Here is a 121,896-nt window from a genome sequence, read left to right on the forward strand (position 1 = left end):
CAAAATCCCCTGTATAATGGAAAAATGCAGTTCTGTTTGGCTAAGCATAATACTGTGTATAATACTGTGAACTTGAAATGTATATGTTCCCTTACCTCGTTCAAATAATGTGCGTAAATGTGACTCTCTGAAATCCTTGAGTCATGCACTGATCCTGGCCACTTTGCTTCCACATTTGTTATATGGAACACACCACCATCTTAGAGATTTAAGTCAGTCAACTGCATACTTTTTGATTCCATTCCTTTTTTTCAAGTAATATATTACTAATCTGGAATATTATAAATTGTAATAGTAATTTACCTGCACATTTACACTTTGAACCCCCTTTCGGTTCACAAAATCCCCCTCATGTGCAGTCAATGGGACCAATCACGTTAGGGACGCCTGAAGGACACATACTGTTAGTCATACTTATTGGCATGGTCATGATTGCATGTCATTAACAATTATAAATGTACCTGCAATAGCAAAAAAATGCTGCTTTACAACCTGGGGTCTTAAGTGACTTGGAAATACCACAAAAACCTCTAAAAACTGCTTGAGCGCCAGATAAACTTTGCGAATGGCACGACAGACAGCACTTTTAAATAATTTCTCTGCATCTCCAATAGTGTAAAGGAAAGTCCCCTTCGCAAAGAATTACAGGCCAATGCACACAGCCAATGCACAATGTGTTGTTCTAACAAATTAATGATATAAATCACACCCTTATGAGAAATCTCTCAACAATTACGCTATCACGCTGCACTAAAGGATCCCTGTCTATCCCGCAATACGCGATTAATTTGAAAAGCTCTGCAAATTATTCTTGCACCAGCCGCAACAGGTTGCTGTCGTAAAAATGGACAAGACATGGCTGCGACAGACTTACCTATCTCCTCCGCTTATAAAGCTGCGATCTAATCCTGTTTACATGAAGCAAGCCTGTTCAGGATGAGGAACCAAACAATCCAAGATCATGCCAAATCGTCAACAATAAAATCCAGCTAACTGAGTTAGTGACGTATGAAGAACGGAACCCAGGACAGCGACCCGTTCACACTGTAATCTGATATGGGCCACATTCCTAAACATAATGTGAACAGCCAAACAGAAAATCTAATTTGAGCAAAAAAACTGAATTGAGCATTAAGGCTGGCAGTGTGAACGCACTTAGATCTAGCAGCATCAACAATGAGATATAGACATGGCCAGATGCCAAAAGCAGATCTTTTGTAACTCAAAGCAGTCTCTGTACTGTGATGTCCTCTTAATCCGGACTGGAATTCTTAATTGACATTATTCCTTTAGAGAAAGGAACATAACTGAGTTGAAACTACTTTTTCAAGATCTTTAGAAATGAAATGTAGATTTGTTATGGGTCGTTAGTTAACAAGTTATTTTAACAAGTTAATAATACTAAGAAGAGGATCTATAATTTCGGGGAGCATCTCTTTGTCATGGTTCTGTCTCGTCATGTCTTTCTTGGTCTAGTGGCAGAATCATGTTTTATGTGTAGAGAGACATATTATTGTTGTCATGACATGATATGCGCTCTCTCTGGTCTAGCCTTTGGCCCCGGCCCTCTCGTTAGCTCGTTTAGCTTCCCTTCAGTGTTTCATTTCCGACACCTATCCCTTGTTAATTGCCCTTTGTTAGTCTCCATATTTAATGCATTGTGTTTGCTATCCTGTGCCCGTTCGTTTGGCTTAAGTGTCTTGCTTACCTTGCCTCGTTGCTCGCCTTTTGTCTTGTTGAACTGTCATACCTTGTCTGTTCTCCAGGTTACATTAATGCTGTTATTTTAGTTTAGGTTCTTGTTGATTATTGTAAGTCTGAGTTTATTTTGTTCTATTTTTCTACCCCCTCGAGGGAAGTGTTTATTTTCTGTTTTGTCATTTAGTTCTGTCCTTGTTTTGCCCCATCGTTGGTTTTTGTTCAATTAAAATCTTGTTTCAGTACCACCGCTACCTGCATCTGGGTTCTTTCTCCTTGTCACTCCCCTGGTCCTAACACTCTTTCAGTAGATTTGTAGGTATTGGGTCTATCGTGCATGTTGTTGATTTAGATGATCTCATGATTTTAGGACAGTTCACCTAGATCTATGATAGAAAATAATTACAATTGGTTCTTGGGAGAGCTGTAGCTAGTTGTTTTATCAGCTAGTAGCCTCTGGTTGCATCGTTATGTTTTTTCTCTAATACCAATTTTATTTGTGAAGTAGTTCATAAATTCATCACCGCTATGCTGAAATCCAAAATCAGAAGTTGCTGAAGATTTAAAAATGTGCCACTGTTTTAAATAAAATGCAGAGTCCTGCCCATGTGTTCCAGTCCTGCACCCAGTCCTGCCCATCAGGCATTTCAGCAGGTGTCCAGTACCACGTCCAGTCCTGCCCAGGCATCCAGTCCTGCCCAACCGGTGACTCAGCCGGCATTCCAGCCGGTGTCTCGGCTGATCGTCCAGCCGGTGACTCTGCCGGCCTTCCAGCCGTTGTCTCGGCTGATCGTCCAGCCGGTGACTCTGCCGGCCTTCCAGCCGTTGTCTCGGCTGATCGTCCAGCCGGTGACTCTGCCGGCCTTCCAGTTGGCGTCTCAGCCGGGGACTCTACCGGCTGCTTTGTTGTACTTGTTTCATGCCTTGTGCTTATGCCTTGTATTTAATTTTCCATGTCAATATAGTCTAGTCAATGTGAGTGTTCTGTTTAGTCTAGGTGTTTTTTGTAGTTAAATTATTGTTGAGTGTGTTTAGTTCTTTTTTTCTAGTATTATGTGTTTTGTTATTGTATCCCTGGATCTTGTTTGTTTTCCCCCACTGTGTCTCTATTATATTGATTTGTTTTATTTACTTTAACATGAATTATAGCCATTCAAAAGTTTAATTGAGAGCTATCATGTCCAACAGGTGGGAAATATACAAAAATTGAATACATGTTCTCAAACACAAATACAGTCTTTAATACTAAATTGTAAATTAATAACATAATTCTCATTTAAGATACAAAACACATTGAATTCCTCTTTTCTTTTGTTCACAACATGTGATAATACCTTCTCCAAAACATAAATTATAGACTATGTCTGTCCCCGGGTTAGCAAACATAAAATAATGCGTAACTTGTTTTTGACAATATGATAACAGATCATAAAATAGACATGCTCTGTCTGAAAGAAACATGGCTAAGGCCAGCTGATTATATTACTTTAAATTACTCTGTCCCCCAAGATTATTATTATAAAAATGAGCCTCTGCTAAAAGGCAGAGGGGGAGGTGTTGATTTACTTAACAATAACTCTTTTAGCATTCCCAGAAGTCTAACCCTAAATACAATTATTTTTCAAAACCTAATACTAAGAATAAAACATCTTTAAAATGTATTCTGGCTATTGTATATAGGCCTCCAGAGCAACACACAGATTTTATTAAAGAATTTGGTGGGCTCTTATCAGAACTAGTACTGGCCGCAGACAGAGTCCTTGTCGTTGGTGACTTTTACTTTACTTTTACTTAACACCATGGGTGTTAGACAACATGTGTCAGGACCCACTCACCTTCATAATCATACTTTAGATTTAATACTGATTTAAGGTATAAATGTGGACGACTTTAAAATCCTTCAGCAGAGCGAAGACATTTCGGATCATTATCTGGTATCATGCTTGCTTCACTGGCCTATGGCTGCAAATCAAACTCCTTGTTACCAATATGGTAGAACAATAACTTAAACTACCAAAGGTGCTTTTCTTGATGATCTGCCTGAATTGTCTCTAATCTCTAGCATGAGTAATAACGTAGAAGATATTGGCTTTACCATTGAAAATTTTAATTCCACCGTCTTGGAAACGCTAGACAAAATTGCTCCTCTGCGCTTAAAGAAGATTAAAAATGACAGCCCGACACCATGGTATAATGAACACACTCAGGTTCTAAAGAAAGCAGCACGAAAATTGGAGCGCAACTTTAAGAAAACTAAATTAGAGGTATTTCATACAGCATGGAAGGATATTATTTGAAAATACAGAAAAGTAGATCTGCTTACTTTCTATGACAGTATGGGCAAGTGAAGAGGTGGTGATTAACATTTGGGTTAGACCAGGGGTCGGCAACCCGCGGCTCTAGAGCCGCATGCGGCTCTTAACCGCCGCCCTAGTGGCTCCCTGAAGCTTTTTCAAATATATGAAAATTTAAATATAATTTCTGTAGGAGGAAAAACATGACAAACATTCTTAAAGTTTTTCAACGTTGTAAAAATGTGTATAATATTTAATTTCAACATTTCTGTCAGCGAAGATTTACGTCATATACTGCGACACGCGTTTCTGTCAGATCGGCGGCGGCGCGCGTGATGCCAGACCGGTGGCTGACAGACAAACAAACAAACCGGCGGGTGTGTCATGGACCATGGATCCCAAGGGGAAAAAGAGAAAGATAATTGAGGAGAACAGATGATTCAACAGTTCTTGGACCGAATCATTTGCTTTCATTGCCAATGTGGAAAATTAGAGGAGCGCAAAGATAAATTTAAGAAGTGGATTGCATCTCCAAACTCCACTACTGCTGCTAGTTTTGTTGCAACCCGGGAGATAATAAAGCGTGGGAAAACGTTCAGTTCACAGATGATACTGATTTTTGTCAGTATATAGTATATAGTTTGGGGGAAGAGGATTGTATTGTATTATTGAGGATTGAAGAGGACTGCATTTTATTTCCATGGGGATGTCTGAAATTACAGGATGCATATCCACGTTGCACATTTTGTTGTTTTTTCGAATCCTAAAGTAAAAATGAAAATCAAAAATCTGATTTCTTTATTGTATTTCTTTAATTTCATCAATGCAACGAAACATAATACATTGAAATTATAATGGAAGTTAAACCTAAAGCACCATCGTACAGCAGAGTAGTCACGTGGTGCGTCATTCTCTCCAGGATGCGCTGCAGGGGAAAATAAACATTTAATCATGAATGCTCATTTTGTATTTGTAGCCTACTTATCATTTTGATACTAGGGGGGTAATAAAGCTAATATAGACACTTACAGCATGTGTTGCCTTCATTATAAGGCTTATATAAGGCTTTTAATTTTTTGCGGCTCAAGACAGCTGTTTTTTATTTATTTTTTGTCCAATATGGCTCTTTCAACATTTTGGGTTGCCGACCCCTGGGTTAGACAATCAGCAACCTGTGCCGTCTATTAAGATGTGGTTGGTAGCAGCCTGGGATGCCTCACGTCCGGATCTTTCCCTGTGGGTGTTTGTGTGCGGTAGTTACAGGTATGTGCTGTTAAGCATGTCGTAGCCTTTTCTTTCCTTAATTACCATTCCTTGGTATTGACAATTTGTTTGTTGCACCCCAGCCTGTCCTTTTCATCTGGTATCAGAATCAGAATCAGAACAAGCTTTATTGCCAGGTGTGCTTACACACACGAGGAATTTGTCTTGGTTACAGAAGCTTCCAGTACACAAGTAAGGTTACAAGACAAGTAACAATCAACAAAGGCAACGAAAGTACAGAATAAAAATAAAAGTTAAGCACACAAAGGTGAAAGTGCAGTGTGACATATTAAAATATACAAGTTATGAGTTTATATATGTGAAATGTCTGAGGGAAAGTATTGCACACATTTATTGCACTGTACTGTGTATGATATGTATATACAGATTCTATGAGATATCTACAGGTGTTTAAAATATACACATTTTAAGGTGCTATATACGAAAACTCTGGCACAAAAATATTGCACACATTTATTGCAAAAGGTGAACATTTAACTGTTCATGAGGTAGATGGCTTGAGGAAAGAAGCTCTTCCTGTGTCTGGATGTTTTAGTGCTCGGTGCTCTGTAGCGTCGACCAGATGGTATGAGTTCAAACAGAGAGTGTGCTGGGTGTGAGGGGTCCAGGGTAATTTTGTGAGCCCTTTTACCCACTCTGGATGAGGACAGTTCTTTAAGTGTAGGAAGAGTAGTCCGGACTATCCGCTGTAGTCTTCTATATGTCTCTTACGTTGATATAGTGGATTTATTGACTGCTCTAAATTCAGGTATGTAAACATATTTGATAGTAAACTCATTGAGGCTTGCTGTTGGCGGAGGGGGTTAAATGTGTAGTCCCTGTACTCCAGTTTAGCAACAGGTCGGGTGAAGACTGTGTGTCCTGGCATGTGAACTGTGAGCAGTTAATTTTCAGTGGTTTGGTAAGTTTACCAAGGGATGATTTGGGGGAAATTTTAGTGGGTAATGGTTACTTTTAATAACAATGTTCTTTCATGTCATAGGATCCTCCCTTTTTCTTGTTATCATTGTCCTGGACTGTTATTGCTACAGCCTGGTTGCATTTCTGCCGCTAAAGCTACGTTAAAGCTACTGCTATTGATGTCTGGTCTTCTGGGTTAGGGAGGCCCCATAGTTGCTTCCTCTATGGGCAATGCCTCATTGGTCCACGTAACCTTGTGTTTGTTGTGAGCTTATTTATTGTGTTTGATTATTTATTTCCTTTATTTTGTTTTACCTTGTACAACTCCCTTTTTGATTCTTATCTTATTGTTCTTATTTAGGTTGAGTATTGGTTTGTTTCGTGATTTGATTTTGATTTAGTTTTGTATTATCTATTGAATGTGTAGTGTTTTTTTTTCAGGAGCTGGGGTCCCACGGGTGAAAGGTCTTTAGTGGTTGTGGTGGTGCTACCTCAAGGCTTGCCGTGCCGTGTGACACTTGTTAAGGGTTGTGATTGTGTGATCTGAGCTCGGGGTGGTGTGTGCTTTTGTACAATCAGTACTTCACTGCAGTGGGTAACCCCAGCCCTGTGTGTGTTTATTTCATTACGTGATTGTTTTGTTTAATGTCTTTATTTTTGGTTTATTGATTGAGAGAATATTCTCTTGATGTGGTTGTTTATGGTGATTTATAATTTGAGTTTGATGTAATTTCTCTTTTCTTTTGTATGCCATGGTGTGCTTGGGCCATTGAATTGAGCTGCTGGAAGTAGGCCGCTATCGATAACAAGTCAAGCTATTTTATCTGTCTTCTATACGAATGTTATATTTAATAAACTTTGATACTTTTGTACTTGATACCCATGTTTTCAGCCTACCTTAAATTATAAAGAGAACGAATCTGTGTGATCTTAACTTGTGGGGTTTATTTTTAGTTCCTGGGTTTAACCCTCCCAGGTGGCGTAGTCAGATCTTTTAGGAGTAGATGAACTGGTTCTTTCGTGAACCTGTCCCGTTACCACACCGCCACATTTCCATCACTAATAAAAGAAAACCAGCACAAAGCTAGGTTTTTATTTCACACAGTGGCTAAATTTACAAAAAAATCAATTGTCAGCAACTTCTGATTCTGCATAGCAGTGATGAATTTATGAACTACTTGCAAATAAAATCCAAGATATTAGAGAAACATTTATGACTATGCAACCAGAAGTGAAACCCGCTGAACAAACAAATACAGTGCCCCTAAGAAGAAATTGCTATTATTTTCTACCGTAGATCACAATGAACTATCTACTAAATCTATAGAAAGAGATGCTCCCAGAAATTATGGATCCTCTACTTAGCATTATTAACTCATCTCTGACACTAGGATGTGTGCCTAAAGGTGGCTGTTATAAGGCTACTTGACAGAAATTATTGTAATACATATTATTGTGATGATGTATGAGTGGAGAAGCCATATTTATCTGTTATTGTGTTAACCGCATGGATGTTATGCACAGTGGCTTTGCATGCTTAGGGACTCTGTTGTTACCTGTTGCAGGGAAACCACATCTGCACAACTAAACATCTTTACGTCTCCACCTTAATCTGAGCTGGACCGGTTACAAATACAGCCAATCTTAACAGCCAGTTAAAACTAACGGGATAATTAAAGAGTACCAGTCAGTGTGAGGATGTTTAAGTTGATCCAATGCTCTCTGTTGTGTTCTGACCGACAGTATTAGCACATTGTTTTGTTGCCCTTGTATGACATATCACTTTTTGGCTCCCTGAACTCTGTAAGTTGCTTTGGATAAAAGCGTCTGCTAAATTTAAGTAAACTGATACACTCCACACGTTCTCACTCCTTGGGACAGGATGGAAGAAATCGTCTGTTGGCTGGCAGGCATCATTACGCAACAGCAATGGTTCTCTGAGGAGCTTGCTTAGCGGCAAGAGCGCACAGAGCAAGCCGTTGATTTGATGAGAGAGACAGTGGCCGCACGAGTCCCGCTATCGGACACGAGGTAGTCCACCCACCACCCTCTGACGAAGTTCACGGATCAGGACGTATCGCGTTTGCTTCCACTGGCTGGGCCTCGAAGCAGAGGTCAAGAGGTTCTGCCAAAGCTGTCCCACGTGCCAGTAGATGTCACCCAAACTTCCTACCTCCAGTCCTCTCATCCCACTGCACATCATCGAGATACCCTTCGAGAACATTGGGATGGACTTGGTAGGACCGCTGCCGAAGTCTTCCCGGGGTCACAAGCATATCCTTGCTGTCCTATGTACTCTTCGGCATCTGGGAGGTGCCCCAGGCGTCCACTGGCTTCTCTCCCTTCGAGCTCCTGTTTGGCTGGCAACTCCACGGGATATTGGATGTAGCCCAGGAAGGCTGGGAACAACAACATAGAGCACATACAGCATATGAGAACATGTATTGACCTCGTTATGCCCCTAATAAGAGAACACCTTGCAGAGGCCCAGCGGAGACTGTATGACCCGCCTGCCCAGTCCCGAGAGCTCCAGCCAGGAGACAGGGTGCTAATTCTAACCCCCACCGCAACCTTTAAGTTCCTGGCCTCGTGGAAAGGACCCTGCACCGTCGTGGAGAAGGTGAAGCCGGTCAATTACCATGTCCGTCAGCCTGGACAATGGCAGAAGGAACAATTATACCACATCAACCTACTAAAAAATTTGACAGTTTTGAGACGTTTTTCTGTGAAAAACCCGGGCAGACAAGGATCCTCCACCATGAAATCCGGACGCGTCTTAATGAGAAGTTCAGCCAAATGAAGGAACTTGGAGTGATGAAGTCTCTATCTTTGACAGATATCCGATGCCCCGAGTGGATGAGCTCCTGGACCGTCTTGCAAAGGCCCACTTCATAGCCACGCTCAATCTCACCAAAAGGATACTGGCACATTCCAGCGCATTATGGATTTCCTTCTACGGCCTTACCTAGCCTACGCGGTCGCCTACATCGACGATCTAGTCATCCACTCTGTGAGCTGGGAAGACCATATGGACAGCTTGCGGAGAGTGCTGCTGTACCTACGCGAGAACGGCCTAACGTCGAATCCCAAAAAATGCCACCTTGGACTTGCCGAAGCACTGTACCTGGGGTTCAAGTTTGGAGGGGGGCTGATCCAAACCCAAGTCAAGACGGTGGAAGCCGCCGGGATGACCCTGGCCCCGCAACAAAACCCAGGTTTATACCTTCCTGGGGCTGGTGGGGTACTATTGATGCTTCATTCCTAACTTCTCTTTCATAGCCAGTCCCCTGACAGACCTGACCAAAAAGGGGCAGCCAGAGACCGTGAAGTTTTCCCATAGGAATTCACACGTGGCTGGACAACATTTCCCCTTTTTGCTTTCTGTGTCCGACGGGCAGTATAAATTTACATTTACATTTAGTCATTTAACAGACACTTTTATCCAAAGCAACTTACAAAGATTATAAATAAATTCTCCCTCCAGGGCTTGTGTTATTTTCCTTGTTCCCATCCCTCGCATCCTGAAGGGGAGAGGAAAGGAAATGAGTTTGCACAAATAAGAATTGAGAAGCACCCTATAGACTATCCCCAGAGTCACATTGAATGCTGATGGGGTTAGGTGTTCTCTCACTCTTCTAATGAGAGTGCTGCACGTGAGGGGAGAGAATAGACGTGGCTGAATAACATATCGTGCCTTATATGTTTCCAGCAGGTGAAATAAAAACTACAAACCTCATAATTCTGCCACGACTTAGATTTTCATTTAAAGCAACATAACCAGAGTGAAACTATTACAATTGTATGGTTTTTTTCATCTACTTTCTGCTTTGACATTAATCCTTGTGTGCTGTAGTTACAAATTGCCTCTAATTGTGACAAAATAGTTGCAAAAATACATAATCAATATTGTGGTACAGCTGTTTTCAAGGAAGCCTTTAAACACAGCTGCTGCTGCACCCAATGCCTACCCCCCCTCCCCCAGCACTCCCTATACCTCGCCTTCCCACTCTCTGTTTGACTCGTTCTCCACCCATGTTTTTCATTTTCTGCTCGCTTTCAAAAGCTGTCACCTTAACAACAGGATGTATAATAAGTCCCTGTTCTCTCATGAGCCCTGAATTCCAAAACCGGCCAGAGCCGCGTGTTGGTTTGCCACTCTTGTAAAGCCTTTCAGCTGGAAACGGGGACTATTGTTCCTGCATCTGGTAGAAACTGCTGTTCAGCTTGGTACTTTAGCCCTTGTGGGGTGTTAGTTCAGTAGTAGTTGTTAGTTGTGTGAATGTGTATCTGTGGATTTCTGTGTGTGAGGGGTGGTCAAGGGAGGGTAACTTTTACTATATATCTTCCTCTTTCTCTATTTTGCCTTGTTTAGATCAGCTGAGGCAGCATGTTGTTTTGTTGAGAGAAAACATGTGGTTTTTGTTAGTAGGGACTGGGTGTCTGGCACCATGATATGCACTGGGGGTTAAAGAGAGATGGGAGGGGTAGGAGGGTAATGAGACATTGAAGATCCTGTAGGAGGATGGGAGAAAAACACTGCCATTGTGTCAGAAAATCTACCTTTATCTCCACACATACTGCCTCTCTGTTACCAATGAGTAAACAGACAAAAATGCATAAAACCCTGTTGAAAACACTAACATGGTTGGTCACCTATATGCTGGTCCTGACCAAACATCTTAACCAACTTAATGAACAAGACCTCAGTCAGGCAGTCTACGAGAAAGACAGACACATTATAAGGTACAGATCCAAAATTTTACACACAAGTAATTATATCACGTTACAAAACTATTAATGCAAACTGTGAACTGGCCATTGCGTTTTTACATCTCTGCAGCTGGAGCAGATGCTTTTGAAGCAGTCAGTAAATTTACACCAGCAGAAAGTGTGTAACGTGGAGCAGGACTGGCTAAGAAAAATTGGCAGATCTTACAAAATTGTGGCCAGTGAAAATGCTAAGTGGCTAGTAACGTCGGAAAACCACTGGCCACTGTGGACAGTCAGCACAAAAGTTAATGTCAAGCCCTGAAGCCAAGCATGCTGTTTAAGTCATAGATCAAGATTTTAAAGACCCCTGCATTGAAAATCAAGTTTTTATGTTGTTAATACTTTGTTTTTATGTGGTGTTACAATATGCTTTAGCCCTCTGGGACCTTTCAGTAAGTTCTGTGAACACACAAAAACATTATGGATAAAAATTCATGGTCAAAAATGACTGACATAGGAAATGAATGGGCAATATGAAGAAATATGAACACTCAGAGAAACTAGTAGGGCTGCAAAAGAGCAAATATACCTGCAATATTAAAAAAAAATGTTAAATAAATGAAATAAAAGTTTAAAAGAAGCTCTCTCTCTCTCGATCACCCAGACACATGCGCATACATGCGAATGCACATATACACACCCACACACAGGAACCTAGAAGTTACACCATGCCATTACACCTTTTACATTTTTTAAAGATTTTGTATTTTAGATGGTTCAGATCTGCTTTTCAAAGATTGGATTTTAACAGCCTGGTATCTGTTGTCATCTGAAATAATGCATTAATTGAAAAGTAATTGTGGCAAGCACGCCAATGGCAAATCAACATAGCCAAGGAAATGGCACAGTCCAATCGGTAACACCTGTTGATCGTCACCAGCTGTACCCTATTCGGTTCACCCTTCGTAAGCGGCAGCGGAAGGGGAAAGAGAGAGCTTGTTCTCCAGTTGTGGTTTTTGATCTCTGACTTATGCCTGTTTCTCCCATTACAGAAACCATCGGCTGACGATCAGTAGACTTCACCAATGCCTTTTGTGCATGTCTCACGTCACACCCCGGATAGGCATGATACCAGAATCTTCTCTCCGACGGACACAGATGGAGCCAATTCCCTGCGGATTATTCATTTCTTGTGTGATTGGACGTACTGTGGGATACGTCATTTCCTGTTTGCTGCGAGTTTGCTGAGAGTTTACTGAGAGCGCGTGGTTTGAGCGGGAGCTCTTTCAAATCTAATAATTCTTGTTACATCTTGAAGAATTGTGTCTTAAATTGTTATTACGCGAGAGTGAAACCTATTCTTAAGTATAGCATAAACAAATATCATTGTTAAACATACTGATAAATTATTTGTATCGGATCATTCTGTGTTAGCCCTTAGGCTATTAGCATTACCAGCCTGCATACTGCTTAACTCGCTGTTCTCATTATTAAATCACTAATGGCTAATGCTAATGCTTCAGACGTGTTTGTACCTTTGAGTGCAGATGAGGAAACGCTTGCGCTTCAGTCGGAATTGGAGGCTGTGGAGAAGCAGATCCAGGATTTACTTGAGAAGCAAACACGGCTGCGAGAACGTATAACGGCGCTGGATTTGCGTGCTGAAGCTCGCAAATCCGCGGTAAGTTTTCATCGCGATTATAATACTTCTTCTACCCCGCGTGTTTCTCTACACAGAGCCCAGGCTATGAGAACACGACCAGCCCAAATTAACTTCACTCCTGCACCGACACACCAACGGCGAAAGGCGCTAGCCAGGACCGGTGAGATGACTCAGCTACCGCCACTGGTCTTCGAGATCCAGACCAGGAACCGCTTTGCCGCCCTCTGCGAGACCGAATGCAACGCTGTGATCATCGGAGGCTTGATCGTCCGGAACATACGCGCTACATCTACTAAAGGTAAGGTGCGCACTCAGGTTTTCCCGGCGCTCGTGTTCTTGATGTGTCTGCGCAGGTACCTGCGATCCTGAAGGACAACGCTAACATCGAAGCTGTCGTGCTGCACGCGGGAGTGAACGACGTCAGAATGCGGCAGTCGGAGATCCTGAAGAGGGACTTCAGGAGTCTGATCGAGACGGTACGCAACGCATCGCCCACAGCGAGGATTATCGTATCAGGACCGCTGCCTACCTACCGACGAGGGAATGATAAGTTCAATAGACTTTTTTCGCTTAATCAATGGTTGATGCGATGGTGTATTGAACAGAAGCTGCTCTTTGTAAATAATTTTGATCTGTTCTGGGAGCGATATATAGAGACTATATGTGTCCCCCGAATAATACTACAAAGTAAAAATTTTGGCAAAAGTCAGAGAAAAAATCTGATCGTGATTAAACCTGAAGACAATGTAATAAACAACCAAAACCAATTTATAAAGTTCGGCCTACTTAATATTAGATCACTAAATTCAAAGGCAGTAATTGTAAATGAAATGATCACGGACAACAGTTTTGATATACTCTGTCTTGCCGAGACCTGGCTTAAACCAAATGATTATTTCGGCCTAAATGAGTGTACCCCACCAAGTTACTGTTATATGCATGAGCCAGTCCGGTTGGTCGGGGTGGCGGCGTAGCTACAATATTTAGAAACTTTCTTACTGTAACTCAGAGAACAGAGCATAAATTTAAATAATTTGAAGTGCTTGCGTTGAACATAATTATTCCTAACAAAAGTAAAAAACCATTGCTTTCTTTTACATTGGCTACGTTGTATAGACCCCCTGGTCCCTATACTGATTTTCTAAAAGAGTTTGCGGACTTCCTATCGGACTTATTGGTTAACGTTGATAAAATACTAATTGTCAGAGATTTTAATATCCACGTAGATAGCGCTAACGATGCATTAGCACTGGCGTTTACAGAACTACTTGTAGAACTACTACAGTCTTTTGGAGTAATACAACACATTAAAGGACCCACTCATCGATTTAATCATACACTAGACCTGATTATATATCACAGAGCCGATTTAACCAATATAGATATTATGCCTCAAAGCGACGATGTCACCGATCACTATCTTATAACGGGTACTTTGCGCATGTCAGGAAACAGCCCTTTAACTCGTTATCGACAGGGTAGAACAATCACCTCCGCTACTAAAGATAGCTTCGCAAAGAGCTTGCCAGATCTGACTCCTTTAATAACCATACCAATAAATAAAGAATCGCTCTATGTCATGACCAGGTAATTGGGCACTATTTTCTCTAATACATTAGAAGCTGTCGCAACTATGAAGTAAAAAAAGATTAATGAGAAAAAAATTGCACCAAGGTACAATAGCACCACTCGCGCCCTTAAAAGAGAAACTCGCAAACTAGAGCGCAAATGGATAAAATCGCAATTAGAAGTCTTTAAAATGGCGTGGAAAGAGAGTGCAAATTTGGTATAAAAAGGCACTAAAAGCAGCAAAGGCTGAGCACCTTCGTAACCTCATAGAAACCAACAAAAACAATCCAAGGTGTCTATTTAGCACAGTCGCTAAATTAACAAATAAACAGACACCACCTGACCTGGCTATTCCGCCGCACCTCGGTTGCAATGAATTCATGAAATTTTTTACAGAGAAAATCGAAAACATTCGTGACAAAATTGTAAAAACTCAACCTCCAAATCTGTCCTATGAATTAGCACCAACCATCGCTCCAAAACAAAGGCTCCAGCGTTTTTCACCTATAAAACAGAAAGATTTAATTTGCTTACTAGACCCCATACCAACTAAATTATTAAAAGAGTTACTACCTGTTGCAATTGAGCCCATTTATAACATTATCAACTCGTCAATTAATCTAGGCCATGTCCCAGGACCCTTTAAGATGGCCGTCATTAAGCCTCTAATCAAGAAACCAAACTTAGATCCAAATGAACTTACTATAAACTATAGACCGATTTCAAATCTCCCATACCTGTCTAAAATACTAGAAAAAGTAGTGTGCACTCAGTTGTGCTCTTTCTTACAAAATAACAACATGCACGAAAAATTTCAGTCAGGCTTTAGATCGCATCATAGCACTGAAACTGCGCTCGTTAAAATTACAAACGACCTGCTTATAGCATCAGATAAAGGTAACATCTCACTCCTGGTCCTGCTTGACCTTAGTGCTGCGTTCGATACTGTAGACCATAACATACTTCTAGATCGCTTACACAATTATACCGGTATTGAGGGACAGGCACTACAATGGTTTAGATCTTACTTGTCAGACAGACATCAATTAGATCTAATTGCTAATCTAACGCAAGTAAATTATGGATTACCTCAGGGATCGGTTCTGGGACCCGTGCTGTTCTCCATATACATGCTTCCCCTTGGAAACATTACTAAAAAACATGGAATTAGCTTCCATTGCTATGCAGATGATACTCAGCTATATATCTCATCAAGACCAGATGATTCCTCCCAGCTATCCAAATTGGCAGAGTGCATTGAAGATATACAACATTGGATGACCTGTAATTTCCTTCTTTTAAATTCTAATAAAACAGAAATATTACTTATCGGACCAAAGACACGCAAACCAAATATTTCTGATTATAAACGCGGAGAAGCTTATTCATGCATTTATGACCTCAAGACTTGACTACTGTAATGCGCTACTTACTGGTTGTCCTGCATCATCAATAAACAAACTACAGTTAGTTCAGAACGCAGCTGCCGGAGTTCTAACCAGGTCCAGAAAATACGATCACATAACCCCAATTTTTTCAACCCTTCACTGGCTACCCATTAAGTATCGTATTGACTTTGAAGTTATTTTAATCACTTATAAAGCCTTAAAGGGTTTAGCCCCTACCTACCTAATAGAGCTTCTATCACACTACAACCCATCACGCTCTCTAAGATCTCAAAACGCAGGACTTTTGATAATACCTAGAATAACTAAATCCACCAAAGGGGGTCGAGCTTTCTCATACTTAGCACCTAAACTCTGGAATAGCCTTCCTGATACTATTCGAGGATCAGACACACTCGCCCAATTTAAATCTAGATTAAAAACGCATATTTTCAGCCAAGCATTCACTTAATTGCAAAATATGCTAAATAAAACACCAGGAGATGCTGACATTAGATATTATTTACTAGAATAATTGGATTTATTATATAAAACACCATGTAGTGTGTTTTACCCTTTCTTGGGTTTTTCGTTTTTCCCCTGTAAAGCTGCTTTGGAACAAATCAAATTGTGAAAAGCGCTATATAAATAAAAATTGAATTGAATTGAATTGAAATTGAACTGTTGCGTCTTTAATCACCCAATGCTTTTGGGTTATCTAGGGTCTAACTATGAACTGTGCGAGACCGTATAAAAAGGGATTCTATTCACTGTTTGCGTGTGATTGTCGTCTGTGTTGTGCGTCATTGCCTAGGGACCACCTCTTCTGGTTCCCTCACCCATTTCCGATGAGCTTTGAGGATAACTCGCTGCTGTGAGCTGTTGGCGGCTGCTAATCTCCCTTTACATGTCTCTGTTGCAGTCCGGTGTCTTGTGATACCTTGAGTTTTGGGGATAGTATGCTGTTGTTGGCTGCCACTTTCTCTGTACATGCCCCTCCCGCATTCCCGTGCTGGGTGAACGCCTCAAACTTTGAGGATAGTTCACTGCAGTGGGCTGTTGGCGGCTGCCACTTTCTCTGTACATGCCTCTCCCGCAGTCCCGTACTTTGCGACATGGTGGTATCCTTTGCACCTGCGACTGGCTATGAAATGGAGGAAAAGACTGTTCCCGATACTGCGAGGCCTATGGGGCAACGCTATTTGATCCTGCTGCTTTCTATATTTTGACGTTTCCTGTGACAAACTTTCTCTTAAATTGTTTGTGATTTGCTTTCTTGTTTTTTAGTATATTTATTTTTCTATTTTTCAGTACAAATGAATGTTTTGCTTAACTGTATTTATTTTGCTTGTTTTGTGAAGTTGTCTTGTAGTGCTTTGTTTATGCTTACTCTCTGTTTTGCTTTAAGGGTGCGATGATTTGGGTCAAACTTTTGACTGATTTGTACATTGTATGGGTGGATGAGTTTTTTTTGTTGTCTTGTTTGTTTTGGTGTCCTTGGTATTCTACACTCTAAGAGGTACGGAGCGAGGTAATCCGATGGGAGCAGGAGGGAATGCCGTGTGGAGCAAGGGGTCGAAGTCTTTCCATCCCTTTGGCACACAGGTTTTAGTACGAAATACAGGGAGGTGGTAGCTCGCCTAAAATTCTGAAATGAGGGAGCTGAGAGAAATGTTAAAGTTACAACAGGAGCAGTTCAATCAGCTCACCGAGAGTTTTGCCCGGTTGCAGGGCCCCCATTCCGTACCCATTCTTTCTGTAGTGGGAACGTTATCTGTTGGTCGGTGTTAAAAGCCAGGCCACTCTGCACGGGAACGCGAGGGGGAACGTGTCATTTCTCGGTCGCCTTTGCGTCCGCCTGCTGATGTGGGGTGCTGGTGGTCAGGGATCCTACTGGTGGCCTGCGCTCTCGAGTCCCTGGTGTTTTGGGGATGAACGTACTCGGGTGATGCTACCAGGAGCTCTTTGGACATCATGGCCCTGTTTGGTTAATTTCCCCCCGGTGTCTAGTGCGCCATTTTCAGTTTTCCAAGGCTTGGAGTACTGCCATTAAGGTAGTGAGCAGTTTTCCGTTGATTTGACTAGGGTAAGGGTGCGTGGTCCTCGGGCATGTCACGTCACAGGCAGTACTTTTATGTTTGTTGTGGCAACTTGTGCAGAACAGCTGGCAGGTAGTACAGTCCTGTTTTAGCCCTCTGAGTTGGGGTTGCCTGAGGGGTTATTGGCCTCCCCGCCATGGCGCGAGGGATTGGAGGCTCAGTTTATGTGCGGGTGATTGACATAGGCACTTCTGATGTCCTACTGTTTCCCTGCCGAATACTGGGTACCCTCGTTAGAGTGCATGTTGTTAGTTTTCTGACGGGTATTACGGAAGTAAGACCTATTACAGTTAGCGCCTAATCCCAGGGCTCTCAAGTAGCCAGTTCCACTGTTCCAGAGCAGATTGCAGCATTGAACTTGTCTGCATTGCCAGAGTCAGAACAGGGCAAGGTTAGGACCTTGCTTTGTTAGTATCAGACAGTGTTTTCTGAACATGATGGTGATTTGGGTTGTAGTAGTCTCATCTCGCACAATATCCCAGTCTTAGATTATGTTTCCGTACAGCAGCGACATTGCTGTGTACCTCCCTCTGAGTACGAGGTTGTTAGGGCCCACATTAATCAGTACATGCCCCTCCCGCATTCCCGTGCTGGGTGAACGCCTCAAACTTTGAGGATAGTTCACTGCAGTGGGCTGTTGGCGGCTGCCACTTTCTCTGTACATGCCTCTCCCGCAGTCCCGTACTTTGCGACATGGTGGTATCCTTTGCACCTGCGACTGGCTATGAAATGGAGGAAAAGACTGTTCCCGATACTGCGAGGCCTATGGGGCAACGCTATTTGATCCTGCTGCTTTCTATATTTTGACGTTTCCTGTGACAAACTTTCTCTTAAATTGTTTGTGATTTGCTTTCTTGTTTTTTAGTATATTTATTTTTCTATTTTTCAGTACAAATGAATGTTTTGCTTAACTGTATTTATTTTGCTTGTTTTGTGAAGTTGTCTTGTAGTGCTTTGTTTATGCTTACTCTCTGTTTTGCTTTAAGGGTGCGATGATTTGGGTCAAACTTTTGACTGATTTGTACATTGTATGGGTGGATGAGTTTTTTTTGTTGTCTTGTTTGTTTTGGTGTCCTTGGTATTCTACACTCTAAGAGGTACGGAGCGAGGTAATCCGATGGGAGCAGGAGGGAATGCCGTGTGGAGCAAGGGGTCGAAGTCTTTCCATCCCTTTGGCACACAGGTTTTAGTACGAAATACAGGGAGGTGGTAGCTCGCCTAAAATTCTGAAATGAGGGAGCTGAGAGAAATGTTAAAGTTACAACAGGAGCAGTTCAATCAGCTCACCGAGAGTTTTGCCCGGTTGCAGGGCCCCCATTCCGTACCCATTCTTTCTGTAGTGGGAACGTTATCTGTTGGTCGGTGTTAAAAGCCAGGCCACTCTGCACGGGAACGCGAGGGGGAACGTGTCATTTCTCGGTCGCCTTTGCGTCCGCCTGCTGATGTGGGGTGCTGGTGGTCAGGGATCCTACTGGTGGCCTGCGCTCTCGAGTCCCTGGTGTTTTGGGGATGAACGTACTCGGGTGATGCTACCAGGAGCTCTTTGGACATCATGGCCCTGTTTGGTTAATTTCCCCCCGGTGTCTAGTGCGCCATTTTCAGTTTTCCAAGGCTTGGAGTACTGCCATTAAGGTAGTGAGCAGTTTTCCGTTGATTTGACTAGGGTAAGGGTGCGTGGTCCTCGGGCATGTCACGTCACAGGCAGTACTTTTATGTTTGTTGTGGCAACTTGTGCAGAACAGCTGGCAGGTAGTACAGTCCTGTTTTAGCCCTCTGAGTTGGGGTTGCCTGAGGGGTTATTGGCCTCCCCGCCATGGCGCGAGGGATTGGAGGCTCAGTTTATGTGCGGGTGATTGACATAGGCACTTCTGATGTCCTACTGTTTCCCTGCCGAATACTGGGTACCCTCGTTAGAGTGCATGTTGTTAGTTTTCTGACGGGTATTACGGAAGTAAGACCTATTACAGTTAGCGCCTAATCCCAGGGCTCTCAAGTAGCCAGTTCCACTGTTCCAGAGCAGATTGCAGCATTGAACTTGTCTGCATTGCCAGAGTCAGAACAGGGCAAGGTTAGGACCTTGCTTTGTTAGTATCAGACAGTGTTTTCTGAACATGATGGTGATTTGGGTTGTAGTAGTCTCATCTCGCACAATATCCCAGTCTTAGATTATGTTTCCGTACAGCAGCGACATTGCTGTGTACCTCCCTCTGAGTACGAGGTTGTTAGGGCCCACATTAATCAGCTATTGGATCAGGGTAATCAGGGAGAGTTGTAGCCCGTACGCCTCTCCAATTGTGTTTGTTAAAAAGAAGGACGGTGGTCTTCATTTGTACGTGGACTACCATCAGTTAAACGCCAAGACTAGACGAGACGCATTTCCCTTGCCCCGTATTGAGAAGTCCCTGGATGTGTTGCCAGAGGCTTGTTGGTTCTCTACCCTGGATCAAGCTAGTGGGTACAACCAGGTCCCTGTCACAGAAGGGGATAAGCCTAAGACCGCTTTTTGCACACCATTTGGCCTGTTCGAATGGAACCGAATGCCATTTGGTTTGTGCAATGCCTTCCAGTGACTTATGGAGAGGATATTCGTGCACCAGGAGAGCCAGTCGTGACTTTTATATCTTTATTTATATATGTGGTGTTTTCCACCTCGATTGGTCAGCATTTGGAGAGGTTGGAGGTAGTTTTAGACCGGCTGGAGCGGGAAGGTTTAAAGGCTAGGCTGGAGAAGTGTGCTTTTCTCCAGCAGGAGGTGAGATATTTGGGTCATGTTATTTCTTCCAGGGGAGTAGAAACTGATACAAGGAAGATAGAGTTATGGTCCTTCCTGGGGTTCTCCAGCTACTACCGGTGGTTTGCCAAATTGGCTGCCCCTCTGCAAAAGCTGGTAGGGGAGTTTGCTGGTGTAAAGGGTAAACGGGCAGGAAGGAATTTTGAAAATGCCTGGAGTGAAGGATGTCAGGTGAGCTTTGAGGGGTTAAAAGAGAAGCTTACTACCACTCCAGTTCTTGATTACGCGGATTTCTTTAAACCCTTCATGTTGGAGGTGGATGCCAGCTACCAAGGTCTGGGGGCAGTCCTCTTCCAAGAATATGAAGGTAAGGTAAGACCAGTGGCATATCCCAGTCGTAGTCTTCGGCCCACATGTCCAATTATAGCTCTATGAAGCTGGAGTTAGTTGCACTCAAGTGGCCCATGACAGAGAAATTTCATCTCATTGGACGAGCCCAAGCCACAGAACAGGGTCCAGGAGGGAGTCCTGCCAATCGACTGTTGGTCCCCAAGGCGGTGAGGTCTAAGGTTCTTCAGTGGGCACACTCCTCTCATCTTACCTGTCACCCGGGCACTGGTCGCACCTTAGAGTTCGTTCAGCGGAAGTTCTTGTGGCCAAACATAAAGGAAGACGCTACCAACTTCGTCAAGGCCTGTCCCGTATGCTGCCAAGGGAATCCTTCTCACCCACGCATTCCCCACCGGCCCTGGTCCCATATCTCCATGGATTTCATCACTGGTCTTCCCTTGTCCCAGGGTAATACAGCCATCCTGGTTATTATTGACAGGTTTTCCAAGGCAGCCAGATTCGTTCCTTTTCCCAAATTACCTTCCGCTAAGTCCGAGTCTTCTGCCTCTCTCAGGATATGGTTTCCTATATGGGTCCCCAGTTCTCTTCAAGGTTTTGAAAGGCTTTCTGTCAGCTCATAGGATCCACCGCCAGTCTATCCTCGGGATTCCGGAGTCCAATGGCCAAACTGACAGGATGAATCAGGAGTTGGAGAACACACTCAGATCTATGGTCTCCAACAATCCGTCCACGTGGTCATCCTTTATTGTCTGGGCGGAGTACGCGCACAACACCTTGGGTTCTTCCTCCACCGGTATGTCCACCTCCATTGTTCCCTGACCAGGAGGCAGAACACAGAGTACCCTCGGACTTCTGGACCATGACATTCATGAAACGTTGTCGACTTACCCGGAAGAAGACCAGCGTAAGCTTCTGCAGTCCTTTCAGCAATACCAACGGCAGGCCAACAGACATCACCGCTCCGGCCCTACCTTGAACCCTGGCCAAAAGGTCTGGCTGTCCTCTAGGAACTTGCATCTACCGGTGGAGTCTCACAAGCTGTCTCAGAGATTCATTGCCCCCTTCAAAGTTGCCAAAAATTTAACCCCGTCACCTATCGTCTACACTTGCCCACATCTTTCAAAATTAACCCCACTTTTCACGTGTCTTTGTTAAAACCCGTTGTTTTTTCTCCTCTTGTCCCGGCAGGCAGATCTCCCCCTCCGCCCCGTATCATCGGGGGGCAACCGGCTTATACCGTCCGCCGGATACTCGACTCCTGCCGAGTGCAGTGGTCCTGGCAGTAGCTGGTTGAATGGGAAGGTTACGGTCCCAAGGAGTGCTCCTGGGTTCCTGCCAAGGACATTCTGGACTCTGACCTCGTTCGTCAGTTCAGGGCCCTCCATCCCAAGAAAACTGGTGGGAACGTCAGGAGTTGTTCCTAGAGGGGGGATTCTGTCAGCATTTGACTAGAGTTGTTCTGGTTTTTGGACATTGGGGTCACTATTACTATTTTCGTCGATCCTTCGTTTTAGTCATGGTTTTCACCCGTGCCTCATTTGCCCTGTGTGTATTTAAGCCCATAGTTTTCTTTAATACTTTGCTTTGTGTTTGTAGGATAGTACCCTGGATTGTTGTCATACTTTTGTGGTTATGCTGAGGTTTTGCTTTTGACACCTTTTGTTTACCCATTTTTAGCTATTGGGATTATCCAGTTTTTGCCCTTTGGATTTACCCTTTTGCTGTGTGGCATTGTCTTCATTATTTTATCATTGTGGAATATATTTGCCTGGAGTATTTTTAAGTTCATCTTCGGTATCACTGCGTCTGCGTCATCTTCTTCCGTGTTATACTGACCTCTTGTGGCTCCTTCAGTTAAACTACGGTTCACTAAACTTGAGACCCGAGTCCGTGAACGGGCCCTGACAGCCCTTGCTTTGTTTTTCTCATACAGATAAGTTTGTCACAATCTTTCACCACTTAACGGTAAGCTTTGGTCCCCCTGGAGGGTTATTTTCAGGAAAGTTAGCATCTGCTTAGTTCAATGCAACCGTCCGCCATAACCGGAAGTCAGAAATAACTGATATCTAAAGAACAGTGTCACAATCAAAAGCATATTACAATTAGTATTTAAAGGCTGGAACAAATGTTTCTATAATAACACTTACAACTGCACTAGCTTTTAAAAATTAAAAATAATTAGCTTTCCTTGGTGTCATGAAAGAATGGCATCAACATAGCTGTCATACAGTAAAATGTATTAACTATGATTTAGTAGCCTACATGTTAACAAAAACATGCAGAAAGAAATACTAAAACATAATGGCAGTTGCTTCTAAAAGACCAAGATCTGTGTAGTTACCTTCTGTGACTTTTTATTAAGCAATTTAGCAAAAACACAGACTTATCTGCTAAAACTTTTAGTTATATGGCTTATGCTCACAAATTCACATCTTTGAAAACTTTGCCAACACACACCTTACCTCGATCTTTTTCCTGTTTTAAAGAAATGACGTATGTGGTATGACAAGGAAGAGCACCTTTGACCAACTAGAAACCTTTCAGCACGCCCATTTCTCCGACCTGCAGAGACCCTAACTTGAAATATCCTGACAAGTTTAATAAACACTGAAACATTTTAAAGTAGGCATGGTTTGTGCATTAGTCCGCGCTATGAAAAACAATAGTAAACTTTCTTTAAACTGCATACAAAAAAAGCGAGCATAAACCAAAGAATAAAACCTGTCTAACATAGATAAATAATGCAATACATTTTTTATTCAGTACCGTTTACGAAAAATGCATCTCGAATCTGTCGCGGTCTAAGATTTGCTGGGAAATCAGGTACAATTATCACCATTCGTAATCATACTTTAGATTTAATATTGTCTTACGGTATAAACGTGGGCGACATAAAAATCCTTCAGCAGAGCGAAGACATTTCGGATCATTATCTGTGTAGCAAAGTTCGTAAGAAGGGAAGGAAGGAGGCGGGAACCGGCGAACATTCAAATAAAACTTTAATTAAACATAAACAAACAATAAACACGGAAGTAGCCGACAGCCACCTCACGGTAGACTGCCGGCCATAAAACATACACAAACTAAACACAGTTTCGGGCCCGGTCCTCTCTCGTCAACAGTCCTGCCGAACATCCATTTAAGCTCCCAATCTCCTCCGTGATAAGATGCGGGACCGGTGCGCGCACAGCTGATTGCACTTATCACTCACGCCACCGGCATCGCGTCACGGCTATCGTCCCGCCTTCCTCACCACATACCCCCATCACCCCTTACAGGCCGGGGGGCACCCCCGAGACTGTACCTACTCCCCCCCCCGGGGAGCCAGTCTCGGAGTCGGCAGCGCCTGGGGGTATGCACCGGCGAGACGAAAGAATGGAGACGGGAGCCCCCGGAGCGACAGGGACGAGAGAGGGGAGAGAGGAAAAGAAAAAAAATTGTCCGGTTCCCTGACACGCTGTCACTCGGTCCTCAGCCCAGCCGAGAGGCTCTTCCTCGCGGTGCAATGCGGTAGTGCTGGACGTCGGGGGGACGGCCCGATCCTCGTTCGCCTCCTGGCGGTTGGCGATGGCCCTCGGCATGAGGGCAGCCAGTAGCGTGTCCCCCGTTTCCTGTTCCTCACCCTCATGGTTGTTGGACACAGGATTCCGGCCCACGGCCAACGGCGACGACCCCTCCGCTCCCTCCTTAAGGCCGCCATCCCACCTCGGCCCAGGAGCACGGCAGCGGGCTCTCCGTCCCAGCCGATTTTTCTTGCTCCAGCACCACCGCCTCGGGCAGCCGCCGGCGGACGTCCCTTGTCCGCGCTGCCCGAACTCCTCCGCACCACGATGCCCCTCGGCAGCGAGGGCTCTTCGACAGCATGCCCCTCCTTCCTCCCGAGTTTCGGCACCAATGTAGCAAAGTTCGTAAGAAGGGAAGGAAGGAGGCGGGAACCGGCGAACATTCAAATAAAACTTTAATTAAACATAAACAAACAATAAACACGGAAGTAGCCGACAGCCACCTCACGGTAGACTGCCGGCCATAAAACATACACAAACTAAACACAGTTTCGGGCCCGGTCCGCTCTCGTCAACAGTCCTGCCGAACATCCATTTAAGCTCCCAATCTCCTCCGTGATAAGATGCGGGACCGGTGCGCGCACTGCTGATTGCACTTATCACTCACGCCACCGGCCCCGCGTCACGGCTCTCGTCCCGCCTTCCTCACCACAATCTGGTATCATGCTTCCTTCACTACCCAATGGTGGCAAATCAAACTCCAAGTTACAAATATTTGTAGAACAATAACTTCGACTACAAAAGATCTGTTTCTTGATAATTTGCCTGAATTGTCTCAAATCTCTAGCATGAGTAATAACGTTGAAGATCTTGACTTTACCATTGAAAATATTAATGCCACCTTCTCGGAAACGCTAGACATAGTAGCTCCTATGCGGTTAAAGAAGATTAAAAATGACAGACCGACACCGTGGAATAATGAACTCACTCAGGCTCTAAAGAAAGCGGCACGAAAAATGGAGCGCAACTTTAAGAAAACTAAATTAGAGGTATTTCGTACTGCCTGGAAGGTTAGTATTAAAAAATACAGGAAAGCCCTAAAAACGTCGAGATCTGCCTACCTTTCATCACTAATAGAAGAAAACCAGCATAACCCTAGGTTTATATTTGATACAGTGGCTAAATTAACCAAAAATAATTTGTCAGCGACTTCTGATTCTGTATACCAGCATAGCAGTGATGATTTTATGAACTATTTCACAAATAAAATCCAAGATATTAGAGAAAAAATTATAACTATGCAACCAGAAGTGAATCCCGCAGAACAAACGACTAACTACAGCGCATCTAAGGAGAAATTACGTTTATTGTCTACTATAGATCATGATGAACTCTCTAAAATCATTAGATCATCTAAATCAACTTCATGCATGTTAGACCCTATACCTACAAATCTACTGAAAGAGATGCTCCCAGAAATTATAGATCCTCTACTTAGCATTATTAACTCATCTCGGACATTAGGACATGTGCCTAAAGCATATACCCCAACCCCCAAACCCCATCTGGACCCTGGAGAACTAGTTAACTACAGACCTATTTCGAATCTACCTTTCTTATCTAAAGTTCTGGAAAAAGTAGTCTCAATTCAAATATGCTCCTTCCTCCAAAGGAATGAGATTAATGAAGATTTCCAGTCTGGATTTAGAGCACATCACAGTACAGAGACTGCTCTGATTAGAGTTACAAATGATCTGCTTATGGCGTCCGACCGAGGTTGTATCTCCTTATTGGTGCTGCTAGATCTTAGTGCTGCATTCGACACCATTGACCGCAGCATGCTCCTACATAGACTTGAAAATGATGTCGGTATTAAGGAAATAGCTTTGAAATGGCTTAGATCTTATTTATGCGACCGTTTTCAATATGTAGCAATAAACAATGAGGTATCACGCAAATCGAAAGTCAAGTACGGTGTACCACAGGGCTCAGTCTTAGGGCCTATGCTCTTCGCATTATACATGTTACCCCTAGGAGATATAATAAAGCGACACAGAGTAAGCTTTCACTGTCATGCTGATGATACGCAACTTTATATTTCCTCGAAGCCTCATGAAACGCAGCAATTCCATCGAATAGTGGAATGCATAGTCGATATAAAAAAGTGGATGAGTAGCAATTTTTTATTATTGAACTCGGACAAAACTGAAGTGTTACTTATCGGACCGAAAACCGCCCTACGTAACAACCAAGAATACTGCTTAACTATTGATGGATCTTTCATAAAACCCTCATCTTTAGCTAAGAATCGTGGCTTTATATTCGATAGTACTCTGTCATTTGAAAACCAGGTCGCCAACACCTGTAAAATTGCGTTTTTCCATCTTAAAAATATATCTAAACTACGTCATATGCTGTCACCATCAGATGCAGAGAAGCTTATACATGCCTTTATGACATCAAGACTAGATTACTGTAATGCACTATTAGGTGGTTGCCCTGCAGGCCTATTACAAAAACTCCAACTGGTCCAAAATGCGGCAGCTCGAGTTCTTACGCGTACAAAAAAGTATGAGCATATTAGCCCGGTTCTGTCAACCTTGCACTGGTTACCTGTAACGCATCGCATAAACTTTAAAATCTTGCTTATTACCTATAAAGCCTTGCATGGTTTAGCTCCTCACTACTTGAGAGAACTTCTAACGTATTATAGTCCATCACGTGCACTACGCTCTCAGGTGTCAGGTCAGTTGGTAATACCTAGAATTTCAAAATCGAGTGCAGGCGGCAGATCCTTTTCCTATCTAGCGCCTAAACTTTGGAACAGTCTTCCCTGCACTGTCCAGGAGGCAGACAGTTTAAATCTAGACTAAAGACGCATCTTTTTAATCTTGCACACACTACACTATCATAATATATATATTTCAAAGATCTAGGCTGCACTAGTTAGATCAACCGGAACCAGGGACACTTTCAATAACAACTGATGCATTTGTTGCATCAAAGAGTGCAGAACAGTACTCTACTCTCAGCCAGTCTTGTCTCATTGTTCCAAGGTAACCAGAGCGGGCAGGATGCAGTCCAAGGTTACCGGAGCGGGCAGGGCGCAATCCATTCCCAGACCTGACAAATGCTGGACGAAGGACGTGGCGACTCTACAAAACTTCAGTCGCTATTAGATTATTAATGATAATTTTAAATCTAACTTTGTTTTTTATTTTGCCTTGTTGTGCAAGCACTGTCGAGCTTGTGCAGAGGCAGCAGTTTTTGCCAGAGGGGAACTGGAATCCCCTGGTTAGGCCTGGTCTCCCTCTGAGGTTTTTTTTCTCCTCCAATGGAGTTTTGGGTTCCTCGCCACCGTTTGCATACTGTTTTGCACTGTTTGCCTGGCCAGGGGGGCTGCTAGAATTTGATAGTCTTATTTAATTAACTCTGCATATAGGAATTTATTGTGTGTCTGATATTTGACCTGTGTTTTGACTTCCATAACCTTTTATGTTTTACTTATAGTCAATGTTTTCTTGTACAGCTGCTTTGTAACAATGAAAATTGTAAAAAGCGCTATATAAATAAAGCTGACTTGACTTGACCATGGACATGCATGGTCCCAGATATGATCCCGACTTAATCCATAACATCGGTTAGCTACCTCCTTTTCATTTCTGACTTATAACAAAAGACAGAACACAGTTTTACGTTGTGACGATGTACCTGGACCGGACCCTATTCGTTCCCACGACGTACCATAGAACGTCCCAACGACGTAACTTTGTGATTCCCATACTCGTTTTGACAACATAACATTGGACATTAAAAGGACATGGTGATTGCGTTGTAAAAGGAATGGACCATATTCGTTGCAGCAATGTACCAAACAATGTTTCTGTGATGAGATGAGTACATCCCAAAAACCAAAGAGTTAAGACCGTTTTTATAATTTTATTTTACATATAGTCCCTCACATGGAGGATTAAATTAATTTCTGATTTAATATGTGCATTAAAGATTAGATTGTATGCGTACTTTGCATAATACAAATTTAACTAGAAAATTATTCAAAGTATAATGAACAGTTGCCTCGTTATCACAATGTACGATTATACTGGAAGCCGACCACTCTTTTCCCCATAGGGATGCTGCGACGACCAGTTGATACAGCTCAAAAAGTGCTGATGATGCTAAATCCTGCGGAATCTTTAAGAGCTGGAGGGGATAAGTGGATGCAAACCAACGATCTTGGTAAAAGCCTCCAAAACCGACGGAAGGGGCGGCTTCCTTGAACAGGTGAATATCGAGGCCATGTCAATGTAAAAAAATGACAAGCCGTTCCATTGTCTGAGTTTTATCCATAAGCTCAGCTCGTCAAGGCAGGGACTGGATATGGATAACGTGTCCTCTAAAGCATGTGCGGAGGACGCGAGATAGAGGAGGTGTGAAACGAAAGGACTTTTGTTAGATGCGCAGCCAGAAACGAGTCGGGAGATGGATGAGGTAGGGAATTGCATAATTATAGAGAATCCAGCAAATTGCCTGAAGCTGGCCTACGGCGAGAGAGACGAGGAGGTGGATTGCCCGAGAATAAGGAGAAGCACGAGCCATGCCCTGTGGTCTTTTGCGGAGCTGACTTCAGTGAAGCGGTATCTGCCCGTGAAGAGGCAGAAGAGCTCCGCCTTAGTCATCAGCCTGTGGAATTGGACGTCCGCGTTGGACACAGCCAGTCGCAGGCCCTGGAAAGTCCATTTCAGGATGGTGGGGATCGTGTTGTGACTAGAGGTGTAAAAAGAAGCCTGAGAAGGAGGTTGATGTCTCTTTGGGCCAGGTGATGAAGAGCCACCTCTGGATTTAGCCTTTCGAGGTGTAGAATGGCGGAGCTGTCGGCCCAGGAATGAAGCAGAGGAATCGATTGATGATTCCGATCCTGAGCTGGATTGAGGAGACGTGCTCGGCAGCGCTTGGCAGATAAGTCATCGATGACGGGGGTCTCGGACATAGCGTCGAACTAACGCTGATGGTTAATCTTAAGAGATAGAGCAGGTAGGATGGTTTCCCTATTTATAAGCAAGCTCGCTAGGGCTGATTGTGTATGTGTGCTGATTATAGACCAGCCGGCTGATTATATCCTCTGGCTTCTCCCAAACTTTGTCAATTAAACATAATTTGTGCAATGAACATTTTGTCACTGGTAAGTCAAATTTAAAAATCTCAGTTTTATATATTATATTTCTGTAAGCTAAGCTATATGCTGTAGCATTTTGACAGTATGCAACTTGGTAGAATGTGGATAAATCATAAAGCTATGAAGCTATGCTTGCGAATCCTAATATAGCTAAAAGCTTCAAACAACTTGTACCACCACCGTTTTAGTTAAACAATTACATTATGATACGTTACACTCTACTTTGCTTGATTACTGTAACTATTGCCACATAGCAGTTTTTAAACATTGCATTCTGACAAAAAACAGAACAATGTCAGAATGCACTATTTATGATTGCCATATAAAAGATTTACACATATATATATCTCGACGTTGTGTCGAACCGATTGATGGGGTTCCTATTGAAACGCCACAGCACTAGCCGCGTCACAATCTTTAGCGAAGCGACGTAGTGATGGATGAAATGCCTATTCTTCGCCCGAGGGGAAAGAAGGGAGGCAGATGATTGCGCACTGACCCACCTAAAGAGGGGGATGGCACCCTGAGCCAGTGCCCACGAGGAGGCAACACCCCTAGTGGAGTGTGCCCTCACTGCCAGCGGGCACAGGCAGTCCAGAGATCGGTACGCCGTTGTGCCGGCGTCCACAATCCAGTGCGCCAGTCTCTGTTTGGAGACAGCCCTCCCCTTCTGCTGACCTCCGAAACAAACAAAGAGCTGCTCATAGCTTCTGAAGCTCTGCGTGTGGTACTGGACACAACACGGATGGAGTTGGGTCTTCCTCCACGGCGGGGAGCGCCTGCAAGTTCACCAGCTGGTCTCGGAAGGGAGTGGTGGGAACTTTGGGCACGTAGCCGGCAAATTTAGGCAATCCGTGGACACGAAAAATGCTTGCAGATCCCCCACCCTCTTGATGGATGCGAGCGCCACCAGAAGAGCCGTCTTCATCGAAAGATGAGAAAGAGCGGTCTCTCCGAGGGGCTCGACGGGAGGCCTCTGAAAGCCCGCCAGGACCACATTGAGGTCCCAAGAGGGTACGGAGCGCGGACGAGGCTGGTTAAGCCTCCTCATGCCCCTGACGAACCTGATGATCAGGTCATGCTGCCCTAGAGGTTTTCCAGCAACTGGCTCGTGATGAGCGGCAATAGCGGCTGCATACACTTTCAGTGTGGAAGGGGAGAGATTACTCTCCAACCTCCACTGCAGGAAGGACAACACGTACCTGACCGAGCAAATCCGTGGGTCTTCTCTGCAAGAAGAACACCAAGACGAGAAGAAGCGCCACTTAAAGGTGTACAGCCGCCTTGTAGCAGGTGCCCTAGCCTGAGTGATGGTCTCCACCACCGCGGCGGGTAGACCACTCAGGATCTCCTCGTCCCATCCAGGAGCCAGACGTGGAGGTTCCAGAGGTCTGGTCTCGGGTGCCACAACGTGCCATTCCCATGCGAGAGATTGACCAGGGTGGAGTTGTCGTCAGAAGCATTAGCTCTGAGAACCAAGTCCGGCTGGGCCAGTAATGTGCAACTAGTACCACTTGATGCTCCTCTTCCCTGATCTTGCACAGGACCTGTGCAATGAGGCTCACTGGGGGGAAGGCGTACTTCCACTTGTCCCGTGGCCAGCTGTGCACTAGGGCATCCGTGCCGAGGGGGCCCTCGGTCAGGGAGTACCATTAAGGGGCCCAGCAGATGTTGGGACGGGGCAGGGAGCGTCCCTTTCCGACCGGCCAGCGATGGAATGGCTGGGATCGTGCCCGATCTCCCCGGGTCCGGCTTGTCAGGAACGCTTCTGCTTCCGCGGTGGCTGCTGACGAGACGGCGGTCGCTTCCTCGCCGTCCTATTCCGGGGGGCCGCCTGGGGAGGGGGCACCGTAGCCGGAGTTGACGATGAGGAAGGCCGGGGCTGCTGGGAGGCAGACGTTCCGCGGGACCTTGACGGCCGAAAGGCGGCCGAGTCGCGGCGGGCAGGATGTGCTTGATGGCCTCCGTCTGCTTCTGCACTGCCGAAAACTGCTGAGTGAAGTCCTCAACTGCTGAAACGCCGGGGGGATGATCACTGGAAGGGACAATCCGCTGCACCACGTCAAGATATCAGCTGTTGAAGTCATTCGATGCGAAGGCTCCGAAGAACAAAAGGTGAATGAATGAGCACGCCACCTCCCCTTTTATACCCGGATATCCGGGAGCGGAGCCCGGCATGCAAATTTCATTCGCCAATTTCATTGGCCTTTTCAAAATAGTCAGAAGATGATAGGATCTCAAGGGCGAACTCCATCTGTCAGTTCGACACAACGTCGAGAGACAGACAAAATGTGAATCAAATGAAGAGGTTTGAATACTTTTGCAAGCCACTGTAATTGGATGCGCAAAGTGATACAACTAATGCTTGTGGGTATCTGGAAGAAGCACAGCAGGATGAGATGGAGTTGTGAGGCTTCAGGAAAGCTAATTAAAACAGTGTGAAGAAATGGCCCGTAAGAGGGGCACTGCAGGAAGCTCAAGCCCAACTCAGGGAGTTAGGTCTGAAGGTCAGTCTAACAGAAGAACAACTGCGACAGAATCATGCAATATGCCTCCCCTGGAGATCGTGGAAAGAGCCCCTCACCATGGAGAACACGGTCACCAGTGAAAGGTACAGTGTTCTTATTCCAATAAATAATTCTTAGTGCTGTGAATTTTAAGAAAATCTTTGGAAATGTATGTGTCTATGTCCTCAGGTGAAATCATGTCTGATGTTTATTCTCTGTCCCCGTCTTACAGAGAGAATAGAGAGCTAGATCTGGACTGGAGTTCAAATGTTACTGCACAATTTCCAGCAAGAGCTCAGTGATACATAGACAAAACTTCTCTTTTCAATGAAAATATCAAGATTCTTAGCATCTGAAGCGATTTTGAAGAAACTACTTTAACATGACCATATATCTCATTGTCAAACATGCGGTTTGGATAGAGGAACATGAACAAGAAGGTGAAACATATTTGGCCATTCACATAGATAAAATATAATTATTAACGTGATCATTATCATTATGTCTCTCTTTGTGGTTATAATGAGGCCCAGGCACAGGCAAAGTCTCAGAAAACAGGTAGAAAGGCCCGCAAGGAGAGATCCAATACAAGAATTCAGATGCTGAAACAATCTATCCAAAAGCTGGAGGAGGGCAAGAGGGCTCTCCAGCCTAATGCTTGGGCACACAGTGCTCAGTGATGACCTGATGAGCTGTACTGTTTTTGATTAGCATGGATATTCATGTGCGTGTGTGTGTGTGTGTACGCCACGAAAACATGAGTTGGCAAGCCTCTCTCACCTTATGGGTTGAGGCCGTTCAGTATGGATGAAGAAAGAAAATTAATACGAGTGAAGATATTGCCAAATTAAGGAGCAACCTTCTAAAAACAGAGACAGAGGCTAAAGTACTGCAGGTTAATACTCACACACAATACACTATTCACATTGGTCCATTACAATGCATGGAGCTTTTTTAAATCACTGTAAAAATATTCAGTGAGTGGCTTTCAGAAGCATTAATATTATGTATTATTATTATCATCCCATCATGCTCCCGAGAAGCTAGGATGTTGTCAGAAGAATGTGTTGAGGTCGAGAATCGCTGTATTAACGAGATCTGTGAGACTGCAGAGGCTCGAGTGACCAGGCTAGAGCTTAAGCAGTGAGGGTTGGAAGGAGAATTTCAGCATGCCAACAGAGATGGAGGTCAGATCACTGCAGGACTTTCGCAGAGAGCTGGGTGAGTGTGAAGCGTGCATTGCATTCCTAAAGATGTACTTACTGTAGGTCTGTGTAATGTTTACAGGGGTGGTCTGGTGTAGATGTGACATGTCTATAATGCTGCTCTGCTGCTCCAATGTAGCTTAAGGGTGAGAGGATGGTGACCGCTCTGACTCACAAAGAACTGCAAGAAACCCAGTTGAGGTAGCAACTGCAGGCTAAGACTGCATAACTTTTAGACGGCAACACTGCAGCTGGAGCAGCACGATATCAGGCTTCAGTTACACCGAACCCTAACAGCCAGCAAGCAAGACAAAAACATGCTGCAAGTCACAGTGGGTTTATATATGTAAATATACAAATATAAACAATTCTAGAAACGATGCATGTAGTAACAAAGGAGATAAACATTTACACACTTACATAACCTTCTGGAGGCCCCTGGAGGTCCCTGGACCCAGTTTGAAAATCTGTGTCATAAAATACAGGCTATCATACAGAGAGGCTGGCGAATGAATACAGACAAATCTCATTTGGGACACAGTAGCATTTATTGTGGGATATTGTTTGAGGGGAGACCTGACACATATAAAATAATGCAGTTTCTGTAATATCATCTGATGTTAGTGTTTTTTATTACATTTTGATATGATTGACTAAATGTTCCTGTTATTAGAGAACATGTGGTAGTGTGTTTTTGGAGTTTAGTTTACAATATGTGATTTTGAGCATGAAATTAACAGTTTTGCCGGTTCTGTGTAAAAAAATGCAATTGTAAAAACCTGTAACCTAGGTTATGCAAACTTTTCAGCACAATTGTATGTATTCCATTTCTGTTTTAATTCACTAGGCTTTGATACGGAGGCATCAGGCTGAGCAGGAGGCAAAAGACAGCTGTGCACTCCTGCATAAAGAGAAGGGCTTGCAGAACAGGTAACTACCCTGCAGGCCACCGTCCATCAGTCGGAAAGAGAAATAGCTGAGCTCAAGAGGATTTTGATTCATTTGGGCAAGGAAAGGTCCTCTTCAAAACGTACCCGAGAGAAGGTAAATGTGATATTAATGTGAACACGTCAGGAGGCAAAATCACTATCTTTGTGTCAATTTCTTTTTATATCACAAAAACATACAACCATTCTGAGAAACATAGCTTAAGCTGCCATTTCTATACATTTCTATACTGTATATAAAGGTATTTAAAGGAATCGATCACCCAAAGATAAAAAATTATGTCATACTCATTAAATAATAATGTACAGCACTTCTGGGGACTTCAGACAGATAATCATCTAGAATGATGCGAGTAAACACAAAGTGTACAAGCGTCCATTTAAAGCGTTTGGAGTGAACACTCTATAAGAGTATATACGAGATTTACTGAAATACATCCACAGCCCAGACTTGTCGCTTCAGACAAACACGTGCAGGTCGCGGTCTCTGTTGGCGTCATCACATCATTTTGGACGTATTGTTTCGGTGATAAAAGTCTCTCGGGCCGAAACCATTCGGGCAGAAAATTTCCGGTGGCCGAATATTCGGTGCATCCCTAGTATATAAAGAAACAAAGAAACTAACAACTTGGAGAGCATAAAGTTTTTAGACACAAGACATAGACAGTTATTGTCTGTGTTATTGTCTTAGCACCCCGCTGGCGGCGGAACAAGCGAAAGTACACCTTCCCCCAGTGAGCCTCAGGGAAGAGGAGCATCAGATTATGTTAGTTGGGCTCTATTTGCCCAATCAGACTTGGTTCTCAGAGCTGAAGCCTCTTACAACAACTCCCCCATGGCCGATTCCCCTGATGTATCACCTTTTCTGTAGTGACTTAAAGATATATAACAACATGGACCTTGTATCCTAAACGACATTAAATATCACACATACACACATATTAAAACACACAAGTCACTGGTATAAGGGAGAACTGTCTGAGTATATGTGCACAATTACTTTTAAATAGTTCTGACACACCATAAGAACCGAATAACAACAAACAAAGACATCACTGTTTCTCCAAATGCTCTGGGAAGGTCTGCCTTAAGTCTACCACTGTTCATCTTAGAGCATGAGGCAAAATTTTACTTTTATATTACACACTAAAGTCTCACACCCCCCCCCCCCCCCACACACACACACTAAAATCACACTGATTCTATCTTGACTTTCTTTATAACATGTCTGATTAAGTTACTTATAAATATTAAACTATTATTTTATTCTAATTATATCCAGTGTTGGAAAGCTACTTAGAAAATGTAGTGAGTTAAGCTAACAGTAAATGAAGCTTCACTACACTAAAGCTACCACCCTGGGAAATGTAGCAAGCTAAGCTACAGTAACATGGCAAATGTAGCTTACTACATATAAGCTATTTTTTATTTTAATAAAAAATTTAGATCGACTTTTTATATATTATCTAAGTGATCAATAAAACTGTCAGTCAAACAGGCATAATTAATCAGAATTTTATTTTAAGTAAGGGGCACATTTTGGAAGCTAAGCTCTTTTTTATCACGTAGTGCGGTGTCCAAAAAAGCGACATTTTCCCACGCATTTTTAAAGCTCAAGCTCAAATCAGAAACACTGCTAAACATCACTTATCCTGGATCTAAGTAAGGGAAGGTGACTCCCAGAAAATTTGACACCTTGACTTTTAATGTCCCTAAAGTCGGATATTGTTAAAAAATAAATTTAACCAACAGAAATGTATTTTCTTTACCACATTAGGTAAAAGGGTATAATGTTTTTAAGGTTATAGTCTATGAACAGTCGTTCGTGCTTGTTATATGAAAACATCTATCTCTGGATTTGAAGCGAGTGTCACACAGTACAAATAGCTGATGGTTAAGGTATTTTGTTGCCCAATTTGCTGCAGAACTTTGTTGATTATTGAACACATTTTGTCAGATATGATGTGGTATAATGTGTGGTTTCGTTACTTTGGAATGTCATTGTTGTATGACCAGAGGAAAGTTTGCCATACCCTAGGTTTTGGTGAAATACCTGGCTCTGTTTTGAACTCATTTCAGTTTAATAACAAAACAGTATTAAACTTTCTGTCCTTTTTACTATTCATATTTTTATAATGCACTTAAAATGTTATCTTATAACATTAAACAACTGTTTTATAAACCGTTATGGTACATTTTAGCGGCATTAAACAGTCTTTGTAATAAGCCATCACAGATGCAACCTCTGCAATTTTAAGATGTTTTGTGGAGGTTCATAATGTTTTACTGTCTATTTATATCATTATTCTCATTTGTTGAATTCATTTATTAAATATACTGTAAGTATTTGATATAAAAGACAATGCTTTAATGTAAATAAAAATTGTCTCTGGAAATCGCTATGATAAACAAAGTGTGGCTTAATTACACTGTGAAGTTGAAAAATTGCTCTCTAATAACTCTAACGTTGTTTTCTTTGAGTCAATAAAAACACGCAAGAGAAAAAAAACTGATTGATTTTTGCAGTCTGAAGAATTGCCTTGAAGTTGCCTTGGGCTTTTGGGGGGATAATTGAGGTTTGGTCTGTGCAAAAAAAGCAATATTCTACTTATAAAAGATCCATTGTTATGTTCTGGCTCCAGGATTTGATTCCAATTACTAATAAACCCCTGAGGTAAGAAAAATCGTCACTGAGAAAACACTATAACCTTTACAACAATGTCTGCAAGGATTACCTGATCTATACCAATTGTAACTTTTAAAAATAACTTTGTATTTGTTTTAGAGCAGTTGCTTTATATGACAGAAATCCTCCAGTAAGTATCTTATTTATAGTTTAAAGGATCTTTATTTTTCTTTTCTCCATTAGGACATCTTCTACAAAATATGAAGGATAAGGCACAATCATATGACTGTCAACAATTTATGGAACTCTCACACTGTAATGTGTGCGGGATTGAAATCCAGGGTAGGTATTTTCACTAAATGTTGAGCGTTGAGAAGAGTGTCCTGTCAGAGTCTCTTTAAAGCAGTCCTTTGATTACCATAGCTCCACCCACTGCTTATCCAGTTACCAGCCTCTCTTCAGCTATTGGATAAGAGTCTCTAATCATGCAAGGTAGTGAATCCCTGGGGGGATGGGGCTGGGTCTGAAAGAACTCCTTTGGCAAGCAGAATAGAGGTTTTATTGAGGATATTTCTAAGCTAACCATCAGGGACCAAGTCACTGGATCGTAAAAAAATTGAGCTGAATCACTCTACTTCGTTCTCTCGCCCCCTCAGCACGGAGCACAGCAGCGCTTGAGCACACAGCAGCACACAGAATGCAAAGAATCTACCTCCTTGTCTTAAACCAACAGCCGAAGTACCACGGGTAAGAGAGGATCTAAAAGGAAACAAAGCGTGGAAGTAGAAAGAAGTAAAGATACAGATAAAGAAGAAAGATCAAGAGAGAGGATCTCCGATTGAACATTTGAAAGGGGGGCTTGGTGTGTTGTTATCTGAGTGTTGTCTTACTGCCTGATCTGAGTATCTGGTATTCCAGTCCTCTACTCTCCATCCCTGTGCAGTTAAGGTCATGGGGTGGCTGAGAAAACCACTGCTTTCCCTATGCATGCTTCTCTGTTTACTTGGTGCTGTTGAGCTGGCTGTCCCTCTGGAGGAATTCTACCCATTCGGCCCAGATGAAGGTGACTCCCAGACTGTGGAACAGGATGATGGTGGCTCAGGACTGGTGGCAATATCTGTGGCTTTCCCTTTCTTTGGAGAACGGCACACTGGACTCTATGTGAGTAAGGAATATTTGTTAGCGTGTAAGAGTTTGTCAGGCGAGCTCATTCACTCAGTAGTTTAATAATTTTATATATGTGTGCCTTTGAAACAGTGCTAGCAGAGATTAGATAATGAGAGTCTCTGCCAAAAAAACTTTAACATGTCAAATAAACATTTGGCCAAACACAGTGACTGAACTATTTGGCAGTTTTTTAGTGAAGAGATGACATCTAATATGCTGCTGCTGCAACAACTGTGGTTTGAGAGACCAAGGGGGAAGGAAAGTAATAGAGAAACTGCTATGAAGAAACGAAGCAAGAGAAAACAAGGAAATAAGTAAGGGCGATGAGTGTTCTGATAGGTCTCTGTACCTCGATCAGATTCGTGACTTGCTTTGGGCTCTGCAAACCCTTTATTTTGTTATGGACACTTCGTAGCCTGAGTGTAGGAAAATATCCATTCTTGTAAATCAACACCATCTGTTGTGTTGCAGCATCCCACCCATTCTGCCTCTCAAAATACACTGCTCCCCTCAGGTCACCAATCATCAGCACCATCACTTTATCCCCAAATCTCTGCCCAGACTGTTTGAGGTATCACAAACACAGAGGTTAGGTTTCCAGACTGGGTTTTTTGAAGAGTAATAATGTATTTCACATATAGCAAAGTCATGAAGTCCCTTAGCTCCATGTCCTTGCAAAGGCAGATCATTAAAATAGCCCAGGGTTAAGGCTTTACAGTTATCTATAACTTAACTTGTGATGAACTTGTAAGCATATCTCAAATCTCAACATGTGATGTAAATATTCAAGGAAATAGAGACAAGATAAGACCTGCTGCATGCTGTATAGATCTAAGATTAGATTTGCACATTGTGATTAAGCAGAGGTACTGCATTGGGTACTAACTGCAGAAAGGGGGAAATTTTCCCCTGACGCGAACCAGATGTAAACAAGGAGGTAACTGCAATTCAAATTAAAGTTTTAAAGTCATCTGACATGATATGCTGGCACACTGCAAAAAACGACATTCTTACTAAGCATTTTAGTTTTTTAGTATATCTTAACATTCTTAAATCAAGACAAGATTTTTTTGACAAGAAAAGTGACGCAAGATATTTAGTCTTGTTTTATAAATTTAAATATGAGAATTAGGAAAATGTATGTTTAAAACAAGTCAAAAAATCTGCCAATGGGGTGAGAAAAATAAACTTAAATTAGGTGCTTAAGAAAAAAGTTTTTTGCTCGTTTTAAACTTCCCTAACTCTTATATTTTCTTTTATAAAACAAGACTTAATATCTTGCGTAATTTTCTTCGTCAAGTATCTTGAAGAAGTTTTAGATATTTTTACTAGAAAACAAGACAAAAATGCTTTGTAAGAATGTCAATGTTGAATTTTTCCATAAGAAAGCTGATTTTAAACAGATTAGATTTCAGTGGGTAGTCGAGGATTATTTGTTCTGTAGATCATTTTAAGCCTTCAGGGCACAGAAACAGAAAAAAAAGAAAAAAAAACAGAAAAGCTCCTAACTAAACTATTTGAGGTGGTTATGAGAGTTGGCTAATAAAAATGTATTGGTGCTCCCCGGTCTCACCTTCTGTCTCCGGAGCTTATTCTTTAAAATAAATAAAATTATAAATTAAATAAAAATGAAAAACATTACTTCTCAATTCTCTACATTTAAGCCTTAGTGGCAGGAATCATGAGAACTTGAGAAGTTTTTTGTAATCTTTTGTTGAGAAGTTTTCCTTACCTGACTCAACACAATATTGTCCAAACTTCTTTCACAATTTGGTCCTCCTGATCTGGTTTGAGTCTGAGAGATTTCAAATGTCGCAGCAACCTCTCTTCCTTTTCGTCAACCTCATATATTGAGAATAAGGGTCTTCCCAATAATTCTGCCCCTTCTCAATTAACCTTTTGAATGACTGAGATGAAGAGTAGAGATAATGACATCCAAGGCTAGAGAAACAGCACATCTAAAAAAATTGTTTGTATGGGAGGCTATATAAAGGATATTATTGTTTTAGGCATAGAATTTTTATCCAGCAGTTGAGTCAAAACGAAGAAGGGAAAATAATGGGGACAGAAAGATTTGAGGTTTCACGGCATACTGAGAGCACATCTGCTAAAAATAATCTTCAGCACCTTATCTGTTTTTTCTCTCTATCATATTTGCTTCTCTCATCTTCCATTCAACCTAAGTAGCCCAATTTCTTCGTGTGTTGGGACATACGTGGACATAGGTGTGATTTTGTAAGAAGCTGGGTATTATGCTAGGTTTACAGTCATTTTGGACCTAGTTCAAAAAGTGCAGCCACTGAAATTATTTCTTAAGTTGTTTATCTTATAATTGTTATAATCTTTGTATGTTATTATAAGATAGGACTATAAACAGTGCCATACAAGAGGTCAAAGTTTTTTTTGTGGAATGAGTGCCCATGCCCATATGTATCAACCTGCTACATTAACTAAGAGTATGGTCATTTATATAAAAGGTTCTTAAACGTTGGGTCATAAGAAGGGTCATGCAAAACCAATTGTTGATGTGGTGCATTAAAAAAGTTTATTCTAGCAACTAACAATTTGACTTCAACTATAGTTCAAGCATTTATTCTGCTTTGACACTGGATGCACAAGCAGCGTGTTTACAGCGTGAAGCATGTAGCTTTTGTCTGTGTTTATTAAAACATTAAAATCTAATCAGCATTTAATCACACTTACAATATCAATGGGAATAATATAAACAAGTTTTCCATAATTGTGCAATTTGGATATTGCAATTAAACTTATTCATTTAAAAAAAAAGTACTAAAAGGGAGTAAATGTGTGTAAGTGTGTTTAAAATGAGATACCTTTGATTATACTTGTGTTTGGGAACAACTGATTTATATTATCATAACATTTGTTTCTATAGTGTCTTAATTTCCTCAATAAAAGCGCAGAATGTGAAACATATAATCAGCAGCTAAAGTGGGAAAAACACAAATTTTAGACAAATTTAGAACAACAAGATTTTAATGGCTTAAATGCACATACACTAAATTACTCCACGGATGGTGCTGTCCTTGATTTAGCAAAAATTGTTTGCTGTATCGCTTCAGTTTGACTAAACTTCCTATCACAATATCTCTCTTTAAATAGACTCTTAAGCCTTTGTTTGCCAGCTGATGCACCTTTGGATAATATAATTAAAAAGCTAACAACCATCAGTGTAATGACAATTATATTATTTGCATGTAAACACATCAATATACTGGTGTATTTAACGTTTAATATTGAATTTAATTTAAATTTGAGTTGTATAAACTACGATGTAAGAAGTGTTTTAGACCAACCTTCTGAACGCATGACTTAAAGAAGATATACTTAACAATGAATGTTTCGGGAAACACGTATTAACGATAAGGTACACCTTAAGGTATAACTGGAGGACGATGTAGCAATTAGAAGGTTTTGGGAAATGCGGCCCAGAGCTGCAAAGGGGTGTGGAGAAAGGGACGTCACAGAAACACATTTTCCACTTCAGGCTTTTCCTTAAATTACTAAATTGCTAGAAAGATTGAGTACTGTAAATGTTCCCCAGCGTCAAGGTCCAATGGTCCAATAATAATGTATTTACATTATAATGTCTATTTCCAACTACTGTCACAGTTCTGTCATGTTTTATTCTGGTTTTGTTCTATGTTCTGTTTGCCTGCGTTCAGTCATCAGTTTCCAAAGATGTCTGCCTGATTATGTTCACCTATGTATTTAGCCTATGTTCTCCTCAGTTCTTTGTCCGGTTTTGTTTATAGATTAGTTGGTTTGGTCTTTTCGTTTGTACTCAGCTGCCGTGCTCTTTATAGAGCTTACACGTTACACCTACAGGGTGATAATATATTTTCTCAAATGAGATTGAAATTGAACTGAAAATTAATTTTACAAATTTGTTTGAATTTCATGCTCCCACCAGTTTTGCCTTTTGATTACATATTTAAACATAGCTGCAAGCAGCGATTACGGGGCCAAGCCCACAAAATGTAGCAAGCACTGAGCCATTATGGAACATAGCAACAAGAGCAAACATGGCATGAATAGAAAGAACATGAAAAATACACAGGTTGAGAAGAACTCAAAACGAAGACTACATATAACCACAACACACACACACTAAACATGATTAAAAACCACAACAACAGAGACTCCAGGCTTGTGGTTTTTGTAAGTCACACCACCTAGCTGACATTCTGCATTCTGCAAGCAGGCTGCTGAGCAGACCTGAAAGACCTGCAAGTAGCAATATGGACCAATTTCCAAAGGTGCAGCTGTGACAGTGCACAGCCACTTGAACAAAATGAATGTGAAAAACAAATATGTTGAAAAGAACAGTCGAGAACTCAAAATGAAGACTTTGTCAATAAATGTGAGACATGCGCCACACAGGATTAGAATTTTTTTTTGTCAAAAAAATTTAATCTGAATCAAATTGATCCGGATTTGGAAATCCCATGTTTTGCTATCCAGGATCACCTGATCCGTCTTACTTTCATGCCAGTTTTTTTAAAGGAACATTGGATTGGATCACTGTGAGCCAAATTTCAGGATTACCAAATCCTATTTACCAGATCCTTAAATGGAACCAACAGTGTAGCCTATTGGCTTAGCAAAGAACAACAGGTAGGGAAAATACTGGTGGCCACAAATAACCATTGTTTGTTTTAATTGTAAGAAACAAATACACTGTAATAAACAGAAACATTTTTCATTCCTTATTTTGTTATAATGGTAAGTAATAAAACAAAAACAATACTATACAATACTCATAGATCATTTACAGGACAGATACTAGCTCTTTCCATCTCTGCTTTAAGGAGATTTATCCCCATCTGCACTTTTTTCTGCTGTAGTTGGGTAAGCAAGATTTGTTGTTTACCCAGTTCAATTTGTACTTCTGCTCTTTCGGTTTCCCGTTTCAGAAGCAACTTATAGCTGTCACCATCCTGGTTTGTAGCTGAGGAACGTTTGTGTTGTCTTGTAGGAATGTCTTGGACTGTCTTCATTACATCCACTGAGGATCTATCTTCCTCCTCATTCAGGATAATTTTGCTCGCATTCTTCTGAAGTCCTAGTCTCTGTAATTTAGGCCTCTCCATCTGCTTCTATGCCTTCAATGCCATGCAGAGCCTCAGATTTTTCTCCTCCTATGACATCAAGGACCATATCAGTGAAATCACCCCTCTTATATGGCTTGTTACCTGTTTGGGGGTTCTTGGCTTCAGTGGTCTTTCGTTGCCTTGGCCCTAAGGTTCCTCTATCGCAACATAACTTGTTTTATGGTCCTCTTTTGGCCAGACCCCATGGCATTGGCATGATTAGTTATGTCCTCCCAAATGTTGTGTTTTCCTTTTTTGGTAATTTCTCCACCCCTTGCAGAGCTAAAACCTCATACTATCGAGGCAAAATTGTCCCAAACACCCTCAAGCAGTGCACAGGTTTCTGCCTCAGTGAAATTAGGCCCTTTTGAGTCCATGGTTCCAACTCTTTGGTGTAGCCAACACTGACCTTAAAAGCCTTGAGCATCATTGCTTTGGCTTGTGCTCAATTAGGCTTACACCAATCAGTTCATTGCTGGTTAATGGGTGACACCTTTTAAATACATCATGTCTTTGCACTAATTTCTCTTAGCCTACAGATGCATCCACATGGCAGGTAGCACTGGGCAGTCTGATCAATCAATTTGTTTCCTTTCCCAAGGATGACCAGACAGCTCAGACTAAGCACACGTTTTTTCAAATGAGGAACATGCCTAGCACTATTGGTGCTATTGATTGTACTCACGTGCATATCCAAGCACCTTGTGAAAGTGAGTGGGAGTTTGTCAATCAAAAGGCACAGCATCAACATCCAACTTGTGGGATGCTTCAATCCCACCGACCAAATGGCATAGTATTGGGTGACAGCGCGTATCCACTCCTACCATGGCTAATGACGCCTTTTCCAGTAGCAAACACACCTGAGCAGGCACGCTTCAACTCCTCACATTGCAAAACAAGATGTGCCATTGAACGCTTAAATGGAGTCCTGAAGAGATGGTTTTGCGTGTCTTAACTACTTGCGTGTACAACCCAAGGTTGTATCCTTGCCTGTATTGTTTTGCATAACATCGCCATCAGCCGTCATGTCTTTCTTGATGACAATTTTGATGGACCTGAGCCTGATGTAGAACCAGAACAGCCGCCAATGTTCTTACCTAATGAAGGACACACTGGACATGAGAAGCAATTGTGAGAAATAACTTTTAACTAGTCTACTGAATGACTGAGTATATTTGTTGTTGTAATTGCTGTAATAAATATACAGTGGAATTATAGAGCTGTGAGCAGTGACATTGACGTTTATTTGACAGCTGAAAGCTTTTTTAATTTTGTTGTTTACCATATCTCATTAGATGTGACATGGTTCATATATGCTTCAAATATGAAGAAATGTATATATCATCAGTAAACATTGATTTTGTGATCTTTCATGTAAAAAAGAAGTTTATTTTGTTCAAAAATTCACAACTGAATCCACCCTTCTGATGGGATAAAGATAATCCTGTTTTTTGGATGAAATAGATCCCAAACCGACCTCAAAGTTTTGAAAAACCCAAAGGGCAGGTTTGATCCAGATCAAATGTAAAATCGGATTACATGATCTGATTTTAGTTCGGAATCCCTCTTTTGCTTTTAAAAACCCATTTCCAAGATTTGATCCAATCTGTGATCCGAAATCCCACAGGATAACTGTGGTGAGGAAGGCGGGACGAGAGCCGTGACGCGGGGCCGGTGGCGTGAGTGATAAGTGGAAGCAGCTGTGCGCGCACCGGTCCCGCATCTTATCACGGAGGAGATTGGGAGCTTAAATGGATGTTCGGCAGGACTGTTGACGAGAGAGGACCGGGCCCGAAACTGTGTTTAGTTTATGTAGGTTTTATGGCCGGCAGTCTACCGTGAGGTGGCTGTCGGCCACTTCCGTGTTTATTGTTTGTTTATATTTAATTAAAGTTTTAGTATTGGAATGTTCGCCGGTTCCCGCCTCCTTCCTTCCCTTCTTACGAACTTTGCTACAATAACTTTTGAAAAACTGGGCCCAAGACGCAAGGCTTGGGGTTCATCTTGTCGTGTTTAACCCAGGCTGCTGAGGAGAGCTTTTAGAGTTAGAATGTCATAGGCAGTCAACTTTGAAGAGGTATTTAAAAAATATTCTACAAATATCCTAAACTCAATTCAATTTTATTTATATAGCGCTTTTCACAATGTGCATTGTTCCAAAGCAGCTTTACAGGGGAAATTAAAAACACCAAAATGGAATAAACGCCTAGTAAATAATATTTAATGTCAGCAGTCTCGCAGTGGTTTATTTAGCATATTTTGCATTAAGTGAATGCTTGGCTGAAAAGATGTGTCTTTAATCTAGATTTAAATTGGGCGAGTGTGTCTGATCCTCAAATAGTATCGAGAAGGCTAGTCCAGAGTTTAGGTGCTACGTATGAGAAATCTCGACCCCCTTTGGTGGATTTAGTTATTCTAGGTGTTATCAAAAGTTCTGAGTTTTGAGATCTTAGAGAGCTTGATGGCTTGTAGTGTGATAGAAGCTCTGTTATGTAGGTAGGGGCTAAACCCTTTAAGGCTTTATAAGTGATTAAAATAACTTTAAAGTCAATACGATTCTTAATGGGTAGCCAGTGAAGGGTTGATAAAATTGGGGTTATGTGATCGTATTTTCTAGACCTAGTTAGAACTCTGATAGCTGCATTCTGAACTAACTGTAGTTTGTTTATTGATGATGCAGGACAACCACTAAGTAGCGCATTACAGTAGTCAAGTCTTGAGGTCATAAATGCATGAATAAGCTTCTCCGCGTCAGCAACACATAGAATATTTCGTAACTTGGCATAATTTCTTAGGTGGAAAAGGGTTGTTTTTGTGACATTTGAGATGTGATTTCGAAATGACAGGTGACTGTCTAATATAACACCTAGATATTTTACTGTATTTGTCCTTCGGTTTGCGTGTCTTTGGTTTGGATAAGTAATATTTCTGTTTTATTAGAATTTAAAAGAAGGAAATTACAGGTCATCCAATGTTTTATATATTCAATGCACTCTGCCAATTTGGATAGCTGGGAGGAATCATCTGGTCTTGATGAGATATATAGCTGAGTATCATCTGCATAGCATTGGAAGCTAATTTCATGTTTTTTTAATAATGTTTCTGAGGGGCAGCATCTATATGGAGAACAGCACGGGTCCCAGAACCGATCCCTGAGGTAATCCATAATTTACTTGCATAAGATTTGATGATTCCCAATTTAAATGGACAAATTGATGTCTGTCTGTCAAGTAACATCTGAACCATTGTAGTGCCTGTCCCGCAATTGTGTAAGCGATCTAGAAGTATGTTATGGTCTACGGTATCAAACGCAGCACTAAGCAGGACTATGAGTGAAATGTTAACTTTATCTGATGCTATAAGCAGATCGTTTGTAATTTTAACGAGCGCAGTTTCAGTGCTGTGATGCGGTCTAAAGCCTGATTGACGCTTTTGAAATGTTGTAATTTCGTTATTTTGTAAGAAAGAGCACAACTGAGTGGACACTACTTTTTCTAGTTTTTTCGACAGGAATGGGAGATTTGAAATCGGTCTATAGTTTCCTAGTTCCTTTGGATCTAAGTTTGTTTTCTTGATTAGAAGCTTAATGACGGCCATCTTAAAGGGTCCTGGGACATGGCCTAGATTAATTGACGAGTTGATAATGTTATAAATGGGCTCAATTGCAACAGGTAGTAACTCTATAAATAATTTAGTTGGTATGGGGTCTAATAAGCAAGTTGTAGGTTTAGATGTTACAATAAGTTGAATTAAATCTTCCTGTTTTATAGGTGAAAATCGCTGTAGCCTTTGTTTTGGAGCGATGGTTGGTGCTAATTCATAGGACAGACTTGGAGGTTGAGTTATTACTATATTGTCGTGAATGTTTTCGATTTTCTCTGTAAAAAAATATCATGAATTCATTGCTACCGAGGTGCGGCGGAATAGCCAAGTCGGTTGATTTCTCTTTATTTGTTAATTTAGCGACTGTGCTAAATAAAAACCTTGGATTGTTTTTTATTGGTTTCTATGAGGTTACGGAGGTGCTCGGCCTTTGCTGCTTTTAGTTCCTTTTTATAACAATTTGCAATCTCTTTCCACGCCATTTTAAAGACCTCTGATTGCGATTTTATCTATTTGCGCTCTAGTTTGCGTGTTTCTCTTTTAAGGGCACGAGTGGTGCTATTGTACCATGGTGCCATTTTTTTCTCATTAATCTTTTTTGACTTCATAGGTGCGACAGCTTCTAATGTAATGATTAGATTACTGTAATGCACTATTAGGTGGTTGCCCTGCAGGCCTATTACAAAAACTCCAACTGGTCCAAAATGCGGCAGCTCGAGTTCTTACACTTACAAAAAAGTATGAGCATATTAGCCTGGTTCTGTCAACCTTGCACTGGTTACCTATAAAGCCCTGCATGGTTTAGCTCCTCACTACTTGAGTGAACTTCTCACGTATTACAGTCCATCACGTGCACTACGCTCTCAGTCGTCCGGTCAGTTGGTAATACCTAGAATTGCAAAATCAAGAGCAGGTTGTAGATTATTTTCCTATCTAGTGCCTAAACTTTGGAACAGTCTTCCCCACACTGTCTGGGAGGCAGACACACTCTGTCAGTTTAAATCTAGACTAAAACTATCATAATATAAATATTCTGAAGGTTTAGGCTGCACTAGTTAGATCAACCGGAACCAGGAACCCTTCCAATAACAACTGATGTATTTGTTGCATCAAAGAGTGCAGAACAGTCTTGTCTCATTGTTCCAAGGTTACCAGAGAGGGCAGGACGCAGTTCATGCCCAGACCTGACAAAAGCTGAGATAACAGAGCTGGATAAAGAAGGACGGGGCGACTTGACATGTCTTCACTACAAAATGTCAGCTGCTATTAGATTATTAATGATAATCTTAAATCTAAAAAAAATCTTTTTGCAAGCACTGTCGAGCTTGTTTAGAGGCTGCAGATTTTGCCAGAGGGGAACTGGAATCCCCTGGGTAGGCCTGGTTTTGGGTTCCACGCCATCATTTGCATACTGTTTTGCACTGTTTGACTGTCCGGAGGGCTGCTAGAATTTAAAAGTTTTATTTAATTAAAACTGCATATAGGAATTTATGGTCTGTTTAAAAATGTACCTGTGTCATGCTGGAAGAACAGAGTGAGACCCAAGTGCTGTGGAAAGAGATTAAACTCTGCCCACTGGGGACACGAGAGAGCATTCAAAAACCCTGAAGGGAGAGACTACTGATGACCCCGAAGGGAGAGCTCTCTGATGATCCTCAAGCGACAACGTCTGCAGCACTGGAGAGTGTCACACCCGGAGAATCTGGGTTCTAGATGGCGGCTGCGGAGCGCAACCCTTGAGGCAGGGTCTGGTGGTAGGCAGAGTCTGCACCCAGGGGTCCCAGACGGCATGGCTGGGCAGGGTCCCGGGAACTGGTGGGAGAGCTTAGTGAAGTGCAGTTGCGGAAGACAACTGGAGCGCCAGTGGGGAACTAGAGGACAGATGAAGACAACTAAATAATAAGGAGAAAACTAAACCAAAATAGGAAACTAACTAGACTTGGAGATAACACTACTGGAAGCAAAAGCAAGGGCAATATGCTAGCTGAACAGGACACGACTGGAATGGAAATCAGCGTACGGCAGTACTCACATACACACACAACGGACTGACAATGAACAAGAGCACACAAGGGAATGAAATAGGAAACCTATCATAATCATAATGAACAACAGCTGCGCATAGCAACCCGCGAGCGGAAAGCGCTGGTGAAACTCGCTACAGGTGTCAGGGTGATCAGCGGTATGTGAGGGAAACCCAGTGAGAGAGACACGAGGGCGGGGCTGGTGACGCAGACACCAAACACGCGGCAAACTGTCAAACAATTCCCCACGTGTTCTACATGAAACAAAACAAAGTCACGGAGGCAGAAAACGGAACCACAGACCCAGAGTCATGACAACCTGTGTTTGTCTCTCCTTATCTTGGGTGTGTGGTTCTAGGTGATGGCCCTTGTGCGTGCGTGTGTGTGCATGTGTGTGTGCGTGTGTGTGTGTCTGCGTGTCTGTATGTGTGCGCGTTTGTATGTGTGTCTGTGTGTGTTGGTGCGTGTGCCCGTAGTGTGGAGCTGACCCAACTTAGTTACATCTGTTTAACTTAAAAATTGTCATTAGGATGAAATGGTGTGGTAGAGCTTCAGCAGTGGAATGAGTGTCAGAGAGGTGAGCAGATGGTATGATTAATCTGCTTACCCTGAGCATGTATATCATTTTTTTCTGTGTTTCTAGGTCAACAACAATGGCCTTCTGTCTTTCCTGAGGGAGGTGTCCCAGTTCACTCCCGTGGCATTTCCTATTGCTGGAGATCGCAGAGTGGTGGCTCCCTTCTGGGCAGATGTTGATAACCGGCATGCAGGAAATGTCTTCTATCGGGAGAGCAAAAACCCTGTGATCCTGTTAAAAGCCACAGAAGATATTAGCTGTTACTTTCCAGAGTTTTCTAGATTTGTCAGTACATGGGTTCTGATTGCTACCTGGTATCAAGTCACATTTTTCGGCGGAAGTTCAATAACTCCGGTAGTAGATGCATAACCTTAAAATGTATTTCAATTGTATAGTGCTATTATAAGAGAGTAACTTTTTAGTTAGAGTTCATTACAGTATGTCTAAACAGTATGTCCATTCTACAGTATGCATGCGATATTTCATCCTCCCATAGTACAGCCTCTTTGGTGTATTGTTCTTCATGGAAAATTTAGTTTTAAAATTAGAATGATATATTCTGTAAAATATTTAAAAGATTATCAATGGCTAATACTATTACAAGTGAATACAGAAGATTTCTGGTTGAGACTGTGACTTTCCTCCTATTTCCTAAAGGTGAATACATTTCAAGTAGTGCTCATCACAGATGGTGAGCTTTCCTTTACCATCTTCCAGTACCACAATATAACATGGACGACAGGGATGCATTCTACCAGTGGTGGTGACCTATCCGGCCTGGGGGGAATTGCTGCACAGGTAAGGTCATTGCCTTTACATTTCACCACTGTCACTATGAATCTCAAGTATGGGGTATTGCATCATAAGTGAAGTAAAGAATATGAAATATCAAAATATAGTTCTTGAGTGTAAGCATAACCATTTAGATTCAAGCTTACTCTCCCACTATTCTCCTTAGTTTATTCTACGAGTCTCTTGTTTGTAATGTGAAGACCATCACAACATAGGGATATCCATAGAACTATGACATCTAATTGTTCTGCAACGTCTAAATTCATGCAATGGTAAACATCCAAATATGGTAAAGAGACCAGTGTAGCTCAAAATGCTTAGGCTGACAGGTGCAGAGAATGCAGAAGTCAGCCTTCAGGCACACTAAAAGTAACATATGGGAGGTGATAACGTCAACCAGGGGAACAGTATATAAGCATGGTCTTGAAACAAGGTTCTTCAGTTGTTTTGCAGGCAAATCAGCTTTGTATCTTTAATATGAAAGTTTATATTTTGGCAATGGAACCCACAGTTTTGTGAGTGATTCTTCATAGCATTAGAAATAACTACAACATAGACTATACACAGTGGTATGACTAGATACTGCCAACTTAATGTATATTGATGACATAAATGGACTTCACCAAATACATGAGAAAGACCCAGCATGTCCAAAATCTGTCAGACAAAAGCACAAATAATTTATTCTTTTCACAATCATGTGACCTCTCTCCTCTAGGCAGGTTTCAATGCTGGTGATGGAAGGGGCTATTTCAACATCCCAGGCTCTCGGACAGATGACATTGTTGAAGTTGAGACCACCACTAATGTGGGATATCCTGGCCGTTGGGTCTTTCGTATTGATGATGCTCAAGTGCAAGTGGGTGGCTGCAATGACTCAGGTAAACCACACAAGCAAAAGAAAGTAATTTTTTAACACAACCTGTGTGTCAATCTAATATGAGATCAGATATATGCTTTATATCCAAATATATCTCTTCTCTGTTCTTTTCCTCAGCCTCTGTCTGCCCTAACTTGAGGCCTTGTCAAAATGGTGGCCACTGCATTAGTGACTGCATTACTGGAAATCCCTCTTTCACATGCTCATGTCTGGCTGGCTTTACCGGACGCAGGTGCCAGATAGGTAATAAATGGTCAAATTCTTCTATCCCCTGCAGCCTTTACTCCACTTCTACACACATGTCAGCTTGTAAAATAAGAATTCCACAATGTAAGCCATGGGACAACCTGGCGAAAATATTTTTTATTTTATATGGAAATATAAAGTAGAGCCCATCCAACATTATGATGTGGTCAAATCATTACCTCTTCCTTCACCCCTTTATGATTCCTTGATGTTTTCATTCTTGTGTGCACTTCTAATAAAAGTCACATGCTATATTTGAAGACTTGTCATACTTTTTGTGTTTGGCTAGAGGTTGATGAGTGCTCCTCATACCCCTGTCAGAATGGAGGCACATGTGTGGACAAGATTAACTCCTTCATCTGCTTGTGTCCAGGGGGATTCAATGGGCCAACCTGTGAAACAGGTAAGCTATGGTAAACCGGCATGATTGAATGCCAAAATATTACAAAGTCTGTGTGCTTCATCACAGCATTTAATAGCAAAGGTGCTTTTTTAAACCCTTTAACACATTTCTGTATTTTGAGATATGTGGATGAATTCACATGCTGTAAATCAGACAGATCCTATTTTTTTAACCATGCCACGGCACAAACAAACATGGTGATGCCCGCTTATAGCTCAACGCAGTCATTATAAAAGTGTTTAAACAACAAAACATTCTATTTTGCAATAGAAATATTAGATACTGTACTTTAATTATTTCTTATTAATTCTCTTATTTATAATTATTCTATTATTATTTCTCTGAATTATATATACTTTGTCTTGATTAAGACAAGACAAAGTATAATGGAACAGAGGTGAGTCTTAGTGATGAACATGATGGCTGGCAGGTGCGATGATAACAAATGAGTGACTGGTGAGGGCACGTGGGGGATTATGGGAGATTTAGTCCAATGGAAAATGCGGGAGAACCAGGCTGGTAACTGACAGGACTGTGACAGGCATAGCCACATTTTTGGATCTTGGATCCTTTCTTCTCTATTCTCTTTAACTTCCAGGTTGCCATGCTGTCTTTCTCTCCTACACACTCTCTCTCTCTCTCTCTCTCTCTCTCTCTCTCATTCTTTGTTTGTTCCTGTATTGTGGGTCTTGTCTGTATATGTCTAGGCCTAATTTATTGTTCATGTAGAGTTAGTTACCCATGTATAATAACCCATGTATCACTCATGATGGTTTCTTTGCTTGCTCACATTATTTGGTCCCTTAATTTGTGTTTGATCTTTGCTATCTCTCTTAGTTCTGTGAAGTAAAGACATGTTTTTTTTGTGACCAAGAGATACACTATGCGCTCGGAGTCCGTGTCTGGCCCTGTGGGTTTCCACTTTTCCCTAGCGCACCGGGTGCTCTTTTCCACTCATCACGCACTACATATGTCTCTCCAATTCCCTCACTAGTTGTCAGATCGTTTAGTGTGTCTTGCGTAGACGACCTTGTGTCTTGGATATTACCCTCTTGTCTTGGATATTACCCTCGTGTCTCGGATATTTCTCTAGTCTAGGACTTTACCCCCCCCCCCGTTCTGGACAGTTATTTTGTGCCGTGGAGATGAACCCTAGTCTGGACTCTGCCTTTCAGAATTCTAGACTCCGGCTGTGGAGGACAACTGTGGTGGGAATTTCTATCTGCACCGCTCTCTCTCTCTGTCCAAACTCCAGTGCTGATGTGTTCTGCACGGTATATCAGTTTCCCTCACAGCCGCCTCTAAGCTCTGCCTCATCTGCCCTGCTCGATGCTTCTCCGGTCGGACCCACTCTACGGACATCTACGGTATTCCCTCGGACGGGTCACATTCACCACCACTTCCTGGGTCTTGGGGACGTGGCTTCTCGACTTCAGAGGCTTTCGAGTCTCCCACGAATTGTCTCGGTTCATAACTGTATTATCCCTCCCATGCACATTCGGGAGGTTGGACTACACTACTCAAAGGGTACTACAATGGCACTTTTGCACAAACTCTTGCCCTGGCCAGTAGCCATCTTCTCCTTTACCAATCGGGGTTATCCCTTGTATCTGTTGCCCAAAATTATTCGGCCGAGCGCTCGAGCCTTTCGATAGGGTTTTGGTGGGGATTCTTTGATACTTTGCATTATTGACTGCCTGATCCTGTGTACTGTGATCTGACTCCGGCCTCAGTCATAACAGTATGCAGCACAACTCTTTGTTCAGGCCCTTGTAATCCCAAGGTTGAACTACTGCAACGCTCTCCTGCAAAGGCAATCAAACCACTCCAGCTGCTCCAGAATGCAGCAGCACGGCTAGTGTTCCAAGAGCCTTTTGATCTCTCTCCACTGGCGTGTATCAGTGCTTGCCTACAGACCTACCACTGGCTCTGCACCGGCATACGTTCACACCCTCTTACACTCCTACACCCCATCAAGATCCCTGCATTATGCAAATGAGTGGCGTCTTATATTGCCTTCTCAAAAGGGCAGTAAACCGCTTTCCTGCTCATCAACACCTTGCTGGTGGAACATTCTTCACAATTCGGTCTGCTCAACCACATCTCTCACAACATTCAAAAAACAACTTTAATCTGTCAAGTATTCACATTTAAGAGATTTATTTAAAAAACCTAACCCTCTCTCTCTCTACAAAAATGTTTCTGGCTTTTGTGGAAACTAGTAACTTGGTTTAGCACTTATTGTATTACTGCCCCTCTGTGATATATTGCTTCCTAATCTCTCTGTTAATCACTTTAGATAAAATCGTCTGTGAAGTGACTAAATGTAAATGATAACAGGGATCAGAGAAATGGCAACAAAGTAACAAGACAACCATGGAGGAAAACTAAGTGAGTTCTTGTAGTCTGCTGATGCGAGGTTATCGTGACAGGTGTGGGAATTGCAGACGAGTTAGAGTTTTATTTAGAGTAGTTTGTAATGAATGCATTATCAAGTGCTCCTACCCCTGAAAGTGGATTCAACACAAACAGCTTTAGCAGTTACTGGACCAATGGTAAACATCTCATATCATCTGTCTTCAATGTTTATAATGTAATATAAATAAGAACATTTTATATTTTGATTTGGGAGGACTTAATTCATAGTTAAGTGAACTCAGAAATTTGAAAGTTAGTTAACAGATTTGTATTTTTCTGTAATTACGAAGTAAATATAGTTGAGAGAAACTACTTCATCAAAAGTTTGGTTAACAAAAAAAGGGGAAATTGGTACTAAGATTGTTTTATTATTTTACAGTGCAGTGGATGTTATTCATAAAACACAAACTCAGTTGGAAAATACTTTGCAAACTAAACCACTGGCCTTTGGACATGTTTGGCTCTTTTATCTAAAAAAGCTCAGATTACTTTAAATAGCATAGGTCAATGTATCCATACACCTGCATAAACTTTCTAACATACTGATATCTCAGAACACTGATGCATGCAAAATAAAGCTGTTATAAGAATAAACTACTTTTCCAAAGTGTCTGCATTGTTGAATTATTATCCTGTATTCATTTATCATATTTGTTTTATTCAGGTATAAATGAATGTTTTTCCACACCATGTTTAAATGGAGGTGTGTGTGAAGACTTGGGAAAAAACTACACCTGCACCTGTACAGCAAACTTCACTGGAAGCCACTGTGAAACAGGTGCGTAACTTGTTCAAACTCTCCTCTCTTGTTCAAAATCAAACATCTGCCCTTAAATAATTTTTGTTTCCCTCAGCAATGGGAAAAATGTTCAATCATAGAACCTGTTTACACAACCAGCCGCCTACTCTTCTTAAATATTTTGCTTCCTGTATATTTTTCCAACTGCGACTGACAACTGAAATGTTGAAAAGAGAGCAGAGAAAACTTTTGGTTTCAGACCATATGTCTGGTTTCAAACCATTTGTCGGACTGATTGAACTGATGTATTTGCTAAAAGCAGCAGCCACATCTAGTGGTTCTCAGATGCTTGATTTTGGTGTGGTCAACAGTTACGTTTGTCTGAGGATAAAGTTACCAAGCTTTAAGCAGTAGTTTTTAAAAACTTTCCCATGTGAGACTGATAAATGTGGTTGCAGGTTCATAAGTCTGCCCGTATTTGTTTTTTGTGAGAATAAAATAACTAAATTAATGTTTAAAAACGTATGAATATTATTTTGTCCTAAAACAGAATTGATTATCATGGAAAACTCCTCTGGTGTTGATGCCGCAAATCATTCAGGTAAATTAATGTATTTTTATAAATGTTAAACATTGTTTTGTTTCCTACAAGACCACACAAATTATTAAAGACTTACAGTTCCCTTTGATCAAGTGGACTGCATCTGCAACCCTGGTTATTATGCTAAAAAATGTTAAGGTACAGTGGTCTGAAGATTTAAAGGGACACTTCATCCAAAAATGAAACGTTCGTCTTCACTTACTCAACCTCAAGTTGTTCCATTTTTTTGAGAAAATATATTTGGAAGAATGCTTGCTACCAAAATATTCACTACCATTGTAGGAAAAGTGTATTTCTAAATTTCTGTGTTCAAACTGAATTTTCTAGCAAGTGTCTGTAAAAGGGATACTTCACCCCAAAATAAAAATTCTGTCATCATTAACTCACCTTTAAGATGCCAAATCTGTATACATTTCTTTGTTCTGTTGAATACTTTTGACTACCATTATAATTTTTCCTACTATGGTAGTCAATGGGATCCAACAACTGTTTGGTTACAAGCATTCGTCCAAATATCTTTCTTTTCACACAAATACATTTATACAAGTTTGGAAACAAGTACAGGTGAGTAACGTTTCTGGTCTGTCCCATTCGCATGTGAATGAATGGAAGTCAATGGTGCAAATAGGCAAGCGTGCGCCTCTTTGTAAACACAGTGTTGCGCTTCTGGGTTGTCAGAATGCTGACAACCCAGTTTGTCCCCACTGAATGCGCATGCGTCGAAGTGGTTTTGTGAATGCGCACCATAGACTGGCAAGACATTGGAGAATATATTGATTAAAGTTGTTATTTTGTTTTTTCGCACATAAAGTATTCTCGTCACTTAAAATAATATATAATTGAGCCACTATGAGCAGATGAACATACACCTTGAGAGTGGAAGGGGAGAGGTTGCTCTCTAGCCTCTCTTGGAGGAAGGACAGCACAATGCCGATGGCACAACTCTGTGGGTCTTCCCCGCAGGAAGAACACCAGGATGAGAAGAGGCACCACTTAAAGGCATACAGGCACCTGGTGGATGGACCTCTGTACTGAGAGATGGGGTTCACCACTGCAGGCGGCAGATCGCTTAGGCCATTAGGGCACAACTAACAGGACTTCATGCTCCTCTTCCCTGACCTTGCACAGGCCCGTGGCCAGCTGTGCACTAAGGCATCCGTGCCAAGGGGGTTCTCGGTCAGGGAGTACCAAAGCAGGCAATAGGGGGTGTCCAGGGAGGTGAACAGGTCCAGCAACTGCTACCAAATGAGCACCTTGACGCGCCAGGCAGAACCCCAGCTCGGAGAAAACAGATGTATTTCCAAGGGGCTATTGTGCGACAGCAGTGAGGCATGATGGAAATGTATCTAATGCCAGTGTGCCATGCTCTTCAGGTTTGGCCTTGGGCGTATCCATGTACAAGGAGTGAATACTCGAGCATTACGGGGAAGGCTGAGATAGACACCTCGGCCCGTTACCGAAACACCAAGGGGAAGTCGCACACAAGATGACGAGTCCGCTGCATCGTAGGATCCGGCAGGAAAATCTCTGAGATGAGAAAGCTCAGCATAGATGATCTCTTGTTGGTTACGAAGTACAAAAGTTGGATGAATGGGCAGGCCATATTCCTTTATACCTGTATGCACAGGGCGGAGACTGGCATGCCATGCCATACACCAAAGTTCATTGGCCTTTTAAAGTACATTCAGAGATGATAGGTTCTTAAATTCAAACTTCATTCTGTCTTGACACAACGTTGAGGGACAGACAGAAAGGGAACTATACATTAAAAATTAAAATATACACTTACAATCAAGTCAAGTCAGCTTTATTTATATAACGCTTTTTACAATTTTCAGTGTTACAAAGCAGCTGTACAAGAAAACATTGACTATAAGTAAAACATAAAAGGTTATGGAAGTCAAAACACAGGTAAAATATCAGACAGACAATAAATTCCTATATGCAGTGTTAATTAAATAAGACTACCAAATTCTACCAGCCCCCCCGGCCAGGCAATGACAGTATGCAAACGGTGGCGAGGAACCCAAAACTCCATTGGAGGAGAAAAAACCTCAGAGGGAAACCAGGCCAACCAGGGGATTCCAGTTCCCCTCTGGCAAAAACTGCAGCCTCTGCACAAGCTCAACAGTGCTTGCAAAACAAAGGCAAAATAAAAAGAAGTTAGATTTAAAATTATCATTAATAATCTAATAGCGGCTGAAGTTTTGTTGAGTCACCACGTCCTTCGTCCAGCTTTATCATCACAGCATTTGTCAGGTCTGGGTATGGATTGCACCCTGCCTGCTCCGGTAACCTTGGAACAATGAGACAAGACTGGCTGAGAGTAGAGTACTGTTCTGCACTCTTTGATGCAACAAATGCATCAGTTGTTATTGGAAGTGTTCCTGGTTCCGGTTGATCTAACTAGTGCAGCCTAGATCTTTGGAATATATTTATTATGATAGTATAGTGTATGCAATATTAAAAAGATGCGTCTTTAGTCTAGTTTTAAACTGACAGAGTGTGTCTACCTCCCGGACAGTGCAGGGAAGACTGTTCCAAAGTTTAGGCGCTACATATGAAAAAGATCTGCCGCCTGCACTTGATTTTGAAATTCTAGGTATTACCAACTGAACTGATGCCTGAGAGCGTAGTGCACGTGATGGACTGTAATACGTGAGAAGTTCACTCAAGTAGTGAGGAGCTAAACCATGCAGGTAATAAACATGATTTTAAAGTTAAGGCAATGCTTTATAGGTAACCAGTGCAAGGTTGACAGAACCGGGCTAATATGCTCATACTTTTTGTACGTGTAAGAACAATCAGTGGCGGACTGGCCATCTGGAGTTTTCCCGGCTGGACGCTCGCTAATGTAGGCCGGCTCCACCTACCTGGCCGTTGTGATTTCTGTGTCCCAGTTGTTGCACAAGTGTTAACAAGTGCTCGTCAATGTCAAAAAATTGACCAATCAAATTAAATAAAGACACGGTTTACAGAAATTCAGCCAATCAAATTACAGAGACAATGCAGAATACAGCCAATCAAATTTAGGACAGAACTTTCATCCAATCAAATTGAAGGAGGAATAACTTACTGTCGGTAGGCGGGCGCTTAAAATGCGCAAACTCCGGGGGGGATTCAGTTTTAATAGATGGGAGCCCCTTCCACCGGCCGTCACGGACAGAGGCCTAGTTCTCTAATAGCGAGAAGCCGCCCGGCACCGTAAGCGCCACTGGGAAGCGCTATTCCCCCCCTGAGGGAACGCGCTACGGAGACCACTTCCTACCGCAGGGAGGAGCTTAGTGGAGATCCACACACGGTCTCGCCAGATAGGGGAGAGCACGTGGGAGACATGCGGACATGAGAGGGTGTCGTAAGCAGGTAAAAGTACACCTGGGAGAGGTCATGGGCCATCGTGTGAGAGCCACTCATGAGAATACATCAGACGGAACCGCCCTGTGGGGGGGATTACTATGTGTGGAGCACTAGGCCTAGTTAGAGCCACTGCTAGAAGCTCAAAAACCGGCCAAAGGAGGCAGGGCTGCTACGCCCAGCCCGCCACCAAGGAGTGCTTAGTGATGGATGGAATGCCTACTCTTCGCCCAAGTGGGGGAACAGGAGAGGCTAGATAGCGCATTATCCCACCCGGAAGGGGGGGGCACTTTCGCAGGCGTACGATCCCAGAGATTGGGGGAAATGTGCCATTGTCTCCGGCTTCTGTATAACTGGCACATTTACTCATACGAGATTTCATAACGTGGACGGCCTCTATGGCCTGTTCTAGATGTCGGTGGTGGGAGTGGTAGTTGTCCAGAAGCTCTCCTTTGTTCTAAATATCTATATAGTGTCTCCCTGGGATCCTGCTGTATACGTGTAAGGCAGTGTAAAACGCTATTAAAGAAATCAGCTATATCATCTTCACTGCAACTTGCACAAGCAAGTAAAGGACTAATGAACTTCAATGCTATTATAGCTCTCAGTGTTTCATAGATGTGTTTTGCACGCATCGAGTGTATATGTATGTGCAAGAATTTTATAGACGTGTGTGCAGAGTTTATATGTATGTGCGAGTGTTTCATAGATGTGTTTCGCACGCATCGAGTGTATATGAATGTGCAAGAATTTTATAGACGTGTGTGCAGAGTTTATATGCATGTGCGAGTGTTTTATAGATGTGTTTTGCACGCATCGAGTTTATATGTGCGAGTGTTGAATAGGTGTGTTTGCACGCATCGTATAGATTTCACATTAGTGCGCACATGTTTTTCATATGTGTTTGCTTGAACATCCAATACTATACATGTATATGTGAGCAATGTATATGTGTGTATGCACGCTTTTATAAATGTATTCATCAGCGCAGTTTGATTTAAACCCTATACGGCGCCTCATATCCTCGCTCCAGCCACTCACTCGCTCTGTTTGGTTTCATTACAGTGTGCTCCTTAGCACTGGGAGCTGCTGTCCATAAGGTGCATCTGCGCACCAGCCATTTCAAACCCATCCTCCAGTATTTGGGCCACGCCTCCTAATTTGCATACACCCCTCAAACCTCAAATGCCCAATCCTAAATCCTCAATCATAAATGGCTAAATGATTAAATGCCCAATCCTACATACAAAATGCCCAATCCTACATACAAAATGCCCAATCCTATATACCAAATGCCCAATCCTATTTTGGTTTAAAACTTTTAGTTTTAGACTTTTAGTTTATATTCTGACTGAAAAACCCCTCCAAAGATTAATTGACGAGTTGATAATGTTATAAATGGGCTCATTTGCAACAGGTAGTAACTCTTTTAATAATTTAGTTGGTATGGGGTCTAATAAGCAAGTTGTAGGTTTAGATGTTGCAATAAATTTAATTAAATCTTCCTGTTTTATAGGTGAAAACACTGAAGCCTTTCTTTTGGGGCAATGGTTGGTACTAATTCATAGGACAGAATTGGAGGTTGTGTTTTTACTATTTTGTCGCGAATGTTTTCGATTTTCTCTGTAAAAAATTTCATGAATTCATTGCTACCGAGGTGCGGCGGAATAGCCAGGTCAGGTGGTGTCTGTTTATTTGTTAATTTAGCAACTGTGCTAAATAAAAACCTTGGATTGTTTTTGTTGGTTTCTATGAGGTTACGAAGGTGCTCAGCCTTTGCTGCTTTTAGTGCCTTTTTATTACAATTTGCAATCTCTTTCCACGCCATTTTAAAGACTTCTAATTGCGATTTTATCCATTTGCGCTCTAGTTTGCGAGTTTCTCTTTTAAGGGCGCGAGTGGTGCTATTGTACCATGGTGCAATATTTTTCTCATTAATCTTTTTATACTTTATAGGTGTGACAGCTTCTAATGTATTAGATAAAATAGTGCCCAATTTGCTGGTCATGTCATCGAGCGATTCTTTATTTATTGGTATGGTTATTAAAGGAGTCAGATCTGGCAAGCTCTTTGCGAAACTATTTTTAGTAGCGGAGGTAATTGTTCTTCCCTGTCGATAACGAGTTAAAAGGCTGATTCCTGCCGTGTGCAAAGTACCCATTATAAGATAGTGATCGGTGACATTGTCGCTTTGAGGCATAATATCTATATTGGTTAGATCGGCTCTGTGAGATATAATCAGGTCTACTGTATGATTAAATCGATGAGTGGGTCCTTTAATGTGTTGTATTACTCCAAAAGACTGTAGTAGTTCTGTAAACGCCAGTGCTAATGCATCGTTAGCACTATCTACATGGATATTAAAATCTCCGACAATTAGTATTTTATCAACGTTAACCAATAGGTCCGATAGGAAGTCCGCAAACTCTTTCAGAAAATCAGTATAGGGACCAGGGGGTCTATAAACCGTATCCAATGTAAAAGAAAGCAATCGTTTTTTACTTTTGTTTCTAATAATTATGTTCAACGCAAGCACTTCAAATGATTTAAATTTATGCTCTGTTCTCTGAGTTACAGTAAGAAAGTTTCAAAATATTGTAGCGACGCCGCCACCCCGACCAACCGGACGTGGCTCATGCATATAACAGTAGTTTGGTGGGGTACACATTTAGACCGAAATAATCATTTGGTTTAAGCCAGGTCTCGGTAAGACAGAGTATATCAAAACTGTTGTCTGTGATCATTTCATTTACAATAACTGCCTTTGAATTTAGTGATCTAATATTAAGTAGGCCGAACTTTATGAATTGGTTTTGGTGTCAAAGCGGTTCCTGGTCGGGATCTCGAAGACCAGTGGAGGCAGCTGAGTCATCTCACCGGTCCTGGCTTGCACATTTCGCCGTGGGTGTGCCGGTGCAGGAGTGAAGTTCATTCGGGCTGACCGTGTTCTCGTAGCCTGGGCTCTGTGCAGAGAAACACGCAGAGTAGAAGTGGAAGAAGTATTATAAATCGTGATGAAAACTTACTGCGGATTTGCGAGCTTCAGCACGGGATGTTTCCAGCACCGTTTTACGTTCTCGCAGCCGTGTCTGCTTCTCAAGTAAATCCTGGATCTGCTTCTCCACAGCCTCCAATTCTGACTGAAGTGCGAGCGTTTCCTCATCTGCACTCAAAGGTACAAACACGTCTGAAGCATTAGCATTAGCCATTAGTGATGTAATAATGAGAACAGCGAGTTAAGCAGTATGCAGGCTGGTAATGCTTATAGCCTAAGGGCTAACACAGAAGGATCCGATAAAAATAATTTATCAGTACGTTTAACAACGATTTTTGCTTATGATATACTTAAGGATAGATTTCACCCTCGCTTAATAACAATTTAAGACACAATTCTTAAATATAACAAGAATAGACGATGTATTAGATATAACAAGATATAACAAGAATAGACGATGTATTAGATTTGAAAGAGCTCCCGCTCAAACCACGCGCTCTCAGCAAACAGGAAATTTCGTCATCCAAAATTTCGGGTTCATGTGCATAAACCCGAGGGGGACCAGCCCCGCCGAGGACGCCATGTATCCCAGGAGCCTCTGAAATAGTTTCAGGGGGACCGCTGGCTGCTGCTTGAAGTTCCTCAGGCAGCTCAGCACCGACTGGGCACGCTCGGTAGAAAGGCGTGCAGTCATAGAGACAGAGTCGAGTTCCATAAGAAGGAAGAGGATGCTCTGCACGGAGGAGAGCTTGCTCTTCTCTCTGTTGACCTGCAACCCCAAACGGTCTAGGTGCCGGAGCACCAAGTCCCTGTGTGTACACAACAGATCTCGCGAGTGTGCCTAGATGAGCCAGTCGTCAAGATAGTTGAGTATGCGCACCCCTTGCTCCCTGAGGGGAGTGAGGGTGGCCTCCACGACCTTCGTAAAGACTCGTGGAGACAGGGACAGACCGAACTGGAGGACACGGTACTGATATGCCCGTCCCTCGAACGCGAACCGCAGGAACAGCCGGTGACGAGGGAGGATGGACACATGGAAGTACACGTCCTTCAGGTCAATTGCCATGAACCAAGCCTCTGCGTTAGCATCCTGAACGGCAGCTTGTGTAGGTGCTTGTTCAAGGTACGCAGGTCCAAAATGGGGCGCAGCCCGCCGCCCCGGAGCACATCTCGGCCAGAGGGAGCATCGACGCCGCCGACTGAGGTGAAGAGGATGCCTCGAAACTTGGGTGGGCACTTGGCGAACTGAATCGCATAGCCGAGACGGATTGTTCTCTCTAGCCACCGTGCTGGTCTGGGAAGAGCCAACCAGGCTCCCAGGGACCGAGACAGGGGGACCAGGGGATGGCTGGCAGTACAGCTCCCTCGCCGTGGGGGAGACCCCTGGGAGGAAAGCGGCTCTGCCGAGATGCCTGCCTGGCGATATTGCGGCACACCGCACCGTCTGACTGAGGATGCTGGTGGCCACTGAGGTGTACACCCGACCGTGTGTCTCGCCGAGACACAGCGTGGGGTTGCCGAGCACCGTCCAGCTGCGTTCTGAACTAACTGTAGTTTGTTAATTGATGATGCAGGACAACCACTAAGTAGAGCATTACAGTAGTCAAGTCTTGAGGTCATAAATGCATGAATAAGCTTCTCCGCGTCAGCAACACTCTCTTCTTTGCCCCCCTCCTCCCACACCCACTTCATCTTTGACTGCAGAAGACGTCGCTGTATTTTTCATTGAGAAAACATAATCCATCAGCAAACAATTCTCAGCACCTCGGTACACACTACCCTCACTTCGAACATCAAACTCTCCCCTTTCATCCTACTGACTGACACTGAAGTCACCAGACTTCTCTCCAGCCACCCCACCACCTGTCCCCTTGACCCAATCCCCTCCCATCTCCTTCAGAACATATCAAGCACACTCACACCTGCACTCACATGCATCATCAACACATCCCTGCTCCCCGGCACCTTTCCATCCACATTCAAACAGGCCAAGGTCACGTCCCTTTTCACATGAATACATTCACACAATATCATACAAATAGACCAGATACAAATTACACATGCCCAATGCCTCATTGGCCACTTTGTTGTGAAAGAGATCTTTATTACACAATTATTCCTCTTTAGTCCGTTGCGCCAACTCTGAAGTTTGTCATTTCCACTTAACATGAAATGTTAATGCGCCACAAATTTAAAGTGGCCAACACATGTACATGCAAAACATGAGATCTCCAAACATCAACAGATCTCATCTGCCCGCTCTCTCCATGTCATCTGTAGCATTTATTTACTACTCTTCATTCTTGAGCTGAAATAACCATCAACTTTTTAAAAGATGACTTTAAATCTAATGCAAATCTTCATGCCCAGCATCTTGAAACGTGTAGTGAAAAGCCACACATTCCTCTGAGGAAGAGAAAGCATGTAGGTAAATCAGTAGCAATACTTTAGAGCATGTAGATTTTAATTTGTGAACTTGTAAATTAAGTATTGTACCTGTACACTAAAATGTACACTCACAGTCTCAATGTGAGTTGAATGTTCAGATTTGCACTCATGGACAAAACTAACCAATCTGTCTTCAGAATTTGAAGTTGCAGAAAAATAAACTGGCATTTACAAAATACATTGGCAGATACAAATGCATACAAATCTTCCCGCCTTGTCTTTTGCTACTGCTTTTGCAATAAACCCGTTGCAAAACTAACTTGTGCACTTGAAAGCTCAGAGGCGAGAGAAGGAGCGGCATTTGATGACGTCATGTGGTGCAACCACACGCCCCCTAATGGCAGGAAAATCCCAATGGAAGGTGAATAATTTAAGATATAACTATAAATCAATAAATACATATTTCTTTAATGAAACACTACTTACTGCCACATTTATTATTTTATTCTCCTTTACATTTAATGTAGTATATCTTGTTCTTAGATGTTCCTTTATTATATCTTTTATTGCTATTCGACCCTATCTGCAAAATATAATTTCAGGTATATATGACAATAAGGATCTTCAATCTGATAACGGTGATGTATAAATTAGCAACCTAATCAACAATCTAATTTAGCTGAAGCAAGTTTGCTGATGATGATGATCAATATTAAATAACAGAAAACGTACAGTCAACCTGTCATAAGGCTCCTATATCTGCATAATTAAAATCTGATCTTGTATCACACTGGAGGGTTTGATTCTGCGATAACAACTGACTGGATGCATTATCTTGCGGCTAGTAATTACCACATGAGTAAATAATTGTACACTAAATATTGATCGAATATTTTTAAGCTCATCTGTAAAAAATCCAAACCTTCCATGAGCAAAAACTTCCAGTTAAACCCACAACCCCAATACTGGCCTTATATTTTAAAACAAACCATAGTACACAACGGAATATCAACAGTATACAGAGTGATGTCAGTAAAATACATTAAGGAATGTAAAGTATAATTCATGGTATAGTCATACATGATAGTGTGATGGTTTCGCTTAAGTTGAAAACAGTATTATTTAAAAATAATCTACTCTTATTTGCTAGATCCTTTCATTGTGATTTTTCCTGCGGTGTGGCACCGCTCCTTTTCTTGCCTCTGAGCTTTCAAGTGCACAAGTTAGTTTTACAACAGGTTTATCACGAAAGCAATAGCAAAAGTCAAGGTGGGAAGATTTGAAACTGTAGTGACAGGTTTGAGAGTTTGCAGATGCCTATTTGTGGTTGCAATTCAAATCTGAATCTAGGAAAACTTGTAAATATGTGCTATGCATTTGTATCTGCCAATGTATTTTGTTTACGCTAGTTTACACATTTGTGACTATTTTTCTGCAACTTCCAATTCAGAAGACAGATTTGTGAGTTTTGTCCGCAATTGCAAATCTCAACATTCAATTTCAGTTTTTATTTTACTGTGAGTTGTGAGTGTACATTTTAGTGTAGAGGAACAAATACTTAATTTACAAGTTCACAAATTAAAATCTACATGCTCTCAAGTTTTATAAGGAGGTAGCAGCTCACATGAAGGACACAGAGATCAAACTAACCAAGTTTGAAAACAAGTGAAATGGCTCTGGTGAACTAATAATGTTTTAATTGTCCATGGGGTCATATGTTTTGATCAAAATGTGGCAGATTTTCTTTTTTGAAAAAACCCTCACGCAAGCCTCATGGACTTCAAAAGGAAGACATTTTGCAGTGATACAGCCACTAACGTTCATCCACTGATGTTAATTTTGGGAAAGATGAAAACAAAAAGTCTACCAATTTGTGCAGAAAAGCTTGAAAACACTACAATATAAAATACCAACCATATGAACTTAGTTCTATTTTCTACCAAAGAAAAGGTTTACATTGACAAACATTAAAGTCCCCATGTTGTAAATGTTTTTAATGTTGTTTAAATATGTCTGTGTGGTGTTTTTAATGTGCTTTAAGATAAACCGTGTGCAATTCATAATTGTATTCTAATTCTGAATATTTTCTCCATAAACATGCAGTTTGAAACTGCTTATGTTTGCGACATTATAGCCCTGTAATCACGTTAAGAGATTTGAGCCATATACAGTGGGTACGGAAAAGAATTTTTCACTCTGCTACATTGTGGCCATTTGCTAAAAATCATTTAAGTTGAATTTTTTTTCTCATTAATGTACACACAGCACCCCATATTGACAAACACAGAATTGATATTTTTGCAGATTAATTAAAAAAGAACAACTGAAATATCACATTCAGACCCTTTGCTCAGTATTTAGTAGAAACACCCTTTTGATCGAATACAGCCATGAGTCTTTTGGGAAAGATGCAACTTTTTCACACCTGGATTTGGGGATCCTCTGCCATTCCTCCTTGCAGATCCTCTCCAGGTCAGGTTGGATGGTAAACGTTGGTGAACAGCCATTTTCAGGTCTCTCCAGAGATGCTCAATTGGGTTTAAGTCAGGGCTCTGGCTGGGCCATTCAAGAACAGTCACGGAGTTGTTGTGAAGCCACTCCTTAGTTATTTCAGCTGTGTGCTTAGGGTCATTGTCTTGTTGGAAGGTGAACCGTCGGTCCAGTCTGAGGTCTTGAGCACTCTGGAGAAAGCTTTCATCCAGGATATCCCTGTACTTGGCCGCATTCATCTTTCCCTCGATTGCAACCAGTCGTCCTGTACCTGCAGTTGAAAAACACCCCCACAGCATGATGCTGCCACCACCATGCTTCACCGTTAGGACTGTATTGGACAGGTGATGAGCAGTGCCTGGTTTTCTCCAAAGATACCGCTTAGAATTAAGGCCAAAAAGTTCTAGAATCTTATTTCTCACCATCTTGGAGTCCTTCAGGTGTTTCTTAGCAAACTCCATGCAGGCTTTCATGTGTCTTGCACTTAGGAGAGGCTTCCGTCGGGCCATAAAGCCCCGACTGGAGGAGGGCTGCGGTGATGGTTGACTTTCTACAACTTTCTCCCATCTCCCAACTGCATCTCTGCAGCTCAGCCACAGTGATCTCTGGGTTCTTCTTTACCTCTCTCACCAAGGCTCTTCTCCACCGATAGCTCAGTTTGGACTGACGGCCAGCTATAGGAAGGGTTCTGGTTGCCCCAAACGTCTTCCATTTAAGGATTATGGAGGCCACTGTGCTCTTAGGAACCTTAAGCAAAAATGTCAACAATTCTGTGTTTTTCTGTCAATATGGGTGCTGTGTGTACATTAATGAGAAAAAAAACATATGATTTTAGCAAATGGCTGCATTATATCAAAGAGTGAAAAATTTAAGTGGGTCTGAATACTTTCCTTACCCACTGTATATGTAAGGATAGTGCACAATCTCAGTGTTATAGTGAAATATACTTTGCTATAGTAGGACTATAATAAACTCTCCACAGCCCTCTACTTAAGATTGTAACATACCCACACATTCTTCTAAATTAACACTTTTGTGCCAGATTGATTGATGCAAAGAAAAAGCAAAACATTTTAGAATGATTCAAATGTAAAGCATAGTGAAAACTAAATTGACATTTACAGACAGTAATATTGAATTTTACTCTCTCTTTCTCTCTACTTCCCACTTCATCATACAGATTGTCTCTGTCAGAATGGAGGTGTTTGTGTCGATCTGAATGGCACATGTGAATGTCCGAGAGGCTTCACTGGACTCAACTGTCAGTTTGGTATGTATTAGCTGTCAACAAAGATAGATTTGTGTTTTCCTCAAAACTCAACCAAACCAAAGGTAGGCTACGGAAGATCCATTTTATGTTCATGTTTGCAATGTGTTGCTTGAGACACTGATGCTGACTTATTGGTAGTCTGTCATATTGGTAGTCTGTCATGGTTATGAAATAGTTAGAAGTAGTTAGAAGTTCTAAGTTAGAAGCAAAATGTGGAAATGTCCTAAAGGTCCAGGGTGTAGATTTTTTGGAGGATCTATTGATAGATATGTAATATTATATTCATAAATATGTCTTCAGAGGTGTATAAAGATCTTGCACAATGAAGTATATGTTTGTATTACCTTAGAATTAACTGTTTATATCTGTATACACTGCACATCCCTTTACATGAAATTTGCCATGTTGTTTCTACAGTATCCCTAAACGGAAAAACTGCTCTACAGAGTGTGTTTCGTACATATGTTATCTCATTTAGGAAATAAAATAAAACATGGCGACATCTTAGCTCTGGGCAGCCACCATAGTACTTCGAAAGGGAGGGGAGGGTTCGTGTGAGCCATTGGTTGCAATTCACAACCTCACCGCTAGATGGCGCTAAAACTCCACATAGCTCCTTTAAGAGTGCAGGCCACCTTTGCATAAAATAGGGCTCTTACAGTTCAAGGTACGGGTGTTAGTGAATTAGTTTTGTGTTATGAATAATTTATAAGAAATATCAAATATTTTTCCCCAAACATTAGAAGTAACTCAGACACCCTGTAGTAACAGCAGACCATGTCCTGATGGAGGCCCATGCCTGGAGTATGGTGGCACATACCTCTGCACCTGTCAAACCGGTGTTGACTTTGACCACAAGGACTTCTACCCATATGGTAAGAGCTCTAGAGAGTAGTGATAGAAGGCTTCTTTATGTGAAAAAAAACACTGTGTACTGTGTTTCAGTACAGCCCCAATCTTCATGTGATTCCTCACCATGTCAGAATGGAGGGTATTGCTACGAGAAAGATGGAGGCTACAACTGTGAGTGCAAACATGGCTACAGAGGCAAACATTGTGAAATAGGTACATCCATCTCAACACTTTGTCAGATAGTCAGATCTTTAGTAACTCAATCATCTTAAATCATAGTGTGTAATGTACAAAAAAATCCACTCCATCTACCTTAAGCTTTGTTTTTTTTTATTTTCCATAGTCAGATTAAGTTTCTGTGCCTCTAGTCCCTGTCGTAATGGAGGCTCTTGTGAAGAAGAAGGTGACATATACCGGTGTCTCTGTCCCCACCGTTTCACAGGGAAACACTGCGAAGTTGGTGAGTATTTTGTTTCATAAAATTAGGAAGCATTCTCAAAATCCTTGTATTAACTTGTTTATATCTTTCATACACAAGTGTTAATAAGAATAATTGTTTTAGGGTTGTTAAATTCTCAGCCAGCAGTAAGCCCCCATGGGATATTACAGTTTTCATTTACCCTTTCTCTTCTTTTTATTTTGGTCAAATGGAATAAGTGCTTTTCTTCATGTTTGGAAAATTCTTCAAACACAGAGTGTCCTGTAAAGCAAGCAGCAGAGTCTTTTTTCAATTTTCATTATCCCACTTTGTCCCTTATTAAAGTTGTGCAACTGCTTGGTCTTGTGTAATGATCTTTAATTACTTACATGTAGAAAGAAAACTTGACCAAGTACATGATTGAAAAACTGGTTCTCTCATTCTCTGTGCAACTGTAATGGTAAATTATTTCTCACACATGTTGGCAGTGTTTTCTTTCACAAATGAGTGTGCAAATACACACTCACTGTACACAAGCACATGTGTACAGAGAACTGTTTAAACCATTGAATGCTCAATGTTTAGGAAGGCCGGATCCTTGTGCTTCCAGTCCCTGTCTGAATGGGGGAACTTGTTTCCACTACATTGGTAAATACAAATGTGAGTGCTTTCCATCTTTCATCGGAAGACACTGTGAGATCAACAGAGGATCTGATCCAGCATTGAAAGGTAATCTTTTTAACCTCCCTTTAACCTTGAGCTGGATCCTAACACAACAGGAATCAGGCGCTCACACAAGCTCTTTCATTTTACAGTAGTCACTATTCACTGATTTAGGTTTAATTGATTTGCATGTTAGTAGCAGAACACCAGTTGTCCATCTTCATTCAGATAATGCCACGAAGAAGCAGCAGGTGCCAACTTCTGCAAAAGGTGGCTTGTGTCTCATCTCATCAGAGAATTAGCTGGACACATTTTTCAGTGCATCTGATACTTCTTTTTGATACTTCTTCTCTGCTGTTACTGTTGGTTCTGTAAAATTTGTGTCTTCCTGTTCCATGATAGGATGAAATAAAATCCTCTTGTCCTCTAAAAAATTTTACAATAAGGGTCTTTTTACAGCTTTTTATGGATCAGATTGGGGCTGTTAATGTGACCATGTGGATTAAGTCAAGTGAGAAAGGTTGATTCTGTATGTTTTATGGAAAAGCAATAATTTATGTTGAAAGCCAAAATAAATTAGTATCCACTGTTGCATCTGCTTGCTGTGTTTTGTTTCATAGTTTTGTATTGTATGCCTTTTCTGAAGTGCTGCATTCTGGTTGTAATGTAGGTCTTTATTTCATGTCATTCACTGTTTCCTGTCATTTAAATGCTGGTTTCAGTCAACAAAGTTATAGTTATTGAAGAACTATGTAATTTAGGTCAAATTGTTGTTGTCAGTTTAGTTTACGGAATGCTATCAAAAAAATGTGACAAATTCTTATCATTCATCAATAAATTCTTGATTGTGTACCTATTTGTACACATAACAGGTCTGGACTGTGGCTCACCGGTGAAAATCAAGCATGCTGAAGTACAATATTCCTCTACTACCCCAGGCTCTATTGCTTCGTATACATGCCACCCAGGCTATACTGCCTTACCCAGGGCCACCCAGAGCACTTGCAGCAGCCAGGGGTCCTGGAGCCAACCTCCTGTCTGTGAAGGTTAGTGAAATCTTATTATTTAACCAACATTCCAAAATGATTAGTTGGTTTGTAGTACTGGCATGAAAGGCTCACAGGCGTATTAAATGTCAAATGAAGAGAAAACTAATTGTTTAAACCAGAAAACGGTTTTGCAGCTTGTCAGGGTAATAACAAGAAATCGACAGGCCTTTTTTTAACTCTGTGAATTTCAATGTAGGTCATAAAACATTAAGCTGCCCTGGCAACATTAAAGGGGTCATATGACACAGCTAAAACAAATATTATCGTTTGTTTTAGATGTAATGCAAAGTGTATACATGATTTAAGGTTAAAAAATGCTGTATTTTCCACATACCGTGCATGTTTGTATCTCCACTTTCCCCCGCCTCTCTGAAATATGCAGATTTTCCCACCATACTTGAGTATACATTTGGGCGCTCCAAGTCAAATCCTACCATGAACTGAGGTAGATTTGTGTGGTGTGGTTACACGAGGCGTTTCAGGCAGGTCTGGGTGAGCATTCGCTTTTAGATAGAATGCATCTTTTGTTCCGACACTTGAATTTGTGCAATTTTACGTGTCTAATACATGCATTGGCAACTAATAACACAGGGGAAAAAAAGTATTTGCAGCATATCTACATCATTTTTAATACATTTAATTAAAAGCCAATGTGTTTAGACAAGACTGCCCTTCAAAAATAAAACAACATATGAATATGTTCTCATCCTCTCTGTTTTGCCTATTAGCTAGTGGAAGCAAAGAGAACTGTCTGTTATCAGGGTGGCTGATCTTCCTGGCTTTTGACCTGCATTGTTTGATGTAAGGTCAAAAATAACGAACTTAAGTGGTTTGTCCCCTGGTTTTTCATTAAAACTAGACTAGTAAAAACTCAAGTTATTTTTTGTCTTATTATCATGATAAAACAAAGCACTGATGTCCGTTATTTGTACAAATTTCATGTACATACAAAGATGTCACGCTGGGTGACATGGCAGCGTGCAGTTTCTCATATATTGAAAGCATTTATCTTGAAACTCAGCAGTTACTATAATTTTTATATGCAAGTCTTGCTTTATCTACGAAGTTGTCTCACACTGTCATACAGTACAGCAAGGTTATTGGCAGCTTTGTACAGACCGCCACTATTGACTTCCATGCGTCCCCTCCTGCTGTCCGTCCAAGGAATTGCATAATTTTTATTCTGCATTTGTTAATATGGATTTCTTTTATTATCAAAATGTTTTGAATATTTGGGTAATAACTGTGATCCAAACTATAATGTGATTGATGCTTGTGCTGGCAGCTTTTTTTTGAGGGCTGGTTAGGGCAGGAACACTGGGAGTTGGACTCGGTTTCCATGATGACATTTCTGATGCCAGAGAGAGCATGTTCAATGTGGACCTGTCTGAATTTTCTCAGGGCTTTTTACCACTGATTGAAGGAAAACAACAGCTAAAATGGCATACATCAACCGTCAGGAGAGATTCTGCTCACAACGCATGACACAGCTCATCTGGTGCCTCGTCCTATGTAAGCAGCAGTGGTTCAAAGCTCTGCAAGTAGCTCATATCCCAGGACACCTCAACACCTGTTGGTCTTCTATGAGAACATTCATTGCCCATTGTAGTACTTGCTGACTGAGGTTTGCACAGCTGGCCCAGCATTTACGTACAGTAAATATGCATTTCCCCTCGTTGAGCCTTTTCAGACAGAAAGTCGAGGAGGATGAACTTTTTCTCCTGGTTGCTGCATATTGGACCAAACTGATTTGATTCTCAAATCTGATGACAGCACCTCTTCTGCAAAATCCCCTGAGTGAGGGGCAGGGCTCGATCCAGCATCTCAGGCTGGACCTGTGGAACCTCCACGTATGACTGCTGGACGGGACATAGAATATCTAGCAGGTCTATCACCTGATGTGACCATTAAAGCCATTATAGGTGGCTGAACTGGTTGTTCTTCTGGTGGCACTCACCTTCCTGAAGAGGGTCAATGATCTGTTAACCATGATTGTCTAGAGTTTGGGCATGTTCTCATACATAGTGCTAAGACTCTGGCCTGGCAATTCTTTTCAGAGATCAGGTGGTGAACTTACAAGGCCTTCCTGCTGGGGAGGGCCCAAACCTGTAAGTGTTGTATCCAGTCTGTGCATTGTGCATTTATCTGGACCACATATGGGGCTTCAGATGCTAAGAACAGCTTTTTGTTTGTTATGGGGGAAAGCAGAAGGGTAAGGCTGTCTCCAAACAGAGGCTCTCGTATTGGATCGTCTATCGACCTCAACTTCTATCTGTTTGGGCACAATCCACTATAGGTATTGCCTTATGGGCGATGGCAAGGGAAGCCTCCCTGATAGACATGTGTAGAGCTGCAGGCTCAAACAAAATCCCCTTTGCACAGTTCTACAATGACTACGATGAGCAGTTGTCAACCCACGTGATATCGGCTTGCATATACGTTTTTCCCCTCCCGGAGGTGACATGCGCTTGTTATTGACCTGGTCTTCTGCAAGCACCTGGCGAAGAGGTCATGCAATTAGGCCACTCATTAATAAGGCAAGCCTTGTGATCGATGCCCCATGCATGTCTTTTCCACTGTTCGATTTCCCAATCTGGCAAACCCTGTGCCTTCTCCTCGGCAAATAACCTCTGCCTCTACCACTGTGTCGGACATCCTCCCGATCATAGGGGTCCTCTTATGCAGTGGTCAAATTGTAAAATTAATTCAAGGACAGTGTGGTCAATGTGTTTTGGAAATTATTTTTTATAGCTAACCTTACACAATAACTAAACAAACTCTCTATGTTTTGTGTTTTTAAAATATCAAAAATTAATGTAAAATCAGTAATAATGCAAAATATTATTACAAATTAAAGAACTGTTTTCTACAGTACATAACATTTATTCATGTGAATATTATGACTTGGTCTCACCAGTGGGGAGAACTACATGGGAACATAAAGTGAGAGCCCCACCGAGGGGAAACACGATAAATGTGTATCAGTCTACCGAGTGGAGGTCACAGGTTCACCAACTGGAGAACCGTATTGTGAGGAGTCACTCGGGACAACCCAGACCAGGGGAGTCACTACATATGGAGCACTAGCCCAAGTCTATGGGTCCACCTAAGCCAGGGATGACTCAACCAATTCTCAGCTTGGTAAACAGGCCACTCAGCCCAGGCCAATTACCAGGAGAAAGTGTGAAAATGATTCATTAAAAAAAGCTTTTTTTCAAAGGCTGAGGTGCCTAAACCCAGATTAACTAGGGCTACGAATAATAAGTTTGAAAAGGAAATACAAAACCAGTCTTTAATGAAAGAAACAAGTTAACAAAAAGATTGAATCCAAAATTTTGGTAAAAATATTGCATAACAAGTGATTTATAAGCTATCTTGGGTCATTTTGACCCAGAAACACCACATGTGTTAAAGGGTTTTGAACAAAGCACAAGGGTTAAATGGATAGCACTAAGGCCTTGATCACTTGGTACTATGAAGCTGAATTATTAATTAAACCCCTGTTTACCATTCTTTGTTGTGGTAGAAAATACAAAACAGATGGCCGTATAAACTGTTGGTAAATGTTTTTGTAAAAATAAGCTAAGCTTAGTGTTATGAAATTAATTATTGTTTTTTACACTTATATGTAATTAATTCACAAAATAATAAATATACAAACATTTATACAAAATTTCCCTTGCTCCCTTCATGAAGTGCAACACACTTCAAAATGGGGGGGGGGGGGGGCAGGGATTCCCCCAATGGGAATTGCTTAGGGAAGTTTGCACGATCCTGTCTTGGAACGCACACAGTGAGCTAGTGAACCAAGAAGTAATCAAGTTGCCCTTTTCAGTTTTCTCACTGCAACATGAATGATGCATATTATATTTCCTGTTTATTTCCAACAAGAAAATGTTTTAAATATTAATTTCTATTCAGCTTTACATATGTTGAAAATGAACTGAGATGCATTTTTTTATTTATGCAACCATATCAATGCAAGATTTAGAGTAAGGCAACATAATCCTGTTTATTTAAAAAGGAAACTTCTGCCATGAATTACTCACCGTTAAGATGGATCGACAAGCTTAGGACATGCGTTCATCTTTGCAAAGCAAATTACGATAGTTTTGATGCGGTTCCAGAGCTTTCTGACTCCCGCGGATAGACAGCAACGTAACTGACATTATGCGCTTTAAAAGTCAGTTGCGTTACTCTCTATAGGAGGGAGGCATTAGTATTAAATGGGGGGGGGCATAGTGTCAAAATGTTTGATGACCTTTCACCCCTTTGGAGGCTTGACCTTTTGCCCTTTGACCGGGGTTAAGGTCATGGGGGCAACATCCCAGGTGTCGCATTGTCCTGGAATGTGTGGTATTTTCAGGTTAACTACCCTCCAGGGATGAATTAAAGGAATAAACACTATTTTTAAAGTTTTAAAAACCGTGTTCAAACAAGCACTGAATGTGATGCGTTTTTCCAAATGTTTCGATTTTTAACAGGATTCGCTTTAGGCATATTTACGTTTGACCGGAACGCTATTGACAGCATAGAACAATCATGTGAGTCTATTAATTGTCTTTTTTCTGATATTTAATTATTTGTCAATTTTATTACCTATTATTATTATTATTATTATTATTATTATTATTATTTAACTTATTTTTAATTGCAATATTGATGACATTGATTTTTTTATTATGTCTTAATTGTTGCTAACTATTTTTGCCTACTAGTTTTATTTAATTGTAATTATTTATAATTTTATTATCATTATTATTTATTTATTTATTTATTTCATCTGTATTTTAATTGTCTTTGAAACAGTGTTCTTGCCACAGAATGACAACATCAACCAAGGTAAATACGTTTTTTTTTCTTGCTGTAACAATAATTTATAATTTATGACTAAACTAATCGCGTTGTTTCTTTCTAGATTGGAAAAATTGCATTACGCAACCAGGTTTTATCGACCGGATAATGAAGGAAGGTTTCAGTGAATCATCTGAGTATAGAATAGATGGAACGGATTCAGCTGCCACTACATTATCCGGCCCTCAACTCCAGAAGTGTTGACCCAGCAGCATCGTAGGTGCCGCCGCCCAGCTCCTGCAGGGTTGTCCCAGTGGCTGCAGTAGTCATGTGAGTGGTGAGTCATTATGCGTTTACATTTTTATATAACAGAAAGTTAACAAGCAGTAAGTTTCTCAACTTTAAAGTTTTGTTCCCTTCATTTTTGTTCTGTAATGTTTATTTTATGCAGAAAGGTGCCGTGGGGATGAAGTCGCTAACTGGAACGACACTCAGCTAAATGCTTGGGATCGTTTATCTTGGACCAGTGAAGAAGACGAGAAGCTATCAGTGGGACGTCGACAGACGCCGTTTGCTTTTCAGGCTTCGGCAGAAGACTATGAGGAACGTTGTCAGAGGAAGGCAGACAGACGCAGTTTGCATTTCAAGCTCCGGTGAAAGAAGACAATACATTGTTAGTAGATCAACGGATTGGCGCGTTAAGGGAAAATAGTCATCTGTTTCATGAAATCATTAACAGATTGGACTCACAATATGATGAGATTTATAAGTGAGTGGGACCCTAGTGTACGTGAGATTCACGATTTTACATTGTTTTACAAGAACCCTGCGTTCAGCAAATGAGTGGCATCTTGTACTGCCTTCTCAAAAGGGCAGTAAATCGCTTTCCCGCTTGTTTTTCTTCACAACTCCTTCCTGGTGGAACATTCTTCACAACTCAGTCCGGTCAACCACATCTCTGACAACATTCTAAAACTATGTGAAACCTATCTCTTCTGTGAATACTTGAAAACTAACTAACTCTCTTTCTCTCAACAGGTGTTATTCTGGCTTTTGTGGAAATTAGTAATTTGGCATTAGGATTTATTGTATTATTGCTCCTGAAAGACATATCGCTTTATTACTCCCTGAATCTTCTGTAAATCACTTTGGCTAAAAGCGTCAGCTATATGACTAAATGTAAATGTACATTGTGTGTGTTTTGATAATTTTTATATAACATTTATGTAACAATTTGTTGGATCAGCAAAATAAATATACAGTGGCTGATGAAGGTGTTTTTGCTCAGACGCTACACATAACCGTCATTCCGTCCAAACTTTTTTAGACATGTTATAGGATCCAACGTTTTCTACCATGCCAAGTCACCATGTTAGACAACAATTAATTCTTTAAGAGTAAAACCTTTGCTAGCCACCGCAATGGGGACTTCATCTAACAAATCAAATCAACTCCACAGTCAGGTTTTTTAGAATCTGTTTAAATCACCTTGTATTGACTGAAGGGCATGTTTAGAATTTTTGTATGGATCATGTACATTTAATTGAAAATAAAAAACAGTAAAAAGAATGTGATCTTAAGCGTAATTTTTTTCAATCAACTAAATACATGGTAAGATGATTATTTGAATATGCAAGCAAAATAATTATACATCTGCACATTGTTTTTTCATCAGAACCATTCATCTGTAATCTTTCCACAAAGAGCGATACCATTCGATAATTTTCAATGTTATCATCACTATATGGTTTCATCACATCACTATAGTCACAGCCTCTAGCTAAATGGTAGAGAAATAACCCACAATGCTGACAACAAACGTCTTATGTAAAATCCAGAACTCGTCTGGCCAAAAATTGCATATCCGTTGTTTTAGCTAGTAGAACATTTTGATGGTGTATGGTAAACATTTGCCGTCTGGTGGGTTACCAATACTGTCAAAAAAACATCCGGTACCCTATGAACTCAAATAAACAGCCAACCAATGCCAGTAACTCTGAAGGGTGAGTGTTGATAATGCCCATCGATGGCAAGATCCTAAACAGTCTTTCAGGTAATTGATCACACGCGAGAACGCAGAGAAAATTATTATTACAGGATATTTCCAAGTTGTAAAGTTGTCATTTTCCTTTCAATAATAATCGATCAAACCTGTCTGCGGTTCAAGAGTTAAATCAAAACGATACCATATGTCAGGTGTTTTAGAAAACTGGGCTTAAAAGTACGAACAAACAAATTAAGCATTTAAGATACATCAGAAGCCTCAAATAGTTTATTTCAAATAAAATGATCAAATCTAAATTATCAAATTATTTGGAAGTTCAGAAAAACAGAAGATTTTTTTTGCATTTACTTAAAGTTAACTCTTTCCCCACCAGCCAAGTTGCTAGACAGTGGCAGCATTTTGAACATTTTCACTAAAATGTAATGGCTCACAATACATTTTGGACAAATAATATATCAAATGAAAGAACAGCGTTGTCTCTTAATTTAAACAAAATAAACCATATTCTTCTATCTTCATTTGTTCTCCTGAAATGTGGCTAGGTTTCTTGAAAAGTGTATTTGATTAAACAGCTGAGATAAATAGCTTTTTTTGTCAACCCCGCCTCTGTATTCCAAGACTACATGGATGTTCAGGCAGTACTTCCACCGCTTCCTGGTCTACATTGATGAAAACCTGGTGTACTCCTGGAATGATGCCGAACATCGCCAGCACGTCTTTGAGGTCCTCCAGTGGCTGCACGAGCCCCATCTCTAGCATTCCATCAACCAACCATCCAGTTCCTCGGTTACAAGATCATCCAGATGGACTAGGGGAAGGTGTATGCTATCCACTCCTGGCCCGTATCCACCAGCATAAAAAACCGCCAAAGATTCCTCTACTTCTCAAACTTCTAACCTAGAATCATCCAAAACTACAGTTCCATTACAGCACCCCTCACAAAACTTTTTGAAAAAGCAGCCTCTGTCCTGGGGCACCTCAATCCCTGGCAGGCTCGGTGGGCCTTCTTCTTCACCCGATTTCAGTTTACCATCACTTACTGTCCAGGGGCCAAGAATACCAACGTGAATGCTCTCTTACGTCTCCATGCTTCTGATGATTGCCCAGAACGTCATGAACCTATCCCTCCGTCCACCATGATTGTCAGTCCCATCCACTGGTCCCTGGACAATGAAATTGCAGCCACCAGTGTCTCTGCTCCACAGGGATTTGTCCACCAGACCACACTTACTGTATGTTCCACATCGCTAAAGGACTCCACTCATCCAGGGACCAACCAAACCCTTTTGCTGCTAAAAGACCACTTCTGGTTGCCCGGAATGGCTGAAGACACCAGAAGGTTCATGAGAGGATGCCCGGAATGTGCTTCATGACAAAGGAAAACTTGTGGCTCTACCCATTCCCTGGCATCCCTGGTCACAGAGTGGATTTGGTCAGGGATCTACCAGCATCAGATAGACATACCTGCATTCTCGTCACTGTAGATTGGTCATTTTTAATCACGTATTTCAAAATGTTGGCATTCTTGATCACATTGTGTCCAACGGAGGACCTCAATTCATCTCCTGAGTGTGAATTTTGGGAATTTTGTATCACCATAGTGGCTTAACGTATGTAAATGCAGGAAATGTGATTCAAATCAAATTTCCCCCATTTTGTGTACCCCCCCCACTTCTCAAACCAAAGTTACGCCCTTGGTCATAGTGCCTTAATTTATATATTGAAACGGGTTACACGTGCACCGCAACAAATACATATTTTTTTGCAGAAATATCACAGAATCATATAGCAGAAATGTTAATTAAACAATTCTTAAATCAATATAAATTTCTTAATAAATAAAAAAACATGTATAAATCTTTCCATGCAGGGTTCCACATTTGTACGCAATAAGAGTAAATGTGATGATTGACAGTTGTAACCTGGTCGTTACCATGCAACATTTTTGCCTTTGATCGCATTGAACAAGAAAGATGAATCCCAAGAAAAAACGTTTGATACGTTTGATACATATCTGGTTAAGTGAGGCAATTTAAACTAAAATACAGACAGAGACTGTCATGAGAGTGGACAGAGAACCTAGGCGCAGACAGGATGGTGGGAAACAAAAATAGTTTAATTACACACACAAAGCACAAACCCACGAGGGGGTAAAACAGCGTGTAACGGTCACCAGCTGGAGTGCCCTTGAGGACCACTAGAGGGCACTCCACATCAAACTTATCATTCATTCACACACTACATTTCCCATAACTCACTACCCGGACTCATCAGCACTGATTGCACACACACCTGCAGATCATTCACATACACATATATACCACTTCCACACACCCATTCTTTGCGAAGTCTTGTTTAGCCTGTCTGACATTTCTGAGCGATTTCCCTGTGTTTATTCCTTCTGTGCATTATCTTGGACTGTTGATTTGACCGTGATTCTCTGCTGCCTGCCTCGACCTCTGCCCGTTCCTGTTTGTGATTTTGGATATCCCTTGACACCCCTGACGCTGTTGTTGATCGCTGCCTGTTTGACCATTCTCTTTGAATAAAGCTGCATTTGGATCTAACCTGCCTGTCCCGGAGCCGTTCATGACAGAAGACTTCGCCACACCAGGATCCAGCAGCCCGGTACCCTCTCTTTACTGAGATGTCTGTTCCCTGTTCAAGGTCAGGATGGCAACTTCCCAGCTCTAGCATTGACCCAGTTGATCAACTATTGGGCCTTCGTCAAGGAGGCCTATCTGTTGAGGAGTATGTTAAACAGTTCTGTGCAATATCCTATGAAGTACCGATCTACGATGAAGTTTTGTTTAAGGACTTGTTCCGTTTCGGACTTAATGACCCAATTAAATCATTGTTACCTAGAGGGGAATCTAATTGCAGTTTAAGGGACATAATGGACTATGCACTGATGTTATGTGACTCTCCGTTCACTGTGGGAGAGGCAGAGGACAGTGTTGAAACCCCAAATAACGTTTTTTGGGGGGGGCAACAGTGTCAAGCGCAGTTGGCAGCGGAGCTTGAACCACAAGAGCCACTGCACGAGATGTCCGCCAGCCCAGAGCCACTGCACGAGATGGCCGCCAGCCCAGAGCCACTGCACGAGATGGCCGCCAGCCCAGAGCCACTGCACGAGATGGCCGCCAGCCCAGAGCCACTGCACGAGATGGCCGCCAGCCCAGAGCCACTGCACGAGATGGCCGCCAGCCCAGAGCCACTGCACGAGATGGCCACCAGCCCAGAGCCACTGCACGAGATGGCCGCCAGCCCAGAGCCACTGCACGAAAGGGAAGTCCGAGTCGATCTGCCAGAGTCAACCCAAGTCCGAGTCGATCTGCCAGAGTCAACCCAAGTCCGAGTCGATCTGCCAGAGTCAACCCAAGTCCGAGTCGATCTGCCAGAGTCAACCCAAGTCCGAGTCGATCTGCCAGAGTCAACCCAAGTCCGAGTCGATCTGCCAGAGTCAACCCAAGTCCGAGTCGATCTGCCAGAGTCAACCCAAGTCCGAGTCGATCTGCCAGAGTCAACCCAAGTCCGAGTCGATCTGCCAGAGTCAACCCAAGTCCGAGTCGATCTGCCAGAGTCAACCCAAGTCCGAGTCGATCTGCCAGAGTCAACCCAAGTCCGAGTCGATCTGCCAGAGTCAACCCAAGTCCGAGTCGATCTGCCAGAGTCAACCCAAGTCCGAGTCGATCTGCCAGAGACTGTTCACGTCACGTCTGCCCAGCCAGAGACTGTTCACGTCACGTCTGCCCAGCCAGAGACTGCTCACGTCACGTCTGCCCAGCCAGAGACTGCTCACGTCACGTCTGCCCAGCCAGAGACTGCTCACGTCACGTCTGCCCAGCCAGAGACTGTTCACGTCACGTCTGCCCAGCCAGAGACTGTTCACGTCACGTCTGCCCAGCCAGAGACACAGCCTGCTCCGCCCTGGACGCCTGCACAGCCTGCTCCGCCCTGGACGCCTGCTCCACCTCAGTCTCCGGGTTCTCTTCCGCTCCACGGTCCTGGCCCTCCATCCCGCCCCCGGGTACGCCTCCGCTCCTCCTCTCTCCTGGACAGTGTTAGGAGCGTCTGGAATCCGCTCCTTAAAGGGGGGGCTATGTAACGGTCACCAGCTGGACTGCCCTTGAGGACCACTAGAGGGCACTCCACATCAAACTTATCATTCATTCACACACTACATTTCCCATAACTCACTACCCGGACTCATCAGCACTGATTGCACACACACCTGCAGATCATTCACATACACATATATACCACTTCCACACACCCATTCTTTGCGAAGTCTTGTTTAGCCTGTCTGACATTTCTGAGCGATTTCCCTGTGTTTATTCCTTCTGTGCATTATCTTGGACTGTTGATTTGACCGTGATTCTCTGCTGCCTGCCTCGACCTCTGCCCGTTCCTGTTTGTGATTTTGGATATCCCTTGACACCCCTGACGCTGTTGTTGATCGCTGCCTGTTTGACCATTCTCTTTGAATAAAGCTGCATTTGGATCTAACCTGCCTGTCCCGGAGCCGTTCATGACACAGCGGGGCACAGTGAATAACGCAAGGCAGGAAACAATAACTCAATGGACTAACTAACAACACTAGACAAAAACGAAGACTGACTGTACTCTACTAGACTAGACTAGACTAGACTTTGAGCAATCTTTACAAGAATGTGAGAATGATGCAACGACACACGGTGGAACAAGCAAAGACAAACACAGGCACAAGACATTTTATTAGTTACTAATGCAACAAGGGTACGAGCTATATTTAAACAAATATCATTTACCTTACCTCCACATTCTTGCACATAACGATTTATAAAATTCTAGTTTGCACAGCGTCCATAATCCTGTCTTTAAGTTGAAATGGTTGCTTAAATATGGCTAGGGGTTTAGAGTACTTCAGCAGTCAAAGTTCGATGGGGTTTCACCTTTAGGACAGGTGCACTCAGGTGCTGTGTTTTCTGAAGTCCACAGTCAACCCAGCCATCTACCAGGGCATTTTAGAGCATTTTATGCTTCCTTCTGCTGATAAGCTTTATGGAGATGCTGATTTCATTTTCCAGCAGGACTTGGCACCTGCCCACAGTGTCAAAGGTACCAAAAGCTGGTTCAATGACCATGGTGGTACTGTGCTTGATTGGCCAGCAAACCCGCCTGACCTGAACCCCATAGAGAATCTGTAATAGCTACATACAGGTGCATCTAAAACAATTTGAATATTAGAATATGACAAGAGCCGGGATTCGAGGCCGGTGCGTGAGTGATTATGAGCATCAGCTGTACGTGCACTGGTCTCGTATCCCGGCTCTTGTCATATTCTTATATTCAAATTGTTTTAGATGCACCTGTATGTAGCTATTACAGTGCACAAAACATTAACTAGATAGCATTTATAGCTATTTCTAAACCTGTTTATAACCCGTGCATGCACCGGTTCATCCCCATCGTTGCCAGAAATCCAAAGCGTCATGAATGAGTTTCTCGCCGTCGTTATATAGAAGATTCTTTCTTGGGGATTCTCGCAGTTTTGAAGTGATGTATAGCTCGTCTCTTAATTCGTGGAGAAGAGCGCTGATGGCTCCTTGTATGTTCTGTGGAACAGACTTGAATTGGCTGCATCATAGGGCAAATGAGATGTTGAGGTCTTAACAGGTTGCGGGTAAACTCACAGAAGAGCACGTTGAAAAAGTATGCAGCCGTTCAAACAGACACAAATGTTGTAGCTTACTAGGGTGGACTATTTTGGCACTGACATGTAGACCTTTTTGTGTTTTAGACCAGTAATGAACATGATGTGAACAGTTAGCTGTTTAGGTTTGTATGTTAGCATGGACGCACTTGGTAGGTCAATTGTTGTGGTTAATGTTTGTAATTAACCACCCATTCCATAAGTGTACCATCAAATAGTATACAACCTAAACCCATATGTGTAAACATGTACCATGACTAAAAGGCAAAGTTAAGCAAGATAAAGTCAAACATATAGTGATGGATACCACATCTGTTTGTAATTAAAAACATTCCATAAGGGATAAAACCAGACATAGCATAGTTAACCTGGAAATACCAAACATTCCAGGACAACACAACACCTGAAGGGGTAACGGTCATCATCAATCATTTTGACACTATGCCCCCTCACTTACTACTGCCATTACTAGGCTTGTTTAACGACTTGATTGTAATTAATGGCATAATTAAAAAAATTCAGCGGAGTTCCCCTTCAATAAGCACACCTGAACCATGTGATTTTAATTTTAATTATTTCTTTCTTTTCAGAAATAAATGAGTGTATGTCTCAGCCATGTATGAATGGGGCAACTTGTCATGATAGAATAGCCTTTTACCTGTGTGACTGTGAAGATGGTTTTACTGGTCAGCACTGTCAAACAGGTAACATTTCTCGGTTTTCTAATTCTTCTTTACAATATACAGTATTTTGATAATATTGATCTTTAGTGTGTGTATACACTGGTACAGAAGCACTTCCAGTTTCGTTTTTCCATTTATATATACAGTATATATATACAGTATATATATATACATATATTACATACTGCACATAATTAAAGATTACTTGTTTAACATTTTGATTCAGTAATAAATGTTCTGTTGGTTGTATTCTGTTCAAGTGTTTGGTCCAGAAGAACTTCTTGTTTCGGTTTTTAACACTTCACATTGTTTGACCAGCGTTCTTTACATTTCCCAAAGTGGCCTATATCTGCTATACTTATGTTTATACTTTTTGAACAGATATTGATGAATGCCTTTCTGAGCCATGTAAGCATGGAGCTACATGTGAGGATCAGCCTGGCTCTTATTTCTGCCACTGCCAGCAGGGCTATGCCGGCCAGGACTGTGAGATAGGTAACAACATCAGAAATCATATACCAGGTTTTGAATACTAATTGTAAAGAAACCATAAGGAAACCTTAGGGATTGTTGATACAAAATGTGTTCTTTTGGATGTCTAAGCAGGCAGGGCCTTTGTAAACAACAAATTCATGTCCTTGTAGTTTGTATGGCAATCATTTTGAGCAAAGGATGCGTCACAACATTTACATTCAGCCTTATTACTTACACACGATTAGAGACGCAAAAAACTTTTACACCTACTGTATCTCCTGCAGGCAGCCAACCTCTCAGAATGACGGATTTCCCATCTTATGATACAGATGTATGTTTGTTCTGCAGAACAGGATGGATGCAAGCCAAATCCTTGCTTGAATGGAGGTGCATGTCGAGGCTACGGGAGGAACCATCTGTGTGTGTGTAAAGAGGGTTATGTTGGAGACCACTGCCAAACATGTATGTTAACAACTTCTGAACGACATGGTGGGGAATTAAGGATAACAGAATTTATGTTTTTGGGTGAACAACCCCTTTCAAGACACATGGATGGCTAATTCATGTGAATTTGTACAATGTGAATCGTACAAAAACGTGCTATTAGTAGAGAAAGTGATACTAAAGCCCACCCCTAAAGTTAAAAATTAACTGGCATTAAAACAAACACTTAAACGTAAACATTAGATGAATTGGTCACCTTGTAAAATAGCTACGAATTGCTGTGAGATTGTTTTGCACATATTTAAGATAACTTTTCTGATGTTAATAAAATAATGGCCTGTAAAAACAGATTTATCCATTTTATCTTCAAAATAATGTTTAACTTCTTAGCTTTCAGCGAGGGTATTATATTAGTTTTGGACCTTTATCAAATAGGGTGCTTTAAATCTAAGGTCTCGATTGGTCCTCTGTTGCCGTCTAGTAGATAATCCATGTGTACTGCAGCCTTGTGGGAACAGAGGCATCTGTTCGAGTCATAAGAGGGATAACTACAGCTGTGCCTGCAGGGTGGGCCACACAGGGAGAGACTGTGAGAGAGGTCAGCTTCTTATCCCCCATTATGTAATATCAACCCATCCATTCATTTTTTTTAATGTGGAGGCTGTTTAGAAAGAAAACTAAAAAAAAATTATGTTCTTGAATAAAAATCAGCTTGTCTCCAATTGCAGTTGCTCCTAGGGAACTAACTGATCAATAATATTGAGACCTTGCCAAATTACTTAGATTAAGATATCTGCATTTATTTGGATATTTGTGCTCATAAAAAATTAATTCTGTACTCATGTAACAGCCTATCAGAGTTATTTTAAATACTTTTTCTTTTCTCAGACCTGTTGCCTCCATCTGGACTGCATGTGTTGCGGGTGGAAGAAAATGAAGTTGAGTTACGCTGGGATCAGTCAGATGCCACTCAGAATTTGATCAGTGGTTTTGCCATTGTTTTTGCTCCAGTTGGTCGTGTACCAAGGAGGACAGACTTCCTAGAGAAGCAGCATTCTACCTATGTGCTGCAAGGCCTGAACCCCGGACAGCTTTATAATATCTCCGCCTTCTCAGTTAAACGTAACACCAACAGCAACGACATAAGCCAGCCTGCTTTCGCACTCATTCGCACAAGTAAGAGCTTCGACTGCCTATATGGGGATTATGTCATGTCCTGTTGTTTAAGCACCACAGACAGCGGGAGTTGGTTGTTTTTTTAAATAGTAAACATTATGATCATAATGTTGCTTGTAATATATGATGACAATGTCAACACCATTCTGTTTTAGGGCCACGTAAGATAGAACAGCTGGAGGTAGTGAATGTGTCCTCCTCTCAGGTATGGCTGCGCTGGCTGGTCCAGGTTAACCGCCACACTGCTGTCAGTCAAGTTCGAGTGTCCCTGGTGCCTGCGGATGGAGGTATACCTCGCACAGCTATACTCAACAGCAATGTTACAGAGTACACCTTCAGGTTAGTCAAGGAATTGCTTATGAGATTGGGAAATGGGTCCTATTTTTTATATCTATTTTAGTAATCTATGTGAATCTCACTTTGCAGAGCAAAAATTTCACAACACAATCATATAATACAATATAAGTAATTCGGTGTTACCCAATTTATAAGGTCATAAATCAGGACTGCTGTTGAGCGGTAGGCTATTGCCTGTTTCTGAATTCTGTTCACATATTTTGTATACATAAATTTGTTTACAAAACTTCAGGATATTTATGAACCACAGAGAACCTTGTTTTTCATTATTGTTTGCTGTGAGTTTTCAAACCTTTGTTCTTGCAGTGTTGTGCTTGGCCTTACATTCATATTCATATTCATGAGGTTTACCAACAATATTTCATGTGTTTGTCAGAAGCACCCCTCTATAATCTAATGGAATCCCAGGAACTAGAGGCAGACAGATCATTTTAGAAAAACTAAAACCAATTTATTAATTTAATAATTCTCTCAGTAAAAGCTAGGGCAAGTTTTCCCACCATGCATAAATACCAAAATTTTTACAATACAATAAATATCCTCTCAAACGACAAAACACAGCTATACGAATTGTTCTTGAAGTTGGCCGTTTAGGTCAACCCAGGCTGGGGGCGTGGCGCTCGCAAGGCACAGGGGTTCCCTGGAGTGCGTGGCCGAATGCAAGCGGGTCTTATCACTTTGCTGCCTCTGCCAAGTATGTTGTTGGACTACTTTGCGTGCCTGGTTAAGTAACAGGTGGTGGGACTGGACCCATCCGTTGAGGGTCTGTCGCTTGGTCACAGGCCCAGCCTCGTGGATCCAATCTATTGGGAGCCTAGCATGTCTTCCAAACACAACATAGTAAGGAGTGAGGCCAGTGGTGCCATGTGGGATATTGTTGTACGCCTGAAGAAGGGCTGGTAATCTTGATGGCCACTGGGACTGTGCCTCATCTGTTAAGGTTCCTAGCAGCTTCAGGAGTGTCTGGTTAAGTCTCTCACAGGCTCAGTTACCCTGTGGGTTGTGTGCCGTAGTACGCTTCGTCCGACATCCATACAAGAGACCAAGCATGCCCCGTAGTAGATCATGGAGAGGGGCAGCAATCTTTGCGAACGCAGGGATATACCGACGGTAATAGCCCACCAGCCCAAGGAAGGACCGGACCTGGCGGACATTCCTGCGAGGCAGTCCAGACCTGGATGGCTTCAGTCTTCTCAGGGTTGGTGGCTACCCCCTCTGAACTTACTATATGTCCCAAATAGGTCACTTGTTTCTTGAATAATTGACCCTTTCTGGGCTGGAGTTTTAAGCCATAGCCATTTAGTCGCTCTAACACTCTGTCCAAGTCCTGGAGGTGCTGGTTAAAGCTTGATAAATACACGATGACATCATCGAGGTATATCAATAGTGATTCGTTCAGGAATTCACAAAGACAGCGCTGCATGAGTCTTTGGAATGTTGCTGGCGCGTTACAAAGCCCAAGGGGCATACGCTCAAACTCATACAGCCCAAAGGGGGTGGTGAAGGCAGTCTTCTCCCTGTCCCGTTCGTCCACCTCGACTTGCCAATAGCCACTTTCCAGGTCTAATGTAGAGTACCATTGGGCACCTTGCAGACTAGTCAGAGACTTCTCGACGCGGGGGAGGGGATAGGCATCTTTATGCGTAGCAGATTTCAGCTTCCGATAATCTACACAGAATCACCAAGACCCATCCTTCTTTTTCACGAGTACGATCGGTGCAGCCCATGGGCTAGAACTCTCCCTGATGACCCCACCATCCAGCATGTTCCTCAGCAAGCTCTTTAATCCGGGATACAGTGAAGGTGGAACTGGTCTGTATCGGTCACGGCAGCCCCGTTGGGGATCTAGTGTTTCACGATATAAGTGTGGCCAAAGTCCTCATCATGCTGGGCAAAGATGGAACGCAATTTCCTCAACAACTCCTGTAGGCATTTATGCTGTTCCTGGTTCAATGCAGCACCCTCTTGTTCCAAGCCAGATGGTAAGGTGGAGGGACTGGCACACACAGTGCTCACCCCAACTTCGACCACTCCAGGTCTGCCCGGTGTCAATATAAGCTCTCTCTGTCCAACGATGTGTTCAAGTGGCAGTGGGGTGACTTCTACAAGTGGACCTCTACGGGAAGCATAGTTGGGTTGCAGAGCCTCAAAGGCAGATAACCATCATGTACTATAGCAACAGTACGTCCTGTAAGCCAACTCGACCCCCCACCTGCCAACGGTTCAATCAGCACTGTGCAGTTGTTTCTAGGCACTTCATCACTCATTCGACACCACAGCACCATCTCTGTCTGAGGAGGAATAACAACAGAAGGCTGCCTGGTTAGCTTTGCCTCCCCTGGTCCCAGGGCTTTTGGCCCCATCTGCTGTATTCGTCGACATACTGCAAAGGCCTTCTCCCATAGGTTACCTTCAATTGGCGCCACATCAGCCCGAAAGGCCACCACCCCTGGATGGACACCCTGCATGAGTTCTTTCCAGCATTCGTTTTTCACATTCATTCCCAAGACTGCCCCATCATTGCACAAACACTGGTCTTCAACAATTATCACACCCTTGTTGGGAATACATACCCCTCCTACCTTAAAATCTATCATGGCATAGCCTATGTAGGGGATTTGTAATCCATTGGCTGCCTTCAGTGACAACAAGTTGGATTTATCCATCGTATTAAGGACGGTCTCCTGGAGTTGATTCTTAAACAGGGTCTCGCTGAAGAGAGTCACTTTGGAACCTGTATCCAACAGAAATTGTATTAGTTTACCATTTACTTCTACTTCCACTCCAGGGCACGTACCTATTAAGGCAGGTTTTGAAGACGGGCCACCCTTGGTTGCATTCACCCCGCCACTCATTTTCCTGTGACGGGGGTCACTAAAAATCCTTTGGCTGTCCTCGTCTGGGGCCGGCCATGTACATCCCACTGATAACTCATGGTGGATGGAGGTGGACGTTGACGTCGCACTGGAAGAGGAGGCTGCTGGGTCCCAGGAATGGCTGATTGGCTAACTACCGGAACCACATAGGGAGATTGATTTTGTAGTTCTTCTACCAATTTGCTACTAAGGGTCTTTAACTGTGCTGCCAAATCGTCTCGCAGCTCAGACTTCATGCTCTCTCGGAGGTCATCCAGGTCAGACTTACGTCCACCCCTTACATCGGACAAGACTATCTGGGTACGAATAGCATGGGCCTCTGCTTCGGCAGGGGGGTTGTCTAACTCCCTTTCCAATACACGCGCTTCTTTCAGAGCCGCCTGAAATGTCAGCCTCTTGTCTCTTCACAATAGTCGCTGTAGCTCCTGTCGTACTGGTCCTGTCTGAAGGCCCAGCACCAATTGGTCACGTAGTAACACATCTTCATCTGTGATGGCATTCCGTTCGGTGGTGGCCCACCTAGGATAGCATTATCGTAGCCTCAAGCCAAATAGATTGACACCCTCCTCTAGACCCTGATGACATTTATAGAACTCTGCTCGTCGATGAGCATGGGTGGCTGGTCTAATGTATCCCCAAAGACTATTCCTAAGGCCTCTATGACCTTCTCACCATCGGCGTGGTCCGCATCCGGCAGGAGGGATACTTCCCGTCGGACTTCTCCATCCAGTGTGATCAAGACAAAATTCACCTGTTGTTGAGCATTCAGGGGTTGGGCGCAGCATGGCCATTCTCCAAATTTACGTCGCTCTCCAGTGAACTTAGGGAACCAGGGCATAATTAGCGGCGACATAGGTGGGACTATCACATTACTACCTGACTGCCCGTCATCATTCTGTTGGCTCATGTTGCTGGGATCCTGCCGACTACGCCACAAAAAGGTGTCAGAAGCACCCCTCTATACTCTAATGGAATCCCGGGAACTAGAGGCAGACAGATAATGTTAGAAAAACTAAAACCAATTTATTAATTTAATAATTCTCTCAGTAAAAGCTAGGGCAAGTTTTCCCACCATGCATGAATACCAAAATTTTTACAATACAATGAATATCCTCTCAAACGACAAAACACAGCTATCCGAATTGTTCTTGAAGTTGGCCGTCTAGGTCAACCCAGGCTGGGGGTGTGGCGCTCGCAAGGCACAGGGGTTCCCTGGTGTGCGTGGCCCAATGCAGGCGTGTCAGAGCGAGGATCCCACCGACGACATTACTCTCGTCGTCTGGCAGGCGACCTGGCTCCACTGTGGCTTGGTGGCTTTCCGTCCTCTAAATAAAAAGAAACCAGCAAAACGTCCTCAACAGAGGCGGCTACAAACAAGCGCCAGACCATCAGCAATGGATTACGAGAGGATAAGAAAAACATCCCTTTCTAAGGATACTTGCGTGCGGTGTTCACTCAAGTCTTCAATCGATCGTGCCGTTCACCAGTCGAGGAGCACTCGCGTAGGGAAGATGAATCAGGGTCCGGACCGCGCACCCATGGTAAGTTTCAGTCACCTTTTATAGAGCTATGAGTCTATGATTATGATGATGAGAGGTGTGGCAGCTATTCAGTCAATGTGGGCCGCCTGTAGTAGTCCAGTACATACCACACCCACAGTAGGCTTCCGACAATACAATGTCCATAAACACACATGCTCGTTATAAACACTCATCACACGTGCTCAATATCTTTACACACAACACTACACGCAAGATCTCACTGCAATCGAAAATAAACACCCTAAATTACCCAGGAACCATACTATCCCTCTACCCACTTATCAAATAATTAAAGCGAGATGAATGGTACTTGGTGTGCTGTCCGGGGAGAGGGCTTTAGTATGTGAGGGCTCTTATTCTTTGCCCGAACCCAGAGCAAACCGTGGTTGTAATGACCCCCCAAAACATAGCATAGCTTAAGGCTGATGAGGTGCTGGCCGTCTCTCTGAGTAGAGTCACTGCTGGGGGATCTGGAAACAGAATTTGGCTCCTGCAGTAGTGGGCATAGCTACGGCATCTAAAAGAAAATTTAGAAGAAGATAGTGAGCTTGAGACAACTGTGGGAGTGGAAACTAAGGGGCGTTCATATTTGTATTTCTGAGGCCCTTCCGCGTGAGAGTAGGAGTAGGTGTATGATCAGGTCGTGAATTTTATCAAATATAACTCCTGTGGAGGCGATATCCTAACTTTTTTATACGCAGACTGCAACCAGCATGTTAGTAAAAACTGTATGCGCAAGCAGAGCACAAACAGCGAGTGCTCGATGAGAGACGCAAAGAATGAGAATGTCACCGTTGCCCAAACGGTAAAGTAACCTAATAACAGACCGGTCTGACTCTGTGGAAAAACCAATCAAAACAACCAATTCAGCTGGGGGTGGGGTTACCAGCGATTTAACACTCAGCTCGCAATCGTCTGTTCATTACAAATGGCTAACATTTACAGGAACAATATTCTGTATGACACAATATTTTATGTGGAGTCCTTCAAATAAAGTAAGTAGTGCTGGAGAAAAGTTTAGGCTAAAACAGAGTAAAGTGTGACAGTGGAATGTCAACATGTGATTTTTAAAACAACTTGTCAGACATTCACAATGTCAGACATCAGTAATTTTATTTTGCTGTTAGACGCGTCTACAAAAAACACACCCTAAACAGATGTAAAAAATTATCTTTACCCCAGATATCTTTGTCAAATCCCATTGCTGGCGCCTTGTCTCTCCGCCTGAGGGCACCATGTTGCACAGTTTATCTGCCTGTGTTTTGGAAAAGACTCTGTATCCCATCATGCCTTGTGATTGTCAAACGGTTTCAACTCTGTCCCATGGTTCAAAACATACAATATCGTTTAAATACCTGAAATTATAGGAGGTATTGGATATCAGTTGTTAATAGCCCATCACAGACACTAATCGCATACACATCAGGCGTATGAAAAAATATAGCCAATATATAGCCAAAACTAGTTTGACAGGCTTGTGGACCTACCTGAAAGTGATGCAGGATATTTGTCTTTGGTTTTTAAATTTTCACCAGAGTGCACCAGAGTGCACCAGAGTGCAATCAGCACCAGAGTGCTTTTTCTTCCTGGGCACATAGCTGTTGTTGTAAAGGTGTTCGGTTTGGCTTCACGGTACCACAAAAAAAGTGGGCTGCTTCGCACTCTCGAATCATACTCTCTGTACTTTAACGTCATAAGCCAAACGGTCTGCAAGCATGCATATTTTCAAACACACCTATGATGTAATATTTTAAAGCCAGGTACAAAAATGAGGTGGGCGGAATGGAGTGTCGCGTGTGCTCACGGCATGATGCCCCCAAGGACTTTGTTCCATCCATTAGCGCAAACATACAAATGAGGTCCCACAGGTATTACATAAACTGTAATAATTATTAAGTTCACAATCCTGTGAACATTGAACGGAGGTACATTTACTGGAAATGCCAATATATGAATTTTAATATTTCATTAAACTATGTGTCCTCTTTTAATAATTCAAGATTTTCTTAATATTTCTGATTGTCGTTGATTTTTGTTGGGGTGTAATACATTATAAAATTGAAATAAAATAGTTTTAAAAAGTACTTGACCTCATAAAAACGATGTCATTGGCTGCATCCGAAATGGCACACTTTACTCAATGAGAAGGTACTTAATTTCAGTAAGTACCTACTTAACGAGGGTTAAATGGGTACATACTTTTTAACTGAATGGGTGTAGTACAAGGGCGTAGGTTTGATTTTGACATTGGTGAGGACATTAAATTGGTATGCAGAGCTCCAAAGTCACGGAAATTTTGCACCGTTTACTAGACTTATTCAAACAATATAATTTAACAAAGCTTAAAATAGTTTAAATAAACAGTTTTTCATTGTTATCACTCTCATTGTTACACTGTCAATTGCTGTCTACAGAAGGATCAGTTTCCTTAGAAATTCACAAGAATATACAACTAGCTACTTTTTATATACATACTTAGTCATACATAAAGTAGTTTTAACAATGTATGCACAAATGAGTTCTTCATAGACCTCTATAACAGTGCAACCTTTATATAATGCATAACAAATGACATAATCATGTTTTAAAAGCCTAATCACCTGTGACTGTGCCTCTGTCTCTGTCTCTCCACATGGGCTAGAGCTGCTTCTGACACCTAACAAAAAATTACACCATTGGTTGTTTAGATTAGATTCAAGTACAGTGTAACGAAATGTAGTTTAGGTCTAACCAAAAGTGAAATTAGCAAGTGCAGGATATACAGTTTGAATAAATACAGAATACGATATTAGGAAAATATTATACAGTGGACATGGACTATGAAAATATTTTACAGTAGGTATGTTCTTATGAAAATATGACAGTAGGTTTGTACTATAAACAATATATAAAAATGGCTGTATACTATGGACATTAACACTATGAACATTAATGTACAGGTGGCCTTGAACAGATAATAATTTAGACTAAACATTAAGTGACTTAAGTATGCATAAATTATTGACATTAGCTATTAAAGTTGCAATGCAATAGGTGAGTTAATGCAGTTGTTGAAGTTACAGTGCAGTGGATGAGTTATGCAGCTATTAAAGGTACGTTGCAGTATACGAGTTAATGCAGATAATAAGTTGCAGTCCAGAAGATGAGTAAATGCAGTTAATAAGGTTACAGTGCAGTAGATTAGTTAATGCAGTTATTGAAGTTACCGTGCAATAGATGAGTAGATGCAGTTAATAGAGTTACAGTGCAGTAGATAAGTTAGTGCAGTTATGAAAGTGGTCCATTAGTGCAAATGAGCATTCAGTATAATTTTCCTGGTGTGCAAGTGAGCAGTATAGAGTGCAAATGATGCTGTGTGTGTGTAAACAGTCCGGTAGAGCAGATAACATGAAGTACTGGTGTGTACAGTTCAGTCATGCATGGCAGCCCTGTAGTGCAATGTAAACAATGTTATAGCAGCATTGAAGTTAAAGGTAAGAGAGGTAGTGGAATCAGTGGGGGGCAGAGGTCAATAATGAAACAGCTCTGGGAAAAAAGCTGTTTCTTAGTCTGCTGGTTCTTGTCCGGAGGCACCGGAAGCACCTACCGGAAAGCAGGAGAGTTAACAGTCTATGAGCGGGGTGAGAGGAGTCCTTGAGAATTCGCCTTCCTGAAGTCCACAATGATCTCCTTTTCTTGGAGGTGTTAAGGAGCAGGTTGTTGTCTGAGCACCATGTGGCCAGGTGCCGGACCTCCTCCCTGTATGCAGTCTCATCGTTGTTGCTGATGAGACCAATCACCGTGGTATCGTCTGCAAACTTGATGAAGATCCGTTCACAGGCCTTCAGTCGAGTGTGAAAAGGGAGTAGAGAAAGGGACTCAGTACGCAGGGGCTGTGGTACACCAGTGTTGAGGGTGATGAAGCTGAGGCCATAATCCAGTTGCAGGTGGAGTTGTTAATGCCTAGGTTTCCAAGTTTGATGATTAGCTTGGAAGGGATGACGTTATTGAAAGCAGAGCTGTGCATGCTTACATTTACATTTATTCGTTTGGCAGATGCTTTTATACAAAGCGATTAACAAGTAGTTTTTTAAAGTGGCACATTACTGCAGAGCAATCAGGGTTAAGGTGCCTTGCTCAAGGGCACTTCAGTCATGACCTGCTTACACTGAGATTCGACCTTCTGATCACAAGCCCAACGCTCTATATTTTTTATAAGAATGTTTTCTTACCGGGTAACCTGCATAATCATGCTCATCGCAAATTGTTGACAGAGCTTTGGCGGCGCTTACAAACTGAACCGAATCAGCTGCAGCCTACATCACACATTAGCGAGTGAAGGAAAAAACAATCATAAAGCGCCGTGGGTTAGAGTGGCGGGACTCAAGAAAGGCAATGCCAATCCTATTAATGAGCTGAGCTACGGAGGCAGGACTCATTGCAGAGAACGAAACCTATCCATTTGTGTACCACAAACTGCGTGATTTCTCCAGAACGCAGATGTTATTTAAATTAAATGATTAATAAATGTTGGATAAAATAAGTAATAAGTACAAGACACAGACCGTTATATAAATATAGATTAATTGTTTGGTCGAAATTATTGGTAGGGACAATTTACGGACACAATCCCCTGAATATTTGTAGGGACACGTTCCTACTGTCCCTTACCCAAATCGACCCCTTGGTGTAGTATGAATGTGATCGGCGGTTGTCCACCATTGTTACCCACAAATTGACAAAAATAAGGTTTTTGATTTTGTCCTTTATTCCTCTCACAATATACACATTTGGTCTTTGTTGTTGAAATGTATTTATAGTTGAGTATGTTGTGCACCTTTATGAGAATGTGTCTGTGTGTGTGTTTCTATGTGTGGTCAAACTGTAAACAGAACCACAAAAAATTAAATTATACAACTACTATACTATATTGTTGTTAAAAAAATATCTTACAAACATTTTAACTTCGGTTTTAGATAGTAAGCATTAAATTATATGATAATAATTCCCAATATAGTAATCCCTATAATGCTAATAGCATGAAATATTATGGTTCTCATTAAGCATTATCACTCACATGCTACAATCAACAACACATATTTCTAGAGCAGTTTCTATTTTACAAACGCATACTTAACTTTTTTTTTACCAGCTAAATTCTGAATATATTGCATGCATATTTTAACAAGCAACATAAAACGGTAAATGTCTACACAAACATCAAACACCAAACACAAATGTATAACATCAACCGCTTAGGCGCTATGGCGCTAATCACAAACAGCGATCTATATAGCCACATATAAACACTCTTAAACAACATAAGAACTACTAACCACACTGGGAATACGTAGTTTTAAGTTATAGTTGGAATTGTTATAAACCTCAGCAAGCATCAAAATGTAAAAAAAACACAGCTTTTTCTCTCAGTGAATTTCCTCACTGTCTGATTGTGTTTTCTCAGTTAAATTTCGGCAATAACAAGCCCATTCACAATTCCCATTGTGAAGAATGATATGCCAATAGAATGTTCTTTTTGTAACAGAAAAAATGCTTATTGACCCTGTCACAGGTTAACCTGTATACTATGTAGACATGGACTATGTATTATAGTCATTCTTATCACTTGTACTGTGTATTGTTTTGTTTCTTTTTGTACAGTTTTTATTTATTTTTGTCTCCTTCCCTGTAAATAATTTTGCCACCCACCATTAAAGCACCATTTTTGGGATTTAGCATTTCCCTGTTCTGGCTGATTTGATGCAAGAGACTGAATGGTGTGACGTTGTCACAAGAGCACAAGCAAAGGAACTTGCACAGGTTTCACAGCCCCTAGAGGTAAAGCCAGACTCACTTTTGGAATTACCCTTTAGCTCTGAGACTAACTTTGATGAGTCAAGTCCTCCAGAGCAGGACAGGCTGCAAGAATGTAGGTAATGGGTTAAGGAGGTAATGCAAGTCTGCAATGCTTCAGAGCAAGTTGAGAAAGGGGTAGAAGAGCCGGAGGTTGCTGTAACTGACATAAACATCCCTAACAATCTAGCCCAGCTTCAACGAGAAGACTGTACCTTAACTGAATGTTTTAAACAGGCTGAGGAAAATGAGTGTGTAGCGTCTTTGCTTGGTGAGGCTTTGGTGTGGTACAAATGGTTTTTTGTACGGATAGAGTAATAGTACCAAAGGCATACAGAAAAGAGGTGCTTGGCCATTCTATTCCCCGGGCAGGTCACTTGGCCTTTATGAAGACATTAATGCAAATTCTCAAAAGATTAAACAGGCCAAAGATGAACAGTGAGGTTTAGGAGTTCTGTAAAACATGTCCAGAATGTCAGCTCACTACTAGCCGTACCCCGGCATATGCACCTCTTATTCCACTTCCTGTAGTACACTCCATTTATGAGTCGAATACTACAAAAGGTATATCACCTGTTGGGCAAAAATAGAGTGCGGACCACACGTTACCATCCTCAGGCTGATAGCCTGGTAGAACGTTTTAACTAGACCCTAAAAACCATGCTAAGGAAGTATGTTTCTGACAAGGACTGGGATAAGTAGTTGCCATTCCTCCTCTTTGCATAAAGAGAGGTATCACAGGCGTCTACAGGCTTCTCACCATTTGAGCTTTTTTAACATGCCTACCATGTTAGAGGGCCTCTGGATGTTCTGAGGGACAGCTGGGAGGCCACCGATAAACCAAGCAAGAAAAACATTCTCTCTTATTTTCTTAAGATGAGGGAGCAACTGCAAATGAAAACAGCATGTACAAGAGAAAATATGCAGCAGCCTCAAGCACGCCAAAAGCATTGGTATGACCAATCAGCCAGATCTTGTACATTTGAACCAGATGAGAAGGTCTTGTTCCTTCCGTGAACCGCCACCTTAACGTGGTGGAGGGGTTTGAGTACCCGAGTGACCCTAGGAGCTATGTTGTCGGGGGCTGTATGCCCCTGGTAGGGTCTCCCAAGGCTAACAGGTCCTAGGCAACGAGTCAGACTAAGAGTGGTTCAAAAACCTCATATGATGAAAAAGAACTCAAGGACCGTGACGGCGCCCGGTGTGGCGCAACCGGGGCACCACCCTGGAGCCAGGCCCGGGGTCGGTGCTCGTATGCGACTGTTGGCCGGGCCTTTCCCCACAGGGTCCGGCCGGGCTCAGCCCAAAGGAGCAACGTGAGGCCGCCTTCCCGTGGGCTCACCACGTGCGGGAGGGACCATAGGGGGTCGGTGCGTAGTGGATCGGGCGGCAGTCGGAGGAGAGTGCCTCCACAGCCCGAGCCCTGGACACGGAAGCTAGCTCTAGGGACGTGGAACGTCACCTCGCTGGCGGGGAAGGAGCCTGAGATGGTGCGTGAGGTTGAGAGGTTCCGACTAGAGATAGTCGGGATCACCTCTACGAATGGCTTGGGCTCTGGAACCACACTCTTTGAGAGAGGATGGACACTACATCACTCTGGAGATGCCCATGGGGAGAGGCGGCGGGCTGGTGTGGGTCTGCTTATAGCCCCCCAGCTCTCCCGCCATGTGTTGGAGTTTACCCCGGTGAACGCGAGGGTCGTTTCCCTGCGCCTACGGGTCGGGGTTAGGTCTCTCACTGTTGTTTGTGCCAACGGGCAGAACGGCAGTGCAGAGTACCCGACCTTCTTGGAGTCTCTGGGAGGGGTGCTGGAAAGTACTCCGACTGGGGACTCCGTCGTCCTACTGGGGGACTTCAACGCCCATATCGGCAACGACAGTGACACCTGGAGGGGCGTGATTGGGAGGAACGGCCCCCCTGATCTGAACCCGAGTGGTGTTCAGTTATTGGACTTCTGTGCTGGTCACAGTTTGTCTATAACGAACACCATGTTCAAGCATAAGGGTGTCCATCAGTGCACGTGGCACCAGGACACCCTAGGCCGCAGGTCAATGATCGACTTTGTGGTCGTTTCATTTGACCTGCGACCATATGTTTTGGACACTCGGGTTAAGAGAGGGGCGGAGCTGTCAACTGATCACCACCTGGTGGTGAGTTGGATCCGATGGCAGGAGAGGAAGCTGGACAGACTCGGCAGACCCAAACGTACTGTAAGGGTCTGCTGGGAACGCCTGGCCGAGTCTCCTGTCAGAGAGATCTTTAACTCCCACCTCCGGCAGAGCTTCAACCAGATCCCGAGGGAGGCTGGAGACATTGAGTCCGAGTGGACCATGTTCTCCGCCTCCATTTGTCGAAGCGGAGCTGTGGCCGTAAGGTCTCCGGTGCCTGTCGAGGCGGGAATCCCCGAACCCGGTGGTGGACACCGGAAGTAAGGGAAACCGTCTAGCTGAAGAAGGAGTCTTATCAGGCCTGGTTGGCTTGTGGGACTCCTGAGGCAGCTGACAGGTACCGGCAGGCCAAGCGGACTGCTGCCCGGGTGGTTGTGGAGGCAAAAACTCGGGCCTGGGAGGAGTTTGGTGAGGCCATGGAGAAGGACTATCGACAGAAGAGATTCTGGCAAACCGTCCGGCGCCTCAGGAGAGGGAAACAGTGCCCTACCAACGCTGTTTACAGTGGAGGTGGGAGGCTGTTGACCTCAACTGGGGATGTCGTCTGACGGTGGAAGGAGTACTTCGAGGATCTCCTCAATCCCACCGTCACGTCCTCCATTGAGGAAGCAGAGGCTGAGGGCTCAGAGATGGACTCGTCCATCACCCAGGCCGAAGTCACTGAGGTAGTCAAGAAACTCTTCAGTGGCAAGGCACCGGGGGTGGATGAGATTCGCCCTGAGTACCTCAAGTCTCTGGATGTTGTGGGGCTGTCTTGGCTGACACGCCTCTGCAGCATCGCGTGGCGGTAGGGGACAGTGCCTCTGGGATGGCAGACCGGGGTGGTGGTCCCTCTTTTTAAGAACCGGAGGGTGTGTTCCAACTACAGGGGATCACACTTCTCAGCCTTCCCGGGAAAGTCTATGCCAGGGTACTGGAGAGGAGAATACGGCCGATAGTAGAACCTCGGATTCAGCAGGAACAGTGTGGTTTTCGTCCAGGCCGTGGAACGCTGGACCAGCTCTACACCCTCTACAGGGTACTGGAGGGTTCATGGGAGTTTGCTCAACCAATCCACATGTGTTTTGTGGATTTGGAGAAGGCATTCGACTGTGTCCCTCGTGGCATCCTGTGGGGGGTGCTTCGGGAGTATGGGGTCTGTGGTCCTTTACTAAGGGCTGTCAGGTCCCTGTACGGCCGAAGCAGGAGCTTGGTTCGCATTGCCGGCAGTAAGTCGGACTTGTTCCCAGTGCATGTCGGACTCCGGCAGGGCTGCCCTTTGTCACCGGTTCTGTTCGTAATTTTTATGGACAGAATTTCTAGGCGCAGCCGGGGGCCGGAGGGTGTCAGGTTTGGGGACGACACGATCTCGTCTCTGTTATTTGCGGATGATGTTGTCGTGTTGGCCCCTTCAAAACAGGACCTTGAGCATGCACTGGGACGGTTTTCAGCAGAGTGTGAAGCGGCTGGAATGAAAATCAGTACCTCCAAATCCGAGGCCATGGTCCTCAGTCGGAAAAGGGTGGCTTGCCCACTTCAGGTTGGTGGAGAGTTCCTTCCTCAAGTGGAGGAGTTTAAGTATCTCGGTGTCTTGTTCACGAGTGAGGGAAGGATGGAACGGGAGATTGACAGACGGATCGGTGCAGCTTCTGCAGTAATGCGGTCGATGTACCGGTCCGTCGTGGTGAAGAAAGAGCTGAGCCGCAAGGCGAAGCTCTCAATTTACCGGTCAATCTACGTTCCTACTCTCACCTATGGTCATGAGCTTTGGGTCATGACCGAAAGGACAAGATCCCGGATACAGGCGGCTGAAATGAGCTTCCTCCGCAGGGTGGCTGGGCGATCCCTTAGAGATAGGGTGAGAAGCTCGGTCACCAGGGAGGAGCTCGGAGTAGAGCCGCTGCTCCTCCACATCGAGAGGGGTCAGCTGAGGTGGCTTGGGCATCTGTTACGGATGCCTACTGGACGCCTTCCCCGGAAGGTGCTCCGGGCCCGTCCGACCGGGAGGAGACCCCGGGGAAGACCTAGGACACGCTGGTGGGACTATGTCTCCCGGCTGGCCTGGGAACGCCTCGGTGTCCCCCCGGAAGAGCTGGAGGAGGTGTCTAGGGTGAGGGATGTCTGGGCATCTCTGCTTAGACTGCTGCCCCCGCGACCCGGCCCCGGATAAGCGGTAGAAAATGAATGAGAAGGACTTGTTGTTGTTACCTACAAGTGAGCATAGACTGCTGGCTAAGTGGCAGGGTCCTTACCAAATAAAGCGGAAAGTGGGCCCTGTTACACAAGAGTTAGAGATTCCAACAAGGACACAGCCCTTGCAAATATTTCATATCAATATGCTGAAGATGCATTTCAGTCTGAATTCAAGTGGGGGGGGGGGAGACTGGAAGACATTCTAAAACTGCTGTGTTTCCATTATGTTTCTTTAATTTTTTTCATTTTGTTTATCCTATGAGTTTTACAATTATTATAACTTGTTAGAACAAGAACTCTTGATGTTTTTGAATGTTTAATCTGTGGCAACCTTTTCAGCGTGTTTGTCTGTTGGTATGCCCTGTAGGCGTAGATATATAGGCTTAAGCCTATATACTGTATATAGGCCTCAAGAGTAGTTGTGTTGGCTGTTGTTTAATTGTTCAGTGCTGTATTAATTGTCTTGGTCACTTTTTGTAAAATTTTAATATCTTTTTGTCTCCTTCAATGTAAATATATTTGCCACCCACCATTAAAGCACAATTTTGGGGATTTTCATCACCTCTTGTACAGCACGTCATTGCCTTCATTCATTCTCACCGAATGGCCGTCTTACAGACCCCCTGTGTTGCCATTTAAGAAACTTGACTTTCACATATGTGCTTTGTTTTTGTATTTACATACACTCAGGTGAAATGAAAACAAAAAGTAATTTTCAGTTAATTTATTATTATGTTATGTGATTATATCACTTCCTATTAAGTTACTTCCTGTGAGTGCTTCCTGGTTTGCAAGTAAACAGTGAGACAGACACATTGTGCTCATTTATAATCCATCGCATCCACTATAATCCATTTTAGAGGCAATGCCGTAACGTAATCTATTTGACTTTAAACATGTTAAACATTATATATTTGTTAGAATTTTGTTAAAACGATGATGTTTGATAAGTCATTACAAACGAGATAACAGTGATGCTAATAGCCATTATAGCTACTACAGCTGAGAGTGTTACATTCATTTATATTTGGATGATTAAGAAATATGTAGACATTGAATATTGTTGAATAATGCCGCACAGGCATGTTTGCTGGGAAGTAATTTAATAATTATGTATTATGATGTATAAAATAAGAAGAGTCTACATATACAATTATTTTAAGATTATAAACGCTGGGACTTACCGCTTCCCCCCGCATGGAGCGAGCAGCAGAAGATGGAGCTCCATTGATAAATATTGGTCTATAGACTAATCATTGATTAAAACTTTACAGATCAATCAAAAAGGGGGAGCGGCATACTTTTTGACATTGAACAGAACTCAGGATTAAAGATGTGCTGAACTGCCCTTTTTTATTTTATACTATTGTTTGAAGTGTGCAAATTACATTCTCGTGGTTTTTACATTTGAAAACATCAAAATCAATAAGTATTAGGCTATTTTCTACCCTCGTTTTGAGGCGGCTGGATAAACGCTCCATTTGTAAATGTCCCCTGCTATGATTGTGTGGCGATGGCATAAGGGGGAAAGGGGATAAATCAAAGCACCCTGCCGACTACGCCAAATGTGGCGATGGCATAAGGGGGAAAGGGGATAAATCAAAGCACGAGCCGACTACGCCACCCCGGATAGGTCCGGGGACCCGAAAGTAAGAGAATACCAAAAGCTCACAGGTTCATTATTGACAGGTAGCAGACGAAAAGGGAAGATGGCAAACAATTTATTTCACACGCAATCTAAATTACAAGATCAAGTTTAATTTAAAGCATTAAAAGACACAAGCCGTCATAACAATACCAAGCACGCACACATCACATAAATCATCCAACCCAGAATTGGGGAAGGTCGTCCGATTGATCCAACAACCGTTGTGCTCACTCACGTCACCACACGCCAAATGTTTCTCTGTTGTGAGCACTGCAAACCAATCAACCACAGCACAGAACCACACACAGAGGATCTCGGCCACGACCAATTCCCCAACTCTGGAACGAAAAGAAAATTAATAAACTCAACACAAAACAAATAAAACAAATCACTTTAAACAGAACGAATTGAAACAAAGTCAATTCAAACGAAACGAATTAAACCAAAATCAATTTAAACAAAACAAATTAAACCAAAATCACTCAGCAAAACGAATTGAAACAAAATCACTTTAAACAAAACAAATTAAACCAAAATCACTCAGCAAAACGAATTGAAACAAAATCACTTTAAACAAAACAAATTAAACCAAAATCACTCAGCAAAACGAATTGAAACAAAATCACTTTAAAAAAAAACGAATTAAACAAAAAATCAATTTAAACAAAACAAATGAAACCAAAATCACGAAGCAAAACGAATTGAAACAAAATCACTTTAAACAAAACGAATTAAACAAAAAATCAATTTAAACAAAACAAATGAAACCAAAATCACGAAGCAAAATGAATTGAAACAAAATTACTTTAAACAAAACGAATTAACCCCAAATAACATTGATACGAATTACTCGCGTATCATCCTCTAGTCCGGTAATCACCCCTCTCCTAGTCCTCCAAGAGAGAGAGTTCGATGTCGTGCCTTTAGACACGCAAAACGCGTCACCGAAGCACGTCGACAGACACAAATGGCTATTATGCACTAGATGTATGCCAGCTAAATGGGAATAGTCCTCTGCACCAACCCGGGACAAAGACACTGTCCCAGGCACGCCAACAAGAGAAAGAGCGAAAGGGAAATCACGTGAATAAACACGTCTCTACGAACTGTCCATTTCGGTCCGGAACAATCAACTTCATGTATCTGCTACACCGTAAGATGGCAAAGAACGGTAAGTTGGGTGAATCAGTGCGAACAGTGGTGACACTTGTCTATTTCGGAAACACTCCAGTTCAGGCAGTCATTATACATGCAGGTACGATAGCGCTACTCCATAAGGGAGAATCACAGCCCCAAATAGCGCCGGCATCAGCCTGCGAACTGGCGTTGGCTCAGCCTGCTGCAACACCTCCAACACCCCAAGTCACTGCAGAAATATAACAACAAATGAATTTAGAGGGAAAATACATTCCCACAACCTCATACGTGAAAATTGAGTAACACACCTGCAGCTAATGACCCGTAATGTACCACACACTTGACGCGGATTTATGGCTCACGAAAATACACAGCCATTCACAAATGCCCGCAGTACTCCTCAACCACACTGAAATTTAAATGCATCTCCATTTACCCTGTTCGACAATAACAATTTAACTGCCACTGGTAGATCTTACCTCTTGGACGCGTAGCCCAACCCACCGGAAATAACGGTACTTCCCGAAGCCCTATAGGACACACCTGTGTGGCATGCCAGTCCTATCTACCTTTATACCCCTGGACCGTACCATTTCCTCAAACATGGGTAGATCATGCGATCACATCACCACAATCGGATAGCAGTTTGCGTTGTAAACTTAGTTGGAGCCATCTGTGAATTTGGTTGGACACGTAACGTTAGGTTACACATTAGCCATATTCACACGGGATTAGTGTTATCCTTGTGTCCTTGTGTGACTTAGAAATGACCTCCCCACATCTGTATGTGGCGCAGTCGCACTGGATGTGAAGCCTGTGATTTTACTCAAATTTAGAAACTTATTTCCCTGATGTCTTGGCTTTGCATATAGTTTGTATAGCCTATAGTTGTATGGCCGATTCGTATGGGATTAATATCAAGACAACCTCTGCAAATATTACAACTGATTAGAGGCCCACAGGTAATACTAATCCCTTGCAAATATGGCTATTATTAAGGCATACCAAGCGATCTCTAACAAAGCAATAGTAACGCATACTAAAACTATGTTTTACTCATATCAGATCCAATATTGACGGCACAGCACTGCTTTTTAATTTTAGTCTCTCTGCAAATCCAGCATCAATCTGAGCCTTGTTCATAAACAAACTCTCAATGTTTTACCTGCGTGAGCTAGAAGGTCTTTAAAAATAAACTTTAGCATTACTAATGTCGGAATCTGAAGGAAGGATGCAGTGACTGTATTCTTTCACAACCAGGCACTCACAATATTTTGTGACCTTTAGCAGCATGATTATTGCTAGCTCGCTCTATCTGGTTCCATGCCATGTTCCTTCAGTAATGTCATGCACTAACCAGTGGGTGGGGCTAGAGAAGTAGCCCTTGATATTTTTCTGTGGAGCTGGTGTTTAACCTTTCTATCGATAGGTGCATTCCAGGACCTGCGGTTTGCTGAGCCTGGTGTCAATAACAGTTGTAATCTCAGTAACAAGGGCGTTTTCAGTTCTGACACTTACGTTCTTAACTCGACAACGAAGCCAGAAAGCAGCGAAAGTATAATGGACATACACGCACGTGAGAAAGTCTTCAGCAAACTGGCCACGCTTTACAAAGGATAAGGGGATTCAACCAGCGAGTTCACGGAGATGGGAAAAACAGTGAGTGACATGATGGACAGGGTCACAGCATTGGAACAGTCAAATGAGTGTATGGCCAAAGACTACAAGAAACTAGTAGAAGCTGGAGCTAAAGTCAGAATTTGAGAATCTTGGATGTCCCTGAAGCAGCAGATGCAGGAAAACTGGCTCGTTTCATGAAAGATTTTGTAATGGAGCTATTCAGGGCTGATGCACTGGGAGATTCACCCATGACGGTAGATCGCGCACACAGAACACTTGCGCCCAAAGCAAAACCGGGAAAATGACCCAGAGCGATCATTGTGTGTTTTAATTACTAACAAAGGTCGACTCTCCTACAAAGGATCACCTGTGCATATCTTCCCCGACATCATTCCAGAGGTTGGAAAACTCTGTGAGGAGTTGGGATTGAGCTGCTGGGATAACCTTCAGTCTATACTACCCAGCCAAACTGGCAATTACCATAGATGGAATCAGGTATACGTTCGAACACCCCTGAGATGCAGAAAAAATTCTCGAGGAAAAAACTCAAGCCTAAATTAATGAGCACAATGTAAACATGGACACGAATGTGTCGTTTTTGGTATTAAGCACTTAACGTATTTTTCTTTCATTAAGTATACCTCAATCGAAAGAATCGTGAGAATAAGTGCTACTCTAACATGGGAATATGTTGAAGTCAAACAAAAAAATGAAAATAATGCATACTAAATCCTTGCTTTTAAAAACCCTGCTTTCTCATACGTAGCACCTAAACTCTGGAATAGCCTTCCCGACACTTTTCAAGGGTAAGACACACTCTCCCAATTTAAATCTAGATTAAAGACACATCTTTTCAGCCAAGCATTCAATTAATGCAAAATATGCTAAATTTACTAGAATAAATTAACTTGTTCTATAAACACCATGTACTGTGTTTTAAATTTTTTGTGCTTTTCAGTTTTTCTTATTTTCTCCTGTAAAGCTGCTTTTGGAACAATTCACATTGTGAAAAGTGCTATTGTAGTGAGGTAGGCGGGACGAGAGCCAGGATTCGAGGCCGGTGCATGAGTGATTACGAGCGTCAGCTGTACGCACACCGGTCTCGTATCACGGAGGAGATTGGGAGCATAAGAGGACGAGTGACCGGACCGTCTGTGAGAGAGGACTTTATGTTATGGTTTGTGTGTGTGGCCTGCAGTCGCCTGTGAGAGGGCTGCCGGCTGTCTATTTACGTTTGATTTTATTAATTAAAAGTCTATTTTATGTTCGACGGTTCCCGTCTTCTTCCTTCCCTTTTATTGAACATGTTACAGCTATGTAAGTAAAATTGAATTGAATTGAATAAAAAGTAAAAAAAACAGGTCTAAGTGGCAAGTCAGATATTGTTACCTCCTTTTGAATGATATGATGGGTGAAGGGGTTTCCTTAATTGGTTCTGTTCTGCTTTGAATAATAGATGCTATGTTCGATGGCATTATGGTTCGAGTTTTTAGTTGTTGTTTAAATAGTGTATTTTGGCAGTTTTCTTCCGCTTTCTTTCTCATGTTATCCTTTTCCCCGGCAAGATTCTCCCTTAGCAACATTATCATGAATTCAGGACCAAGACTGCAGAGAAAGTATATTCTGGTAAAGAGCACTCTGTTAAGTTTATCCCCTGGAATTGTAAAGGGCTTAATTGGGCTATAAAGAGAGGTGATTAGCTCATCTTGACCGACTGGGCGCTGACATTACTTTTCTACAGGAAACCCATATTAAAAACAAATATTAGGGTCAACTGAGAGGTAGATGGGTGGGGCAATTTTTTCACTCTAACTTAAATTTAAAAACTAAAGGCACTGCTATCCTTATAGAGAAAAAATACACAATTGAATGCAACAAAAGTAATTTCAGACACCAAAGTGCATTACATAATAGTAGTTGGTATACTCTTTAATACACCTGTATTGTTATCTTATATTTATGCTCCCAACATAGACGATGAAAAATGTATTGCAAAAATGTTGAATACTCTTCCTAATCTAGATACACCTCCATTGATAATGGGGGGTGAATTTAATTCCGTATTAGACCCAAGCTTAGATAGATCCTCAAACAGAACAGTGCCCCCACATAAATCAGCAAAATCACTACCAACATTCAATAAAACCATTAAAATAATAGACCCATGGAGATTCGCATCTCAAATCAACGAAAATATTACTTCTTTTCACCGGTCCATCACTCTTGTTCTTGGATAGATTTTTTTTTTGAGTGCTCCAGCTCACCCCAAGCTTGTTTCAGAGTTTCCCCAAAAAGTCCACTACTCATTGGCGCAAGATAACACCTCTTACTCCTGGGAGAGTCCCATCATTATCTTGTCTGCCCCTGTCTGCTTCCAAGTGTTCTTCATTGCCTGTGTTTTCCAGAGACAATATTTCCTATCATATACATCGTATACTACTGGTAGATGCGTTTCTTCACATAAAATCAAAATTGATGTAAATATATTTGTGTGTTTAAGCAGTTTTTACAATGAGACATCGACACTTCTTTCTTCAACTATTTCCACATCAAAATGCTTAACTACCATTCATGCGTTCGTTCAAATGTTAATAACTGACAAATGGTGTAAACAGTTAAATAAAACATAATTGAGAATGCATGTCTCTAACAAGTATTGAGTCAATAAATGATACATTGTCCATGTTTAGTTGTTTTAATTTTAGTTGGATTCATTTATATAGCACAATTAAACACAACAAAAAGTTGACCAATGTGCTTTACAGAAAACTGAAAAAATGCACATAAACAACATAAACTATCTATATAAACAACTTACGACACATTCTCACACACCATTGAATTAAGAATCCAGCTAGAATTGGCCTACAGACCCAAACACCAGTTCCAGTAGATGCAGCTTCACGTGCTTCTTAAAAAAGTCTAAGGATGGGGCAAGCCCGAGATGGAGAGACAAGTTGTTCCAAATCTTAGGGGCTGCAACGGCCCAATCTCTGCTTGACTTTAATCTAGTCCTAGGAATGTCCAAGATCATCTGATTGAGTGATCTAAGATCTTTAAAGATCTATTAAATGAGGCAGAGCTTTGAAAACCAGAATCAACAATTTCAGATAAATTCTGTATTGTACCGGCAGCCAGTGAAGTGAGATTTAAATCTGTGTAATATGCTCCTTTTGTCTGGTAACAGTTACAAGTCTTGGACTTACACCATTATACAGGGTTACAAAAGACTAACTGTACAAAAATAAAAGAATGTTGTGTAGGAAAGAATGCAAAGATTTGTTTGCAAAGATTTGATGCCTATGTCTATTTATGGATAACATGTAGTTACATTCTATAGGCGGCTATAATGTTTCAATGTAGTCTGCTGATGTTAAAACGTCCTTGTCTGGTTTATTCAGATTTTTGGGGACCTACTGCACATTGACTGGCAATTGTATTGCTTTTATACTGCAGTATGGAGTATGATTTACTCACTGTAGACATTTACTTCCTGATGTACATTATTGAACTCTTTATAGCCTGAACAGCACAAGCAGTGCACAGTTGTCCAGAGATGGTCATCGGGGGAGTTTTGCCAAGTTTGGTGAGTGAGTGAGTGAGTGAGTGAGTGAGTGAGTGAGTGAGTGAGTGAGTGAGTGAGTGAGTGAGTGAGTGAGTGAGTGAGTGAGTGAGTGGCAAGTTATTACTCACCAGCACCATCGGCAAGTTTAAACACTTTATCTAATCATAGTGAGAAAGGCACAAACATACAGGAATCCATTAGGTCAATATCCTCAAAATGTGGTCTCACCAGCCCCACTCAGAGCCCAGCCCCACATAACCCTGCTCTGCAGAGCAATCACCTGAGCCCACCGCGAACTGAGTGCCAGAACCTGCCACAATCATTGAGCCATCAGGGGTGACTGTGCTGAGGATTGTGCCTGAGCCTCACAGCATGTCTGACCAGGAGTGAGAGATGGCTGCATGGCACACGACAGTGGATTAAACAGTGGAATGGAATGGAAGAAAGCCCTGCCCACTGCACCAACGTTGAAGGTGGGCAATCACTGGACTCGTGGGAATGTATTAATTTATATTATGATTTGTCTTGTCTATTACCACAATCTTATGAACTTCCCATCTGCATTGAACTGCCTGTCTGCCCCGAACAGCCTGACGGTCCTGCAACCTATACAGAGGTAGTTCCCCTGTTCCCGGGTTCTGTGTGTTGTCATCCCACAACCCCCTAGCAACACCTTGGTCCTCAGTTGCTCCGCAGCAGGCTCCTGGATCTTCGCCAAGGTCGCTTGAGCTGTCGGCTTGCTGTCACCCTTGTCGGCTCTCCGCCTCGGGCTCCACCTCCGCCTCCATCGGTCAGCCCCCTGGAGTCGCTGGCCCTTCCTTTACCATGGCTCCTCCCTCTATTGGCTCCACCGTGGGTCACCTTCCTGGCTGCAGCCTGGGTCCCACCTGACTCCTGCTCTGGCTCTCTCCTGTCTCCATCCTAGCTCCTCCCAACATCATCACCACCCTGGTTATGTCTGTTTCTGCACTGGTTCCATCCTCTATAACTCTGCCATGGTCATCTGCCTGCCTTTACCACCGTTAGTGGAGGTCGCGCCTTGTCGGGTGTGGGACTTCAATTCCCACAACCATCTGCACCCGTTAACCATATTTGATTACACCCGCACCTGGTGCACATTATTTAACTATCTATATACTTACCCACTTCACTTACTCACTGTCAGGTATTGTTGTGTTTATGTTGTGCTGCATGTGTTCCCTGCCATATTGTCTTCTTGTATTACCATGGAAATATATGATATCGGAGTATCTTTGTCTATCGAGCCTTCTTCTGCATGTGCACGCATTACAGCAGGTGTATTACATTGTCTTTTGTTATTTAATTATGTTTTTTAGGAAAAACTAATGACAATAATGCAATATATTTGGGAAAAATGTGAAGATTTTGTTATAGTTCATTTAAAGCTTACATTGGTTCCACCACGTGAAATCATTTAGTGGTTAAAACAACTCAAAACAAACAAACATGTTATTGATTTGTTATTCGTAACCCACAGCACACTGCTCCCAGGTCAGATGTACACAATAGACGTAGTTACACAAAGTGGTTTGCGCCCTGAAGACCTGCCATCAACCAGCAAATCTGCTGGGCCATTCCACTTTTGGACTAGTAAGTATTGCTCCAGCTTTGTGTTACAAACACATGCATCTCTGTCATAACACCACTTTCCTGTCCCCTCCATTAGGACCCCTCCCTCCTCAGAATCTTTCTATCTTCAGTATCACAGCTACCACTGCCCGGGTCACATGGGACCGTCATCCTCAAAGTCTTCCAGATGGCTTTGTTGTAAATATTACTCAAGGCCTCACCACTCGTAGCCGCTATCTGCCAGATGGAAGCTTAGGGACATACACCTTTCGTGACCTTGCTCCAGGACAGCATTGCCATCTAGCCCTAACCTCTGTACACAAAACAGACAAGGACAACATTGAAAGTGTTCCTCAACATCTAGCCTTCACCACATGTGATTCACCGTTAATCAATATTACTATCTACTCTAAGACGTTGTCGCTGTGTTGACCTGTCTGTGTATCTTCTATTGCACAGTACCAATTTTAAAGGACCAAAGTAGAGGTGACAGACTTCAGGGAGGACAGAATTATCGAGTCAGACAGCTTTGGACACAATTTAAAGATGGAGGCACAGTCGACAAAACAGAACCCTTCGAGGATCCATTAAGGTAGAATACTTAACAGATAAAGTACCGTAATCATTGATGTGTTATTAAAACCCTATTTGTACAATCAGTTCTTTGTGTTATTTCCCTTCAGATACACAGAGCTTATTGATGGTAGGGGGAGGATAACAGCCAAATTTACCAGCCTTCCACATAAAACCAGCAGACACCGTACAAGTCTGTATTTATTGTCATCACAAAATGTAGAATGCATTGTTTTTGAAAAATATTATTTTAGTTTAAATCATATTGAATTGTAATCAAATCATCTGGTTTACTCATATTCATTTGTTATTTACAACCATTTTGATACATGACTTTTGCTCTTGTTGCCAAAGATTTAAAAGTCTGTTAAATTCTTAAATGTATGTTATCCAACTTGATTTTTTACTGCTTGCCATGTTTTATTAAGCAGAGCCAGATCCTCCAATTAGATTGGAAAAGCTGGAGATAACCACCAACAAGGTCAATCTAGCTTTGGAAATTCCAGAAGTAACAAAAAATGAATCTGGTAGGTGATGTTTCAGTAAAGTTTATTAGTTTATTTAGTTTTTTAATTCAATTAAATATAATTAAGTTGGTATTTGTATTCTGTATCTGATACCAGCGGAGAAGAAAACTGAGTAACATTTTTCCTTAGGATTTCAAAATATACACTGTATTAGCTGAAAAACAATGTAACCAAATTAATATAACACACAAACAATTTTGTGTTTAATTGTGTCATGAACTGCTCCGAGACTTGGAGGTGAGATCCAATTGCAGCTTTATTAGCGGGCAATCCAACGGCGTAATCCAGATAACAAGCAAGGGTCATACACAGACAGGCAGTCCAAACAAAGAAACAAACAAAACAGGCAGGGACCAGAGGCAAAAGCGTAATCAGAGAACAAGGCAAAAAATCCAAAAACCAGGGAACCAGGGAACCAGGGAACCAGGGAACCAGGGAACCAGGGAACCAGGGAACCAGGGAACCAGGGAACCAGGGAACCAGGGAAATGCAGTATAAACAGAACATTACTTCGCAAAGAATGGGTGTGTGGAAGTGGTATATATGTGTGTATGTGAATGATATGCAGGTATGTGTGCAATCAGCGCTGATGAGTCCGGGTAGTGAGTTATGGGAAATGTAGTTTGTGAGTGAGTGAAAAGTCATGTGGAGTGCCCTCTGGTGGTTCTCAGGGGCACTCCAGCTGGTGACCGTTACAATTTGTAACTATCAAGCAAATCTGTAGATTTTGGAGTGCAGTAAAAAATTTAGAACTATTGCCAATGTTTTAAGTATTCAGATTGAAAAGTATTTGTGTTTGACTTTGTATAAAAACATTTTTTTAATGCAGAGTCATCCCAAGACTGCAGAGCTCAAGCCTGCCAAAATGGTGGGACATGTGTTCAGCTGAACGAGTTATTTAGCTGCAACTGTGCCACTTATTTTAAGGGCAGGTGGTGTGAGCTATGTAAGTATGATCATATTTGTTAAGCATGCATGCAAACACACATCAATGAAAATTACATCAATAATTTTTTTTGTTCTGTTACACACAGATTGCCTGCGTTTGTCTCATCCATGTACTCGGCTTTACTCTGAAACAAAGAGCGTGCCTGTGTGGGAAGATGGTGTCTGCCATTATTTGTAAGTGTCTACTGTCTGACAGTGTTAGCAATGCAGAAGTCTTCACTGTGGGTCTATTGTCCTTATTATTTTATTCTAATCCGTTAGATGTAACGAGTGCTTGTTTTCACCTATCAGGTACAAAAGAACATATAAAGTTCAGCAGGATGTTTGTTTTAGAGAGATCTGTGAGCCTTTGCTGCCATCGGAAACTCCAAGTAAGTAGAAGATATACTAACTTTAATCGATTTTGTGTAGATGATGTGTGAATACAAGAATTTTGTACTTTGCAAACAGGAAGAATTTATTAATACTCATTCTGTCTCATTTTTAGGAACACTATACTAATCCTGAGTAGGTCCCTACTCTCAAAACAGCCTAAATTCTTCAAGGCATGGATGCAATAAGATATTGGAAACATTCATTTGAAATTCTGGTACTGTAATTTCTGCATATTTGTCAGCTACTGTACCCATTTCCCACCTCCTGCACTGTTGACACACAGCTGATTGAGTCCATGGATTCATGCTGTTGACATAAAAGTTTGACTGTACCGTGTGCTGACTGCAGCCCCAGCTTTCTGTTCTTGGCTGAAAGAACTGAAACTCAAGCATCATTTATGCTGTTGTAGCCAATCCAACTGACACTTTGAAGAGGTTTTGTGTATTTTGCATTTCTTTTTGCCAGACAAGATTACAGAGGGGTTATCTACGTTCCCAGAGATTTTCTATCATCTTAAAGCAAACTGGTCTCTGTTGTCATTCCCTTATATATACTGTACAGTATATGATGAGTCAAGTGTACATTTCTAGGAGATAATAAACAGTTAAAGAAATACTCAAACCAGCCTGTAATGTCACGATTTAACATTCTGTAATAAATTTTCTTCTGAATCTAGTTGTTGATCACACATAACTAACTGAATTGGAAATTTGCATATTTGCATGAATAAGTTGTGTTCCTAAAAAAGTGCTTAGTACGTGTGTGTATACAGTGGGGACAAAAATATTAGCCCCCTTGGTGAATATGGGCAAAGAATGCTGTGAAAAGAACTTTTCACAAAAATCCAATGTTTCATTGAAGAAAAAAAAGGAGTCACATGGGATCTCTGAAGAAGATGGCTGCATACAGTAGTTGTATAGCTCTGTAGGCCCACCAATATTTTAAACTTATCCGAGCATATTCACTCCACATTTTGTTACAATTGTTGTCCCTGGTGATGGTAAATCTTTGGGGAATAAAAGGTGCCTTAATTAGCAGATGTCGACATCCACATCTAAGTATTTTAAAGGGATTTCGACGGGCTGCATGGCGACGAGACGGACGTTGCCATCACCTCAGCGGAAAAGATCAAGTTTCAAAGATAGAAAACTTACTATCCGTAAGGAAGTAAAATGAACTCTACCTTATAAGGGGTGGCGACAGATGTGTCATCAATCAAAGAGGCTGTCACCGATCTCAAAAACTCAATTTAATCCAGGGCAGGCTGGACGAAGCAGAGGACTTTCCAAGACTCTCACCTCGAAGCTTGTCGGTGAAGGCGAGTACGTGTATAAAATCCTGGGAATTGATTAGGACGGAATAATTGAAAGGGTACTTCGCGCTATCACTCCTAGACCCGATGCTGATCGACCACCAAGAATAGTTTTGATAGTTTCTGAGTATGTCACCCAGGGAGAAAGTCAATGTAAAATACACGCAGACATATCCAGTCCTTACTCCATTTTACATGGCAAGGGAAAGAATAGGGTGTTTAAATCGAGTGCTGATGCGGAGTATTTCATTAAAGAACAATGCGGGCACCAAAATAACAGGGCCAAATGTTTGTTGCAAGAACGCCGGATTAATTTACGACCAAACAAAATGGGGTGATGATCCTAATAAATAAGAGACTTAAATTTGTAAAGCTAATGGAAGCTAAAGACGATACTGGCAGGATTACATGTTTATAAACTCTCATTAATGGACTTAAAGTGGCAAATGTAAATGTAAAGCACAATGATACTATAAATGATTTAAGATGTACACTGGCGGAAGTCCATGAACACTTTTAAACACCAATAAAATAACTTTGTATTTGACCCTGTACTCGATAGGGAGCCAGTGCAGAGCAGCCAGCACCGGAGAGATACTGGAGTATTTTCTATTTCCAGTCAGCAGCCTAGCAGCAGATTTCTACACTAGCTGCACCCATGAAAAAAGGTTCTTAGATAAACACAAATAAAGTGAATTCCAATAATCCGACAAGATAAATGCATGGATCACAATTTCCAAATCTGAAAAGGATAGAAAACCCTTAAAACTGTCAATCCCCCTAAAATGAAAAGATTTGGTCTTCATTGTGGAAGAATCTTGAAATTTGTATATGCAAAACAGGGGTGTTTTGGAAACAATGGCATCTTAAAGGGCTAACTGTAATTTGTGGTCTATTTGAGAATGGGATTTTATGTCATATTCTGAATTGGTGAAAAAATATACTATTGTCAAATCTAATGCAAGTGATAACCCTGTTTACTGTATTCCTATCTTGGGTTACCATTTTAAACCCAAACCTCTTCTATGTGTTACAAATAAATGCTTAATGTAACTGCAGACATTTGGCTGAACATTTTATCTAATTTGGGTAAGAACATAAGGGCAGCTAGCGGGAAATTCATTCATTACAAAATAATACATAGATACTATTATACACCATCTAGACTTTACAGGATGGGGATAGCTGGAAACAATTTATGCTGAGCAGGACTGTTTAAGTTCCATTTGCTTTTGTTTTGTTACATTGATGGTGACTGGAGTTGGTACATATTGAGTACTGTAGTAATGTAAAAATGTTTGACTGTTGAGCAACAAAAAAATGGGGTGAAAAACTGTTTTTCTCTAATACACTCTAGCTTCAATTATCACCCCCCCCCCCCCCCCCTTCATTTAATAATTTTTTTCTACATCCATTTGCAAGAAGAACAGAGTCTTATCTTATAGTGTCTAATGAGGTTGAAGAATACATTTTCAAGTGATCTTAGACATTCCTCCATTTATAATTTCTCCAAAATGTATTTCCTCTTCTTCCGTTCACCCCACTCATTTTCTATAGGATTCAGGTCAGGGAATTGGGATGGCTATGGCAAGACCTTGATTTTGTGCTAAGTGAGTCTATTATTTAATGTTGAACCAAGATGCTGGTGGAAGATCTAACCACAACTCATTATAAGATCTCTAGCAAAGCAAGTCAGGTTTTGATTTTCAAATGTTGGTATTTGATATAACACATAATGCCATATATCTAAACAAGATTTCCACAATCTCTGGATAAAAGTAGTGTGGCGAGCAGAGTACATAAGAGTTACAATGTTCAACCCCGGAGGGTGATTATATGACTCCATGGGAGTGGAGGGAGGGAAGGGGAATAGTCTCCCGCTAGCCACGGAGGTAGGGTCCCGGGTTCCGAAGCTCCTGGTAAAAAAGTCATTGGGCTGGCCGTTCGGGTAGCGGTCCTGCCGGTCGTTAGTCGTCGAAGCCAAGGAAACCAGAAAAAAACTATTGGTAAGTCACGTCATGCAAAGAGGAGTTGTATCTCACCCTATCTTCTGTGTCTTTGGCTAATATAGCTGCTGGAATGTGGCGCAGGGGTTTAACGGCCGGCAGGTGCGCCTCTCTGATTTCTCACATTCCCATGGCGACGCTGATTGAAAACCTAGTGTGACTCGTCACACTAGGTCCACAACAATGAAGATCTGGCGTTATATTTATAGCGGCCATAACTCAGACAGTTTCTGTATATCTCATGTTAATCTTAAATCCTTACAGAATAGTATCGCACCCTTCAAATATCCGCAGAGTCTTTAGTTTGGTCACATTTATAGATTAAGACAGATTTGGGAGGGGAAGCGAAAGTAAAGCATGTGCGCACACATTGCCAAGAAAACAGACGTCAGTTTCACATACCGCGTGCGGTTCATGTTCGCTCCATCTATCAGTTTCAAATCTCCAAATCCAACGTTATATCCACCGTTTATGTAACAGAGGGTGAGGACGCAGAGTACTTCATGTATCAACACCTAATGCTAAGGTAACATTCTTAAAATGTATTCTGGCAACTGTATATAGGCCTCCAGGGCACCACACAGATTTTATTAAAGAATTTGGTGGGTTCTTATCAGAACTAGTACTGGCTGCAGACAGAGTCCTTGTTGTTGGTGACTTTTACACCCATGTAGATAACGATACAGATGCTTTAGGAATGGCTTTTAAAGACACTCTTAACTCCATGGGTGTTAGAAAACATGTGTCAGGACCCACTCACCTTCGTAATCATTCTTTAGATTTAATATTGTCTTACGGTATAAATGTGGCAACGTAAAAATCCTTCAGCAGGGCGAAGACATTTCGGATCATTATCTTATATCATGCTTGCTTCACTGGCCTATGGCTGCAAATCAAGCTTCTAGTTACAAATATGGTAGAACCATAACTTAAACTACCAAAGGTGCATTTCTTGATAATTTGCCTGAATTGTCTCAAATATCTAGCATGAGTAATAACGTAGAAGATCTTGACTTTACCATTGAAAATTTTAACCCCGCCTTCTCGGAAACGCTAGACACAGTTGCTCATCTGCGCTTAAAGAAGATAAAAAATGACACCGTGGTATAATGAACAAACTCAGGCTTTAAATAAAACGGCACAGAAAATGGAGCGCAACTTTAAGAAAACTAAATTAGAGGTATTTCGTACAGCATGGAACGATAGTATTTAAAAATACAGGAAAGCCCTAAAAACGTCTAGATCCGCCTACCTTTCATCACTAATAGAAGAAAACCAGCACAACCCTGTGTTTTTATTTAACACAGTGGCTAAATTAACCAAAGATAAATCGACTACGACTTCTGATATTCTGACTATCTAAAATCATTAGATCATCTAAATCAACTACATGCATGCTAGATCCTATACCTACAAATCTACTGAAGGAGATGCTCCCAGAAATTAAAGATCCTCTTCTTAGCATTAATAGCTCATCTCTGACACTAGGACATGTGCCTTAAGCATATAAGGTGGCTGTTATAAGGCCTTATACTTATATGTTTTCAACTGTTTTCAATATGTAGCAATAAACAATGAGGTATCACGCAAATCATAAGTCCAGTACAGTGTACCACAGGGCTCAGTCTAAGGGCCTATGCTCTTCGCATTATACATGCTACCTCTAGGAAATATATAATAAAGCGACACAGAGTTAGCTTTCACTGTTATGCTGATGATACGTAACTTTATACATCCTTGAAGCCTCATGAAACACAGCAATTCCATCATCTACCTGGACGACATACTGATCTTCTCCTGTAACCTCACCGAACACATCCAGCATGTCTCACAGGTCCTCCAAAGATTACGCAAACACCAACTTAACATCAAACTGGAAAAATGTCTGTTTTCTGCCATGCATCCACCCCTGTACCTAGCATTTAAATTTATTTATTTGGCAGACCAAAGCGAATTTTATCGAAAGTGACTTACAAGTAGTTTTAAACAGTGGCACATTACTGCAGAGCAATCAGGGTTAAGGTGCCTTGCTCAAGGGAACTTCAGTCATGACCTGCTGGCACTGATATTAGAACCAGCAAACTTCTGATCACAAGCCCAACGCTCTAAACACTAGGCCACAACTGACCATAGCAGAAGGGTCATGGCACCAGTTACTAGCCTGGGCCGAGTATGCATAGAACTCTCTCCACCTAGCTTCAACCGGAATTACTCCTTTTCAATGCATGCTCTGCTATCAACCTCCCCTGTTCCCCTGGTCAGGAGGCCCATCGACTGTGCCAGCTGTAGACTACTGGTTCCGGGAGAACAAGAGGGTCTGGGAATCAGCTCACCACCAACTCCAACAGGCTGTCCATAGACAGAAGACACAGCCAGACACCCATCTATTCCTTACGGCATTATACCAACCTGGACAGAAAGTTTGGCTCTCCAACCGAGTTCTGTGTCTGCGGCAGCCCAGGACCAAATACATCGGCCCTTCAACATCCTCCGTCAGATCAACCTGGTCACTTACCATCTCCAGCTCCCCTCTTACTACAGGATCTCACCTTCATTTCATATTTGGGTTGGTTAGTGTGGGGTGCTGTTGAGCGGGTGGTTTATGCTTCACTGTGCGTCTAATCTTCTTTGGAGGTTGTCCTTAGCCTCCTACATTCATCCATGAGTGAACTTATCACTTACATACCTTCCTGCTTATATTTTGATGATTTACAACCATTTGCTGTGTAACTAAGAGGTACATGTACTGTCAGTGCTAACAAATACTTACCGAATGTCCTATGCTATTTCAATGGGTTTGGATGATTTACAACAATTTACTGTGTAATTAAGAGGTACATGTACTGTCAGTGCTAACGAATACTTACCGAATGTCCTATGCTATTTTAGTGTACTGATTATGCTACAAATCATTGCGTGTGTGCCATGACCATGTATTGTTGAGTGTTAATTTGTGCTTGATAAATGTGGAGTTTTTTTGACCGTTAAAGTCATATAGAATATTTTTTGGGATTAGAGCTGTAATACATTTTTAACTGTTTGACTTCTAGCTCTGTCTCAACTTCCTGGTCACTGTGCACTTGCGTTCCTTACTCAACAAATGCTGAAACAAATTAGTTGTGCTGCCACTACCGGGTGCAACTGACTTTCGACATATCTTGCATTTGACCAAAGTTTGTTTGACGTCTGACCTCTCAAATCCAAACCATTTCCAAATTACTGAAGTAAAATTACTACCTTTCTTTGATACAAGCTCATCCTGATGCGAAGAGCCAGACGTCTCCATGATGTTAGCCGTTAACTTCTACGTTACTGATTTCTCATAAAGCGCGCTCGGAGTGAGCGGTTGAGACGCAATCAGGTGCGCCATTAAGTGTTATTGACAAGTATTTATATTGACAACGTATCTAATTGGATGTGCATGATAAACTTTTTTTAAATCTCGATGTCTCGATTCAACAAAAATGTAATCGTTTAAAACGTAAATTCGAATTTAACGAAAAAAATCTGAAAAATCGCCCAGCCCTAGTCACAGAATACATGTTCAACCATTGCATCATTATTCGTATCAATCCACTCCTATACCCATTAGCATCTCTAGCGCTTTCGCTAAAACACAAAGAAACAGCACAATAACCCCAAAATAGCTAAAAGGGATATATAATATGAATACAAATACAAATACAAATACATATATTTCTCACCGTTGTTCTGTATTTCAAAGTCCTTGCACGTGAATGCTAAGGCACTTGCAGCAGCTCACGAGGTGGAAAGCTAAGTGTTTAGCCGACGTAGATCGCCTCCGTCGTTCAGCCACTAGGCTCTTAATAAGCAATTATACAGATCTTATCTTTCTCCCATCATACGTTTTTTTCCTTTCTCTGCCCTCTTTAGCAGTTAGCTGCTCTCTCTCCTTTCAAACTGAGAAAGCCTGACTCAATGAACATCAAAGGACCATTCGAAGCGCTGTTGGACATTTCAGGTGGGTTATCGACATCAGAAGCACTTGGTCATTGGTTAAAGGGAGATCAGGCTCACTGACTGTGGGGGCAGGAGGACTTAAAAAACTGGAACGAGTACTTCATCTCCATCTGAGGAATCCTCCTCGACAGCAGAATGTGCACGGGTTACAGGCCTACGTGGTACTGGCTTTGGTACAGGGTCACGGCTTTCCTCCACAGGCAGATATCCACATGGAAGTAACAAGTCCCTATGTAATGTCCTTAGAGGACCATCCCTGTTTTCAGGTTTAACGGTGTAGACTGGGAGAGCGCCTGCTCTTCTCATCACTACATGGACAGCGTTTTCCCATTTGTCTGAAATCTTATGCTTGCCCCGGATACTGACATTTCTGACAAGTACCCGATCTCCAGCTTCCAAGTCTGAGGCAGTTACATGTTTGTCAAATCTTGTTTTGTTCTTATGCGCTATCTTTGCAGCTTTATCCATGGTTATCCTGTAGCTTTCTTTGAGACGTGACTTGAGGTTTGCACATACTGAGAGTGAGATGAATGTTGACCTTCTTGTACTGGCAACTGGAACGCAAAATCAACTGGCAGTTGAGCCCAAACATCAGTTGGTATGGGGTAAAGCACCATTCCTGGTGCAATTATAAGCGTGGACCCGGGGTCTTACGTGGTCACGCCAGCGAACCTTATCGGAGTCCTGGAGAGTGCCCAACATGTCGAGCAGAGTGCGATTAAATTGCTCCACAGGGTTGCCCCTCGGGTGGTATGGGGTTGTCCTAACCTTGCGGATGCCAGCTTCCTGACAAAGTTCCTTGATCGTGCAGGACTCAAAATCTGGGCCCTGGTCACTATGCAACTTTTCTGGAATCTAATAGTGTACCATGAAGTTTTCCCACAGACATGGCGTTTGGATTGCAACCGCTAATTTAGTGAAGTTATCTGTAATCACTAGTATATCCGTGGTCCCACTTTTGTCAGGTTCCAGGGACAGGAAGTCCATGCAGAGGAGTTCAAGGGGTCGGGTGGTATTGATATTGACCAAGGGAGCAGCTCTCTCCGGTCGTGCTTTCCTCCGCATGCACCTGCCACATGTCCTCACTTTCCCTTCGATGTCCATAACCATCTTTGGCCAATAGAACCTGGTCCTCACAAGATCCAATGTATGATCAATTCCCAAGTGACCCATGTGGTCATGCAAGCTGGTGAGAACCGTGTCGTGAAGCTCAGCTGTAAGTACAAGCTGGTACGTTGTTTCAGACTCGACTTGGCGTCGCCTATACAGGATGTTGTTAAGGAGCTCAAGACGGTTTAGTTCTCGGTGGAAAAGTGGGAGATCAGGGAGTTGAGTGCGCAAAGTGGGGGGGGGGTGATGTGTCCCCATGTTTGATCTGGGAGATAACATGCCTTATGCATTGATCAGCCCTCTGCTTGACTGCTAATTCTGCTTCAGTTAGGTGGGGAATGGTTGGCAGACCTCCAAACTGTTCTTCTTGCCCATAGCTATCAGACACAGCACTAGGGGACATGGCAAGAGTCTCCACCAAGGCAACACAAACCGTACCTCCCTCTCGCTCATCATCAGAACTGGCACTACAGGTAAGCTGTCCTTCACAAATTGCTTTAACAACAGACTGATCAACTGCATTGATGTTGTTTGGATCAGAGAGGAGACCACCTATAACTTTTCGCATCAAGCTTTGCTGAAGTCAAAATGTAAGT

At 42.2% G+C, this 121,896-nt stretch overlaps 1 protein-coding gene and 1 pseudogene across 2 annotated transcripts; both read left to right on the forward strand.

Moving 5' to 3' along the window:
• Positions 1-37,129: 37,129 nt before the first annotated feature.
• sned1 (sushi, nidogen and EGF-like domains 1) lies at positions 37,130-113,565 on the forward strand. The gene is made up of 29 exons (XM_079460644.1): positions 37,130-37,809; positions 49,200-49,487; positions 49,791-49,931; positions 50,644-50,806; positions 50,923-51,048; positions 51,341-51,454; positions 54,537-54,650; positions 55,162-55,212; positions 67,620-67,709; positions 68,453-68,584; positions 68,655-68,774; positions 68,905-69,021; positions 69,565-69,708; positions 70,515-70,688; positions 83,776-83,889; positions 84,250-84,363; positions 84,691-84,804; positions 85,271-85,384; positions 85,675-85,962; positions 86,118-86,301; positions 110,377-110,489; positions 110,566-110,844; positions 110,928-111,060; positions 111,152-111,234; positions 111,473-111,568; positions 112,398-112,514; positions 112,603-112,690; positions 112,808-112,887; positions 113,004-113,565. The coding sequence occupies exons 1-29, from the start codon at positions 37,600-37,602 to the stop codon at positions 113,015-113,017; spliced, it is 3,915 nt and encodes a 1,304-aa protein (XP_079316770.1). The 5' UTR covers positions 37,130-37,599; the 3' UTR covers positions 113,018-113,565.
• On the forward strand, positions 38,017-44,064 carry LOC306896895 (putative nuclease HARBI1; annotated as a pseudogene). Its single transcript has 3 exons — positions 38,017-38,129; positions 38,287-38,386; positions 43,462-44,064. The product of its transcript is annotated as a putative nuclease HARBI1 (transcript).
• Positions 113,566-121,896: the final 8,331 nt, after the last annotated feature.

Source organism: Barbatula barbatula (assembly GCF_947034865.1).
Source record: "Barbatula barbatula genome assembly, chromosome: 7".
In the NCBI taxonomy this organism is placed as follows: domain Eukaryota; kingdom Metazoa; phylum Chordata; class Actinopteri; order Cypriniformes; family Nemacheilidae; genus Barbatula; species Barbatula barbatula.

Coding starts and splice junctions, on each gene's coding strand:
- sned1 (XM_079460644.1), top strand. CDS start 37,600: ATGGGGTGGCTGAGAAAACCACTGCTTTCCCTATGCATGCTTCTCTGT. Junction 67,710..68,452: donor TGGACTCAACTGTCAGTTTG/GTATGTATTAGC, acceptor CCCAAACATTAG/AAGTAACTCAGACACCCTGT. Junction 86,302..110,376: donor GTTACAGAGTACACCTTCAG/GTTAGTCAAGGA, acceptor CGTAACCCACAG/CACACTGCTCCCAGGTCAGA.